Genomic DNA, 140622 nt, shown 5'->3' on the forward strand with positions numbered 1-140622 from the left:
CCCGGAGAATTGCCTCCCTTTTTCAATTTCATGCAAAACAACCTCTTCCCATCCCCCTCCCCCTTTCAAGCTCTTGTTTTAATCTTTTTCACTTTCATCTCTGCTTGGCAAGCGGCTCGACCTTGCAAGCTGTTAACGATTTTGCCATATTACTTCTAAACAGCCCCGAATAAAATGATTTCTTTTAAATGCCAGCGGTGGGAGAAAACAGCAATTTTTGTGTAGCCATCTGGTTTTTGTTTTTTTCTTACAGCTGCTTTTGTACTCTCAGAGAATATATTTAAAAGTATTTTAAGAGTTACCTGTGTTCAGACATAATCATTCAGCTTCATCACCAAACCAGGTAACTTGTGAAATCGCCAGTGCGATTCTATTTTCGCCTGTATTTATGTTGCAATTTAGATGACTGAGATTAGGCTGGTTTATAAAGCATTTCGGAATGCTAACCATTAACGTTGAAGAACGGGACATTTATGAACTTTAATCCACAGCGGTCTTCATGAATTTCAATCCACGATGTGCAGAATTATGGGGTCTTTGAGACCCCCGATGGTATCTTGTATTTTAAACGTATTCTTCCTTCGCTGTTGCTCTTTGCGGAGAGACTGTGCCCTTTTGAACGACAGCTGCCAAACCTGTGGGTGTGAACCTTTCCAGTATAGTATAAAGTTGTATCTTGTTTGCAAAACCTTTCCCGGAATTATCTTCCTTTCCCCCGGGTATCACACCCACTCTTGCAATTAAGAGGCCTATATTTTAATTTAAATCATCTACCTTTATTGAAAAGCTCGGTTATGGATTAACCGCTGTGAATTAAAAAGAAAGTTCAATGTTTGCAGCATTACGGGAAGGTAAACACATTACTATCATACCTGAAAAACACACACACGCATACACACACACGCATACACACACACACACACACACACACGTTAATTATAATAGTATATGTTTTACATTGCACTTATTGTGCATATATGACCACGCATTAAAACGTATATTAACATTATATTATTAAACCACATTGCAGCCCCCATCAATCAACTTTAAGATCGCTTGACATACGTCGAAATATATGTTGATGAAACTGGTTGGGGTTGGGGGAGATTTACTTTGTTTGGATGCAGTCCATATTAATCTGTTCGGAGGTAGAGTAGCAGTAATCGCAGTAGTAAGTGGTGCTAGTGGTAGTAAAAGACCCCACGAGCTCTTATGTCCAGCGGCTCTTCTTTTTACTTCATTTCTACGATCAGTTTCTCCAGCTGTTTGCATTTCCACGTCTAAAACAAACAAAAAACCTCCCGTGCGTACCTTTGCAGACCTCGCTTTCATTTTCATCTAGGATTCTTAGAAAAGTCCCGCCTTTCTTCTCCTGTCCGTTTACTGTTAACTGGAAGCGAGTTCCATTGGGGTCAGTGGAACTGACTTTCAAGCAGCGCGTTACTGTTTTCCGCGTCGTGCGTCGCAACACCGAACTGCAAGCGAATCGCCTTCGGTCTCCGACTCTCTTCTTCGGAAATAAGCCTGCGGAAATACCTCGGACCTCTCCAGCAACCCGAGGGTGGGGCTGGGGCAGCCCTGCCTTGCAGAGGTGGAGGCAAGGCTGGAAAAATGAACTTTGAACCGGCTGCTAAATCAACAGAGCTGAAGCGGCTCTTCTCTGTGGCTCATAAAACCCCGGAGTGTGCAGAAAACGGCAGATTTAATTAGAAAAGTGGGGAGGGGAGAGAAGGAGAAGAAACCATTTCAGGAATCCCTCTGGGCTCACCCTCCTAGACTCACATGCGTCAGAAGGCCTCCCTCTGAGCAGAGAGGCAGCAGCTACAAAGCTTTCCCGTCCCAGATTTTACCTTAGTCCAGAGCAAGTCCTTTGACTTCAGTGGTTTTACCCTAGAATCAAACGCAAACGAGGCTTTAACTCGGAGCAATTAAGGTTCACGGGGTAAATTCGAAGTCCAAAATCCATTACCTCTCCTCTGTTATTTGACACCAACCAGCGTGGACCGTACATATTTGGAACACCGTGCTTTGTGTTAAGGCTGCCCGTTCAAGGCGTATCCAAACTAGCCCCTGAAAAAAGGTACGGTCGTTTGCCTGCAATCCCCAATCGTTTCTAACGTCCTCCGGACACAATCGCCACAAAGACTGCAGTCGCTGTTGTACTTACTGAGAAAGATTTTGGCCGGCGGCTGTGTGGGGCGTGCAATAAGTAGTACAATACTGCCATCTGGTGGACGACCCGTTGCATAAACCTTGGAGACGTGAAGAAACGTTCCAGTCCAGCCACAGCGTACCAGAACCTCTTTAAGTCCTTAAAACAAACGAAAGTCATGTAATACGCAAAAAATGCCAATAAAACTAAGAGAGAGGAAAGGCAGAGTTGTATGCTAAAATATTCGCACTTGAGTGCCTCTTAGAACAGGCATTCAGTTATTTTAAAAAAAAGATCCTTAATAAAAGCTCCCAATTCCATAACTTATCAGTGGCAGTAGCATTCGATAGAAATAAGTATCACTCAGTCCGGTGGATTTAGTTTCAAGTAATTGTGGAGTCAATTACTCTGGAGAAAGTCTCACTGACATAAATTCAAGAAAATGTGGACACTACACAGATTTTCTTTCTTTCTTTCTTTCTTTCTTTCTTTCTTTCTTTCTTTCTTTCTTTCTTTCTTTCTTTCTTTCTTTCTTTTCTTTCTTTCTTTCTTTCTTTCTTTCTTTCTTTCTTTCTTTCTTTCTTTCTTTCTTGAGATTTTCTTGAAAATCTGTGCTCTTATAGTCCTATAAAATAGTTCTTAAAAGGAGTCATTTTTTCTTCCATGTAGCCATACCAGGAAGCCCATTTTTTAGGAAAAAATGTTATACACCCACATGCATGTATGTGTCTTTAAAGTGTTGAAATATATATTATACATATATATATATGAGAGAGAGAGAGAGAGAGAGAGAGAGAGAGAGAGAGAGAGAGAGAGAGAGAGAGAAAGAAAGAAAGAAAGAAAGAAAGAAAGAAAGAAAGAAAGAAAGAAAGAAAGAAAGAAAGAAAGAAAGAAAGAAAGAAAGAAAGAAAGAAAGAAAGAAAGAAAGAAAGAAAGAAAGAAAGAAAGAAAGAAAGAGAAAATATTTTGGTAGAGCTTGCTTTCACAAAAAATGGTTCTAAGTCTTTAGCACTTTCAGCCTCAACTTTCAAGTAAACTCTCAGATTGTATTACAACTTAATCTCGCTATGGACAGATAGCTAAGACTCCGCTGCACCTTTGTGAGCAAAAACACTATGACTTAGAAGTAAGACCCATTCAGATCAACTATTTTACGCCCATGGAATCAGAGTTACGTGTGAGAGGAGTGAGAGAAAGAGAGAGATAAGTAAGGTGAAATCCTTTGCTATGAGACCCTTGAAGTGTAATCCTATGAAATCATTTGGCTGACTGGAGTTTCTGAATGGGTTTGTACTGTCAGTCAGGCCATGCACGTTTTCCAGTCACACAGGACTCCATCAGTCATGACAAATTTCCCAGTTGTCTCCAGCAGTTTAAACACTAACAGAAAATGCTGCTAAGTCACTTTTAGTAGAGTAGACCAATCTCAAGCCTTCCTGTTTTCCAAAACACAAAATGATGACTGCAATCCATGGGCCCAGCTACATCTCTTTTGCCAGGTGCATTTAGCTGTTCTGAAATCTTTTATTCAACAATCATACATTAGGGGGGTGCAGTGGGATACTTCCCCAGGAAGCAGCTAGCTAGTTAGACAGATCCTGGCACCTCAGTCCCACTTGCCTGGAAGCAAGAGCCAAGAACTTCAACACCAGAAAAGCTGAGACTTCTCAGACTAGCCTAAAACAGCAGGCCTGGGGACACTTACTGTGTTCCATTCTACACAGTGGGACATATTCCAGAGTAATTTCACATTAGATCGGTTTGCAGGAGCTGCCTTCTGAAGGCAGCTTCAAGATCAGTTAGTCGCTCTCAGTTTAATAAGTAAATCTATTTCTATTGACAAGAACTAGCTTCAGAGGATATAGGAAAATTCTGTCTGGCATTAATCCCTGAGGTCTAATTTGTATGTGTAAGGCACTTGAGATACATTTCATATCCTCTCCTGAATTAGCGTTTTCACGACCAAAGTCATAAAAAGCGAGGCATTTCATATCAATATATACATGTTAATTACCTCTGTTTATCTATGTTACTGCACGTGAGGATTTTTGTGGATGCAAATACACATGCAGCCAAAGTTGAGCGGCTAATTCTCTAATGAAAACAATGACCATTTAATTTCATGCGTGTTTACTCAGAAGTAAGTCCAAGCTCAGAAGTAACTCTTACTCTTACAAGTGAGGTTAACTCCCATATAAAGTGCGCTGGATTGCCGGTTAAAAGTGCTAACCTTTGGCTGGATGGGCTCTAAGATATGTCCCAGTCAAAGATTTTGATAGAAAATTACTGTTGATTAATCTGACTTGCCTTTTTTATGTTTTAAGATTGGTAGAAGAACTATTGGAGATACTTAGAAACTTGTCTAGGTGATATATATTTATTGTGAGTTCAAGCTACAACAACACTTGGCTGTGCTTTGTTTAAGCATCTTGAAAGAATCTGACCTTAAAATCTTTGTTTACACTGTCCCCCTAAGCAGAGTTAAACCTTCCTAAATCCACTGAAGTAAACGGGCTTAGAGGGATATAACTCTGCTTAGGACAGCATTACAAATATCTGCACTATTGAACGGTTTTGGAAGCCAGGACTTCCTTAGGAGCAAAGATTTCAAGTCTAGCATTTTTGTTTAATTTACAGCCCAGTAAACTACACTGATAGATGAAATCCATGGGTGTACGGGTGTAAGTATGAATGGAAGTATATGAGACTCTATCAATGTACATAAACTTTGGTGGCTGGATACATTAACATCAAAACACGCTTTGTTATTGTTGTTATTCTGTTGCTTCTGAAGAAATGCCTGGAAACTCCTAAAAGGGATTGAAAGCTAATGCTGGAATAAATCTGGTTGGCCTTTAAAGTATCAGTTCTTCTGCTCCTTTTAAGGATGTGTGTTATCAGATGTAGGGTACAATCCTAAACAGACTTAGGCCTTTCTAAATCCGCTGAAGTCAATGGGTGTGACTCCATTTAGGATTACATAGTCTCACACTCCTCTCTCTGTCTGTGTGTGTGTCTGTGTGTCTCTGTGTGTGTGTGTGTCTGTCTGTCTGTCTGTCTCGATAGATAGATAGATAGATAGATAGATAGATAGATAGATAGATAGATAGATAGATAGATAGATAGATACGCATACATTCTAGAGGTGCCAACTGCCTGAAGACGGAGACTCAATGGAATATTATTTACCGAGTGACGTTATTTACCTCCATGACGTGAAAAGTTTCGGCTGGCCACTTCCAGACATTAAGGAGAAGAGACATTTTTCTCCAGGCCTGTTGACAACCCTAATCCCTCCTATTGACAGAATCTCCCGGCCAATTTCTCGCTAAGCCCCGAATCTCTGTTCTTCACCTAAAGTTTCCCTTCACCCTTCTCCGCAAGGCGAAGCCCCGAGTTAAGGGGAGCGCCTCCGCCACACAGCACAGTTGGAGGCAGCGGCCAGCGATATCCTCCGGCGGTGCCTGTGTGGTCCGGCGGGGCCTGCGGGATAATGAGTTAAAGATTTCTGCCAAGGCCAAGGTATCCTTGGGGGGGGGGCGTCCTTGCTGGGGGGCCGGGGGAGGCATCGCCTTTCAAGTGCACGGAGGAGAGGGTCGCTGCGGAGCGGCGCCGGAGATGGCCGCTTGGAGAGAAAATTCAGGGTGGGGAATTGGAGCGAAGCAAACAGCAAGCCGGAGAATGAGATCTGGCTTTGCACCATATCCGGGTGTTTTGCATATTGCAAGGCAGGATCTCCGGGTCTCCCGTCGGAAAGCTACTCAAAGGCCGGAGATGAGACCGGCGGCCGGTGCCCCTTCGGCTGAGCAGCCCCGGGAAGTCTCTCCCGGGCTCGGATGGCTTGAGAAGCCGGCGGACATTTTTGCCGGAGCTAGACCGAGCCATTGGGGGCCCCGAGTCTCAACAGCGGAGGCGGGAAGAGAAGCAGTAATAAGTGGAATCTGTTTTTCTTATCGATTTTTAAAAGCAATACTCCCCCTTCCTCCGTTTGCGAGGCTGCCTCAAAAGAAGGCCTCGCAGCGGATTCCGTTTTGGTTCTCGCAGCCCGGAGCAGGACCGGGATTTGAGCCGCTTCGGTCGTCTAAAATCTGGTCACTTCAGCCTTTGTTGGGTCTGCGCTGCGCGGAGTTCCCTTGCGTGTAATTTTAAAGGACATCTGAGAGCTTTAGTTCCATTTTTCAGGATCCAGGAAATCAAAATTCAGATTTCAAAATACTGCATTGAACCCATTTTTGATGAGAAAGTTCTCTAGGCCCAGAAGCCGTTGCAACTATTCTTCGAATGTATATTATGAGGTTCTTTATTGGGGGCTGCTGATGTGCTTTCTTGCTATTTCTGTTCTCATAATTTGTTTTATCCCAGTCTACCTACAAACAGTTTGAGGCGGTGTACAAGCCCCCCCCCCATTTCATCCTAAAAACCACCCTGTACGGTGAGTTATGCAGAGAAAGAGAGGGAAAGAGAGAGAGGCGCCCAACGCAGAGAGTTAAATGACAGTGCAGGGATTAGAACCCGAGTTTTCCAAATCCTAGTCCAACATTACTACTATTCTTCTGCTTTTGCTACTCCTGGTTTAAAACAGCTGATGCATGTCGGTGAATGGACCTAGTCTAAGTAAGGCTGCGGTTCTGGGCATGTTTCCTTAGGAGTAAGGCCCAGTGAACACAGTGGAACTTATTTCGGAGAAAACCCCGTCCATACAGTTCATTAAATCAATGTAAACTTACTTTGAGGGTGCGGGGGGAGGATCCTGCCCTCCCCCGGGCTGAAGCCCCAAGTGCCCGTTGCCTTTCCTGCACTGTCCCTCCTGCACTGTCTGGCCCCTTCCGATGCCCTGAAGTCCCCCGTCCCGTCTCCTTCCGGCCCATTTTCTGTCCAGGGAAAAAAGGGTCCGGCGAAAGAGCTCCGTCCTTGGGCTGCGGTCACCGCATCGCATTCCCTACCGCAGGGAACCCAAGTCCGGCCTGCCGAGCCCTTACCCGCTTCCTCCTCTGGCTCCAGCAGAAGTCCTTCCTCAGTCCCCACCCAGGGACGAAACTTCTTCCCGTTGCTCGAGGCACCAACGTGGCCTTCAGCCAGTAAGACCGGCGGGGGCCCACGCGAAGAAACCCCGTTCTTGGGACAACCCTGGGAGACGCGTCCAGCGGTTTCGGAAAGATCCGAGAGGGTTTTGCCTGTGAGGGCGAGTCAGCAAGGCCATGGCTCAAGGAGGGGGAAGGAAAAGATCCGCCAAGAGGAAGCGGATTTGTTTAATAAAAGAGGGGCGAGCCCAGGAGCCTGTCCTCGCCTTACAAAGGACGACTCGGTGAGGCAGAAGGAAAACGACTTGCGTTTCAGATTTAAAGAATTTCTTTTTTCATGGAGAGCTTTACATTGAGTGGAATCTGTAGCTAAAATTTAGAATTTGAGATACTAAAACATATGCTTTGCCCTGGTCTCTAGCATGTGAGACTAAGTTTGTTTCCACGAGATAACCTGCTAACTAGATAGTCTAGCATTTTGAGGCATTTGTTGTTATCATACAGATACTGCACATTTATATAAACAACGACATTTATAGCCGAAAGCGTTATCTTTATCTGTCACATGAGCAAATATATATCAGAACCACCGCAGTCGCTTTTTCCAGGTACACACGTTTTTGTTAGCCCCGAACTCTTTGCGTCCTGCAAAATTTCGCCCTGAAATCCTCAGGGATCCACAGCTCGCCTCGACAATAAACCGCGCAGGAATGTGTCTTGTTCGATGATACCACAATACTTTCTTCACTTGCGCAATGTGCTCCCTCTCTTCAGCGGCCGCAAATGTTGACTGTGGTGTAGTTGCCGGGGAGAGTCTATACATAATCTACTTCTTTTGGCAATATATTTTAACACAATGCAGTTTCTAAAAATATGCAGGTATCTGTATGGAGTGATATAATCTCTAACATATAATCGCTGGTATGGTATGGTATGGTATGGTATGGTATGGTATGGTATGGTATGGTATGGTATGGTATGGTATGGTATGGTACAGCAGTCTTTGTGTCAAAGAGAGAGGTGGGAGCGCGCACATACACTGAGACACATAAAGGGTTTCCCGCGCACATGAAGTAGGACTTCCCTAACTCTTGGAAGAATTCAGACTAATGCGGGAAGCCATGATGGAGGCAGAGCGCAGAACCAACCTTAATGGAGACTGACAGGGAAGGAGCAGGGAGCGGCGCCCTGGTGCAGGTTGCAGGTTTGAGGCGGGAGGGGAGGGGGCTTCTGCAGCTTCCCTGCCAGGGCAGCCCACCCCCTCCCGCCCCGTCGCCCCGAGGGCTGGAGGCAGCCCTCCCCCTCCCCCTCCCTCTCCTCTCCTTCCCCGACGCCTTGCGCCCAGGCTGACATTTCCAAAGTCCTGCCGACTGCCTCTGCCAAGCAGGCTCATTGGCTGGGGCGCCGGCGCCGGCGATGGGGGGCTCCGGAGGCTCGGTGGCCCCCCTCCTTGTCCAATGGGCTCGGCCTGCCGGGCTTCTCCCCGCCGGCAATTAAAGAGGGCCGCCGGGCGAGCCGGCCGGCCGGCGGCATCAGCCCTTTGTTGGCGATGTGCGAGCGCAGCCTGTGCCGGCCGGGCTACGCGGGCCCGCTTTTGAACGTGCCCTCGGCCGGCGACTCCTTCTATTTCCCCAGCTTGCGGGCCGGGGGCAGCCCCCAGCTGGCGGCGGCGCTGCCCGCACTCTCCTACCCGCGGAGCCCCCTGGCCTGGACGCCGCCGGCCGGCCACGCGTTCAGCGGCCCCGCGCAGCCCCCGCCCTACCTGGCGGCGGCCCCCGACTCCCTTCAAGCCGCCCTGCGCCCCGCCGGCGGAGGCAGCAAAGAGGCTCGGGAGGGCGCCCACAAATACTACCCGCCTGACGCCGCTCGGAAGCCGGACGAGAGGGGCAGGCAGAGCCGGGGAGCCCCGGACCAGGAGCCCCCCGGCGGGCTGCCCGCGACCAAAGGGCTCAAGCACCAGCCGAGGGGCCTGCCGGAGCCGCGGGATGTGGACTCTGCCGCCTCGGCCTACAAGGAGGAGCTCAAGCAAGCCGTCAACGGGATGCTGCAGCCAGCGGCCGTCCAGCTGAGCCACAGACCTGCCCTGCAAGACGGTACGGACTCCTGAGAGAGAGAGAGGCGCTTGCCCGCTGCTCTAGCCGAGGAGTCCCGAGCCCTTCCCAGCCCGGCCTCCTCCCAAGCAGACCTCACCCGGAGATCTGCCCCTGGAGCGCAGCGGGCCTCAGCTCCCAGCAAGCCTCGGCGAGAACACTGCCTGCCTCGCCTAGGAAACTGAGCCTGAGGCAACGATGCGCCCGTCCCGGCGCTCCTTTACTCACAAGTAAGCCCCGCCAGCTTCAGCGGCACTCGTTGCCCACGAAGCGCGCGGCTTTCAGGCAGAAGCGCGGCCCCTGCGCCCTCCCGAGCGATTCCCGTTTCGCAGACGCAGCCCCCCCTCTTTCCCTTCTTTCCTGGGGAGGCTCCTGGCCCCCCGGGGAAAGAGAGAGCCGGCCGTGCTTGAAACCCACTCCCCCAACCCTCTCGCCGTGTCTGTTGCAGGTCTGCCCTGGTGCCCCACCCAAGGGAGGGCGAGGAAGAAGCGCAAGCCTTACACCAAGCAACAGATCGCGGAGCTGGAGAGCGAGTTCGTCCTCCACGAGTTTATTAACCGGCAGAAGAGGAAAGAGCTGTCCAACAGGCTCCACCTGAGCGACCAGCAAGTGAAGATCTGGTTTCAGAACCGGCGCATGAAGAAGAAGCGGGTGGGGATGCGCGAGCAAGCCCTCGCCCTCTATTAGGACGCCGGCCAGGGCCGGGCCGGGCCGGGCCGGCCAGGGGCCCTTTGCCGCCTCTTCCTCCCGGTTAATCATGAACTTGCCTCTGGCTTTGCTCCCTCCGGGCTGAAGGGGGGAGGGGGTGGAGAGGAAAGGACGCCAGGAGAAAAGGCAGCCGGGATTTCCCGGGCGGCTTTTTTGCAGGAGGTCCCCTCCAGACGCTCCGATGACCCAGCCCAGCCCTCGGGGCTTGGAAATTGGCAAAAGGCTTCCCTCGCAGCCAAAGGGAAAGAAGCCAAAAAGAAGGGAGGAAGGAAGGGACCGGCGGTTCTCAGTCTTCCCCTCTGTTTTTTATTGTGCACCCCCTTCCCCAGTCTTTAAATGCGGTGGAGCTTTTAAGTAGCCACCTGCCTTGGAAAGAGATTGCCCGTGGCGCTGGTTTGGCCCCCGGACGGCAGGTAAATCGCCACGCCTCTCCCCTTAGGACGGAGTGAGCGAGAGCCGATTCTTTGTCTGTGTGGTGGGATTAAAAATACCCCTGCCTCGGGACCAAATGTTTCCTTTGCAAAAGGAGAGAGCGTTTCACAAATAAAAATATGTATTTTAAAATAGCGATGATTTTCAATTTCCCCTTCCCCTTTTCTCCCCCTCCCCCCCAAATAACGCTCAGGGACAGCAAAGACCCCGACAGCCTTCGCTGCTGTCAAGGCCCGAGCCCTTGCAGTCAAGGATTGGGGTCGAACCCGCCTCAGTTGCTTCCCCAGGCAGCCCCAAGGTCTGGAAGCCAGGCCTGGGCCTGGGCAAGCGACCTCCCGCCGGGTATTTTCCGTTGCTCCAACAAATCTCCCTCCTGGAGGCCTGGGGTGCGACCGGGTGCCTGTGTGTGTGTGCGTGAGAGAGAGCGCTCCAATAGGAAAGGCAGCCAAACGACGGCCGTTTTGCTTCTCTCCTAAGACTCGAGAGAGAATCTCAGAAGGGCAGAAGTTTTGACACTCAGATCCTTGGCTGGTTTGCTCGGGAGTAAACGCCGAGTAAACGCAAAGGTCTTAGATGCATATAGCCTTCGGCCTTGCCAGAAAGGCCCAGGACTGGGTTGGGAGCAAGTAAAGACACTTTCCTTCCTGGAAACCGCTCAGGTTTGTTTTGTTTTTTGTCCCTTGGCCGTTCCAAGGATGCCCCTTCCACCCGGGGCCTTTGGCATCTCTTCCCAAGGGCACGTCCTGTCCTACGGTTTGCCTGCTGGGCTAAAAGGGAAGAAGCCCTGAACACAACGTCCGCTTCCCTTTTGTTGGCTGGGTTTTCTGTGTGCCAGCACAACGCCTAGGCGGCCCCCTTCCTGGACAAACACCTGGAGTCAAGTGGGGAGGGAGGAAGAGCCTTAGACAACGAGGCTCCCCCCCCCCGGCCAAAGGGAGTCCCCACCTCCTACTAGGTCCTTCTCTTCAAGGGAACATTTTCTCTCCCCCCCCCCAAACACACAAAAGGCGAGTCTCTGCTTTCTGCTTCTGCCTGTCGCCTCCTGCCATTTGTTCTCCTGCAACTGGCCTTCAGCCTTCATTGTTGCCCTTGGAGGAGCTGTCGACCCTGTTTCCAGCCGGCCCTCGGATTTCGCTTGACTTTGGCCTTGCCCAAAACCTAAAGGCGAGCCAAAGGCACAAAGGGTTCAAAGAGGCGACTCATTTCCAGCGCCCTCTGGTCTCCTGGTCCGCCTCCCCTACTCCCCTCCCAGTCCCCCCCCACCCAGTAGCCTTAAGCACAAAGGCCCAACAGGCCAGTCGACACGGAGGTAACGGAATATACTTCCATTTTTGGTATATAGAAGCCAGGGGGGGAGGTTATTTAATCCGGGGTTTGCGTTTGTTTTAATTTGGGATACTTTAAATTTAGTGCAGGGCATCTTGTGTGTGTGTGTGTGTGTGTGTGAGTGAGTGAGTGAGTGAGAGAGAGAGAGAGAGAGAGAGAGAGAGAGAGAGAGAGAGAAGTTTTGTGAATCAAATATTGCAAATTAAAAAATAAAACAGCGTCCCCCTTAGAAGGAAATGTGCGTATTTTTCCTGTAATTTGATTCTCTCATCTTTCCTCCGAAGTTCTAATATGACTAAGAGAAGAATTATTTCCTTTGGTTGACCTCTCTAGGTTTTTTTTTTAAGGGGGGGGGGTCTGCCTAGCTGATTAAGTAAAGAAAATAAAACGGAGAAGAAGTGTATATACTTTATCGATTTTATAGCAATTTTATTTTTAAAAAATGTATAATCAAGAAGCCTTTCAAATGCGATTTTGACATTTAGGTCTTTAGAGCGTTTTTTTTTAAGGGAAATGTGAGTTTTTCACTGCAACCCTTTTAAACATTGTTGCCGTTCGTGTACTTATTTCATACCTGAAGAAATACAATTCCACATATTCATTCAAGGCATTACTACGAAGTTTATGTAACAAATTCATAATGAAAAAATGGCATTCCTGTGAAATCGGAGCCGTGCAACAAGCAAGCAGCATTTCCAAAGCGGCCGTGGCTCCTTTCCAGAAGCCGCCCAGGAGGGAATCTTTTCATTTGTTATTACCTACATCTTTAGCTTTATCTAAGGAGAAATACTCACAATACTAAATACTCACAATACTAAAGAAAGGAGGTTGCAGCCACTGCCTTTTCCCCAAAGGAGAAAGGCCGAATCAACCTGAAATCGCCGAGGGTTCCTTCCCAATCCGAGCTTCTAATTTTCTTCTTCCACACAGAGCTTAGCTAATCAAACGTGGGGGGGGGGGTGAATTTTTCAAAATGCAGTAGGAAGAAATAAATGTATTTATTTGCGAAAATTAATCCCGAAGATAAGCCGTTTGGGGTTCTTGTTATGGTTTTTGGGGAGTGGAATCCTGCGGCAATTCAGCCACCAAAAAAGAATTCTTTTTTTCCCCCAGTATTTTATTTCAGATAACAGCAAATAAGAATTCTCACCCCCAAAGCTAAACCAAAAAGAAAACGGCTTTTCCTTCTTTTTCTTGTTGCTTTCAAACATGGGATTCAATTATTTGTTTTGAAAACCGCAGCATCGTTAAACATAGAAAGGACACTGTGTACTGTTCGGTTGTTTTGCCCCCCTCTTCGGGATGGTTGCGGATCCCTATCGGTATAAGTGTGGAAAGCAACAGCCACACGAGACAGAGGAATGACACAGAAAGAGAAATCAAGCCTGGGACCGTCGGAACCCATATCTTGTGTGTTCACGCATATTCTCCTATCTCCCTGCGTTTTGGATTACGCAGCCGAAGTATATATTTCAGGATGAACCGTGTCTCCATGTGCAAACCCCAGCGAATTCCGAGGCATATAAACACACGAGCCATACAAGACGGGTACTTGCTTAGGACACAATCCTGCGCACCTTTACCAGGGAGTAAGCCCCGTTGGACACAGTGGGACTTACTTCTGAGTAGGCTCTCGCAGGCTTGAGCTGTCATAGTTATTGCCGATAAGGGGAGGCATATAGGGCACTGTGGTGGTGGTCGCCTCTTGGGGGTTGCCTTCCCACATATCTACATCATAGGTGGTATGTGATTGTTGCTAGGTCAAAAACAAGGGGGGGGTAACATGGAGAGAGAGAGAGAGAGAGACTTCGATGCGAAGGAAGGAAAAGATCGGTTGCTCTATTAATGTGAAAAAAATGTGTTTTAACTATACATACAAAAGGCTATCACAAAGGCATTCTTACATATCTGTGGGTGCACTTAACAACCTGTCCTGGACAATTTTAAAGTGTTTTGAACGGAGTTGCATCTGGTTTCGATCTTCAAACGTATTCATTTATTTTTAAAAGCGTGTTGGAGTCGGTTTCTGAGTAGCAGCGGTTGGGACCGCAGCCTCGGATAGGATCCATTCCCTTTGTTTGTAACTGTTCCCGCAAAGCTCCGAGAAACTGGCTTATCTCCTCTAAGAGACAGAGAAGGAAATTCGGATCGAACGTTGCTACGAGGACCGTTTTTTTAAAGTAATGGAGGCATAGCTAGCTGTGCTAGCTGTGATGTGAGTGTGTGATTGTGTGTTGATAAGTACGTGATCTCTCTCTCACACGCACACACGCAGAGACGCAGGCACACACACACACAATCAACACGGCCATGACTGTGTGGCTTCACCAGTGACACGTATGTGCCCATAGATCTTCCCCAGGCAGCCCCAAACCCGCATCTTGCTGGCGCTGGGGACCGGCCCTTCTTTCTGATAGGCTAAGCGGAGGCGCTTTTGCGCTGCCTGGGAGTTTGATAAGGCAAAGGAACGTCCCTCGGATGGTTCTAAATGGCTCCGGGCGCTTTTGTGTTTCCTAAAAGAGCATAAATAATTAAAGTTTGGCAGGGAGGAAAAGCTTTCTTGCAGAAGTGTAGCGGCAATAAATGAAATGACTCAGAATCTCTTCTCCAGTCAGTTTTTACGAGAGCTGCCAGACAGCGTCTGTTCACGTTCTCCAGATACTGAAGGCGCCATAACAAAGTTAAGGTCAAGTTAGTGTCTTATCTTGGGTGGCACAAAATACCGCACCTTCTCCAGCCAGGACCGAGGATATATTTTTTTTCTCTTCACCTCCTCCGAATGGTCTGCGACTCGTCCTGATTTTCCACGGAAGGTTTTTTGGAAATGCCACTTGGACTAGAATCTCGGCTGGTTCCTGGAGGCGAGGAGCGAGGAGCTTGCAAGACGGCGAACGGTAAAGGCATGGCTTTCTGCGCATTGTTCTGTGTTATGTGCTTAATGGGTCGGGTAAGGGATCTGTTGGCCTGCCTCGAAATCCAGCGTGCTGCTAGCGCCTTAGTGGGCCATCCCAAGCGAAGTCACACCCTTCTAAATCCATGGAACTCGTTGAGCTTAGAAGGGTGTGACTCAGTGTAGGATTGCAGTGTTGTTCGGAGGAGGAATGTTCCAGAAATCGGATGACCCTCGGTTTGTCCTTGGCCAAGGAAACCCCACCTGGGTGGGTCTTGAATGAGCATTTCCAGAATGCAAGCGGCCTCTTGCCCCATTCGTGGGTTGCTTCATCTCCCCTTAACAAACGGTCGTGTCCTTGAACTTGAAATGGTGGACACCGGTCGACTCCGGTCCCAATATGGAGCTGATGCCCAGGGCTTCTGCAGAAGAGAAGCGTCTAGAGCATTCTGGCGAGAAGCTGTCGGTTGGTTTCCTGTGGGGTGGTTACTTGAGACGGGTGGGAGGCGAGGAGGGGGAAGAATGGTGGTGGGGTCGCCTGTGGTTCCGCAGGATCATTACAGTTGCTTCTGGAGAATTCTTGAAGGCACCATCCAGACGAATGTCTTTGCAAGCGCGGGGCGAGAGGAGGCGCAGGAGCCATTTTAGCTGCGCAGACAACTTTGGGGAGGGAGGGAAGCAGGTCCATTCGTTGCAGCAAAACCTAAACCTGAACATTCACAACAGAGGAGGCGATCTAGATTGTGTCGTTGTTGCAGTTGTTGATAGTTTGCGCTGGTGATATTTGCGACGGTCGGATCTGATGCTTTTATCTGATGTAAGCTCTGCGTGTATGTTGGGTGGCTGGCGCCCTGCAAGGCAAACAAGGCGAATGCGGGGCATTTGAAGGATAGCGTTTGGACGGACGGGCTCTTTGTTTCCTCCCTTTCCAAATCAGGAAAAAGACTCAGATTTAGGCGTTGTCTAGGCGAGAAGGCGAAGATATTTGCCAGTAACAGAGCTCTGTTCTCTGCTTCCTGCCTAGCGCTGTGCAAAATACGCATAATGGGTTTGTCATTGCGGATGCCAATCAAGAGGCATTCCCTGTTCTGAATATCCTGCAGGCGATGACCGTCTATTTACTCTCCTGGAGTCATTCCTGGATTTATTTTGCAGTTGTAAACGATGATGCTATGCTTATAGGAAATATAATATAATATAATATAATATAATATAATATAATATAATATAATATAATATAATATAATATAATATAATATAATATAATATAATATAATATAATATAATATAATATAATCACAACTGATCTGTCGCTTGCTCCCTTCAAGCTGTGCATTATTAAATTATACACAGTATATTTAAGCAGTCAGCATATATACACATGGACCTGCAATCCTGTTTGCTGCTGTGCCCATTGAATTCAATGATTTGGGGAGGGGGGAGGAATGTGTACAAGTCTGTAGTTTAACCTTTTCTAATCTGCAATAGAGCTGGCGTCTAAATTGTGTTGCGTCGGGAGTTGGGCGATTGCAGCGCTTGCCTTTCGCCTTGGTCCTTATCCCCTCCCAAAAGTCATCTACATGGCCTTGATCTTTTAAATACAATGCCAAACAATAGGAGAATGTGATCAGACTGATCTTATTTTATGATCTGTTCCCTAGCCGGAGAGAAACTTACATTTCCAGCGAGTTGTCATGAGAAAGCATGTTTGGCACTTAACGGTTTCTAGCATGTAGAAGGAGCACCCACTGGGTAAACTTGACATTGTACGGTAGCCAGGCAAAGAAAGATTTGGATGGCCTCTCCCCGAGACAGTCAGATGTTAAATGTTTTCCCAGGGAATTGTTCTTGTCTTTCGGGAGTTCTCTGGGTTTTCTCTCTGTGTGTATAATTTAATTTTCCTGTCTTGTTCTTTGTGCCTGAAAGGTGTATATTTGTAGGAGGAGGGGAAACAACTAGGGAAAACACACAGCCGACAGCTTAGGAGAGCCCTGGGGGTTCGGTTTTGTGCTGTGGGGACTGCTCTGAAATATTTCCTTCCCCTTCAAATGACATTGGGGGGCCGCTCGCGGTTGGAGGCACCCAGCAGTGCGCGCTGGCTGGCGCGAGTGGCAGTGATGGAATCTCGCCTTTTGCACAAGGAACCGCTGCTCGGGCGCTTAGCCGGCCCCACCTCAAAATGTCTGATGTTGCCTCGAATTGGGCCGGCCCAGATGAGCTCAGCGAGGTTCTTTCTTTGGTGAAACGCGGAACTGGTGCATAGAGTGCGGCTGCGATCCTCTCTGTCTGAAAATATCCGTTGTTAGTATCTAGGGAAAGGAGGTTATTGAGCAGAAGAGTAGGGGAAGTGATGTGCCTGTATATATAGATTTAATAGTGGAAGCAGACATGTGGAAGCGAGGCGGTAAAGACGCTGCCATGGGAGACGCTGCCATGCCAGGGCGCAGGAGAAGCCCTTCGCCTGGCTTAAGGAAGCCTCCCCAGGTATTCGTGGGGGCGGGTGTGGGTGTGGGCGCTGCCACAAGCCCGCATCTGCTGCTCGGAGGGAGTGATGGTCTGATCAGTGGTTGACTTGGGAGAGGAGGAGGCTTGGCTGGGAAGTCTTCAGCTCCCCAGCACCTTCCCGGCCCTTCAGGTTTCCCAATCGCGTTTCCGGCGTCTGCTGGGTGGTGTTTTTTTTTTTAAAGGGGAGCCATCAAGTCATGCCCTAATTGTCTTGCCTAGCGAGAGGGGACGGCGTGCGCTCCCTGCCCGTCTGCGCGCCTGTTGGACGCCGCTTGCTGGGCTTGGAGATGGGGCTGCGCCTTTGGCAGGAGGGCGTCGCGAGCATCTGCCGGGTTTAGGGTGGCATTCCCAGGTGATTTGCAGCCCTACCTATAGCGCATCACCTCTCCCAGCTGGGGAGGGTGGGCGAGGAGGGGAGGGGAGGAGGAGGTCGGGAGTGGGGTTGGGGGGAGAGAGGCGAGGCGAGGAGGGAAGAGGCGCGCCGCGATGGTCCCCCTCGTCCAAACGTGCGCGCTGGCACCGGGAGGCACTTCGGAGGCGCTGTCGGCGCGGCGCGGGGGCGAGGCGGGCGGGGGCCCGCAGTAGATCGCAGGACGTTCCTCTCGCCCCCCGTCACGTGACCCAATTACCGGCTCGGAATCAATCAAGATGGATCGCACGTCAGCGCGCGGCGGGACTTTTCCCCGCTCCGCCGCCGCGGCTGCTGCCCACAGCCACCGGTCCGGGTAGATGGGGCTGGGCGGGCGCCCCTGCGCTCGGCTCCGCTGCTGCTGCCTGCCGGTCGGCCACCCGCGGCAGCGGCGCCAGCAGGCGACATGAGCGACTTCGACGACTGCGGCAGCCGCGGGGCCTCGGCCGGCATGTATCTGCCGGGCTGCGCCGCCGCCTACTACGTGTCGCCCTCGGACTTCGCCGGCAAGGCGCCCTTCCTGCCCCAGTCGCCCTCCTGCCAGGTGGCCTTCCCCTACGCCTCCAACCTGCCGCCCGTGCGCGACGTGGCCGCCTTCCGCGACTACGCGGGCGGCGGCGCTGGCGGCGCGGGCGGCGGGCCGGCCGGCAAGTGGCCGTACCGGGGCAGCTACGCGCCCTACTACGAGGAGGTCATGCACGGCAGGGACTTCCTCCCGCCGCCCGCCCGCCGCGCCGACGTGCTCTTCAAGAGCGACCCGCTGTGCGGCGCCCCCCACCCCGGGGCCGCCGCCGCCTCCGGCTTCTACAGCGCCGTGGGCAGGAACGGCATCCTCCCGCAGGGCTTCGACCAGTTCTACGAGACGACGGCTGGAGGGGCCCCCTACCCCGAGCAGGCCGGCCCGGAGGGCGGCAAGGGCGACCTCAAGCCCCTCGCCGGCACTTGTGGCAAAGCCTCGCCTCTGCCCGCCCAGGAGAAGAAGGCGGCCAGCCAGCCCGGCCCGGAGTCCCCCCCGGGGGAGGCCGGGGCAGAGAAGAGCAGCGCTTCAGGTACGGGGGCAGCGGGCCAAAGCCGGGGCTGGGCTGGGGTGGGCTGGGGGTGAAGGGAGCAGGGGGAGGAGGGGAGGGAGAGGGAGAAGGAGAGGGGGGCCCACGGGGCCAAGGCCACCGCTTTGTCAAGCCCCGGCTTCTCTTTTACGTGCCATTTTATAAGCATCCAAAGCGCTTTTATATATCCTATAAGGTTTCCTCTTGCCGTTGTAAAGCCCGTTTACGATAGGAAAGCCATTGAGGTGGGCTTAAAAGGTATCCTTGCAGGAGGGTATTAATTGTGACGGAATTGCTGATGGGGCCGCCAGGTGCTTTGGGGGGTCCTTCTAAGCAATTAAGAAACCCCCTTTCCCCGCAAGACGAGGCTCCCTCTGGATCGGTTTGGGGGTGATTTTGGAGGAAACCAGAGCTGTTTCCAGAGCAAAAATGGGAGGTCCCTATCTGGATGGGCTCAACGGTGTCATGGAAGAAACGCAGTTTCAAACAATTTTTTAAAAAACTCTTTCCTGTAAAGAGCAAATCTATTTTAAGGCAATTGGGGATTTTTTTTTTAAAAAAAGGATCACCAGGCACATCAGGGCAAAGTTAACTAAAGTGAGGAAGGAACTCGCTGGGTGTTTTCAAACATCTTGAGAAACAACTTTCTCGCTAGTGGGGTGGCAATAAGCAAGTTATTGAATTTAGATCGTATTTGCGAAGGTGTTTTACTGGAACAGTTTGAGTCAGTTTCTCTTTTCTGTTTCTTCTCCCCCCCCCCCTAACTTTCTAGCAATTCCCCAGCGGTCCCGGAAAAAGAGATGTCCTTACACCAAGTACCAAATACGGGAACTAGAACGGGAGTTTTTCTTCAACGTGTACATAAACAAAGAAAAAAGACTCCAGTTGTCCAGGATGTTGAACCTCACAGATCGGCAAGTTAAAATATGGTTCCAAAATCGAAGGATGAAAGAAAAGAAACTGAACAGAGACCGACTGCAGTATTTCACTGGGAATCCCTTGTTTTGAGAGAACAAACTGGGGCGGGAGGGTGGGGACGAGAAATCGCCCTTTCCGTTCAACCTTCCACACGAGTTGGAAAAACAAGAGGTTTACATGACAGCCACCCTGCGGACATAACAAGTTTCATTTTTCCTGCTCAGCAGCTCTGGTTCTTCCCAAAAGTCCTCGTCTGCTGGAGATGTCTGGGACTTGGCCAAGCAGATTTCTCCTAAAGGGAAAAAGGGTAAATCCAGAAGTCAATTTTCTTGATATTTTTTTTTTAAAAAAACAGTCATGGTTTTCTTTCCCTTTTTCCTGGTCGAGACCAACGCGCCTCAAATATATGTGCAGTTTTTAAAAAGAAGCGCGTTAAACAAGGCGACTCCCCCCGATCGTGTTGGTACCGTTTTTAGGAATACCCGTTCTGCCAGGTTTGTTGGAAAAGGTGGTAATGTATATTCGGTATATATCTATACCCCAGTATAGATATATCTCTGTTTCGATCGCCATAGCAAAGCATGGGACACTGTCTTGTTCGTGTGAATAAACGGTTGCTAGAAAAGTTGGACTTGTTATCTTCCGTTTGCATTCGCAGCGAAGCCACCTTGGGAGAATCCTAGACTTCTCCCCGCTGGGGCCAACTGAAACCGAGTCATAGCGGAGCCCCCCCCCCAGTCTTTTCTAGACGCCGTTAGTTCGGGCCTCTAACTGGAAAGATCCCGAAGTATAGGCACCCTCCGCTGCACAGCCGCCCAGTTTAGGAGACACTCAAGGTGGCTGCCCGCGAAGTTTTGGGACCTTTAGGCATCTCAAATCTTCCAAAAGTACGGGCACCCTCCGTCCAGATCTAAGCAGCATTGACTTACGCTTGTAATTTATCCCATTGCAGTCAACGAGCATTAAAAGAGGGTTCATTTTTGTCTAGATCGTTTCCCGATAAAAGGGTTCATTAAAAACAAGAGTAACAAAGCCGATTAGACTTCCAATGGAGAATCCCATTCTCTTCGGAAGTTTGCACGCAAGGGAAAAGTCAACCAGACTGAAATTGTTGTCCCTTTTTAGCAAGCCCCGGAGCTTCTAATTCAGAAACTTGACCTCTTTAGACAGGAGCGGAAAATGGCTAAAGTTGGGTGTATTTTATAAGACATTTCTTCCCACGCCTTCCCTATAACACCCACACAAATGGAATTCGCCATGTTAAGTGAACGCCAACTAAGTTGCCAACTTTTTTGAGGGGGTGGAGAATTTGGTGGAGGGTCCTTCTCCTCATTTTATGTTGCCTGACCTGGCGAAGCTGTTTACAAAACCTTGAACTGTCTAGACAACACCATAAAAGCTTAGGGTCTAAACAGCTTAATTGGGTTATATTATACACCTTATGGCAGGCAAAAAAAAATACACACAGCGAGAGTATTATTTCCTCAATGTGTAATAAAGGAGAAGAGTGAGAAAGGAGATTTGGCTTTTTAAAAAAAATAGAACGGAGGCTTATTCCGTTTGTGTCCCTTTAAACGCCAATGCGAGTGATAAAATGAAGACGGACTATGCAAAATGAAGCTTAAACCACCAAAATCCAGACAAGCACGGCCCAAAATTAAAATCTGAAAATCTTAAGCCAGAAAAGCATAAGTGTACGCCTTTGAACTTCCAAAATGTCAAGGTCATCACCTTTAACCTTTCTGAATAATTAGGCGCCTTAAAGGTTCCTCTCTGATTTTCAGCCACCACCCACCCTCTTTCCTTATTTTCCCGTTTCTCACTCCCCATTTCCCCTCCCCTCTTTTTCTCTGTCTCACACACGCATACACCACACCACACGCACACACACCACACACGCATGCACACAGACAAACACGCTTCTTACTGCATAGCGATCCACACCAGAGAATCCATAACCATTCATTAAGGAGACCTTGCCTTTGATAAAGACTTTCCTGGAATGATATTTACAGATCATTTCCTCAGCATGAATCGCTAATTTATTGCCAAACCTCCTTTATTTTCCCTCCCCTTTTAATATCATTTCTTTTCTTTTTTAGGAAACATTCTTTTGTTCATGAAAAGCAAAACACACCCATTCTTTCCAAAATTGCCTTTTCGTATTCATTCACTTAGGTGATTTTAATAGTGGCATCAGATGAGTAATAAAATATTTTTTAGAAGAAAGGGGGGGAAACACGGATGCAACCCTTTTCTATTAAAATCAGTAGAAATTTAACCATGGGGTGTGGTTTGAACCAAAAATATAGATCCGTAGAAACTATAGACAATGCAGCTTTTTCTGTAGACAATGGAAAATATCTTTGCTTGAGAGATAAGATCTTGAGGTTACCTAAGAACTCGCGTGAAAAAACAGATATCTGCTGTATTTATCAAATATCTGTAGTATTTGTAATTGATCCCGTTCTCCAGAATTACATTTCTCCTCCAAACATGAAATTACCAGAAATATTCTTACTTTATAAAATAGGATAGAATAATACAAGTCCATATTTAACTACTATAGTTGTTATTTATTTCTTTTTCTTCCATGTTCTTCCCTATTTTTAAAAGAATTAAAATAACGGGTTCAAAATAAAAGGAGAAGAATAAAGCAAAGAGCCCATGTGCTGTACAGCTAAATTCCACAAGAGGGCGCGCTAATATTCCAGAATGCATAATTGTCTTGAAGTTCCAAGTGTATTTTCCCCCTAATAATCCTGCTACCAATAAAATACCTAATATATAAGCAACTATAAGATTTCAGGGCTTGGGAAATGAGAAAATAAAGCATAAACAAGATTTATTAAACAAGTAACTCACAGCCCTTACATGATCAAGACGTATTTTATTTCAAAAGAAGATTTTGGTCTTTTACCATATGGAATATCGGATGTTTAAAAACCCTCATGATTTTAAAGAGGAGTTTATCTCTTACATTTCCTCAGCAGAATGCAATTTTAATTGTTATTTTTTTTTTAAAAAAGTGCTGTAGTAACATCCAACAATACAAATCTCCCTAGCTCATATTTAGAACAGCGACAACGCGCTTTCACAAAATGTAGGAGTTTTTGGTTTGGTGTTAATTACCTAATTGGTAGCTAAATTGAAGTGTTATGACGAGAAGATGCAATTTCTCTAAATAAACTATTATTTATCCGATATAAGAGCACTTAAAAATGATAATCCTCTCCTCACCTTGAGCCTCAATTGATAAACTAGATCTGATTGTCCGTTGAAAGAACGGAAAGATGTACTTTTTAAAGGACATCTGTTTTTTTAAAAAAACAAAATAGAACATCGTGTAAAGAATTTCCACTCTGACATTCTTAGCTGCATAGGTCAGTTTCGGTCCTTTCTAAGAACACGTTTTAAAAGAATGGTTTTAAAGAACATTAGAGGCAGAGTTTCGCCGCTTCCACCCTTCTCAGGAATAACTACTGATAATTAGGCAATGCCCGGTCTAATATACTAGACACATTCAAAGTCATTCCTAGGAAATGAGTGTCGAAGACTTTGTTTCCAGAGCCTGGTGGGGTTTTTTTTTAGAAGTTCATTGTTACTCTAGTTACCTAGAATAGACTTTCCGTCTGCAATAAACAGGAGGGTTCTCAAGAAAAGATTCCAGATATTGAAGGATAAACAACGCAGTGCTTTGCTAGTTCAAATCCAGTATAAACGGTATGGTGTAATCATTGTCTTATTTGCGACGAACTGATGCAGGATAAAAGGCTTCTGTTTCTTTTAAATTCTCAGGCGTCTAAAACAGGACGCAACGATCAAATTACTCTTGTCCCCCCCCCCCCCAGTTCTAAGTTTTTCCGCCTCCTATTCCATTTATATAAAGGCGTTATTCCTACAATGTAAGGTCGTGATTGAATATTCTCCATATAGAACGCTCTAAGGGCATTGTTCTGCCCCTGAGATGGTGGGGTAGGCTTGTCGCGTCAGAATTGGATCAAGATGCTTTCGGAAGCCAAAGAATCTCAGATCAATAATATATTCCGTTTTTTACATGCATTTACGGTTACACAACCGATCTAAAAAAATATCTGGCAAGGGAGGGCTGAATTATCTTCTGCGTGTTTAGAACCATCCTCTGAAATATACAAAGAGCTTAGCGTGTATGTCTGGGTGTCTGGATGCATGCATATACATGCTCTGTGTATACATACATGCAGACAGACTCTGCTCATTCAAGATTTTGGCTTCTGGACCTTTCGCTCACTTGATGGTTCCGGGAGGGAATCACCAGTACAAGGCATTCCACTCTCTTTCGCAAAACGATTGTCAAATTTATTTTGGCTAAGAAATCTGAAAAGAATCCAGACGCCTTTGGCAAGTGGCACCAACCAACAGAGTAGGCTGTGCAATCTTATGCTGTCTCGGTATTAGCCTGAGAAGGAACCTCTGGGTGCATATTTTCCAGTTTCTAATTTGAGACTAGCAGGACTGTCCCAATACATATTGAACGCGAGTTATGCAGAGTTTCTAAAGATTCGAGGGTGTATAAGACCCATCCTATAAGACATGAACTGGGCCAGACATTCGGTGGACGCACTGGTCGCTCAGTAATGGAACTGGGTGCTTCCGAACACAAAGAACTTGGGAGAAACAATAGGCAAAGAAGTGACTCCTCTGCGGAGAATTTTGTTTATGACATACTTTTATGGATACACGCCCCTATATAAAAATATCTGCATGAGGGGAGGGGGGGGGAGGGAAAATGTGGAATTGTTCTATACATATTCTCGAACAAAATTAATAATCACAGAATGGTGTTCTACAGGCTATTGCGCATGCTGATATTATATTACTCCTGTGTTTTTTTTAAAAAATTGTTTAAATCCAAATTATATGGGCATTGTCACTTTTCCGTATGAGATCTGTAGGCGTAGAAGACCGAATAATTCATTTGCCCACCGGTTAAATGAAGGAGAGACACAGGATAATATAGCCATGACATTGGTTTCCTGGACTGAAAAGAATACCTTCCCCATTCCCGAGATCTGCAAGGGGGGTCACGAAACAGAACGGACCTATTAGTAAATACCGCCTAAAGCAAACGTTTAAATGGGTCGAGGAAGGCAAGCTTTAGAAAGGCTTCCAGGACTTCCTTCTATTTTTCAAATATGCCAGCCCTTTGAGCAATATTGACGTGCAAATTTTGATACTTTTACATCCTGCTCTGCTGCGGATTAACAACTGCAAATTATCCCTCTCGTATTTAAGTATCTTCTTTCCTCTCCCGCATCTCCTTAAAATCTGGACAAAAAGAAACAATTCGGAACAGGAAGAGTGTGTGCGTGCGGGGAAGGCGGCAGAAAAATATTATATGTGTGTGTATATGTGTGTATGCACGCACATATACACAAACCGAATTAAAGTGTGGGACCAAGACTGTATAATAAAGACGAAGGATTAAAATTTAACTTTAGAGGAAAGACTTTCTTCTCATGTTTCATTTTCTATTATTTATTAAGGTAGAAAAGGGAGGTGTCAACATATATTTTACTGCAAATAGTAATCGAGTTATAAATGGATCTTTTTGGGGGGTTCACCCCCTTTGGAGAAAAAAATATGGGACAGTAAAGAGGAAAAACCTTTACGTTAATGTAGAGTGTATATCTCATTTATGGCACAATATTGATTTATTTATTAATGTTAATTACTACAATTCCATCTTACAATGATTGAAAACTGTAGTGGCATGAAACAGGCAAGGTCTAAGTAACTCATTTTCCCCAAAGAGATGTTTATTCAACCTCTAGACATGTCCAACAAATTTTAAATTCCCGGTTTTCCATTCCTCCTCCCCCCTTTGCAAATGCCCAACTGAGTTCAAGTTTTGTTTAAAAGTGTTTGACTGCTAATGGTCAGCGGTTCCTTAGCAGTGGTAGAGCTTTCCCAGGACCCAAGACCCATTTAGCAGAGAACCAGGGATTCTACCTTGAGGGTTTCCTGTCTGCCTGCTCGAAGCTGGGAAAGCATCCTACGCAAAAAGGGGGTTACAGAATCAGTGCATTAAACAATGCACAGTCGAGGGGTGCGGAGAAGAAACAGGTCTGGGCTATTGTTTTAACTTTACAGCTAGGCGCTCTTATAACCAAAGATGCGTTTTTTTTAAAAAAAGGGAGAACGTTTCCACTGGGCTCTCTCTAGGACACTTCTTAAAAGTGTAAACAAGGCTTATGAAAGGCCATTTGACGGGAATAAAATCCCTGATTAGATCTCGCCATTAAACTGCGGAATAGGAAAATACTATGGGGTTCCTTTAAACTCGGTGGGCTGTCTGGCGTCTTGTTTGGAGGGCGTGAGGTGGTGGTGGGGGGGGGAGAGGAAATTGCAGGGAAGCACAATGGGGGAAAAGCCAGCCCCCGAAGAAGAGGCACCCTGACCTCCACTTCTGTTTGTTCCCCAGCTCAGACAAAATCTTAGCAATGGCTCTGATAATGATCTTAAATAGGGGGGGGGGGAGAGAAAATTCCTCTCTCTCTCTCTCTCTCTCTCTCTCTCTCTCTCTCTCTCTCTCTCACACACACACACACACAAAAACACACACAGGCATTCTTACACCGCCTTCCTGTGGTGCACCTTAATTACACGCCCGCACCCAGGATAAGGACAAAGAGCTGCCCTTCGCTTGAAAGGGTGCAGGAAAGAATCTGGACTGTGGGGTGGTGGGGGAACGTAGCTCATTTCCGAAGGTAAGATTTGGCCACTTGGGCACCCCTGAAGCTGGAGGCGGAAGCCGTCAAAGGCGCGGGCTCTTAACGTGGCCATGATGTTGTCTTTGAACAGCTGCGATAAGCTTTGCGAGGGGGTCTGTCTCATGGCCACCGGGAGGTTTCGAAACAGGGCGGTGGTGCTCAGCCCAAAAAGGGGGTGCGTAAAATGTGCACCAAGGCTTGGCCAGGCTTGGCGGGGGCTGGTGGCATCGGTGGAGAAACCGAGGAGGGCGAAATGGTCCTTTCGCAGCAAATCTCCCGGCGGGTGGGGGCCACTGGAAAACGTCTTTGCAAGAATTTTGTCTGGAGTTCCCTGACTTTGTTTTCAAGGTGGCCAGGAGGGTTTCCTAAACTGGAGAGCTCTCAAGGCCCCAAATAAATAGATAGAACTCAAAGCATCCTTTCGACGCCCAAGTGGCGCCTCCAATTCCTTCTTTAATAAAAGAGGCACTTTAAAAAAACCTACAGGGATTGGAGAGATACCAGCGGTGTTCATTTTTAAAAAAATTAGTTGTTTCACGAGCGTGTTGTGTTATAGTGGAGGAGAGACAGGCAAAAAGCATCACGCTCAGCAAATATATTTTAAAAGATTTCCACCAAGGTAGTTACTGTCGATTTCAGCACATTGGAGAGGGTTGGATTCAGGTCTTTCGCTTTTTAATAGTTAACGTGGAATCTCGATCAAAAGTAAGGGCGATATCTTGTGCGGGCGTTTAAAGCTGAATAGCATCACATCAGGCGAAGGGACCCTTTCTGACGCTTCCATGTTCATGGGCAGAGATTTTTGTTCAGTGACGGAGTAAGAGAAAGGGTGTCGAAGGGTTTTTTAAAAAGGAATCTGGGCGAACTGTAAAACTAAACTTATGACAAAAGTCTAGCTTTTAATATTTGACGATTTGTATTAAAACAAAAATTGACCTTCTTGGTTAGTAGCGAGGGGGGGAAATCAATAGTATAATTTTCAATAATTCATAACGCGAACACCATTATGCTAAATCTTAACTATTAATCTTATCCTTTACAAAGTCTCGATTGATTTGTTAATAAAATATCTTTCCGTGTGTGGCAATAGAGGGTATAACTCTTGAAAAAGCTTCAGAAGCAAGAAAATTACCAAGTAGCCGAAGAATGCAGATGAGAATTTTATTGATCGCCCTGATTCTTCTTAATCTGTATTAATAAATTCAGCAACCTTTGATACCTTGCACTTGTCAGGAAGCAATGCTTTTACAAAATCCATAAAAGGAAAACATTTTTTCCTCCCTTTGTATTGTCCCCCAAATATGACACCTCGGGAGATCACCTACACTCCAGACCTAGTCAACCTCCCACAACAACTTTGTTCTGGGGGGGAGGGCACTGGGTTTCTTGATGCTGTTTCTGTAGACAAGTGCTTGATTAAGAAAAGCAAAGAGATGGAGGGGGAGATGTATTTTTCCTGGGGGGTCCTCTTTAGAGATAGTTCCTATTGTTGGCAGTTTATAAAACCAAACAGAATCTTGGCCAATCCTGTCGATAGCAGGGGAAGAAGAGGGGGGACAGAAAGAAAGAGAGAGGTTTCTTTTCACATGGAAGGATATTGAGCAAAATGCCCCATATTTTACACCCCGGGGGGCATCCCAGTTACACGCTTCTCCTGTTGGTCTCTGTTCCCTTCCCCTCTGCTTAGCCCACTCAGGATTTTGCTGTCTTTGTTTTTTGTTTTTGTTTCTTGTGCAAAAGGGCACGGGGTGGTCAGGGGCAGCCTGCATTCGGACAATTCCTACTGGAAATAAAAAATAAAAATGAGAAAGAGGGAGGAAGGGGAGGATCAGTTCAATGCACGCTTTTGTTTTAAATCAGCGCAGTTCGCAAGGGTCGTCATTTGCCACAAAAACGGCAAGACAGAAAGGAAAAAAGGGGGGAAGGAATAAAAAAGAGAAAGGAAAAGAAACAGGGCTGGCTCCTGGCGCTGCTGCCGCGCGCCGGTGCTGCCCAGGAGCCAGCGCGCACTTTCCCCGGGACGTTGTAGGTGTCGCTGTTGTCCACCTTTGCGCCGCGGCTCGGAGTGTCCCGGGCGCCACGTGACCGGCGGGGAGGCAGCCGCTCAAGGCCATTTTCAAATCTCATTGGCTCGGCCGTCATGTGGTTGTGCGGAGGCATCCACAATTACACAGGGAATGTTTTCGTAGAGATGTCAGCCTACAAAGGAGACAATCTCTCTTCTCCCAATTCCTCCCCAAAATGTCCTTTCCCAACAGCTCTCCTGCCGCCAATACTTTCCTAGTCGATTCTCTGATTAGTGCCTGCAGGAGCGACAGTTTCTATTCCAACAGCGCCAGCATGTACATGCCTCCCAGCGCTGAGATTGGGACTTACGGGATGCAAACCTGTGGACTGCTACCGTCTCTGGCCAAAAGAGAGGTTAACCATCAAAATATGGGTATGAATGTACATCCGTATATACCTCAAGTCGACAATTGGACAGACCCGAACAGGTCCTGTCGGCTGGAGCAACCTGTTAGCCAGCAAGTCCCCGCATGCTCCTTCGCCACCAACATTAAGGAGGAAACCAATTGCTGCATGTATTCCGATAAGCGCTCCAAGCTGGGCTCTTCTGCCGAGGTCCCTTCCTACCAGAGGCTGGTCTCGGACTCCTGCCCCATTGAGAACCCCGAGGTGCCCGTCCCCGGATATTTCCGCCTCAGCCAGACCTACGCCACGGGCAAAGCCCAAGAGTACAATAACAGCCCCGAGACGAGCTCGACTGTCATGTTACAGTTAAACCCTCGCGGCGCTTCCAAGCCGCAAATCGCCTCGCAACTTCCGATGGAGAAGAAACTGACCGAGAGCCCCGGCAGCGGCGCCGGCCACCACCCGGACAACTCCGCCAAAGTCTCCCAAGTCGAAAGTCCCGAGCCCAAGGCGGCGCTTCCAGACGACAGGAACTGCCTGGCCGAAGCTTCCGCCTCCAGCCCAGAAACCCAGGAGAAGGAAAGCAAAGGTCGGTATGACTGGAAAGGAAAGGCGAGGGGGAAGTTGGGGGCTCCTAAGCACACCGGCCGTGGCCGAAGCGCAGCCATAACTGCTCTGGAGAAAGGGCTCCCTCTCTTCTGCCTTTCCTCTGCAGGTGCTGGGCTCTCTGGGGCTTCTGAGGAAAGGGGGTGGGTGGGGTGGGGGTTCTGCCCCAACGATCGTGGCAGCCCTCGGCCCCCCCACTCCAGGAGGGATCCCGAGCTCGCATCCTGCCCCAGCTGCTTTCCTTTCCTTTGGACCGGCTTCGTTCCCTGCCCAGAGAGCCCCTTCCGAAAGGCTACGCTGGCCACCTCACACCAAATCCCCTGGGTCACCCTGGGGCCAGACGTTTCCACGGGAGCTTCTCACGATCTGATTGCTAAACATAAGAGTCCACACGAGCTGATGTTTTTGGAAAGGAGACAGGGTGGGATGCCGCAGAGCTGTGTAAACTTTGGAGGAGATGGACCCCGAGAAATGGCCCTTTCTTTGATAGCTCCTGTTATCGAAAATGGCCATTGCGTCCTTTAGATAGCCTAGCTTTTGTCTCCAAATGGTCAGTGTGGTTGGGAGGTTGGCGTTTTTTTAAAAATGGAGATGCAGCATGTTGATTTCATTGTCCTTTGGGGGGGGGGGGTCAAAGGACTCCTTTGTGATGGGATAATATAATATGGCAGAATAGCCAAAAAAACACCCGGGGCAATGGCCTCAGTACATTTTAAGTTTGCAACGCTGCTATCCATTTGAGATTGTCACATACACGCGAAGTGGGAGCGAAACAATTAGAGGCAAACCTTAAATAACGCTTAGGACAAAATTTGCCTGTAATTTGGGGTGAAGACACATTCCCAAAAGAGTACGGGGGTGGGGGGAAATCGTTGCTATTTGGTGGTGTTTCTTTTTTCCCCTTTTCCCTTTTTTAAATCTTGGTGTTACCTGGGGCAAAAGGCCATCTGGTTTTTCTGATTTGGTTGTTTGTTTGATTGCATGAGTGGTCCAGTTGAAGGTCTCTGTCAAAATGGATAGGGGGTATTGCTGATTTTTCCACTGAGTCATTTTCTTAGAAAGAGGGCGTCAATAGATTGGGTGGGATTCGCTAAAAATGAGAGCATTGACAGAGAACAGTGTCAATATTAATCCATATATTGGGAGCTAGTTGGAATGTGTATATTAGTCTGTAGAATATGTCACAAGATGTACAGAAATGCTATAGAAATAATCCACAGTATGGCAGGGGCTGGTTCTGATCTCGTTTAATTGGAATCTGGGAAGAATATCGGTTTTGAAAAAACCGCATTATTTCAGCATGCACACCTCCTTCAAGCAATGTTTAATACCCACAAGCCACCATATCTGCCAGACACAATGGAGGTGGGTTCATGGCCAAGGGTACACTATAACAGACTGAGGTTATTTTTCCCTTTCTTTTTTCTTTTTTTTCCTTCCTTCCTTCCTTCCTTCTTTCCTTTCTTCGCCTTGGATTTTGCTAGAGGAAATCAAGTCTGATACTCCAACCAGCAATTGGTTAACAGCAAAGAGTGGGCGAAAGAAGAGATGCCCCTACACTAAACATCAAACACTGGAATTAGAGAAAGAGTTCTTATTCAATATGTATCTCACTCGAGAGCGCCGCCTAGAGATCAGTAAGAGCGTTAACCTCACTGACAGGCAGGTCAAGATCTGGTTTCAGAACCGCAGAATGAAACTCAAGAAGATGAGCAGGGAGAACCGAATCCGAGAACTGACCGCTAATCTGACTTTCTCTTAAACCTGTCACCTGGGGGCTGACCGAGAGTCCAGGCACAGGCTCAGCTACCACCAGTTGTTATCCATGTAGGGAAGACTCGTGGGGGAGGGGGGGGGAACAAACAAACAAACAAAAACTACACCCCTTGATACAATTCCATTTTTTTTATTTCTGATAGAATGTGATTTTTTGTCATTCTTTTTAGTGCTTACAAGTGTCTATGTATGTTCCTACGACGAGTATATATATATATTATATATAATTAAAAAAGAAAGTCTAGCACGTGTAATTTATTATTATTATTATTATTTTTCTCATAGTAATGCAGGGTAAACTCTGATTGAACATGGTCATTTTGGTCTTAACTTATTCGAGCTGTCGAACACCCAGAAAATGTGACTTTTTCCATGTTTTTTTTTAAACTAACCACGTGGTATTTATGTGGGGACGAGGACAAGGGCCATGACATTTTGACTATATAAAATATTTTGGAATTATTATTTTTTTTTAAGAAAAGGGGAGGGGATCCTCGTGGGGGGGAGGGGCAGAAATAAAGAAAGAAAGCACATTTTATGATGTAACTCCCCTCTCCTCCCGTGTGCGTCCGATTTGTCCTTCGTGCAATGGAACCATCCATTCTTCCTCGAGTGTGTACATTCTATTTCCCCCCCTTTCCCTTTGTGGTGCATACGTGGAATCTTAGTCGTATAACAAGCAATATGTCTTCTTCGTTGTGCATGTCCTATTCGCATGTATGATGCAATAAACTCTGTAAAGTCATGACGTTCCTTTGGTCTTTCAAGAAACAAACTCACCAACCCAGCCCCGAGCCCCGAGGCTTTGCAGGCCCGTCTTTATGCCTAGGGTTCTTTCTTACCGGTGAGCGAAGCCCTGAATTTGGAAGGCAAAAGGCTTTCAAGGGAAGGAGATTTGGAGTCCTCCGACTTTCTTTAATAATTGCTCATTGTAAGGTCGTGGAGAAAGAGCCGAGCGTGGCGCAGAAGTGTCGGAGAATTCCAAGAGTTTGTGGGTGTGCGTGCTTGTCTGTACATACACATACCACACACATATATACATATGTGTATATGTGTGCACGAGGACATACATACACATTATATATTTTTAAGGATGAACACGACACCCTCCTCCTGCCCATTCGTAAACGGTAATCAAACGAAATGAAGCTCGCTTCGGAGCCCAAGCACGTGATTCTAAACCTGCTCATACAAATGGTATAGGCTCAAAAATAAGCAGGAAAGCCCGTCCCCCTCGCTGAAGCCTCTCCTGAGGCCCGGATCTGGTGGTTGTGGTGCACGAGCTTCTTTGGACACCAAACGCATTCCTGGAGCAATGCACGATTTTAACGAAAGGGAAGCAGCGCTGCGGTTGCTTCCTAAAGCCTTGTGAAAATCCAAGAAGCCATTTTGCTCCGAGATTCGACCCAGGCCTCCCGGGCTTTTTAACCAGAAAAGATCCGGAGTGGCTCTGGGGCGTAAACAGCGGTCTGGTGCCCCACCGTCGCCTTCCTCCGCCAAATGTCTCTTTCGCCCCTGCAACCCCGCTCTTGATTGTGTGTGCTGGTCTGTTTAGAGCTGGCACGCAGCAAAGAAATGAAGGTCCCCAACTTGTCTTCTCGGCGTGGCTGCGAAATGTGGCCAACTGCTACTCTGGGGGCTGGAAGTGGGTGGGGGAGAAGTGGGGGGAGAAGGGGGAAATCCGGAGCAGAAACGGCGTTTAACGGGAATTTGCAAATGAACGTGACTTCTGCAACTGAAGTCCAAATGCTTGGAAATGCCTTCAACCTTCAAGCCGGGACTGGGAAGCGAAGAGAGTCCCCGCCTCCAGCTTCGGAGAAACCGGCTCCTTGTTCCTCGGCTTCTAAGCCAGGAAATCGCCCAGTAATAGATGAAAATATTTGCTTTCCTAATGACCCCCCAGGCAGTTCATAAAGGAACCGGGAATAACACGTTACCCCCCCCCCCCCTTTTCAGGAAAGGTTGCGGGTTCAGATGCATGCTATGGAGGACGCCACTCGGTAGAGAGTCAAGTGGGAGCACGTTTAATTTCTGTACATGTGTCTTTGTGCTTATACACCTACAAGCAGATCTTTGAAGCTTGTATATATGACATGTCTTATGTATTTTGTCTGTCTATGTGCATCTCATCTTTGCGCATGGGTTGAGATGTGCGGAGAATGGATTCACGCCTTCTTCGTACAGATGACGAAGGAGAGGTCGCTTCCATAGAAAATGGACTTCTTTATCACTGTGTCCACTGTTCATAAATGAGTCCCTTTGTCTTTTTTTTAAAAAAAACCGACGTTGACATGGAAGAAAAGCTGAGCCTAGAGCCGCGGTTTTGAACTATTTGTTTGGAAAGTGAATGTTGCAGAAACCAAGGGAAAGCCCCTCCCCCACCTTAGGGTCCTGTTCAGAATCTTTGTAGTGAAGATGAAGGAAGGTGTCTGTGTATTCAGGTATGCACATGTGCGCCAGTTGCATTTGGGTATGTATAACTGCACACATACAGACCTCTGCAGAGCAGAGGGTGTGAGTTGCTTGGCACAAAGCAAACCGCGTGTGCCGTGCAACAGAAGGTATCTAAACGCAACAAGGCAGAGTCTAGTTTCCAGCAAGACGAAATCTGTAGGAGCTGCAGGTCTCCTTTTCGCAAGGCTGAGTAGAGCAAATCAGGTCTGCGCTCTTTGTGGGCTTTTGTTTTCTTCCAAGCCGAGCTGCTAATGGGATCTCCCCGGGTGCGCTCCAGGCGCATCCAAACACACCTCCCTCCCCCCCCAGCCTGTCTCAAGAGTCGGTGGAGTTGCTTTGGGAGGATAAATAGCCTACCTCGAGATCTAACCTGAGTTAACCGCCTTGAAATACCCACTGATCGTTCGCTGCTCTCCTAGAGGCAACCCGAAAAGCTCTTTCATTGCATGTACAAAATAAAGGAATAAAGGTGGTTAAAACAGACTGAGTGTCCTTGAATGCTTATTTTTGGGTGCATGTGTGCGGGAGAGTGTGTGTAGATGCTTATAAAATCAAAAAGAGTCCAGTAGCACCTTTAAGACTAACCAACTTTATTGTAGCGTGCTTATTTATAAGCATGCTTATAAAGGGACTGGAAGTACTCAGGAATTAAAAGAAGGGGGGAGTTCCATTTATTGAATATCTGTCTAGTTTCCTTCGCCTAGTGCCTTTCAAACAATCCTTCCTTCCTTCCTTCCTTCCACCCCGAAACTCTGAAGTGCCTGGAAGGGATGCTTCCACCCCGCCTGAACCCAAACTTTCCCTTTTCTGGTCCCAGACTTGGCGTTCAGCTTCACGTCAATCCTGTAAGCGAAGAGGAGAGAGACGGACTTCCCCCCGCCCTTTTCCGCGTGTGCCATCCGTCCGTTTTATTAGGGACACACATTAATCTATAATCAAATGCACCTCATAAAAATTTTATTGAAAGGCATAAAATCATTGCGGAGAGGTCTTCCACCTGTTTTAAAACAACACAATGGGCATCTCTCTCTCTCTCTCTCTCTGCCTGGCTCTTTTTCAATCATTCCATTCTGACCTATTTCTGGTTTTTTTTTTAAAGAGGGGAAAGTGAAACGGCATTCCCGGAGCCGCTCCTGAAAGACGGCAGTCCCCGCATTGTGGCGCTTCTCTCTCTCTCTCTCTCTCTCTCTCGCTCTCTCTTTTACTGTAACATTTCCCGGTTTTATGAGGGGTCGTTATGCACTTCCAGATAATTTTTTTTTGGCACTGTTTGTTTTTACAGGCGCGGATCTCTCTGGCTTCTGCCCGCCCGGCGCCTCCCTGTGCGCCGGGGCCCCGCGGCCCATGCGCCCTGCCCTGCCCTGCCCTGCCCGACAGAGCTTCTGCGCTTGGGGCCGATGGCAGAAAAGGAAGGGTAGAAAGCGCTCCAAGGAGGTGAAGAAATAGTCCCCCCAAAGTTGCTGCCGCCGGTGGGCCACGCCCGCTCGCAGTCCCGTGGCGGGTGGAAGGATCGTGGCTCCGGCGGCCTCTGCCCGGGCGCCTCCGGAGCGCGCTGGCGGGGGCTCGGCTGCCTGCCTGGCTGCCTCTGCACTGGGCCGGGCCGGCTCCGCGCCGCGCCGCGCCGCCGAGGCTCCCCCGCTCGCAGCCCCCCTCCCCCCGTTTAGCGGATTGATTTACTCGGAGTATTGGTAAATATGATCACGTGGGCGGCGGGACCAATGGGGGCGGCGGGCCGCCTGCGAAGTACGCGGCTTGCGCTCGGGCCGGGCGCTGCTCTCGGGCGCGCGGAGGCTCCGCTCCGGCCGCCGTCGCCGCCGCCCCCTATGCCCTGCCGCGGAGGGAGCCCGCCCGGCCCCGGCATGTCGTCCAGCGGCGCCCTCAGCAACTACTACGTGGACGCCCTGATAGGGCACGAGGGCGAGGAGGCCTTCGGCGGCGGCCGCTTCTTGGCCGGGGCGCCCCCCGCGCCCCCCGGGCGGCCGGCCTCAGGTGTGGCGGCCGAGGGCTCCGGCTTCGCCTCCTGCAGCTTCGCGCCCAAGTCGGCCGTCTTCTCCGCCTCCTGGCCCGCCGTCCACGCGCAGCCCTCGGCGGCCGTGCCGGGCATCTACCCCCCCTACGTGCCCCAGCCCCACTTGGGCGGGCCCGGCGAGGGCGGCGGCGGCGGCGGCCGCTACGTGCGCTCCTGGATCGAGCCCTTCGCCTCCTTCCCCAGCAGCCCCGGCCACAGCGGCCACCACCCCGCCGGGGCGCCCCCGGGCGCGGGCTCCTCGGCCGGCGGGCGCCACTACGGGATCGTCAAGCCGGAGAGCGGCGGGGCGGCCGCCTCAGCCTCCTCGGGGCCCTGCGCCCCCAGCGCCGCCGCCGCCGCCTCTTCCTCCTCTTCCTCCTCCTCCTCTCCTTCCAAAAGGACTGAGGCCGCCCCGTCCAGGGAGCCTGCGGGGCTCAGTGCCGGGCCGGCGCCCGAGTACACGTGCAACCCCTTCCTGGCAGAAGCCCGCGAGAAGCCGGCAGCAGCCGCCGCGGCCGGCAGCGGCGCCCACCCGGTCCCCAGCGCCGCCGCCTCCGCCGCCAGCCAGCCAGCCTCCGGTTGCAGCCGCAACCCCAGCCCCAGCAGCGAGCCGAAGGAGGAGAAGCACCACCAACTTGACCCAAGTAAGTTCTCCCCAAAAGGCAGCCGGAGCGGGAAAGAAAAGAAATGGCCCCGCTTTGATTTATTGCTCCAACCTGTAAGGCTCCAATGTGCAAAACTGATAGTTTTACTAACCTATAAAAACGTCTAGACGCCTTCCCCAGCGCAAGCCGCTACAAGCACCCATAAAAAAAGAGGCTCCCCCATAACCGCGTCCTACCATCAAGAAGACATCATTTGTACAGTAAACAGACTGGCCCATTCAAGCTTTTATGATAATTCCTCCTCGGCCGTGCAAAGAGCAGGCGCCCTTCCTTAAATTAATTTAACGACCTTTCGCCTCCCTTCCCCCAGCAACGCTTCTCCTTCCCAACTCTAACCTTCCCCCTTCTCTTTTCCCTTTCTCTCCTGTCTCTCCCCCCCTCCCCTTTTCCAGATAACCCGGCCGCAAACTGGATCCACGCTCGCTCCACCAGGAAAAAGCGTTGCCCCTACACAAAATTCCAAACTCTGGAACTGGAAAAGGAATTTCTCTTTAATATGTACCTCACCAGAGATCGCCGTTACGAAGTGGCTAGGATTTTAAACCTGACAGAGAGACAGGTTAAAATATGGTTTCAGAACCGACGAATGAAGATGAAAAAAATGAACAAGGAGAAAGGCAATAAAGGGGACTAGCGCCTTGGTTGTGGGTATGCATGTATGTGTGTATGTGTGTATGTAAGGGTGTGTGTGTGTGGAAATGCACTGGGTTTTCTCTTAACATGCGCTCACGCACAATTATCGATATTAATTATTGTTAATATTATTATTTCCCCAGGAGCATTGACTCAGAATGTTAAATGATCTGGTTATTATTATTATTGTTATTATTATTATTTTTATAGTAGCAGTGAATGTGGTCTGTGTCAGGGATTTTGGAGAGAAAAGCGGGAGGGAGGTTTCTATCTTGCTGGAGAATGTATTTCTAAACCTTATTCCCCCCCCCCCCTTGCCCGCTTTCGAGATATTGTGGGTGCAACGTGTTAGCTTTTGGGAGCCATTATCTAAATATTCATGCTTCTTCCAAGAGACCTAGTTTACAGCCAGTAAGGGATACCTTGCTCCCCAAAAACTATAAAGGAAAAAGGCGAGGACGAAGACTGAATAATAATCAGGAATTTTTTTTCGTGGCAAGTGATCCAGGACTTCCCGAAAGGAAAAACCCATCGATTACCCGACTCTCTCCTTCTGTGTGTTTTGTTTTGCAAGAGACAAAAGGAATTAAAAAAGAAACCCCCTTTCTCCTGGCCGCACTGTATTACCAGTGGGTACCTGAACGGGCCTAAGCACGGATCTTGACGGTCTGTTTCGCCATCCTACCTAAAGACTCGGGTTTTTTTTAGTATTGCTCTTAGGCTATAAGAAAAACTGATCTAATCGAACGAAAGTCCCCCCCCCCTAGAATGAGGGTCTGAGGGGGGAAGGCTGGGGAAAGATTTTGTGTGTATGTTTTGACTCCTCTTGGCAATGCGGCAACAGCCCGCCACCCTCAGAGGAAACCGCCCCCCAAAACACTATTTTTTTTTCATGGTCTGCCCTTCAAATACATCATTGATCAAGAAAACTGGGGCTCTCCGATAGACAGAGGATTTTTCCTGCTCCAGAGAGAAGGGGCTACCCTGGGTTTAATTGTGTCTCTAGTAGACTCTCGGCCATGCAGTAAGCATGGGTGATATTCTTTGCGGTTTGCTTTTCTATGTGAACCTGAAGGAGTCATGGTGTAGTTCGCCAGGATCTGGGGGTGAGGGAGACACGGTTTTCAGCCCACATTCGACACCCTAAAGCAAGGTATGTGAAGACACGCCCTAGAAGTCGCTTTGGCTACCAGAGCTACCTTCTCTTCTCTAAGGGCATCCTGAACTTTGATTTGCAATTGTGCCATGTGCGTAGTTTATGGTCTTTTCCCGATACAAAGCATTGTTGTCTCACCCCCAACCCCCAATCCAAACGATTCAGCCACAATTGCAGCTCCGAGATCTGGAAGGCAGGTCGAGGCGTCTTTAAACGAGGTTGACTCATAATTATTAAATCTGCCTTCTGGCTGCCCTCCGGAACCCCGCGGTCCTTTTAAAAAATTCACTGGCTAGGCAGAAGTCTCTTGGAGCCGGTGTCCTCCGTCAGGGCCTGGATGGGCATTTAATAATATTGCCTTCTTCCATCAAACATTAATGAGAGCTCGCAGCTTCGGCCAAGGGAAAGGAGCGCCCGTTTGAATTGCTGCCGGTGTTCGGGGCGTGTGTACACATTGCTGTAGAGGCAGCCGGCTCTCTCGGAGGCCTAGTCGATTGCAAGCCCATGCTTACTCGTGCACGAAATCAGTGGGAGTTCAGAGTGGCTGGATCGTATCCCCGGTGCACAGAAAAGCATAACTGAGGGAGGGAAAGGCGGGGATTCTGGGTTTAGCTGGAGGAGGGAGAGGCGAGCTGTTTGGATGAGAAGCCGCCGAAATTAAGGCCCTCCAAACAATCTGGCCTCTTAAACGATTTAAAAGAAGATTTCGCTGTGAAGGACACCGCTGCAGAGACCTGACCTGGAGGCCCCCTTGGGTCTGTTGATGCTATCTGTGCCCCGCACCCCACCCCAGGACACACAGTGATGAAGGCCCAGGGAAAAGGTGTCGCCTTCGACCCCCTTCACTACCAGCCCCTCTACCTATCATTCTTTTTTAGAACAGGAAGGAGGAAGGGACCATAAAGCCATTGAGAAGGCTAGACGTCTGGGGGTAATGAGTTTACGATATGCAATGGGGCTGCCCTCCTCTTCTTTGAGACCCATCTTATTTTGATGTTTGTGTTTGTTAGGATAAAACACCGAGGCAGACAAAAACCAGGTCTTAAAACCTGGACTATAAATTTCAATCTGCCACCCGAGGAGGCCAGACAACAGTCAAGGGGAGCGGGAGAGGCCCGTAAAGCGAGAGGATTAAAGCGCATTTTGGTCGCTGTTGGGAAAGGCAGCCTTTTTCCTTTGGAAGTAATGAATTAGGTTATGGCCGTGGGGCTGCGGAAAGGCCGGCGCAGGGCGAGTTCAGTGGAGACATAGACCTTGGGAGAAATGACACTTGAGCGGGGAGGTTTCGGCCCCACTTTGGACTGAATGTATTGTAAACTTGCGGCGGGTTCCCGCAAGTCCAGGTTTATTGATTTCGAAAAGGCACCGTTGAGAGCTAGCTGCATAGGAAAGGCGCCCACAACAAAGGGCTTGCAACTTGTTTCCGTAGTGACGCTTCCATGCCTTGGGGGAATCAGAAATGTGGGTGTCATAGAATTCCCAATCCGATCAGCAAGGTTGATGGAAACTGGCAGTAAGGAATATAATCACATAGGCAAGTTCAAGGCAAAATGGTTATGAACCTGAAAACAAAACTTAATAGAGGAACCAGAGCGACAATCCATAAAAAACAAAACAAACAAAAACACTTTCCTGGGAGTAAGCCCCGTGGAATAAATTTGGATTTACTTCTGATTGAGACCGGTTTAGGCTCGTTGTCTACATGTGCGGAAGTCACACGACCTGCTCTAAAACAGCTATGGACGCCATCCTTTTAATGCCTTCTTTTTTCAGCAGACTTTTTAAAAAAGTCCGATGGAGTGAAACACAGATGAATGAACGAGCTCTATGGTCTCACTAACAAGAATCGATATTGTATATGCATTTCGAAGAATGCCCTGTCACTCAAGATTTAGGACTGTGTGCCCCGGTTTTTATTTGTCAAGAATATTTGTAAATTGTTTGTGATAATTGCACGCTCATTGGGGGTTTTTTTTGCATGACTTATTTAGTCATCTTTAGCCGACGGAAAATAAATATTTTTTTAAGCAAACGATGTTTCTGCAACTCACGGAAGTCAAGAGTCAAAACAAATACACTTCCTTTAAATTCGTTGTAGTAGGAGCTCAACTGTGAAGCGCCGCCGGACTGCGGATCAAGATTTCGTGTCGCCACTAGAGGGCGCTGTTGCTCCATTTTCTGTTGTTCGAGACCTTCGTTTTTCTGTATCTGACCAGGATTGTGTGTTGATTAAATATGTATAGGCTGTTTTTTTAATCCATGAATTTGGTGTTTGTAGCCAAAAATAAACGAGCACGACCTAATGAAGGATCTTTACTGCGATCAAACTAATTCACTTGGGAACTACGCACAGTCAGCACTTCTGGAAGTTCCCACCCATATTAATTCGCTCATGACACTACATTCAGTTACTACAAACCAGAGACGTGTAAAACAAAAATCTGTGTCTCTGGACGAGGTCGGCCGTTTTTCAATATTTAAAACAACAACAGGAAGTTCAATAAGAAAATTCATTTCCAATCTTTAACAACACACACATAAAAGGAATGATAAATTTAAATCCGAAATCGAAAGGAAATAGCAAAGGAAACGGTTTATTGTTGTGGATAATAACTATTACAAAATTTTCCAAGTTGTTTGTGACTGTGTCTGGCATATTTCTTGTGTGTTCTCGCAAAACCTTTTTTAAAGTATGAAATAAACTCTGTTTGGTCCCCGGAATCGACATGAGAAAAGGTAAGTGTTTTTTTTTAAAGGGGTGTGTGTGTCTCCTTTTTAAAAAAAACAACCTATTCATTTTTTAGGATATATATGTAATATAAAAGAGATTATTACTGATATAAATAGCATAAAATAGTAATTTAATAAAAATATGAAAAGATAGAAAATTCTCCTTTAATGCAGAACCCGTAGTTTTCTATATATAATGGATATATACATATAAATGTTTGTGTGTGTGTGTGTGTGGTTCAATAGGGACAAAAGGATTTTTGGCTGCGTTAACCGTTAACCTTGCATTTGATTTTTGTCATCCCAGCCCTGCAATATTTTGCAGTAGAAACACACAATTATAGATCCCAGTAAAAAGATATTTATTTTCTAAGGTTGCTGTTAAACATAGACCTGTTTTCTTTAAGATAGAAATGTGTTATATTTAGCAAACCCAGGAAAATTAATCAAACAAATACCAAGTTCTCAGGCGACTGTGACATTGTATGTTCCAGAAGACATTCCTAAGAGGACTTCAGTTTGGGTTTGGGATTTTGCAGCGAGGTTGTCTCTGATAAAACTGAAGCAGATGCAACAGTTATGGACTTCAAATTGAGGCCTGAATTACTCTAGTTCTTGGAGCAGTTCTTACTCCTGCAGCAGCAGCATCGAAGGAAGGGCCTACCTCCGTACATAAAAAGAATTCACGACTCATCTGGCCTTCCCCCCCCCTTCTTTTTTTACTACACCGAGGAAATATACTTTTAACAGCATAAGCAGCAAGAATTGGCTAATCAACCTAAAATTCCAGAATGGTGGCCATCCCCTCCGCGGAAATAAGGTTTGTACAACTGAATGCTTTAAAAACTGGGCTCCAGAGAGGGGCCTGGGGTGGAGTTAGTGGGAATTCTCCCAAACTCGTATTATCGCCAAGCGCCTGCCCTTTAAAACAAACTTCACCGTCCTCTTTCCCAGTAAAAGTTTGCCTGCATTATTAGAGAGAGATTCATTATTTACTAAGCGGAATTGGCTTTCAAGGGAAAAAGAGGATTAATTTTCCTCCTCGAGCTCACATAAACAAATTGAAGAAAGATGCTTGCTTTTTCTCTTTAAAATTGGGTGCCTGGGGGAAAAAATTAAAATGCAGGAAGGAAGGAAGGAAGGAAAAGGAAAGGATTTTATAATTTGTGCAATCTTATTTCGCCATATTGCCTAAGATGTGCTCTTGACTTACTCATTGTGATTTCATCCATATCATTTTGGTAGCGATAGAATTCTAAATAATCGTATTAAGCCTATCAGACATAAAAAATATTAACCCCCCCCCCACACACACACATTTATAATATTGTAGTTAGGCCGATTAATTAATGTGTCTCCGAACGGGTCCTGATGAGACAGCCTGCTCATGAGAAAGCGTGTATGTCTCTACGTGTCTATCAATGGAGGTTGCAAGTTGAGATTACTGCCCATTGAACCCCAGTCCTTGGTGCATCCCACAGTTCAGCCCCCCCCCGCCCCTTCTCCCGCTTCCCCAGCAAAGGAGCGCGAAGACATTCTCGGCCCAAACCAGGTCTTTAACTAGGGCGAGGGAGGAAGCCCTTTCCAACCGAGCAGCGGCGCGTAAGGTACAGCCCGCCGGGCCCAAGAAGGCAGGCACTGCGCGCTCCTGCAGAGATTCCCTCCCCTGGGCCCTCCCCGGTTCCTCGTTCCAGATTCCGACCTCAAGGCAAACCACAGCCGCATCCACCCACCTCCCGACCCAATCTCAGCATTTTCTTCCCAGCCCCTTAGCTAATGACGTCCACCCAGCGCGAAATGATGGAAAGGCTATTCATGGTCATGATTTCCATTAAGTATCAATTAATCCGGGAGCTGCAGCCAGGCGCGCACTGCGTCAAGGGGAAATGTGCAGCTCATTTGCCAGCGGCCTACTGGCCAGAACCCCCCCCCACACACACACGCACGCACGCACGCACGCACACACCTCCCCGCCTATGGAAAATACACAGCAACAGATTCCTGCGGCAGCCCCTTTTATCTGAGCTCCAGATCTCATGGAAGTCAATGGCGAATCCCCCTGGATTCCTCCCGGGTGGGGACTTGGGCCTCCCGCGGCAACTTCTGCTTTAACTCTCTCCGCTGATCTCGTCCCCTTAGATGGTTTATAACCTTCCCGGCCTCTCCTTTACCTGCCCCAGCGGATCTGAGCGCGAGAACCGCGTCCTCGCCGCTCTCAAGACGGCAGAGAGTGGGGTGCGCGCCCCAAAACTGGAAGAAGTGCCCCTTTCCCAGTGCTAGGCGTGTGCTTTGCAGCACTTTGCACATGGGCAGAAGTCCCTCCCTCCCGAAGGGGGTCTCGGGCCTTGGCTCTGGATCCAATCCAATCTGTTCCTTCACACTGGCCCCCCTCAGCCGCCCTAGGCCGGGCCAGGTGGGTTTCCAACAGGGCCCTGCGCTCTGGCCGGCCGCTGGGGCAGGTTCTGTTATCGGCCCGCATCTGGGCGTCTCTCTTGCTGCTCAGTGGCCTGCGGAGAAATATGCGCTTCCAAGCCAGGGCGCGCACCGCTGGGGGGCTGGCGGGGAGGGGGGGCTGTGGCCTGGGCCGCCAGCGGGGGAGCTGGGTCGGCTGCTCGGCTGGGAGGCTCCCCCCCCCGGGGATTTTAGTTGCCGTTCCCTTTCTGCCTCGGGAGGTGCGCGGAGCCGGAGCCAAGAGGCGCCCCTGCCTGGCCCTGAACTCCCGGCCCATGTGAGTGAGTGTGTGGCTGCCTAATAGGAAATAGTCGAAGCACTCAGGCAGGTCAGTCGGCGAGCGCTGCGTTCCGGCCCTGGGCAGCCCAGCGCGTCGCAGAGGCCGCGGCGCCGGGACCGGTAAGCCGCGGGGAGGCCGGGAGCCGGGCGCGGAGCCGAGAGGGGCAGCGGCCCGGGGGCCTCGGCTGGCCCGCTTCTGCTCCTCCGCTCCTCCTCCTCCTGCCGCTGCCTCGGCTGCCCCCCCGCCTGCCTGCCTGCCTGCCTCCCGCCCTCCGATGAGCTCCTACTTCGCCAACCCGCTCTACGCCAAGTACAAGGCGGCGGCGGCGGGCGGGGGCGAGGCGCCCATCAATCCCGCGTACTACGACTGTCACTTGGCCGCCGCCGCAGCCCTGCTCTACGGGAACAGCTTCCCCCCGCCCGGGCACGGGCCCGGCTCCGGCGGAGGCGGCGGCCCTCCGGACTACTACCACCCGCACCCGCACCCACCCGGCCCGCCGCCCGCGCAGCAGCACCTGGCCGCCGCAGCCGCCGGCAGCCCCGCGCCCTACCCGCCGCCGCTGGCCCCGCAGCCCGCCTGCGCCGGCCCCGCCGAGGCCGCCAAGTTTTACGGCTACGAGCCCTTGCAGAGGCCGCCCGTGTTCACCGCCCACCAGGAGGCCGAGCTGGTCCACTTCCCGGACTGCAAGGCGTCCAGCGCCAATCTCGGCGAGGAAGCCGAGCACCTCCACCAGGGCGCGTCGCCGGCTCCCATGTTCCCCTGGATGAGGCCGCAAGGTGGGCGCAAGCACAGGGCCCCTTCGGGCGGCCGGACTCTCTCTCTCTCTCTCTCTCTCTCTCTCTCTCTTTCTCCCCCCCCCCACCTTTTCTCCTTCTCTTTCAATAATAATAATATTGTTAGGAGTGTCACCCCCCCCCACATCAGTTCCGACTTCACACTGCGCCCACTCCCTTTCAATGTGAGCCAACTCCCAGGCTGCTTCTAAGCGCTTTGAATGGTGGCAGTAAGCAAACCCACCGCGCCTGCTGTCCGATTTAGAATTACTTTATTTGAGGGGCGGCGGGGGCTTTGGGCTTTGGGCACGGCCTAGCAGCGCCCCCCACCCTGCTCATAACAGCGCGACTGGAGTACCCGGATGAGACCACAAGGCTGAACCGAGGCCGCGTTCCCTTCTCGCAGGCTTCCTTCCTTCCTTCCTTTCTTACGGTTCAACCGGGCTTACTCTCAAGTAACTGTGCTCAGAGTGAGGCTTCTCAAAGCAGTTTGCTCAGACAAAGCTCTCCCGCGCAAACTGGCCCGATCCCGCCTCTGTCGGTGTGCAAAATGCCCCCCAGGGAAGTGCGCGCCTGGAGACCCCCGCGGACTCGGCTCCGCGCCCTGCAGCTCCGAGGGCCCCGGGTTAGGGCAGTGCTTGGTGGCGTCTTTTTTAAGGCAAGCCTGTGTGTGTGTTTCCCTCCCCAAACAGCGGCTCCGGGCCGGCGAAGAGGAAGGCAAACGTACAGCCGCTTCCAGACCCTGGAGCTGGAGAAGGAGTTCCTCTTTAACCCTTATCTGACCAGGAAGAGACGCATCGAGGTCTCCCACGCGCTGGGCCTCACCGAGAGGCAGGTCAAGATCTGGTTCCAGAACCGGCGGATGAAATGGAAAAAAGAGAACAACAGGGACAAATTCCCGGCGGCCAGGCAAGAGGGCAAGGAGAGCGGGGAGGCCAAGGAGGAGGCGCGGGAGGAGCTCCCGGGCCGGGAGGACGGCCAGGCCGACCAAGGCTCTCCCCTCTGAACCTGGGCTGAGGACTATGGCACATGGGGAGGGGGCATCTCCTGGCCGCCCTTCCGCTACTCTCAGGCACCTTCGACGCAAGGCTCCCGCCTTGTCTCTCAAGCTACCTTAGGACGTTTCTGGGCTAGATGAGCGTTTCTTTGATTTGATCCTGCACCCGGCACCCTCGCGGGAGGCCAAAAAGACTGTAGCACGTCTTTTTCTTCCCCTGGAATTTGATACTTAAAAAAAAAGTCCTAGTAATTTTGTACGCTGTTTTCTTGAGGGGTGGGGTGGATTTTCTCTTCTGTTCTAAGGAACAAATTGTCAGGTCTGTTTAGGAATCCAATCAGCCATATTTTGCACCTGTATTTATCTTGAAAAAAAATTTCCCTCTCCCACTTATTATTTCTTGTAAAGTAAATTAATGAAGAGATTTATTGATTTGTTTTTGAAGGGAACGACCTTAATGAGACCTTTTGATTATCAGTAACCGAACGAAATAAAACGAAATTTATTTCTGTGCAAACAGTCACTGTTTTTCCCCCTCTGCTTCCTGTGCCTTTTAGAAACGGGTGGGTTCAGTCTATCTGCTTTCCCTATTCAGAGCAGAGAACCGGAGCATAAGGCCAGAGCAGAGAGAGTCGCATGTGCATTTGTCGCAGTTATTTTGAACGCCCCTTTTCATTGTTGAACATGGAGGGGAAATACAGGTCTAGTGGCCTGTATGGAAAATCGGGCACCCCGCCTTGAGAGCACAAATAGCCTCTTGGGTTCCTTCTGTGTCAGGGCTTTAATGCGGCAGGCTTCTTTTGAAAGGTATCCCAACGTATTTCCTCCAAGTAAGCCCATTAGAGTGTGTGACGTGTTGGAGGTCGGAGGGTGTCAGCAGCCTGGATCAGGAGTTCTAAAGCTCTCGTTTCATTGGCCTTTGGCTCAGATCCAGAGAAGGTGCCTCGTGTTTCAGTCTGCTCTCCTGTACACGCTTACAAGGGAGTAAGTGGGCCTTAATTTACATGTTTGCTGTAAATGAATCTGACTGCTCGATTGAAAGCTTTGAGACCAAGCGGATAGACACTCACGAGTAGGCTCAACCGAACCTAGCTAGATTTACTTTCCAGCATGCAAGAAAGCAACGGGGTTTTCTAGTTTGCCTGTCAAAATTGCCTGCCGCCAAGATAGGTCCTCTGTTACCCTGAGCAGGACATCGCAGGACTAGATTCTGGAGACAAATACGGCTGTCTCCATCCTGGTTTTCTCCTACACTTCTAGGGGCCTCTGGTTAGCCACTTTAAAAAAATATTGAAACTGAACAAAAATAACATACAAACAAACAAACCAACAACTTACAGCTGAACTGGTTAGCCACTTTTAAAGTCGGGCTGCTCTCCTAGGTGAAGTCTTTGTCTGCTCCAAGAAGGCAATCCGTCATCCAACCAGTATGCTACGATGAGACATAACTTGAAACGTATGTCTGTATGGTTTGGATTAGAGATGAAATGGAAGGTTGGCTAAGAACCATTCTTTCAAACCATAAAGAATGTCTCAGAAATGATAATGCTACGTTACATAACCTCCAATATAGTAAAAAATACTACCCATTAGTTAACAATTAATGGTAATGGCAATTAATACTAATTATTAAAGCAAGCAGCAGTATACTGTAGTATTACTAATAACTGATGCTACTGCTGTTATTTTTGTCAACATTTTGTTTGGCAGTTGTATTTTTAATTTTATCTCCGGCATCTGGACAGGTGCAATAAGGGCTTCTAAATCTGTTGAATTAAGTCTGCTTGGACAAGTACAAATAACAGTTCAGATGACTAGCCCTCTGTATATAATAATAAAATGACAATAATAATAGCAGTTGTGATGAATCCTGGTAGCAGTTTTAATAGTCTTGGTAGTAACAGTAATGCTGCTACAGTGTTTCCTGAGGGGTCAGGTACTTCACAGACCTTAGGAGCAATCCCTTTAAGGTGGGCCAATGTCACTGTCCCCATAGAACAGACAGAAATAATTTGCCACCTAATAATTATTATTTTTAACTGGGACAGATTTACTGGGACTTCATAGCATAACTACAGTGATAGTCCAATATTTGAACAGCAAATTCTGGAATCGTTGGAGCTAAACAAGGGCCGAAAGCCCAATCTGCGCTGCCCTCTCCACTGCTTCTACGATTATTACATGAAGTTAATGGATGTTGAACGATAGTGATGCACTTCAAGCGGCTTTAATCAAGGGCACTTAATCCTATGCTGGATTGTGGCCACCTTGTCTGATCCACCTGTGGGTCTAAAACTTCCGTGTCTCCTGATTTTCTTGGATTGTGTCCAGTGTCTGTCTCAGACGTTTAAAAAAATACAGACCAGGAAACTTACAAAATAAAATAAACTGTCACGGAGGACTTTTTTTTAAAGCACCAAGAGATAGGGGGAAAATAAGGAAAGACATCCCAGGGGGTACTGATCTCAAAAGCAAGCGCGCTGTTCCTGACTGTAGATTCAGAGGCAGGAGGTGCTTCGTTTTGCATTATTCTCTCTACGGTTTTTTCCTGCAAAAATAAGGGGTGGGGATTTTTTTCCATCACAAAGGACAGAGAGGAGCGGACTCGTCCAACGATTTCCCAGGCAGTCCTGGACACTATTAGGTTGCAGTGCTCTGCCTGTTACAACCCCCATTTTATTCAAGGTGGCTTATTCCTAGGTACGAATTCTTAGGATTGCCGCTTGAAGCTCGGCTTAAGGGCACTGGGCCCAACAGCCAGCCGGACTGAATGGCAAAGGGCTGCATTCGAGCTTGGGCTTGTCCCCCTCTCGATCTGCGTTCCCTACCGGAAGGAACCCCCTGGGATTCTCTGGGCGATTTGAAGAGGCGACTTCTCCAACCTTAAAGCATTCAGAGTATTCGAGCTGCTGGCTCCGGAGAGGAGGCTGCGGCCGGGATTGACCTCCGAAAGGGTGTTGCTTCCAGGCACCAACCGAAAAGAAACCCTCCTTCCCCAAACGGCCCCTGCTCGAGGCTGCATTCTGTGGGGACTCTCCGGCGACTGCCTTTTGCTGGCGTCTGCCCAGACAGGCCTGGGAAAGAGTCCAAGGCAGGAGGCTGGGCGAGCAACCTTTTGGCAGACTCTCCTATACTGGAGAAGGAAGTGGTCTCTCAAAAGCAGGAAGACTGGCCCTCTGCAACCCTCCCCATGAGTAGATTTCATACACAAGGCAGCCAAAATACACCTTTTTTATTAATTTCAGTGGCAGAGAGATCAAACAAAAGGCCTTAGCAGCCTGGAACAGGCCCACCGAGTATTATTCTGGCCATCCTAGTGGAGTTGTTCAATGTCTCACTGTGCCCCATATCTATCCCCCAATCCTCCACAGCCATCCCCACTTAGCAAGCATACCATGCAGGGAAAGATGGGGAAGGAAATGGCTAAAATCAATAGCACAGGCCTAGAAGCAGAATCTAACCCTTATCAAGGCGTGCGTGTGTGTCTGTTTTTTCGTGAGAAAGAACAAAAACGTAGAATCTTTAACCTGAATCTGTTCTCAATGAGAAATTCGGCAGCCTCCCTCTTCGGCGGTGCAGCCATTATGTTAGGGCTGAAAGAGCCACCCTTGGAGGGGAAAATCAAAAGCAGCAGCCTGGTTTCCTCGGCTCTTCCCTCATCCCAGTGCAACCCCCTCCCCTCCTGGCACTGGTGCCGCGGACCGCATGCGATTGGGAGTGCGCCGGTGTGCTGGGGACTCGGGCACGTAGAGGAACTGCGGCAAAAACCGAGAAGCAAACAATTTGGTGCATGGATTTGCATAAATGCGGCAGAACGTTCCACTGGTCAGCTGGCCCTTAGCTATAAGATCGGGAAAGGCTCACACCAGCACGGAAGGTTTAGTTGGGTGGGTTTTAAAACAAAAAAGATTTTTCAAGATACATGCATATTAAAAAGGGTACACATATCCAATCTATTTTGATCATTATAAGGAAATCTTCGCAAGAGCCGGGGGACCTAAAGCCTTGGAAGGGATTCTGCTGGCCAGTCGAGGCTATCAAGCCCAGCCGCAGCCTTTTTAAACCAGAAAATGAAATTATTAGGAATTATCTTATGCTTATACTCCTGAACACAGACTGTTGCGGTGTGTGTGTGTTTGTGTGTGTAAGTGGAACACTTTTTGAAAGACATTTTTTCCGGATACAATTTATACATTCAAACATACAATTTATTTATCCTTTACAATTAACGTGATCAGTCTATTCATCTGCAGACCTTAGACTCTAACTAAATAGCGAAGACGGCTAAAACAACCGAACCCAGCCACACCCTGAAATCCGTCCATTTATTTAAAAGCGTCCATTTTGGAAACGGGTTGAGATTTTGCCCAAGGAGCTGATCTGCTGTCCTTTCTCCAATACCTCGAACTCAGACCCGTTAGACGATTGAAACTGACGCTAATCCCATTACGGAGGTGGAGACCTGTAAGAACGCCAGAAGCTTTGTTTTTAAGTAGAAAGCATTGACTAACTAATCCCATAATACGGACTATAAATATAATGGGGAGAAATCGCCCTGTATAAAGGAGACATTTGATTTACAACGGGAAACTGAAGGGTTTGGGGGCCTCTTAAATCGGTGGGTCTATGCACACACAGAGAGAAAAATTCCAGTCGCCCTTACTAGTGTAACTCTCTCTATTTGTGAGGTTTGTTACATAATAGCAGAAGGCTTGGTCTTAGACTGGACTTACTTCTGAGTAAAGACAACCGAGGGGTTCGATCCAAGGTGCTATAGAGGAAATAAAACACAAGGATATATGATGGCGGTTGTGGTTTACCGAGAAGCTGTTCCTCGAAAGGCAGACATTAAAATTTGGGGAGGGCTCCAGAGAGGTTTCTTCTTCCTTTCTTTTTCAGTGGTAGAGTCACCCTGTGAATTCTTTGGCCAACAGAACAATTCCGGGCACACAGTCCTGGATCTGCAGCCAAGGAGGGTTTTTTTAAAAAACAAAACAACTACGTCCAGTTCTCAGGGCCGAAAGATTTCCAAGAAAGCCCTTCTCTGCCGCATGGAAGACGCTCCATAAACTGGCACCGGGGCGAGGCAGTTCTTTTGGGCCTTCCCAAGGCAGATTCGTGGAACACTGAGAAACACAGAAGAATAGAACAATTAGGAGAAACCCCTTCTGGGCTGGGGGCACCACGATTGATTTTAAGGGGGTGGGGAAGGTGGATTCAAATCGGCAGAGATCTGAGATTCGGCCCCAGCACCGGTTGATTTTCCCAATCGCTTCCCCCCACCCCAAATCTGGGGAAAGTGGGCAAAGGCTAAAATTCCCCCTTCTGGGACCTCGGGGCAATTAAAGGACACCTAGAAATGGTTTCCTCGGATCAGCCTTCCTCTAAAAAAGGGGGATCTAGCGGGTTATACTTGGGGTGGGAGGAAAACCTGCAAAAGGAATCTCATTTCTGGAGCCTGGATCCCGGGAAGGCCCCCTCCCCGTCTTTCCTCGAGTTTTTGGCTGCAGAGCCGAACCAGCCGCAACAGATGCGGTTTATCTGTAAGCCGAGGAAAAGGAAAGTGCGGGGGGGGGGGGCGCGTGAGAAGAGCCAGGAAAGGGGGAGGGAGATTTTAGGGGAAGAAAGGGGGTGCTTGCAGCAAGCCTGGGCGGAGGGGGGGGGGGTGAGATCCGCAAGGAATTGCAGTAAATTCCTTTTTGTTTGAAGGCGATTTACAACTGGGTAATAGACCTTTTATGACCTATTTGGGCACGTCATTGGCTGCGCCTGGTCATGTGCGAGCGCTGGAGGTTTTCGTGGCCTTTATTCCGCCCCCCCCTCCCCGATTCCCCCGGCGAATTTCCCCCGCATTCTGCCTTTCCCAGAGCCGCCAGCCCCTCTTTCGCTAACCTTTGTCTCCGGCGAGGTGTATGACGCCGGCTGGGCTGTTTGGGTGCCGATCCGGTCCAGCCTGAAGCGCTTCAAAACAAACACACGCAGGCAGCCCCCGCCCGTCAGTTCCCAGGCGCAGCGGAGACGCGGGAGGGGGCCAGAGAGCGCCTTCCTTCGCCGGCGAGGCAGCCGCGTCTCTTCCTCCCCTGGTCCAGCCGAGCTCCTTTTCCCTCCCAGCCCGACCGGTTCCTCCGCTTTGGACCGGCCTCGGATTGCTCAGCAGAGCCGGCGGCTCGCAATGGATTACCCGGGTGCCTCTCGGCTCTTCGCCCTTCCGCCAAGGCAACCGACGGGTAAGGCTTTCCTCTCTGTTTATTTCGGACTCGCCCGCATCGCTGCAGGACTTCGTCCCCCCCCCCCCCCACAGCCCCTTTGCTTAGGCGCCGGAGAATGACTCCCGAAGTCATAAAAGAAAGTGAGGGAGACGGGGGGGGGGCGAGGCTGCGAAATGCTTGGCCACCTGTCTGGCTGCTTAGTGGGCGTTTGTGCCTCCACTGCCACTTTGCAAAGGGTCTGGCAAAGTGGCGACCGGTTTCGAACATTACTGAAACTGAGGGACGGGGGTAGGGTTAGAAGCCGCCCAGGGGTCCTACCCCCTAACCAAAACCGAACATGTCCCCAACTAGAGCTCTCACATCCGCTCCCCAAATTTTTATTCGAATGCAAGAATTCCATCCTGATGCCAACAGGTGCCACCCCTCCCCCTTCTCATCGGGGTCATAAGCGGGACTCTGCCCCCGGGGCTTGCTTCTTCAACGTCTGCCCGTCGGTGCCAAGAGCCCCTTCCCTTCGTTATCATGGAGGAATCCGAGAGCTATCAAACCCTCCCCCGCCTTTCCTATCGCGCTCCGGAATGTCTGCACAGCCTTCATGTTCCTTGCAAGGCAGAGGGCCAAAACCTTGGCAGTAATAAAAACAGAAGGGGCTCGTTAAACCGCAAACGTTGGGGCGGAGGGGGTTATTTTATGCAGCTCCTTCGGAAATGGCCGCGCTCTTTAAGACGCCTGGTGTGGTTTGCAAATCGTTTCTGGCGTGTGCGAAGCCTTTGAGCAGGTGATTCCATCTTCGGGATAGGATGCCTTGTTGTATTTACGCCAGCCGTACGGAGGAGACCGGGCGCGTACCTGTGTAGCGCCTCAAGTAGCACCAATATGGCTGCGAACCACCGAGCACTTGTCCTGCTGGAATCACAAGCAGGTCTGGGATAAAATGTGTCGTGGAGCATTGCAGCTTGGAGGGTGGGGTGCGGTGAGAAGAACAGTTGTTGGCGAATATAGTTGTTACCCAGGCTTTTTTTGAAATAAATGCAATTGATGGGCTGCTCCTATTTGCATGAACTGGTCTGTCTGTCGCCGGGGGTGGGGTATGGTGAGCAGAGGGAAAGAGGGGCATGAATAGATTGTGCTTATTTTAACAGCAACAACGTTGGCGTGGGGAAGGGGGAATGAACACACTATCAGTCCAATTGTGGCCGTGTTTAGTTGACAACAAGTCAATCGTTTGAATGGAATTTACTCTTAAAGTAAACGTGTACAATGATTTTATATTTCGCTTGCCTGGAAGGTTTTATAAGGTTCGCTTCTTGTATTTTAAAGGAGGGCGCCTATATGTTTTGCTCTTTGGGAATAAATGTTGTTAGTCGTTGAGGTGCTGGTGGACTTCTGTTTCTTACCGAAAAGGACAGAATAAGAAAAATACATTTTAAAAGGGGAGGGGGGAAGTTGCTAAAGAAAAAATAACTCTGCTTCCAGGGGTGGGTGGGTGGGTGGGTGGATGAAGGTTCTTTTAAGATTCCAAGTAGGTGATAGAAGTCATATTTATACGTGATACCTTTTCCTTTAGCTGTATGCAGATGCGTTTGTGAAATGGTGCTGAAATAACTGATTAGAGGTAGTAAGTGTACACGAGGTTAACATTATTCAAAAGAGACGCTCAAAAACACGAGATATCCATTGTTGCCTTTTTCAAGAGTTGCTGAAAGTCGATTGATCCCGTTTATCGCCTTGTGTCCGGTCCCCTCTAACGCATGCAGGTTTCTGAATTATTAGCAGCCATCATGGCGGCTGTTAAGAAGGGGAAATCCGCAAGATGATATCAGGGCTACAGTTTCATAGCTGCACCACAAACCATTCCCAACCAAAATGTCGATAGGTGCATAACTAAACTCGCCCCACCCCCCTCCTCTGGTATATTGCATCTCCCCTGCCCCCTGGACTGCATTGTTACAGAAATATATGTTGCAAACATACTGCAGATGCCGAGCTGGTGCATTTGCGCTTCACCTTTCACGCCTGTTTCAGAATGTGATTTCTTCCACTGTAACTCACTGCAGTAAAAATACTTGGGCGTTCATTAAACCTTCCTAGGGGCTGAAACAGAACACAATTCGGCTCAAATGGGTTGGCGATAGGATCGAAAGAAACCAGCGTCCAGAATAAAATTCTAAAGATGTTCGTTGGAAGACAGACCCAGGAATATCGACATAACTTTCCCTTAGGTTAGATTGCGACCCTGAGCATAATCGTTCTAGCTTTTTGCAACCAAATATCTTTCAATGCAATGCTAATTTGATGCCAACTGAAGCCCATTGCATTTGGAGGGGATTATTTAGGACTGTTGGCCATCCGCGCTGGTTTTTAAGGGGGAGAAAAAAGAGGGTTCCTAAAATTATCATGGAAGCTAACCCCTTCTCATCCATACACAGGTCAACCAGTTAATAATTTCACCCTCCTCTGAATTTTAAAAGGACAATCAATTTGCAGACAAAAAAGAACAAAAGTTCATTTCGCTGCTGCGGGAGACCCAGAGATCCATTTGCCCTGCACCGACTTTGCGCATCCCAGGGGTGGAAATAACGCTCAGGACCCTGAATTTTCTTTTTAAGTATATCTATTTTCATCCGAGCGCGGGCCTTTAAAAACCCACCCGGTTTATTGCTTAATCCGAGGGTTTTCCTTCCCCCTCCACGAAATATATTTCTCAGGGCCTGCTTTATGAGGTCCTGAAACTGGCGAGGGTGGGAGAATCCGAACAAAGACAGTATTTCACTCCTTGCTTGGCAGGCAGCTGTTAAAGGTATTTACAACTCTACTGCATTGCGGCACTCAAGGCGGCTCCTGCGACACAGTTAAAAACAGGAAGTGGAGGGGAAAAGAGGAGCAGCCATAAAGGGTTTCATTTGGTCAATGGGGCGGAGGGCACAGGGCAGAAAATGCCGATCGGTTCGAGATAAGATCTCGTGGATCCAAGCTCGGTCTGTTCCTGACAGGCACTAAAATGAAATGGCTCGTTGAACTGGATGGGTCTGGGAGGGGCCATTCCGGTTCCAAATCTTCCACATGGGAAGCAAAGCAGGCAATCGCCAAGAAATCAAATCTATGGAGGAGGATCGTTTGAAGGGAATTGAAGCTTGTAGCTGCTCCCATGGGGGGGGGGGCGGGGAGAGGATGGAAGATCTTTCCAAAGGGAGGTGGAGAGAGAGTAACTAGGCAGCAGGAGAAGGGAAATCCGCATTGTTTCGGGGCTCTGGGTGATAAAATCTCGGGCTTTCCTTTCTCTCTGTTGTCCTGCAGTTCTCTCGTTGGTAGTTCACAAGCCCAAGGTGAAGACAGAGGCGGTTAGCCAAGATGAGTGTGTTTGTTAGAAATCTGGGTAGGGTGAGCCATTTGGGGTTAACTGCTTCCACGGTCCACAGTTGGACATAAGCTTAGCTGAAAACAACCCACAAAAGCAGTCAGTCGAACTCTGAGATTCTGCATCTCTAGTCCTTTTAACATCGGGCCATTTCCAAAGTGTTCAAGCCGAGGGCCACCTAAGGTCCCCTGTAAAAAGCTGTATAATTAATTGGGGAGGGGGGTTAAAAGCAGCTCTGGGGTGGGAAGACATTTGGGATTGCAGTTTTGCAATCCTGGGTCGAACTGCGGGTTTAAGAGGACTTCCTGGTGTGCAGGTGGGTTCCGAACTGCTGCGGATGTGAATCGCCCCAGGAGAGTTAGGCTTGGCTTCATGCCCACAGATGCCAGCAGGAAGGACTGTTCAGGGAATAATCATTGGCTGGAACCATTTCCCATTTTGTTGCTAGGCTTCAGCGCTTGGTTTCTGCCTTTTTAACACTAAGGTTTCTCTCCCTGTCTTCTCTCTCTGGAGTTCAGGCCTTCCTTCACTCTACCAAAGGAACTGGCCTCTTGAAAGCCAAAGGGACTTCTGTAAATGCTCGGGATTGATGTCTGTAGCCAGCAGCTGCTTTGGAAAGCCCATTTTTGCACTGGAAAGAAGGCCCCTACATTCTGCCTTCCTTTTCCCTTCCCTTTACTATTTCCCTTGCCGTTCTGTCGGTGGATCAGGGGTTTTCGCTGCTGCGGCTCTATAAAATTCCTGACGGAGAAACTGCAAGCCCCTAACCTTTCTCAGAACTACTACTAGTCCAAAAGAAACCACCCACCCCCTACCCAGCAACGCAGTTCCTATTCAAGGTCCTGTTGACACAAAACTATCCTAAGGAACAAGTGGTCCGCCCATTAATGAGCCCATGGATAATACTGGGTGTCTACTGAAATGGCACATTAATATTAAGTAATAGAGCAGGATTTGAGTCCAGAGGCACCTTAGAGACGAACAAGGTTTTCAGGGTGTAAGCTCTGGAGGGTCAACTCTTCCTTCTTCAGATCAGAAGAGGAAGAAAAAGAAAAAGGGAATTTGACTCTTGAAAGCTTACATCCTGGTTTGTTTGTTTTTTAAGTTAGGTAGCCGTGCTGGTCTGCAGTAGAACAACAGGATTTGAATCCAGGGCCACCTTAGAGACCAACAAGATTTTCAGGAGGATTTAAGTCCAGTGGCACCTTAGGGACCAAGAAGATTTTCAGCGTATAAGCTTTCTACAGTCAAAGCTCTGAAGGGTATCTGATGAAGGAAGCTTTGACTCTTCAAAGTTTATACCCTGAAAATCTTGTTGATCTCTAAGGTGCCACTGGACTCAAATCCTGCTGCTCTACTGCAGACCAGCAAGGCCACCTGCCTGAAATGAATATCACGTAATGTTTGGGATAGGAGAAGGTTTCTGCAGGCTGCAATCCTGGCGCCGGACACAGCAGCCTGAACGTTCAGTCGCATCCGAGGGCGTCTTCTGAACACGTCAGGTGCCCTTAGAGAAGCGCTGGTACCGCAGGCTCTGTTCACGCCCCCGCTTTGGACACTGTGATATCCCCGCAGCTGTTTCCTCTCGCAGCAGCCCCACTTCCTCCTGCTTCCCCCCACCCCTTGGATCTGACTCGAGAACTGTCGCAGGGACACTTTGCTGTCGTGCCACTCGTCCAGGAGAAGGCGCTGTAGGACAAGCCTGGCAGCGCCGGTGGCGCCTCAAGACCTGCCCTCCGCCGGAGAGCAGAAGCAGCGGCTTCGCGGGTTTCTATCCGCTCCAGAGATGATTCATCATCTTCAACAGCCGCAGGGCTAAGCTGCCCAAGGGCACGGCCTACACACACCCTGGAACCTATTAAGCCGGTGCCAGTGAGAAATGGCACCCTAAAACTCCACGGAGGCGGCCCTCTTAGCCCTATCCCAGAAAACCCAGAAGAGGAACGTTGTGGCACCTCTAAGAGGGACAGAGGGATGGAAGCAGGATCTTTCTGTGGGCAGAGGTCCTCCTCGGCAGGGTAATGGAGCCTCAGCCAGCTCGGGGAAGTTTATGCCTCTGTTGGTCTTCAAAGTTCCACCAGACTCCTTTGGGGACTTTGGAAAGCTGGAGTGTATTCCCCCCACACACACACACACACACATCATCGTTTTATAAAGAGTGAAGATCACAGGAGATCAGATAGTGAATGTTGTTGTCCTTTACTGGGCCAGGGCTACCTCCTGTCTATAACACGATTTTATAATGGGAGGTGGTGGCGGCTGCTGGATGGTAATATCGTCCATGCTGGGGATCCTGGGAACTGTCGTTGCAGGAGAGAGATTTCTCAACAGAACTACAACTCCCAGATGCCTTTAGGACGAGAGAAATGCCTGGCCAGATAAAGAGGTTTCAAAACGTTCCAAGAGTCTCTCTACACAAGACATCTTACACTGGACGCTCAAGTGGAAGATCTTACACTTATTCTCCCATTGTAGATACACATGCGCTGCTAGGAGACAGAATACCTTGAATATAAGACCATACAGAAAGTAAGTCACCATGTAAGATATTTTGTGCAGAGACTCTTTACCGTTTCTGGCCCAACACCACAGACTATTAATTCAGGAAGTCAAATAACACATGATGAGCTTGGAAATTTATCTGGATTGAGATCCTGGTGTTTATCTGCCAGGCCAGGCTCAGAGACTCGTTTTAGGATCCAAGCCGATCCACGTTTACTTCTAGGTAAAGCCCGCACTGAAGTCAACGGAATTCCCATATAACTGCATAGGATTGCCTCATCGGAAGGCGGCGCCCTCTTCATGCCGACAGGCAGACGTCTTATTCCCGGAGTTATGGGACAGTCCCTTACACAAGAGGAAACGACACTGAAAGGACCCCTCATTAGTCTGTCCCCTCCGGGCCTCCCCCCGACCCGTCTCGTTTAGAGTCCAACCAGCCGCCCTCCTCCACCCTCAAGGGCAGGCCCTGTTTATGGGGCTATCGAGACGGCCTTTTGTGCGGGCAAGACACCAAGCGGGTCGCCCGGAGTGATTCCCGGGCCTGGTCCCCTGTCTGGGCTTTTGATGTGGCTCTGCTCCGGCTTCCTTTGTCGCCCTTTGATCTCCGCCGGCCCCTGGAGTGGCAACCCGGCCAGCCTCAAACGCACTTCTGTCTCCTCTTGGCTCTTAAGCGCCCCCCCTCCCCAAAGGTCTATTGCGCGTCTCGTCTAGCCAAAAGGAGGTGATAAAAAGGAATTGCGGCGCGGGCTTCCTTTCATCCGACCCTTTCCAAGGGTCACCTTCCTCAGTCATGCCACAAGTACTCGCCCAAGCTTGACCTTCTCGGCCATCGGTCCCTTTCTCTGCGGCTCTCCGGTCTAAGCTCAACTCGGTGCTCTCTGGGGGTTGTTTTGCCAGTTTCTGGCCATAGGGTGCTGCAGTTCGGTTATTTTAGACCTTCTTAGGGTGATTGTCTTTAGATCCCAAGGCAGACTTCCATTGGAAAGCTGCAGCGTGCGTTTGGCGCAGCCCCTTCTGAATTTAGGAGGTGGCCCCGCCTCCCGATAAAAAATCCAGCCCCGAACCGGCTTGTCTGGAAATGTTTTCCCGCAGTCAGGGTACCTGCATTTATAACACGCCTATTCTACACTAACTGTCCATCTCCGAAAAAAAACACATCCTTCATAGCAACAATGGATACATTGAACCTCCATGTGCAGGGGCAGGGTAGTCCTGAGTGGCACTAGGGAGGGCCTTCAAAGCCAGTCCGTTCCCATTGGAATGTAGGATACGGTTTACCTCGTAAAGCAACGATTTTGTACTAAGCAACATTAATCCCCAGTGCCACCCGCCACCCCACCCCAAGCCTAGCTCATTCCATGAGAAACAGGAGGCGAGTGAAAGGATCTCCCCCGCTATTAGTTAACGTCGATCATCATCTTATCTACCACTCTCCTAGACAGATTAGTGTCCATATTATCCCCACCATACACTGGGGCTGAAAGGTGTGGCACACCCATGGCCACCCGCTGATCTCATGGCTGTACAGGGATTCAAACCAGCAGAATGCTGATTTGCAACCCAACCGCTTAACCAATATGCTACAACTGCTCTCAGATCTTATAAACAATATAACATTTCTTGGATCTTATAAAGGCATTCTTGTGATGTACAAAAGATTTCAAAATTGGCTAGGAGTTCCCAGTAGCGTTTAACCCAATAAGCCTCACTTCCTGCTCTGATGCCTTAGGTAGTGAGCAAGTGTTGTGTAGTGCTTAGAGTGTGGGGGCTGGCATCTGGGAGACATAGAGCAGAACCACAAGTGACAAAAGGCACAGATTGGACACTGGTCAGCTTCCCTCAAGTTTTGATGGGAAATGTAGGCAGCTTGGCAGAATGTTGGAGAAGTGACAGTTGAAAAGTCCATTGAACAGCAGTCAGAGAGCGAAGCTGCCAGACCAGGATGCCTACATTTCCCATCAAAACTTGAGGGAAGCTGACAAGTGTCCAACCTGTGCCTTTTGCCACTTGTGGTTCTGCTCTCAGGTTCAAATATCCACTCTGCCAGAGCTTGGGCCATTCACTCCTAGTCTACCTCACAGGGTTGTGGGGAAGATAAAAGGAAAAGAGCTATGCTTTGGGTTCCCATTGGACAGAAAGGTGTGTGGGGTGGGGGTGGTGAACGAAGTAAGCCAATAGGAGAACATGCCTACAGCCTCAGAATCTTGCCCTTGCTATTCAATCCTCCACGTGTTTACTCAGAGGCAAGGTGCATGGGACTGCAGTGATGCGGCAGCAACGTGAGCACGGTTTACTTCGAAATAGGTCCTATTGCATTACCTCTTTTATTAGCAGATAATAGTAGACCTATCGCTTTTTCAGCTGCGAAATTTTATGCACTTCTGATTGATTTTTGCAGCCAGTTAAATGTGGTCTAGCTTTTTACATTTTAGTAGTCTTCTTAAAACGAGTAAGTTCAGAAGCAGAATGAGGTAGACAAAGAGAATTAATTAGACCGGAAGAAGAAATAGGTCCCATTGAGTTCAACTGCATTTAATCCCTAGTAAACCTGTTTAGGAATACAGCCCTACTCTGTCTGGTGCCATGTTAAGCACAGTCACTCTTTTCTAATCTCATTGCCTTTACGCTGTTTGCATTTAGGGAGCAATTCTGGCAGGTCTATGCAGAAGGCAATCCAGTGTTATTCAATAGTGCTTACTCCCCGGGAAACTGTCTATATAGGACTTCAGGGTAAAACAGCCATCTCTCTACACGAGACATCTTACAGGGATGCTCAAGTGCAGAGAGAGGCGATGTTAACCTGGAAGCCTAGGTTAAAAAGATAGAGCCGGGGACATCGCTCCTCAGCGGGTTTGTTAATTTCATCTTTGCCTCCTGGAAGGGGAGGTGAAATTGACAGAGCTTTCGGGGAGGCGATTATGTTTCAATGCTTCGGAGGACAAAATACTTGTGGGATTTTCCTCTCCTCCCTATTTTATGCCAATTTCAGCGGGCTCTGGGGGGAAAGCTACAGCTGAGGGAGGGCATTTTGAGCCTGTACTTGCTTATCAGGCTTTAAGGCTGAGATCCAACTCGTCAGGTATATCCAAAAAGCAAGTCTTATCGAAATCCATCAGCTTTCTTTCCGGGTAAATGTCTTTGGAACCGGGGTGCCAGTTTTAAGAAAAGGATTACATTGGTGCAAAACTTGCCAAAGGATCCGCTTCCTCTCCTCATTCCTTCGAATCCAGCTTGATTAACTTGATTTCACTACATCCAGAAGTAAGCAAGTTACTTCTGGACCGCGTCCTGGCAGCCCCCTCTGCCTTTTGCACTCGCCCCTTCAGGGCCAGACCTTTTGAAAGGGCTTCACAGTTCCAATTCGCCCGCCAGGCAACCATTTTTCAAAACCTGTAATTTTTCACCTGAGAACTTTCCCACCTTTCCTCTCTGATGGTCTCTCCTTGACCACGTTGAGGAAGGCTCCCTCCCACACTCCATCGGCCTCATTTCCTCCTCCTCTCCTGTGGTTTTGGAGCATTAACTCGCATGCCAATTTCCACTGGATGCCTTTATCCTAAATTGGAGGGGTTAGCGCAGCTTCTTTCTGACGCGTTCCTGGTCTTAAGAAATCGCCAAGCCATTTGCGCCCGGCGTTTGATCAGCGCCGGCTTCGGGTTTGTTCTGCTTTGGACAGAAAACTCTTGTTTCCTGATGGATTTCTTCCTGCCTGCCAAAGAAAACTTCTGCGCAGAGTTGCCTGGCTTCTTTGTGCGCGCCTCTCATCTGCAGCTTCTTCCACACCCGTTTCTGCCTAAAGCTTCGTTATTACTTAACCCTTACAGCTCCGCCAGTTCCCTAGCTGTCTCCAAGAAGAAAGAATCTCCTTAAAAAACAAAGCCACCAGCTTGCCACTGCTTCGAACAGGGGCTGCTTCCAAGTTAGAGTAGCCGCGGACACCTCAACTGCTATTTTGTATCTATCAAGAGTTTCAAAGATGGATCTCCAGAACCAGGGCTCAGGGCAGGAAAAGAGGACCGTAGGCAGGTCTCTGAGCATGTGCAGAGTGTTTACCCTTCAGGAAGGAGTAACAGCTAGCCAGAACATAGCTGAGGAGGCGAAGAAAGCTTCCAGAGCAGAGAAAATGAAGCTTGAGAATCTACCAGCCTCATTTTAGCAATGAAGTAACGCTGGTGTGGAAAGAGTATTGTGGTCGGGTCAGAGGCCCAGCCACATGGCCAATGACCACCTTGTGCAATTTGGCTTTTGGAGAAGCCTGCCAGTGTGCTGTTCAGGGTATTTTAAAGGCTTGGCTTTAGTCTAGTAGTCTAGTTCTCACTCAGCTGGTCAACCTGTGCCCAGGCTGTCCCATCCCAGACTGGAAGTGGAAGCTCAAGTGGCTGTATATAAATAAAGAGCAAAACCTCCAGAGAGAAAACCAGTTCGTCGGGAAAGGGTTTCTACCCTGATCCTCGTCCTATCCAGTTAATTTTCTAAGCACAGGTGATATTTTTGGAGGATGGAGCTTCAGTCATGTGACCCCCCCCCCCAGTCTGAAATGGCACAGCCCAGACCTCGATGAAGAGCTAGGTCCTAGTGAGATGGCAGCCAAGCTAAGGTCAGAGCACCCTAGATCATTCACCTCTCCTTCATTTTATCCTCGCAACAACCCTGTGGGGTAGGTTATGTGGATAATATATGACTGGCCCAAGGTCTTAAGCAAGCTTCAGTGGCATAGTAGGGATTCGAACCTGGTTCTTCCAAGTACTGGTCTGACACTCTAACCATTACACTAGACTGGCTATCCAATATTGGAATGAAGATCCTTCCCTTTAGAATATACCTTCTCAGTGCAGAGCAAGAAGTTGTAACTATAGAGTTTCGACTGAGATCTGCCCACAACTAAGCCCTCGGGTCTATCCAGAACGTGCTTGGGATCGGCAACCCAGACAAGGACGAGTATTAGGATTTCTAACAATTTACAGTCAATGTGTGCTATGGAAGCAGGACCGATGCCTAAACCTCAGGTAGTGACCTTGCTGAATCATATTGGATGGATCCCAGCCTAAGAGAAGCGTTTCCCCTGCTAAAATTCCATTGAAATTAATCGCGTGTGTATACATCGTATATAAATCGTAGTTCCTCAGCTCTGTCTTTGGCCTATCTTGAAAGAAATGTTTAGCACAGCAACTTACAACCTTCTGTCAAAAACCATGGGAAACTATTGTATGAGTTTCCCACTTCTAAGGAATCCCACCGCCATTGGACTTTCACCTCCTTTGGATAGTTACCCGGGAAGGAAATCCCAGTGAGTTCGATGGAATGTAAGAAGTTTAGGCTGCAATTCTCTGCACATTTGCTTGGGAGCGGTCGATTTGGACTTTATTTCAGAGGGACTTGCAAGGAGGTTGCATTGGGGGCCTCTTTGGAGTCTTTCTGGAGCTGCCTTGGCCAAGTGTGAATGCTGTCAACTCGAGCTAGATAATAGTAGAACCATTAATGGTAGACCCTTTCTAAGGTCATCAATATATACATATTAGATCTGGTTTATAAACATTTGAATTTCAGCGATGAAAATACCTTGGGGACCCGGGATGCTCTTTCGGGAAGATGAGAGATACAGGTGGGTAGCAGTGCAGAGATACAGATAGGTAGCAGTGGCAAAAGAGCGAGATTAGAGTCCAGCAGCACCTCCGAGACCCTGGAAATCCTGGAAATCAAGTGGGTCACCAAGGTGCTTCTGGAATCTTGGGAGAACGATAATTCCATGTCCCTGTAGTGAGGAGCAATGGAGCGTTCTGGAGTGCGGACGACCTGTTATGCCACAGGGCCTGGGGACATCTCCCTGATCCGAATTCATGCCCCAGACAGATCTGTTGGCGTTTGGCTTTTTGTCTGAGGGGTTGCTTGGGGAAAGTTTGCTTTTGCTTTTCTGTCTTAGGTTTCTTGGTTCGGTTGCAGTCCCTGGTAAATAACCAGGAGGAAGAAAAAGAGCTCTGACCCCAAATCGGGTCTTTTGAAATCGAGCAGATCCCGGACAGCCTAGCCTGCCTTCTGGGGCTTTAGGCCCTCAAGATTTCTGGAAGGGCTACTTTAAAACAAAAAATGGTTGAAGAGAAGTTTTCAGCCTTAGAGTTAGCGGGGCTATCTACTTCGAATCGGAAAGGAGTGGGTTTAGAATCAGATCGTTTAGAAGCACTTGAATGAAGCGAATGGACGTCTTGCTTCAATACATATTGCATGCAAGTAAATCCACGCCCCACTTTGTGGAAGAGCAAGATCCCGATCCAATAGCACCTAAAAGACCAACTAGATTTCCAAGGTAGGAGCTTTTGAGAATCAAAGCTCCCTTGTCATGCCTTGGAAATCTCGTTGATCTTTAAGGTGTTGGTGACCCGGATCTTGCTTTTCGACTGCAGACTAACAAGGCTACCCACCTGAAACTACTTTTCGGGCAAGTTTTCTTGCTTGCTATAGGACTTACTTTCAAGTAATCTGCTGGGGGGGGGAGGGGGCTTAGCCTCAGGTAAAGTCCTAGCTGGATTACGAGTCACGTTGCTCGAGTGAAATATACAAAAGAACCAGGGCTTCCATCAGCGAAATATAAAATCAAGTTTGATTTTGGACGATGTATTTGTGGTGACTCCTGCGGCTGGCGTACTCAGCCCTGACTTCCACTTAAGGTCAGGACAGCAGCCCTGCGGGCTGGCTTCCACTGAAGGAATCCATCCGTCGCTTTTAAAGTTGGGATAATTTTCATAAAACATTTTCCTAGGCTAATGAGATCATCCTCATGACAGAAGTGGGAAGAGAGGGCGGAGTCTACAGCAGTTGCACGCCCTTTTGCCTTCTTTCTAATCCCACCGGGGCGTTACAAAAAAAACTTTCGATGAATCGTGTTGTCCCAAATTTCCTCTGACTGAAACAGAAACATTTACCGGCAAATCCAAGCGCGCCAGAGTTTTCCAGGCAAAAGGCAACGGTGCGATTCCTGGCCAGGGAAAACTTCCCTTCCTGCGTTCGGAATGAAGACCCCTTAAAAGCCACTTTGCCTGCCCTCCCTCCCTCCCTCCCTCCTCGCCCCTTCTTCACACCAGACGGCTTTTATGGTTTTATTATAGAGCTTCTTTTCAGCTCTCAGAGTTTGGGGGTGGGGGGGTTGGATGTGCTCACCCAGCTCGGTCTCTTTTACAAGTTCCCGCGCTTGGAAACGGTTTGGCCAGGCCCCCAAAGAAGAATCGCGATAGGGCATGACACTCTAAAGTCCGTGTTTCGAACAAGCCCTCCCAAAGAAGTCTACGAAACTACCCACTATGACACGAAAGCCAGGTGCCCTTCCACCAGCCTCGCTAAGCATCCAGAGATATACTGCTGCTGCTCGTGGAGGTTTAACTGGGGCTGATCCTTTTTGTTTCCCCCAGAGGGGCCCAAACTGAGAAAAGAAAACAGTATCTACTGGGATTTCCCCAGGACAGGCAGCCTCCAGCCATTTCACCCGTAGCCTTGTTATCCCTTAGATGTGAACGGATTTATTCTCGAGTAAGTGATTTGCTACAAAAGCTGTTCAGTTCCCGACGACGGAACGGGGTTGCTGTGAGGGTCTGTAAACCTGGTGGCCTTTCATCTGGTTTAAAACGTCCTCCCCTCTTCCTCCTCCCCCCCTCCCCGTCCTTCACATGCATATTCATTCAGATAAACTTTGAATCGGTACTCACTCACAGCGAAATTCACACGTTCTTTTCCTCAAAAGCAATTAAGGAGACACCCTAAAGTGCCCATTTGGCTGCTTTTCCGGGCCCAACCACCGTATTCTGGAAAGCTTGGCCTAAAACTCCAAGCCCGCAGCTCCCGGCGCATCACCCTTGTTATTTTGGACTCCTTTAAATTTCATAGAACACTGCCCCCCCCCCTTTCCAGGCCCTCTTTATTTAAGTGAATAAAAGTTTAAAGCTAGAGGTTATTTATTGTTTCGCCAAGATAGGTCCTGAGTGGCTCTTTCCAAACACGTGATCCCAATAAACTTTGTTTTATGGCTTGAGAGTTGACAAGCCAAAATATAATTCCCACCATAAATTAGTTTAAGAGCATACAAGTGCAGACGCTTGACTTCCTTGAAGCAGTGACAAGGGAGGCGTTAGAAAGGAGCTTTCTGCCTGAATTCAAGCGGCAGGATCTTTGCCTTCTCTCCGGTTCTTTCTCTGGGAACCCCCACAGTAAGTCCCTTTCTTTTTCTCTCTGTTCGCCTGCATCTCCCTGTGTTTTACATCAGGAGATGTATGTTGCTATCCAAATCCAGAGAAAGCCTGCGATGTTACATTATCTCGGGTTTCAGCAGATCTGCTTCAGCTCAGATGGTTTCCTTTCAGAGATGTCAGTCAGTCTCTTTTCGAGTCTGATGGATCCAAGCCTGGATGTGTAATGGGGAGAATGTTGTAAGGTGTTTCCTTGGATGAGTGTTCACCATCCTAGAAGGTGATTTCTGTTAGTTTCGAAGGGAACTGGAGAGAGAGAAACTCTTAAGTGGCCATTCGAGTGTCGCTACCTATTAACCTGGTGGTTGTGATTATGTGTTTCTTAGCATGGTGCAGTGCACAGGGTGAAAAGGAAATAGATAAAGGAAACAGATAAAATTAGCCTCAGTTGCTTTTTCTTCAAGGCAGTTTTTAAACAGAATATCGAGTATACGTAGTTGCACGTGGGCAATAAAGAGGCACAGGTTTGTGTCAACAGAGAAGAAGGCAGATGTATTTAAGTCAAGCTAACAAAAAAACGCATACAGCAAAACGTTGATCTTTTAGGGCCTTTAGGCTGTGGGTGTTTCGATCATGGACAAGAAATATGTGACATTACAGTGCTGAGTTGCACCCTTGGAAGTCAAGGAGTCGAGAAAGATGTCCCTCTAATTGGGACGGCGTTGCTTCAGGTTCGGATAAACAGGACCACGTCATATATTAGGTTGTGTTAACCTCAATGTACGCTCCTTGAAGAAAGGAGGAGAGCCAAGCGGGATGTTTTATGTTTACGGCTGTGAGTCTGAAATCGTTGCTCAAAAAGACCTCCTGACGTTGCTTGACCTTTTTTTTTTATTAAAACGTTCAATTATCCAAATGTGTTTTTACTTTTAGAGTGATAAACTCTTTTTAAAAAAATAATGGGAAATGATGGGAAATCAGCAGTGGGAAAGGTGTGCCTTTTTAAAAAAAGAAAAACGTGTATTCATAATCCCTGGTGATGTTTTTCAAGGCACACAGAGAGCTGTAAACCTTCAAAAGTGAAATATAACAATCCCAAACGTTCTTCTCGCAACAGGTTCAGGACCATGGCAGCCCATCTACAGTAAGTGAACTCTTTTCTATTTTGGGGGGCGGGGGGAGGCAAACCTGGCTGGGCTTCCGTGCATGACCTGCCTCGCTTTATCCCTGTAAATGGAGAAGAATGCATTCTTGATGTTTCTGTAAGAATGTTTTAAGGTTTGGTCCCGCATCTGTAGGCCTCTGAGGCTTCTTTCCTTTGCTTCATCCACCTTCCTGTCTGGGCTTGCAAGACCGCAGCGAACGCGGATCGAACAGTTTCTGGGGAGATAATTACAGGAGTGCACAGGTGCAAAGTGAATTTTTTCTGATGCTCATAAAGTTCTTTCCAGCATCCGCAGGATTAGCGTGTAGGCAGGATAAAGCGAGATGAGGTCTCCCTGTGCAAATATCCAATGTTTCCCCTCTAAAACAGAGGCCCAGAGATGAGGGTGCCGAATACAGTGGCATTTGGTGGTCTGGTTCCTCAGCTTCTGAGAGTATATGAATATCCCAATGACGTGTTTTGCCGTATATTTTTGTATACCCTTCCCCTCACCCAGCCACCTAAATACCTGGAAATAAGGCCTTTGGTTTCAATGGAAACATACAAGCCATGAAAATATGCTCAGGATTGTAGTGGAATGATGTTATTTGTGTGGTGATTGTTTGGATTCAAGGAAGGCTTCTTGACAAGATATTTGTATTAATGTCTGTACTAATACCTGAACGAGGGAGAGTCTTGTATTTTTTGTTTTTGAAAGAAAAAAGAACGAGAGAATCCTTTTTAAGAATGAAAGAAAGAAAGGTCGAGTCTAGTTGCAAATGTTTATGGCGGGACGTCTAATGTTTTGGACTGCATTATTTTCCTAAAGGGAGAAGGAAAACCACGGTTTCTTGTATTAAACATGCTTTAAACTGTTTTTATTCAGCAAAACATCAGTTCATATCCTCTCCTCCCCACCCTTCTCCTTGGAAAGCTATCTTGCTAACCTGAAGTTTCAGCTGCTCTCTTTATCTTGCTATATAAACAAAAATCGCAATATTGTTTCTTTTAAATAGCTCTAAACCAATAAGAAGGGCTGGGCTATCCACGTTTTCTTTCCGAAACCCCTCGCGCTTGCTTGAATTTTCTTTTGGACAGCCTTCAAATTTCTCTCTTTAAAAACCGCAAAATTTTCTTTTCTATCCTTCCTGGTTTTATTTGAAAATTTCTCCTTTAAACTGAAGTTTAGCCGGCTGATTATGAACCAGGAAAAAAAAAAGGCCTGATGGATCAAAAGCATTTGTACGGGCAGTTGAGCAGGAGGTGAATATTTAACGTTTTTGTTCATCAATAACTCCTTTGGCTTTGACCTGTCTGAGCAAGTCGTGCAATAAAGGTGAAACGCAGGTCACCGCGTCTAACAAATATGAAAATGTGTGGCTATTGCACAGAATACTCGGGCGATTTCTTTCCTCCTTTTCCATTCTCTACCGGATACTATTGATCCTCCCTGTTCCATGAGGATTGCACACCCCAATTCCCCAATAAAAAGTAAATTTTATTGGGGAACCTTGCGTCTTCTCTAGAGTTGGCTGCTTTAGCCCATTGACCTATTCAGTGTTTCTGAACTCCTTATTCATCAAAAGGAGCAAAGGAGGGGGTGCCTTCCACCCCATCCTCCCCCCATAGAAATGATAATGCCTGCTCAGCCCCCCGCCCCCCCATAGGTATGGGTTCAGCAATCCCTTAGAGACGCGCTTTCTCTCCTGTTTCTCGTCTATTTCTCGAAATTAAAAAAGCCCTTAATTTGAAGTAAAAAAGGAAAAAATTCACTTTAGTCACAGATCCTAACTGCCCTACACAATTTAGACGTGTAAGATCCCCCCACCCAGCTAATTTGTCCCCACGTTTCTTCGAATAGCCCGAGAAGGGGAAAGAGGTGACGGCAAAGCAGGTCAGAGGAACCGGGTCAGCTACAATTCATGAACTTTTGGACTCTTCTGTGCTTCTGTCGACAAAGCAGAAATAATGAAACGCTGGGATATGTTTGTAAATGATTTAGCCTGACCTCGTGCCCTGCCCTTCACCATAAACGCGACTGCAAGAAAACAAGCGATTTTTAAAAGGAGGGGAATCTCCGTTATTCGGAGAAATGCCTTTAAGCCAAGCCGATGACATAAATATAGCATTAGGCTTTATTCGTTTTAAAAGTGAAATTTTTCCTGTAAGGAACATCCTTATCGATCGAGAGATTTTTCAATTATTGTAATTATTATTATTTGGAGTCATGAAGACTTTTTTCACATATTAGCTGAGGTTCCGTTATTGTATGTACTTAAACACCTATCTATGGAAATTTTAAATGCAATTACATTTCTTTCTGTGCCTATTTAAATGCTAAAGCAACCATGCCGTCTGCCAGGGGGTTTGTAACACCCGCTATTTGAAGCCTGTGATTAGAAATCGTTCCAAAGATCACTGCCACCCCCAAAATAATATAGATAAATATATATTGTTTGTGTTCCTGTGAGATCTTTACCTTCTTCAGATCCATAATTTCAGACTTTTAACCTGGACTGATTAGGTTTGCCATCCTTGGAAGAAGGTTAGAGGAATTCCAACGTTACAGCGGCGCTGCTTTTTGTTGCCCTCAGTAGATGAAACCGGCATGTTATTACGTTGTCTATATATACCCTGTAGAACCGAATTTGTGTGGTATTTATATAGTCACAGATTCGATTCTAGGGGAATATATGGGTGATGCAAAAACTTCACCTTTCTGCAGACGGTTAGCCGCTTTAAAGGTAGAAGACTATAACTTGCATGGTGGATTATCTCCAGTTGTTTTGCTAGGACAATTCTTCAGAGTTCCTGTTTCATGTTTAGGGGCACATCCCATCATAAATCTGTTCATTTAAATATAATTAGTATAACAATGGGGTATGTGCGCTAATTGCTCAGATAATGTTTTGTTTTTAATGAAAACACAACAAAAGGTGCCTAGAACGAATGTATGATATTAGAAATTCTTTTTCATTCCAATGCCTCGATACCATTAGAATCAGAAAAGTACATTTTATTTCTTCTGGAGCTGGGAGGAAGCTAAGAACAATACGATATTGGCATTATCTAAAACTGCAGGTTTTTTTTTAAAAAAAAAAGAGTTAAATGCAAATTTTCCTCTAAAATTGAACCCAAAGCTGTCAAATCGTTGTTTTCTGCGAGGCTTTTAAAAAACAACAACCCAAAATTGTGTTCCCTTTGGGGAGTAAATTCGAAGCTAGTTACTCATTGTCTGATTTGATTCTGCCCAACTAGGTTCTGGTAACTTTTGGTTGACCCCAAGCGAACAAAGACAGGGCAGATCTATTGTGCCTCATATTGCCCTCCCGTTTGATGTCGTCGTCTTCTGTTTTCTTACCCTTTCTCTGAGTTTTTGTGAAAGCTCGCTTCGCTCCTCTGTATCTTCCTCTGGCTGAGCACCCCCAATCCCCCCTCCCCAAAACGTAACCCACTAACGTTTTCATAGGCTTGCCAAAAACTTATATGGAAGGGCATCAAAGGTTAGAAAAAAGTCAGCCAAGACAAAAGCCTTTGATTTACCTGGGGGGGGAGGGCACAGGGGTGGGGGGGCAGTGAGGCGGCCCTGGACTGATGAGTCGCGCTTTATGGCATTCATATCGCCCTTGGAAGGGGCGGGGCGGGGCACCAATGGGAGAGCGCGGCGGGTCCACTCGATCTCCCGCGTCTCGGTTAGTGAAATTGGTGGACCTTCTGAGGTCCAGACACAAACCCAGTGATCAAGCCCTCTCCGGCCCGGATTGGCTGCGCCGCTCACGTGGGCGCCTAACTTTATTCACTTGACAGCGAGTAGGAGGGCTCTGTGGCAGGGGAAAAAAAGACAACACGAGAAAAATTAGTATTTTCCACCTCCCGAAATTAATGGCCATGAGTTCCTATATGGTGAACTCCAAGTATGTGGACCCCAAATTCCCTCCTTGCGAGGAGTATTTGCAGAACAGCTACCTGGCCGAGCAGGGCTCCGACTACTACGGGGCTGCGCAGGGCTCCGACTTCCCGCCCCAGGGGCTCTACTCGCGCCCCAGCTACGGCGAGCAGCCCTTTGGCTGCAGCAACGCCCAGGGCTCGGCCGGGCAGCCGCGGGGTCACGGGCAGGAGCAATCCGGCCCGCCGAGCCACTTCCCCGGGCCAGCCGAGCACTGCCCGCCGCCTCCCATGCAGGCCGCCCGCGCCTGCAGCCAGCAGCAGAGCCTCAAAAACCCCAACGGGGCAGCGGCGCTTAAGCAGCCGGCGGTGGTATATCCCTGGATGAAGAAAGTCCACGTTAACTCAGGTAAGCAGCACTTTCTTCCAGCCGCCTCTCCTCCTCCTCCTCCTCCCTCCCCTCCTCCTCTTCCTCGCCCCCACCCCTCCGAAGTTCCGTCCAGGCTCCAGCAGGAGAGATGTGGGGTGCAAAGCGAGGTAGTCAATTACCCTCGCCATAAATTTTGATGGCTGATGAAACAGGCCCTTGGCCATGTGGCTGGGGGCAGCATGGCGACTCCATTTCAGCAGGAGGCTGGGGGACTTGGAGCAGCGCCCTGCGCATGGATGGAGTGAGTGGGAGACGGAAAGGAAAGACAGGGAAAGAGAGGAAGAGCCACTATTTCACTAGCCGAGTTAATAGTGTCTATAACCTCCACATGGCCTTGGTTAATCACTACGCCTGGCTTTGCGAGTGGAAGATCTGCCGGGAAAGAGAAAGAGTAGCGGGTAGGTTAGCTGGCCGGTTGTCCTTCAGCGCTGTCTCTTCTTTCTCTCCCCCTCAGTGAATCCCAACTACACCGGCGGGGAACCCAAGCGCTCCAGAACAGCTTACACGAGGCAGCAAGTCCTGGAGCTGGAGAAGGAGTTCCACTTCAACCGGTACCTGACCAGGCGCCGCCGGATCGAAATAGCTCACACTCTGTGTCTCTCGGAGCGCCAGATCAAAATCTGGTTTCAGAACCGACGGATGAAGTGGAAAAAGGACCATAAACTGCCCAACACGAAGGGCCGGTCGTCAGGGGTTTCCGCCGCTTCCAGCCAGCGCTTACAGACGGTCTCTAAGGAGCATCAAACGGACTTGATCACTTTATAGGCGGCTGGGAAATGGTCCGTTTCACTGGTGGGATCCGGAGCGAAACTCTCCTGAACCGACAGCCGGAGACCCAGGCGAGCCCTCTCTCACACACCCGCACAAAGCCTAGGAGCTGGCCAAGCGGAAATCTGCTGCAGGCTCCCCAAGTGGCCTCATCCTGCTTCAAGGTACTTGGAGAAAACCCCAACCGTCCTGTATCTTGATGAACAGCATCCAAACAAACTGCATCCGGAGGGTGAGGAAACGATAGAGATATATAGAGAGAAATATTTTTAATAAGACTTTTCCTGTGGACGCCAGCAGTGCCCTCCCCGCCCTGCAAAGCACGCCCTTTGGCCTTCTATCTGCAGGGAAAGGCTTTCGGGTGCTCCACTCTCTGGGTTGGGGGTACTGCTAATCTTGCTTCCCCCCCCCCACTCGGTGGGTTGTGCGTTTGGAGAACTCTAATGGAGAAAGCGTGAACTCTTATCCCCCCCTTGCTTTATCTTTGTTTTTTAAAAAAAGTTTAGCGCCCCCCCCCCCCCAATGACTCGGAAATATTTTAAGAACATGAAACGAAAACGGGTTATTTTATTTTTGTAAAATTGTTATTAGTGTATTTATTTATTGGTTGGCTAGAAAATGGAAACAGGGAGGAAACAGTCGAACCAAAAAGAGTGCAAAAGAATATTCCCCTTCTCCCCTCGGTGTCGCTGAGGCTCATAATAATAGAGAACTTTCTTTCTCCCCGACCTTGTTTTTTGATTCTTGTGTACATATGAAAATACTTTCTGGATCTTTAAGAGGCTGAGCAGGAGCTACGATCCTTATCTGATGAAAGGGACTGAAAATGTTTCCTTTTTTAAAAAACGAAAACGTCATGCTTTGAGCCGAGGTCTTCTAATGAAAAACAACCCCCCTCTTAAAAAACTGTAAAGAGAAACAAAACAATATAAAAAAAATCGAATAGCTTATTCCAAGTGATTTGTGAAGTTTATTGCATAGACACATTGTGACTTCTTTTTCTTGTTCTTTTGTTTCATTTCTATATTTTGAATTACACTATCTTTTTAAAAAAGAGGGGGGAGTGATTGACTGCATGTGTTGGGCGATAAACTGTGTTTCTTTTATTCAAACCAATAAACCCAAATGGAGGAGCCTGGCTATTTTTTCTTAAAGAAATCTCGAAGAAAATGCTCAGGGTGGGGGAAAAACTAGGTCGAGGAGACAGACCTTGACTGAAGGGCTCCGCGCATATTGCAGCCAGCCGTGGCGGGCGTTTTTAGGGGGACCCTTTCCCAACAATGCACAGATCAAATAAACCAAAACCAAAACGGATATTGTGGTAATTGGAAAACGCAGACGGGTTGGTTCGTTTGCTCTGATTCCGGTGCCCAATGCTAAATATGCTTACTGGGAAGCAAACCTCGCTGGGAGGTGTGCGCGCCGAGGGGGGCAGCCTTAAACGAACATTTGGATTGAAACGAACGTTTCGGATTTCTGGAAACGAAACCGTCTGCACTGGTCTTTGAGGTATCTTAGGTTAGGATCCCTTTTAGAGTAGACCAGATTGGGAAGGTTTTACAGGATTAAGAAAGGAAAGGGCGGGGGGGAAGCAAAGCGAATGGGAAGAGAAGCCGTGAGCGGCTTCCAAATAACGAAAGGATGAACTGAGTGGCTCTCGGTCGTGGGAGCTCGAGGTTGATTTGGGAGCCCTCCTTTCTTCCCGCGAAGCCCGATCCTAAGCGCGTTCCTTAGGGGAGTGGAAATCTGCAGGGCCGAAGCTCCGATTCTCTGGACGCCTTTAGGATCGGGGGGTTCTCGGATCTCTTTGTTTTACGGCTCTCGGCCCCTTCTGCCTTTGTTCTCTTTGGCGCGGCCGGCCTTCCATCTCAGCCTTGCCCCCGGGCTCCCCTTGAATATCTGCCCGTCGGGATATTAAAGATGGATATTCCTGCATTATTCTGGTCTTTGTGTCCAGTGACAAAAAGCGCGGGGTCCGTACATAGCGGGGACGTCTTCTTTCCTGACGCCTTCACGTCGAGAGGCTGAAAAGGTATTTTACTGAACTTCGGCTAAATTGTGGAAACAGGTTCATCCAGAGGACAAATTTTCTATTCGATTAGCCGTATTGCAGCCGGGAGGATTGACCTCTAAACCCTTAACCTTTCGGAACCCCGGTCCCTTTTCCTTTTCTCAAGCACAGAAAAGCAGCGAGATGTAGCCCTTGGCGAGCCCTTGGCTCGCAATGTTAGCTCTGCTTTTTGAAATCATTCTTTCAGAAACCAAATGCCAACCTCGGATGGCCACTGTGCTCCCGGGGAGTCCAGGCCCTTGTAAGAACCCCGTTTACTGGACTTCAGGAAAAAGAAGTCCTTTTTTGTCGACCTAAGGCCTGGGGTGCATTATTAGTGCGCAGCAACAACATGTTATCTTGGAGCGGAAGCCAACAATCGCGGCTTCCTTACAACCCGATCCAAAGCAATACTTACTCAGAAGCAAACCCTTTAGGCTGCAATCCTGTGCCAATTTACGCTGGAGCACATCCCATTGAACCAAGTGGGGTTTGTTTCAGAGGAAACAGACATAGGATTGCATTGTTAGTAAGTAAGTGCGCTAGGGATCGCAGTATTAGAATAATATTATGGTAATATTGGGGGGAAGGGGCAGGAGAAGCTGAAGATGGAAGGGGGAAGAGAGAAAGAGAGAGAGAGATCTGGCCTTTGCTCCATCCCAAAGATGCCTGCCAGAAGTTATGCCCCATTGAGTGCAACGAAACTGACGCACCCAACGCATGTTTACTCAAAAACAAGTTCCACTAGTTTCAGTGGGATTTTGCCCCTAGTAAGTACGGACCCGTGTAGACTCAATGGTGGTCTGGATAAGATTTAGGGTGCAATCCTAATCAGAGTTACTCCAGTCTAAGCCCATAGAAATCAGTGGGCTTAGACTGGAGTAAATCTGATTGGGATTCAACTGTAAATGCAGCAATGCTAAATGAGGAAAGAAGTCCCACGGAACATAGTGGAACTGCCTGACCGCGTAAACATGTTTGGGACAACCAATGGGACCAATTTGACCTCACAATGTAACCCACCCATTCTCGACCTAAACGAAGTGAGCTTCAGACGTGTGAAGACAACAGAACTGCCCCAGAGTCCTTTTGTAATGTTAATGGACTCTGGACAAATGTGGGGTTTTTTTCGGAGTCAAAAAAAGTCGTTTTGGAGGGGGGAAAGAAGATCCCTTTGAGCTCGGGTTTTGAAGTCTTAAATCTTGGTTGCAACTGTATTAGTCAATCCCCCGAAGAGGATGATGGAAGCGTCCTGGTATCAAAGAGATTCCTCCCTTTGAGGGGGCTGGGAGATAAACATTTGGCCCAGGATGGATTTTGAAAAGGAAGACAAGGTTCATTTCTTATCATCTCGCTTGGGTTGGGGAGGGAATGCTGATGACGTGGCTGGCTGGGGGTTATATTGAAGGATGCCGAAATGCTCCTGCTCCCAAGCTAAAGGGAGGGAATCCCTTAGGCTGTTTATCTCGTTTTCTTAGGGATGCAAAGTTGTGTAATACCAGGACCTTTGTGAACAAGCTGCATTGTGGCAGTTCTCTGTTGTTACTGTGAGATGTTTTCTAGACTTGGACATTTTTTGTTGTTGTTTGCTGCCTCTGATTAAAACATTATTTATTCAAATGATTTTGGTGTAAGTCCTCCTTATATTGGTTGCAATAAAAAGATGTAACGAGTGGTTCTGTTTGGGATGGAAATAGGATGTGCTTCATATCAAATATTGACCCTTACAGTGGAAACCTTAGCAGAATCACACACCACTCGAGCGCAATTTCTAAGTAGAATCACACTCCTATAATAAGGACTTCACTGTGCTTAGGAGTGCACTGCTAAATTTGAAAGGAATAAACATGATCAAATCCTAAGAGAGAGAGAGAGAGAGAGAGAGTGTGTGTGTGTGTGTGAAATATTACTAAAATTGACCATTCCCCACATGTGCCTACCTCTGCTGTTAATCCAGAGGAGTTAGCCCTGTTAGTCTGTAGTTGCAAAACAGTAGAGTCCAGTAGCACCTTTAAGACTAACCAACTTATTTGTAGCATAAGCTTTCGAGAACCACAGCTCTCATCGTCAGATGCTTATGCTACAAATAAGTTGGTTAGTCTTAAAGGTGCTACTGGACTCTTTACTATTTTACCTCTGCTGTGGCCACTTGATTAACTGATATGATTTTAAGCCAGGCCCCAACAATTCTGCTGAATGTTGCCCTAGTTAAACACTCAGTTGCATGTTTGGAGACATGTTTATGCATAAGAAGACTCAATGAGTTCAGCTGGGCCTAAGCTATGGTTGCCAACCTTCAAGTATGGCCTGGAGATCTCCTGGAATCACAATTGATCTCCAGACCACAGAGATTAATTCCCCTGGAGAAAGTGGCTGCTTTGGAGGGTGTACTCCATGGTATTCTGTCCAGCTGAGGTCCCTCCCCAGATCTCTGGGTATTTCCCAACCCGGAGTAGACAACCATAGCCTCTTCCCAAATAAGCCTAACCCTCCAAGTCTTAAGTGTCTTTTCTTGGCAACCACTGAGTTCCACAAGGCTTATTTCCAGGGCAGTTTGGGTAGGACTCTCTAGTCCATCTTTAAGAGTATTCAGAAATAAATCCCACAAATCTCAGTCAGAGTTACTTCCATGTATAAATGGTTAGTATGACACTCATACTGGGAATGGAGTCTCCCTTCTTTCAGTGGAGTTTACTCGTATATAAAAGTGGATCAGTGGCCTAATATCTGAAGGGAAGAGGCGGCAAGGCAAAATCCTCTAAACCCCACATTATCTAAATGACTTTCACTCTCTTGCACTGCACCTATAATAATACTTCCTGTCTTTATATTCAGACCCTGAACACAGTAAGCCCCACTCACTTCACCACTCACTTCCATGTGTTGGCCAGGATCCAAAGAATCTTGTGACTAACAGTGCCCCCCTTAGCAGAGTAAAACCCACCTAGGTCCACAGGAGCCAATAGGCCTCAAAGGGTGTAGCTCTGGTGAGGAGGGCACTAGATAGAAGTCCATGTGTCCAAGGAGGCCTGAGAATGTCAAAGAGCAGCATTCCAAATGTCTTTGCAAACTGCGTTTGAATGTGAAGAGTTTCAAGGCAGATTGTGGTGTGTGTGTGTGTGTGTGTGTGAGAGAGAGAGAGAGAGAGAGAGAGAGAGAGAGAGAGAATCTTATTAAGAGAAAACCATCAGCAGTGAACAAAAATCCCACTGGGTTCCTGTGTGCTTAAAGAAGCACTTTGAATTCCGGCCAATATGTTTAGGAGCCAAGTAACCATCAACTAAATCTTAAGCCAATTCTCATTCCAAAAGAGAGGTTTTGTTGAAAAACATACCAGGCCCAGGGCAGAGCTGTGCCTGTCGCCTGTATGACATCCATCCTGCCCACTGCAGTCCGCAAGATTGTGCTGAATTATCAGGTTTTGACCGCAGAAGGTGGACCCAGGTGAAAGAGTGTGACTCAAGGAGGGCCTCCAAATGAGGCAGCATTTGAAAGGGGGCTTCAAGTCCACATTCTCACACTTGCTCTCAAGACCTTCCCCAATGCGCAGCCCATGTGGCCGCCAGACTCCCCAGAAGCTCCAAGAAACAATCTGGCCTCCAGGCCTGAAGACATTGGTCTGTGCTTTTGATTCCAGAAAGACTTCCAGCCCTATTATCAGCATTTTCACTTCGAAGTCAATCCCAGCCAACTCAGTGGGATTTACTGCGCCATCCTAAACAGGTCTACAGAGTACTGTAGTCTGCTCATTAAGGTTTACACTCAGGGAAGTGTCCTTAGGATTGCATTCTTAATTCTTGCTGGTTAACATATGAAAGAAGGCACCTTTCTTGAGAGTAAGTCTACTTGAACTTAGTTTGGAATAACCTCCAGCACAATCTGGAATCCTCAACCATGTTTGCCATTTATTGTTGAAGGCTTTCACGGCCGGAGAACGATGGTTGTTGTGGGTTTTCCGGGCTGTATTGCCGTGGTCTTGGCATTGTAGTTCCTGATGTTTCGCCAGCAGCTGTGGCTGGCATCTTCAGAGGTGTAGCACCAAAAGACAGAGATCTCTCAGTGTCACAGAGATCTCTCAGTGTCACAGATCTCTGTCTTTTGGTGCTACACCTCTGAAGATGCCAGCCACAGCTGCTGGCAAAACGTCAGGAACTACAATGCCAAGACCACAGCAATACAGCCCGGAAAACCCACAACAACCATGTTTGCCATTGATTTCAATTAGACATATGTAGGTCCATGTTTTAATGCACTCCTGATGCAATAGGTACCAAACATATTTCATTGATATCAGCGGCAGAATTCAAGGCAGGTTTGGTGGAGCTGGGCTGCCTCTTTTGTCTTGGGAGTAGTTCTATTCTGGTGAGGAAGGAAACCGCTCCAGAGGAAAACATGTCTTGGATTGCAGCCTCTGATTGGAACCAAGATGCTTACAATTCAGTAAAAGAGCAAGATTCGAGTCCAGATGCACCTTGGAGAGCAAGTAGATTTCCAGAGTATGAACTTTCCAGAGTCAAAGCTCCCTTTGAATCTCCAAAGCTCATACCCTGGAAATCTAGTTAGTCTATACCGTGCAGCTGGATCCAGATCTTGCTATTCTACTGCAGACCAACACGGCTACTCACCTGAAGCTATCTACAATTCAGTAAGAAGCGCTTGGACCCGTTGGAACAAACTGATTTACTTGAAGGGCTTGGAATGGGCCCATTGACAAGAAGAAATGTTCACTGGCGTTTGAGTAAACCGCCCTTAGGATCGGGTTATTGCTGTGTATAGGAGATATATTTGTGGCGGACCACATACTTGTGGGGGATCAGACTTGATCCAGGCTCTAAGGAGGGGGTTGAGGGTCGTGTGCCTTCTTGTTGTCAAGCCAATGAGAGATCAACATGCAGACACTCTGAAAATTACAGGGAAAGTTCCTGCGAACTTCCAACAACAAAGACAGCCAGCAGCGACCTCTCTCTCTCTCTCTCTCTCTCTGTGTGTGTGTGTGTGTGTGTGTGTCTGCGTGTGTGTCCATCTCTCTCTCTCACACACAAACATGGCTTGTCTAATCTGAAGACGCTGGGCAGGAATCCAAAGTCAAAGGTGCCTCACTGAACAAGAGCTCCGGTGAATGACATCAAAGCACGATTTCCCTTCATGGGGAATAAAGTGGCACTTCCAAGGCATCAACTTCGCCTTGAAGGTGCCACCGGACTCCTGTTTCCAGACCCCCCCCCCCCGCCCCTGCTGCGGCTACAGCGGGATCTCTCTCGACCAAGAAGGGGCTGGGGGATGGATCTTTGTGTGCTGGCGCATCCACATCTCCAGGGCCAGCCCAGGTTCGGGAAATGCTGTAATGATGAAGCTTCCCGGCTCCTTCCTCTGAATGGCTGCTCCGGTCCCTCCGAAGGCATCAATATCATTTTGCAGATTGCCTCTCGGCTCGTTGTTATGGCGAGGGCGAGGAGGGGGAGGCAGAGAGAGCCAGCCCGCCAGCCCAGAGCAAATCCCCCTTCCCAGTAAACAGGGGACCTTTTTCCAACGGAGCGCCTCGCCCGGCTTTCCAACGGCCATGTTGGCCAAACCTTCCCCCGACCGCTGCTTGCCTTGCTGGTGCTCTTTTTGAGGGGTGGGGTGGGGGAGAGGCTGGTGGCGGAGGTGGGAGAGGTTTAAATATAACCATGTAGCCCCAAATCGTCTTGCTAGGGAAGAGTCACCGCAGACAGCCTTTCAAAGTGCAAGGAAGATGATAAGAATAGATTTTTCTCCAAGTCCTGACCACGTGATGGGCGAAATAATTAATTCAGCGCGTCCCTTAAGAAACACGGAGTCGTCATTAATCTGCCAAGGAAAGGACTCTATCAGACTTGAAAACTGAAGAGATCCCAAGAATATAATATACAAAGGGGCGCAGGCTCTTTCTATGCACACCTAGCTCTTTTGGCTACAGCCGAAGGAACAAAAAAAAATTATTTTTTTTTTACAAATAATAAAAGAAAGAAAGAAAGCGAAGCTTGGTATGTACACATTTTCTTTCTTTTCTTTTATATTTCGAGATACTTAATGAACTTAGCTGTCAAATGCTTGACAAATAGGTCCCCCTTCTCTGGCTGATTTGCAACCCTGCGCTGGTCAGGAGCTGTTCTAGGCATATGGGGTGTGTGTGTTGGGGGGGGCACCCCAATGTTTACCCTTGATGATGAGAGATTGTGATACGGGCGAGAGGAAAGGGAGGGCGAGAGAAGGGGAAGGTTTGCCTAAGGAAGCTGCTTGTGTGGGGAACTGGGCGAAGATTTACTGGTTGTTTATATCTTACTGGGAACAATGCAGGCTGTCAGGGCATCTGCTGCCCATTCTGAAATGCTGAGAAAAGGCCCTGAACTCCTTTTCAAGCAAAGGTCGTAAATTTTTCCTTGCGTCATAATAGAAGGCTATAAAACCGAGTTGAAATTTTACCCAAGGCAGACTTTAACCAATAGCTAATGAATTCTAAGGGTACTTTCCCCCCACCCCCCGTCCAGACCCCGCTAGACTGTCGTTGGGAGCCTGACACAAAGAGGCGGCGGTTCGGATGATTTTGTTTTAGATGTTGGCTGAAAATAAAATGGGGGTGGGGTGGGGGAAGCTGAAGATGTGAAAGGACAGGAAGGAAATCTCCGCCACTTAGAACCGGCATATAATTCATTTTTGCCGAGCACGGCTTAGGCTGCCTTCAGAGAAAGAGGAATTTTGAACTGTAATGCGTGTGTGCGGGTATATGTGCACACACCTCTGTATGTAGTCGGTGTGTGTCTCGCAAACCTAGGAACTTCCCTTGCAAGCCATTTGGATTTCCTTTCTTAGTCATTTGGATGTATTTTCTGCAGCCTTTCGTCTTTATTAAACCTCACTTGGAGACGTTGAAAAAAAAGAAATGCAGATTGTCTTTTTTATTACTTCCCTTGTGTGTGTCGGACACAGACAGAGTTTCCTGCGTTCTGCATTATACCTTCAAACAATAAGGCATTAATTCAATTATTCAAAGATGACAAATGTTTACTGTTTGGGATAGTGACGGGGAGAAACAGATTTCCTCCGTCGCTGTTCCGACATACGAGTGCATGGAGTTCCCATTCCCCCTTTTTTGCTCCAGAAAGAACCTCAAATGCTCCAGCAGAGAAAGCGACAGACTGGGAAAAGCTCGCCAGAACCTGAAAGGGAAAGGGCCCTTTAACGATAACGCTGATCCCGGCATATCGCCCCCGTATATTTTATCAGTTTGACAATTGCCGGGTTTGCTGTTATAAATCATCGTAAGTAATTCCTGGAAGGGTGCGAAGCTGATCCGTGTGTGTATGTGATGGAGGGGTGGGGTGCGAGGGGGAGAAAGGAGACCCGGCAGAGACCGTAAATCTTTCCGTTTTGTTGCTCTACGGACATATGCTGAGACGGGGAAAGCCTTAGATCCTTCACCGGAGACACATCTCGGCCAAACTGGATCTCTCTCTCTCTCTCTCTCTCTCTGTGCCACTTGGCTCCTAGCATTTCCAGCCGGAATTTTGCTCTCTTGTTTGTTTGTGGAGCGCAAAATTTATAGCTGGCCCTCTCGGAAATGTGTGATCTCCTTCTTCAAGCAGTTCTTTCTGGAGGAAGGCTTGGTTCGGGGTTTTGTTTTTCCGCCCTCCTTCAGGATCCTTCCCCTTTAATCTTCCCTTGATTGATGAGGCCCTTCGCAGGTTCTATTTTAACGGCCGAGGGAAAGATACCTCTGGCCCACCTAGGCGCAATTTGATAGGGGACTCGCTTCCCGTTGCCGACTGTGGTGGGGAGAAGGAAGGCTTATCGGGCAAAGGGAGAGCAGCCACACAGCTCTCTTTTGAAATCGATAGGCTGCGATCCTCAGGGCACTTACTTGGAAGTAAACCCCACTGCACTGAGCGAGACTTGCTTTCGCATCAGGATGCATAAGGTTAGGCCGGAGAAGGGCTTCACTTTTAACGGCATCTCCCCGGCTCAGAAGGGCCTTAAACGCCACCAAAGGGAAACGGTTCTCAGATCGGAGGCGAAACTGAACTTCCAGAGCTGGACTCCGGTTTTGTTTTGATTTTTGAACCTGGTTTGCAAAGTCCGGAGAAAGCAGAGTAATTTAGATAAATGCTACCACACACTTATGGGGAGTATTGTAAAGCAATACATTACTGCCAGCCCTCCATGCTTTGGGTGGTAATGAAACCTTGGGTGAGTCTAGATTAGGATGGGGTTTCTCCCCCACCCCCAGCCAAGTTACTTTAGAGACAAAGGAGCTACAGTGCTCATTAGTGATCATCGTAATAATGTACCGAATCTCTTGCTTGGAATATTATTTGTGTGGAACCTCAGGAGATTATGTATCCAAGAAGGTTTGTATCACAAAGCCTTAACGGAGGGCATTCCCAGGCTGCATTTTGAGGTGTTAAGGAGGTTGCTCTTTCATTCCAGAATCCAACTTTACCTAATTCATTTCTCCCCTGTTTTAAAAATAAAAGCAAACACGAAGAAAAGATCAGGATTATTCCACAAGGTAAAGCTTGGGCAAAACTGCGGTAGTCCGGTATTGTCAATGTTTTTTTTTTTTTTTTTGCAAAAATCGATCATTCCCAAGCAAGAACTCATAAACCGCAACGCAACCCACATTTCTTCTTTATGTCATCCCGAAGCTTTAAACTAATAATTATTTTCAGGAGCGATGGGGGAGAAGCCCCTCCCCCGCCAGTGACATGACCCCCTCCCCATTTGTTCTACTTACAGATTATTATAGTCCTATACAGCACATTTGCTGTGGTGCTTTAATTTGTCACCAATTTCCTACCAAGTCTGCGACTTTTTGGGGTGTGTGTGTGTCTCTGTCCCCCCCCCCTAAAGTAATCGAGCTTGCCGGATGTGCCAGGATTGGTAAAGAAGCCTTGCAGCTCCCCTGCGATGCCGCTTGGCACTGGACTGCCAATGGACACCATTCCTGGGCTGCGTGCGCCCGACCGCTTTTCTCCCAACGAAGCTCGGTGCGTGTCTGTGGACCCTTGGGGTAGCCCAGCCCAACTCCACGGCCACCTAGGTGGAAGGTATTGGGGGAGGATTTCCAGAGGATCGCCCGAATGAAAAAAAGGGCCAGCCTAATTCAGCACCGTCGCCTCTCTCAGGATCACGTGGACAAATATGCTTGTATTTTAGGGCTGCCTCTGTATTTCTTATTACAGGAGGCTGTCTCGGTCGCTCTTTATTATTATTATTATTATTATTATTATTATTATTATTATTATTATTATTTCATTATAATCATGATGCCTGTGGGGCCTGCTGGCTCCCTATTTCCCAAAAAAGCCAAACCCTAGCCAGCCAATTGGCGCCTTTGATTCCGTGGGGTTGATCGCGGAAGGCTCACCCCCCCTCCATTAAGCCCAACGAACTCAGAACTCCATTCGCTTCTTTTATTGGAGCTCGAGCTTTAGTTTCTATTCTATCGGGAATACTGGTCTATGGAAATGCCTGTGCGAAGCCGCAAGATCAGGTTTAGGAGAGGGCCGTCTGCAGAACAAAGGCGGAAGGAGAGAGCCTCCAACCTGCACGCCCAGAGTTTCTGAGCGCGGGGGACGCAGGCGCGCAGGTAAGCCCTTGCATGGACGCTGTGAAAGGGGGACGAATTTTATTTTCCATGCCTTGCCCTCCCCTTTCCCTGCTGTGTGTTGGTAATCCGCTGGTCAGGAAACGTCTATAGATGTCTGCATCATTACAGACCTCTTGAAGGAGGGTTTCAGGTGGGTAGCCGTGTTGGTCTGGAGGAGAAGAGCAAGATTCGGGTCCAGGAGCACCCGAAAGACCGACTAGATTCCCAGGGTGTGAGCTTTCCAGAGCCAAAGCTCCCTTCCTCGGAGCGGGGATAATTCTTGCTGAGGATTCAGGTGTTCGATTGCCCAGACAATCTGTGAGATAGATAGATAGATAGATAGATAGATAGATAGATAGATAGATAGATAGATAGATAGATAGATAGATAGATAGATAGATAGATAGATAGATAGATAGATAGATAGATAGATAGATAGATAGATAGATAGATAGATAGATAGATAGATAGATAGATAGATAGATAGATAAGGCATCATAGCATTCGAAGGAAGACAAACCTTTGGGTTCAGGGAAGAGGGCGGAAAGTAACTCTCCCGGGGCGATCCAGGTCCCTTTGAATTCATATGGGCAACTCTCTGGTGCAATGTGATGGCGTGGACTTCAACCTTTGCTTCGGGGAGTGGGGCAGGCAGCTCAATGGGGTCCCTATATATTGTTTCTGGGGGGCTCTTTCCAGAAGCAGTCCCCCGCCCCGCCATATCTTTTCTTTTCTTCTCTGAATTACTTCTCGCAGCCGTTCAAATAGAATCGCTGACCACACTGGGTTTGCTATAGTTCTATTGTATCTGCCCGGATTCATCAAGAGCCACTTGTACTAAGCTATGTACACACAACTGTCCAACGGAATTAAGCCTACTCGTGGCCACCGATTTTAATATACAGCCAGATCGTTTGCAAGTTTGTTCGAAAGAATAATTCGATGGGGTTAGCTGTCTGCTAAGCGTGTTTAGGATTGCCTCCTGGCAGTGCAGTCCTATGCGGTGTTGCTCCACTTTAAGCCCATTGATTCCAGTGGGCTTTGACTGGAGTAACTCCGCATAGGCTTGCAAAGTGTGTGTCCTAACTGTGCCTTGAATTGTGGCCAACGACTATCAAGTAGGGATCACATTTCTAAAAATATCTAGTATGTAGTAGTAGTATTTTGCTAGGTTTTCTTTGGCAGGGACTCTTTGAAAGAGAGCCAAAGAAATTTCCACCCTGCTTAAACTAAGAAGGATAAAAGCGCCTCCGATTTTAAATATGTTTATTCAGGAGAAATTGATTGCTATGGAATTGTTGTGGTTCGGATGTTGCTGCTGATATTACCCTGAAATGCAAAACATGTTTACTTGGAAGTAAATCTCAATGCAATTCATTACTTAGCAAGTGTGAGGCCTGGTCATATGCATATTTACTCGGAAGTAAGCCTCCTGGCTCTCTGTTAAGTACCTATAGGAGCGTTCCCTTGAGAGTTTACAGTCTAAACTTTACACATCTGGGTGCTGGGAGGAAGAATTTCCCCCCTGGAGGGGTTTCTCCTCCCCCGAAGTTAATCCACTTTTAGTACCCGGAGCAACGGGAGAGCAGAAGCGGCGTTTTCTTCAACGACTCGTGCTCGGCTCGATCGGAGCAGCCGCTGACCATCCCCCCCCCTTCTCGAGCTCTTATGCCTCCAAGCTGGGCCTGACAAGTCCGTCAGCTGAATCCAATTACAGACGAACAGCTTTTCATTTCGTTACACTACAGGGAAGACTCTTGGCTTGGAACTTCACCTAAAATTTCAATCACTTCTGTCTTGGAGGGGCCCCGTCTTGGACAGTCCTAAATAGTTGGCCCCCAAAGCCTTCTCAAAACCCCTCCACACCCCACTTAGCCTTGTGCAGAAGGAGACAATCTCACCTTAAAGCCACCACAAAGCAGGTGAGGCCGAACAAGACCCTGAAGAACAGAAGAAACTTTGGTGGCTCTCGTGTCAAAATATGAACCTTGATCCAAATTTCTTTCTTTCTTTCTTTCTTTCTTTCTTTCTTTCTTTCTTTCTTTCTTTCTTTCTTTCTTTCTTTCTTTCTTTCTTTCTTTCTTTCTTTCTTTCTTTCTTTCTTTCTTTCTTTCTTTCTTTCTTTCTTTCTTTCTTTCTTTCTTCACCAGGATCTCCCAGAGGTCCTGCACTTCTTTCGTAGAAGGGTTCAGAATTCGATAGTTAATTAGACTTTAAAAAAAGAAGAAGCAAACTTACCAACGTTTCTCAACGGCGGCTAACAAAGACGGGCTTTTGCAAATCCCCAGCCTTCCTTCCGATGAGGCGCTTCTCTGATGTCCCCAATCCACCCCAAGCTCAAGCTTTCATCTTAACGCTAATTTTTAATGCGTATTGAAAAGGCCCCTGAAAGTTGACACAGGCCCCCGTGAATGTATTATATAACACGCGTTGCCGGGTCAGGCCTTGGCGGTCCAGGGACTCCGTTCGAGCATCGCCTGAGACCAGCCAGCTCCGCTCCCCCAAACTCCGGTTTGCTGGCCTAAATTAAAGGGGGCTTGGAAGCGGAAGGAAGGCTGCCTGGCAGCTGGGCTTGGATAGGGACGGAGCAGAAAGTTGCGAGCTGGGCTGCCCTGCCAGCCCTCGGAGGGGCTTCCGTTGGTTGTTCATTAAGGGGTGAGTTATGGCTGTACGAGCCAAAGGTCATTTCGGAGGCTTATGCTTGTTAGATATTCCCTTTCTAATGACATGGGCTGCATTGTGAGGGGACCCCCCCCTTTTTGCGCTGTGCGGGTTTTCAAAGTTCTCTGGGAACAGATCCAGAGGCAAAATAGTGATCAGGTCTCCAAACAAATATAGTGGGCTAATTTTCCAGACGGGGGCTTTGGGTATTAAGAACAGAATTGGAGTCCAGTAGCACCTTAAAGACCAACCCAATTGTCCAGCACCAGACTGTTTTCAAGAAATGCAAGGTTTGTCTGGTTTTTCCCCCCAAAAGAGGTCTGGCTTCCTTTTTCTGAATGGAGCTCTCCTGGTATGGGATCTGCACCAGGACCGGGAAGGGCTGCGAGGGCCGGACGATTCTTGGTGTCACATCGCCTTGCTAACCGCCGCTATACATAATGCATGAGTCTAGGGGTATGGCGCGAGTTTCTTCCCGGTCGCTTCCCCTCCTTCTTAGCGAACGCTGCGCCTTGGTTTTAATGCCCCCCTTGCCTTAAATGCCGGTGGCTTTCCAGGTATACGTCGGGAAGGGCCCATCAACCCTTTATTGCGTGTGCTGAGAAGTTACTTTTCACAACAATGTCTTGTCTTTCCTCCCCCTCAGCTGTGCAAAGCAACGCGCTCCCCCCACCCCCCACTGAGCTGTTCTTCTTAGAGATCTCGCTGGCTTGGAATGGGGTCTTCCCAAAAAGCAAGATTTCCATACCAGCTTTTGCAGTGGTTTGTTTACCCGAACACATGGATGTGTTTAGTTGTGCATGGGCCCATTTGTGTTGATTCGCAGGCCTGATGAACTTTCTTCATGTTCAAAGACCTGAAAGTTATCATGGTGTTTTGTTGGACTTTTTCTCAAAATAAAGAATCCCCCCCCCTTCCGAAGAATAAACAGACTCTTATTTGAACACTTTATATTAAATGAAGAGTGCCATGTAAATTTACCTGTGTCCATTATATTCCGTTTATTTGTTGCTGTGTTTAACCTATATAGATTTTAATGGAGGCCCTTGTACAGGAAGAGGGGATTTTTCAAAAAGCGAAAAAAACAACAGCACAACTTCCACTGAGTTTCCCCTTTGTTCCAGGTACATCTCGGCGATTTATCCAAAGGAATCGGAAGATCCTACCAAAAGGCTTACAGACAAAATTAAAGAAAAAACATAAGCGGGGTGAGTTTTTTTTTTTAAATCTTTCCTCTGCATTTGTTACACCTGAAGTTTGCCAACAGGAGATTTATCTTGGGGGCTGGGAGGGGGATCATCCTCCAGGAGCCCTAATAAACATGATGCAATGCAGCTCACGATCGATATTCAAAAATGGTTAATATTCACCTCCCTGAACAAATACTTCCAGTACTCAGATAAAAGGTTGTTACAATGAAGGTTATTTGCGCCTAAGCAGAATTGATATCCTATCAGGTCACTTCAGTTGATCGTTATTAAAGGGAGGGGGGGGGAGAAAGGACATCAAATAAGCCTTTAGGTAAAATGCCTTTAATGAAGCCATATCGAAGCCGACCCCGACCCAACAAAATGGGAATGTTCTTTCAGCGGCCACCTGCGATCAAGCCCTGAATAAGCTTTATGGGCGCGATCCCGCCACTGTTAGACACTCCCAAGCCCCGTGAAAGCCGGAGCTGAAAGAGCCCTCCTTCCGACCGGCTTTAAAGCACTCAATTTGAGCCAGATCCCGACATCTACTAGGTAATTGTTTCCCAGAATCTAGTTGAGGCTTATTGGAGGCAAAAGCGAGGAAGGCGAGAGAAAGGGGCGCGTTTGTACACTGGAAGCGCAACCCCGCAGGCCCTTGCGCATCAGCCCGCCACCCGCACGCTGGCAGGGCCCTCCAGACAATAAAGCTGCCTGAAGGAAGACGGCGTTGATACAGTCTGGCAGTTCTGGTCCATTTGCATCCATCCCTCGGACAAAAAAGACTTATTCCTCGAGGCTCTTTCCCGGCGGGTGCTGCGCTCCATTCCCCAAGCTCCTGTTCCAGCCAAAGTCCGCGGAAAGGGCTCCTGCCTTAGGAAATGCTGGGAGGCGGCCCCAGGACCTCTTTATATACAGATGCCCCCTTGCCAGCGGCAGGGACTGGGAGTCCCGCGGACTGGGGCCTTCTCTGGCCGGCCTCCCGCCCACGCCTGCCGGTTCTCCCCTCCGCAGTGCCTGGGCTTGGGAAGCAGTTCTTTCTTTCTCTCCCTTCTCTCTCCCCCTTCCTCAGTTCCTTACTGGCGCGTTTACTGCCCTAGCTCCAGGAGTCATAAATTTTGCTACACACCACCGTGACAGGAGCATTGATATGCACCGTGAGAACCCGGGCTGCTTAATAACCGCTCCGCCGGCCTCTCTTACTGCCTTTTATTTATTCGGGGATCATATTAGATATTGATTCCCCCGGCAGAATTAAGTGTAGTGGGCGCATTAGTCGAGAACTGGCTCCATGCGAATACTGGGGGTCGGGGCTGGGATCGAAACCGGACGGCCAGCGCCGGGGACTTGTCAGGAAGCGAGCCGGTTGCTCCCGGGGTGACGCCTGGTGGTTTGTGTGCGCCAGGGTGGTGGTAAGGCCGAGATAAGGAAAGGGGGGAGCTTGGCTGAAACTCATATTGCGCCCCTCCTCTCCAGGCTGATTTCCAGAGATTAGACTCGGCGTGGTCTTGAGAGTAGCCAGGGAACAAAGAGCCTCATTGCACCAGAGAATGGCACCATGCTTTTAGCTGCTCTAGAAGCTTAGACAGAAAATTCGAAATAGGGACATGGGGTGGTTATAGTTTTCTTAGCCTGACTCTTCCCACTGCGCTTGTAAACAGTTTGGGGAAAGAGGTGCTTCTTTTGTGTGTGTGCCAAGCCACTGAGTGGGTGAGGATTTGTTTTGGTGTTGCCTACAAAAATCCAAACCCACCACTTCCAGCGCGTGACATTTTGGCAGAGGTAAAACATGTTAGGGGACTCCCACGCACCCTTTTTAAAGAAAGGAAGGAAGGCAAACGTTGGAAAGGCCTGGCTTCAGTGTGTGTGTGTGGGGGGGGGGGTTGGTGGGTGGGAGGGAGGGAGATCTAAAAGATGAGCCACCGAACACTAGAACATTGTCCGTGTGATTTATGGCCCCATGGCTTCTTTTTAGGTTCAAGCAGAGTTCACAAGCAGTTGGCATTTCAGGAAAGAAATAAAGCTTCTCAGTTTTTGCAACAAATATTCTCTATGAAGAGGCTTGTGTGTTGTTTGGGGAAACCCTGATTCTGGAGAAGGAAGCAGGGCCTAGCGGTGCGCTGCACTGGCTTGAAATAAATAACCCTAAAAGCACCCTTAAGTGCAGGGTATCCTTGAGGCTATAGGTGGCTGAACTTTGTGAATATAGATTGTCACTGGTGAATAAATGAGCACCAGCCCTGTTGAAGTGTATGAGGGAACATCACAACTTTTGCCAAAGAGGAACACTTCCCTTTCCCCTGTCCAGTTATTTAATCATTATTCTATTCAAGCATGTCTTGTTGAAACCCTTAAAGAATCTTGCTTGAAGACACAAGGAGCAATCTGACGCAGGTCTAGTTGGAAGTAAGTCCCATTTTATTAAATAGAGTTACTCCTAGGAAAGTGTGCATAGGGCTACAGTCCTAGAATGTGATGGAGAATAGACCCTCCCCCCTTAAGATGCAGGAGGAAAAGTGCAAAGCTGAGAGCAGTCTTAAGCAGCTGAGACATTTTGCAGGCTAAATTGAAGGTAGTAAATTATGATAAAGATGGGGAGGAAATATGGTAAATTAAGAATATTTTCATGATACATATTCTGTATGGAGAATTTATCCATGAACTCCGTGAGTGTTTACTGGGGAGGCAGGAAATGTGAAATGAAGGATAAGGTATAATTTTAGCCTTTAACCATGCTAAACTGTTTGAGAGGGGAGGGATTGGTGACAGCGATCTGTGGCTGTTTGGTAGTATCACTTTCACACAATGCTTAAATGACAGGAGTCCCTGAACCTAAGCTGATTTATTTGGAAGGACACATTTAGACACCAGTCAGCTCCTCACAGATTGTCGGCTAGGACATTTACACAAGGACTTATTTAAGGATCCAAATAGTAGTATTGTAAGTTGTAATAATAGTTTAAGATAAATGGGGTGAGAAGACAGAAGAGTGCCTTTAGGTTCACTTGGGTAAATAAGATCGCATCCCTAGTATAAACCACTGGAAACACTTTCTGGAGACAGACAACTCTTTCAGTATTAGGAATAGGCAAGCCGCTGGCTGTGATCCAAAAACATAATTCAGTGAAACTTATTTCTTTGGAAATACCTGTACGATCCAGTGGTTTGCCACTTGCCTGGAAAAAGGTAAATGTAGGTCATTTGGGCTTCTAAAGACATTGTACAGCAGTGAAGTGTTAGAAACCTGATTCTTCGTGATTGCCATTAGTACTTATGGCTCAGTTTTATTTATTTTATTTACATTATTTGTAGTCCCCTTTTCTCACTGAGACACAGGGTGGATTACACAGTGTCTGTCAATCAATCAATAAGATGGCACATCCAATAAGTAATGTAATAGACATAAAACTATTGGTGTGATCCTAAAAAGTTACACCCTTCTAAGTCTGTTCAGGATTGCATGGTGTTTTAGAAACTCTTATCATAAAACAGGGACTTCCATAGATTTAGCCTGTAAACAAACCTATTGTGCATTTGATGCAAATGTATCAATCCACAAACTGAGATATCAAGTTTCATGTGATTTTTTAAAAAAAGTGCTTTTTAAGCTCAGTTCTAATATACCAAAATTTATAAGAAATAGGGGCAGAGGGGTGTAGTGGTTAAAATGTCAGACTAGGCTTTGGGAGATCCAGGCTGGAATCCCCACTCCGCCCTGGAAGCTAGATCTGGGGCCGATCACTCTCATCCTAACCTGCCTCTCTGGGTTGTTATCGTGAGAATAAAATGGAGGAGGGGAGAATGATGTTGTAAGTTGCATTGTATAAATATATGAATAAATAAATACCCTTGGCCCAGTTGGCACCAATCAGTAGATGTAGGTCCACTGCACCATCAAAGGACACGTCACTTTCAACATAAACAGAATGCAGTTTTCTGTTCACCAAAGAGCAGAAAGCACAGTGTACTTACTGCTGGTAATTTGGGGGAATTTCCTCATTTTTGTATTAAAATCTGAACGTGAAAACTTTTCTGTATTGTTGTATACAACCCTGAGAGTTTTGCAAGGAAAACCGAACTCTGTATTTTATGCTGTTTCCGAGTTTTAAAAAAAAAACCCTACAGGAAGCCATGGTTGAAATATTTTGGAGATGTCTGTTAGGCTGCTAAGACTAAGGTAGCTGACCTATGTGTTTCTTCTTTATATTGCAAATGAAAGTTATTGAATGCCCTTAGTTACACTTTAACTTCTGAGAAATCTTCCCAGGAAAAACAAAACAAAACACCAAGAGACAGGATATACAATAGAAATGGAATTTTCTCTGGTTTTTCAGGTTCCAGTTCTGGTTCAATCCATCATGTCACCGTGGGCTCACAAATACTCACGCGCATGCGTGTCCTGCAGGGGGAAATGGGAGAGGGAAGAGGGAAGTGAGAGTAAACAAAACAAAAGTTAGTTAATATTTATACGAAAATGGCACAGAGATCAAACAACAAGAGTGTAGAAATGCTTCCGTGAAACAATATAATGATTTATCATATGGGTAACAGAGATAAGCTCAGTTCTCATTTTCATGTCCCATTTTTATCCAGGGAAAACATTTATGGAATAAAATGTAGACTACCATTTGAATTTTTTTCAACCTTCCTGCCTTTTTACTCAACTAGTCCGGGGTAGTTTTGCATGCCTGAACTGAATAACATGACAGTTCTCCGTTGTTCCTGCTCTTTTAACAATCCTCCTTCAAATAAAATTGTGATATTGACAGTTTTTTATTTAATACAGTTTTTAAAGGTTGTCCTTCAGGGAAAGAATGACACAATTTTCCCTGATCTTGACAATGGGCAGACAAGGTAGAGATGATAATGCTCAGAAACAGCACACAGGAAAATTTACTTACAATTTCAGTATTTCCTCCCCCCTCTCCTGTATGGATCCAAGTTGTTTGTCTCCTTGGACTGTATAGTTTCTTGTGCTGCCATTGTAAATGCATCTGCTGGAGGTCAGCCCCAGTGATTTCAGCTAAACTTCCAGTTTGAGATCATGGAGTATGCAATATTCAAACCGTGGAGTATCCTTTCTTTGCATTTTGTTCCACAACTCATGTATTTGGTAGAGAAACCTACTGATTTCTACAATACTTGAGTACGGGTTAATTGTATGTAAGAAAGGATACCAATAAACAGGCTGACAAGTCCTAAGTAGAATTCCATCCTAAGTTCATCAAAGTCAATGGATTTAGAAGGGAGTATGTCTGCTTTGATAGCTCTGTAACTGACCTGGTATTTCATAAAATACTCATATCAGTCCATTGCAGCAAAATTAAACAAGGGTCTAGTGGCACTTTGAAGGTTTACAATTTATTCCAGAATAAGCTTTCACGAGTTCGAGCTCATTTCATCAGATCCAGCTGATGGAAGTGAGCACCAACTTAAGTTTCTGCAACTGATGAAGAGAGCACCAACTTAAGTTTATGCTGAAATAAATTTTATCTGTCTTTAAGGCTCCACACTGAACTCCTGCTTGAAATTGATCCAGCATGTATTTCTGAGGGAAGAGAACAGTAATGAGGGAGAAAGATTGTTGGTGTGCTTCCAATCCAATGATGCAATAAATATGACTCTTGGGGGAGTTGGGCAACAGTGAGATTGTATGTGAGAGAATCTGAATTGCCAGAATTATTCACCCATATGTGAGCAAATGAGTTTTTTTCATGGGGCAAATGATGGTAGCCCGGTATTTGGGATAAGGGGATAAACAGGAGTGCATGCCCTATGAATCCATTCATTTGCTGTTCTGTGTATGTGTGAGATATTTGGAAGCAAAATGTGAAGTCTAATGTGAAGTCTAATGAGTCCAGGGTTATGTGCATGTTTAGAAGAGGAAGGTAGAGCGAACCTTGCTATGTGGCAACCAAGTGTTTTGTTGTACCAAAAAATAGCTATGAGAGATCATCTACCTCCAAGTGTGCATGGTCTGTGACTTTGGTTGTGCTGAGTAATTTCAATGTTACAACTCTGTTAGGAACAACAGAGGTCTTATGTGCATTAGAAACAGTGGGAAGGGTCAGAAAACCCAGGGACAGCCTTGAAATGAGAGGAACAATAAACAGGAGTCTTGCAGCATCTTAAAAGACTCACATTTTTACTCTAGTTAAAATTTGTGTACTGTAGATCTCATGATGTCACTGAGAATGTAACTGACATGCACATGAAGGTGAAAATATGTGATTGTTGTCCGGACTGCTCATCCAGGTGTCCTTTGAGGATGACTTCCTTGACATGATGAGGAATCCAGCATCTAATGATGGTTGTTTGTCCTCAAGTTTGCCTTCTTGGGTATGTGAGGGAAAGAGCTAGCAAGTGTCCCAGTACGGTCACATAGCATGTACTGTATCTTGTTGTCCAGGGGTTTGTATGAGGGTGAGGGGCGGTCCATGCATGGGAATGCCTCAGTGCGGTCCATGCATGGGAATGCCTCAGTGCCTGAGGAGTTCTGAGTGCCCAGGTATGCCCCTTGACTGCACATAGGATCTGCTCTAAACAAAGCAGTGAAGTGGTTAGGCTATGAACTGGCAATCTGCTGGTTTGAATCCCACTACTGCCATGAGCTGAGCAGATGGCCTTGGGTAAGCCACTCCTCTCAACCCCAGCTCTATTGGGGATAATAATAACACTGACTTGGTTCACCTTTGATCTGAGCTGGCACTAATCTATCAAGACAAGCAGTATGTAGGCACTGTGTTATTATTATTGCTGTTACTATTGGTGGTAGAATAGAAAGATGTGAGTTTTAATGCCCACCACTCAGAAACTCAGGAACCTGTCATGTTTGAATGCTTATGCTTTGTTTCAGATTTCTGCTTCTTTCCAGCTTTCTGATACCCACACTCTATTGTGTTGTTAACTTGAAGTCCCATCCTGTAGATCCTATACAGAATACGGTGTGTTCTGCCTTGACTCTCCATGAGAAAGGCGGATTACAAATAACATCAACAATTTTTTTAAAGCACTTGTGTGGGTGCGAGAGTTCCAGTTTTGCTCTTCCCAAGCCGAGCCAGTTTTCCATTTACACAGCCTTGCCAATATAGGGCAATGGCGTACTCCCCCCTCGAGATGTGAAGTGGTCCAGTCCCTTCTATCACCTCAGGCCTGGGCCCCCTCACGGCCTAGACCAAGCCAGAGGGGGAGGGGGAGGGGGGTCGCATGGCCTCGGCGCTTCTTCCCGCCACTGACGCCTTTTCTTTCTCCCCTTTCCCCTCAGGTGGCTCCGCGGGCGGCGCTCGGCCCAAGCCCGAGAGGTGAGGCAGGAGCGGCCGCCTGAGGGGCGGCGGCGGTCCATGCTGTTTGAGGCCTCGGCCCGCGCAGAGCCCCGGAAGATGCAGAAGGCCGCCTACTACGACAACGCGGCGCTCTTCGGCGGCTACGGCGCCTACGGCAAAGCCGACGCCTACGGCTACACCTCGGGCCCGCCGCAGCCCTACGCCCCGCCGGCGCTCGACAACGACTACCCGGCCTCGGCCTGCTCCCTCCAGGGCGCCGCCCCCATCCGCCCGCCGCCCGCCCACAAGAGCCCCGCCGCCGACCTCAGCGGCAGCTGCATGCGCGGCCCGGGCGGCAGCCAGGCAGGCCCTCCGCAGCCCCCGGGCCTGGGAGAGCCGCAGCCGCAGCAGCCGCAGCAGCAGCAAGCGCCGCCCCCGCCTCAGCCGCCCCAGGCGCCGCCCTCGCCGTCTCCGCCCGGCGCTAACCCGGCCCACGCGGGGCCGGCCAAGAAGGGCAAAGGCGGGCCCAACGCCGCCTCCGGCGCCTCGGCCGCCACCATCAGCAAGCAGATCTTCCCCTGGATGAAGGAGTCCCGCCAGAACTCCAAGCAGAAAAGCAGCTGCGCCCCTGCAGGTACCCGGCTGGCTGGGGGCTGAGCCTTCCTCCCCAAGATCATTGCCTGAAATAGAACATAAAATAAAACACAAGTTGGCTTTGGACCACACTGGGGTTTCGAGATCTTAACTGCGAAGGGTTCCTCTGCTGTAGCAACATAAAACCAAGTCTGGTGGCATCTTAAAGCTCATCTTGATACAGATGTTGAGTCTTTGAGATGCTAGCAGACTTCTGTTGTAGGTTGCTATAACAGATGGACACGGCTACCCTGTTGCAGTTAAGACCTTGAAACACCAGTGTGGCCCAAAGCCAATGTGCGGTCCAAGGCCAATGTCTTAAGGTAGGTGCTGGAGTCATCTCGTCCTGGTGGAATGGTCAAGGCTGAACCAAGCAAAGACATTTGACTGGGCTCTCCCGGTCTGAAAGGTGGAGGAAGTGAGTTGGAGATATCTTGTTGACCTGGAAAAGAGGGATAGATTACAGGATTTACCACTTCTAAGTTTACCACTTCTAAATGTATCTAAAGAAGGGAGCTTTGACTCTGGAAAGCTCATTCTCCAGAAATCTAGTTGGTCTTTAAAGTACTACTGGACCCAAATATTGTTCTACTGCAAAACAACACAACTATGCACCTGAAACAAGACTTACAACAGAAACACTTTCCCTTCCCCTTAAAGAATAAAGATTCCTGTGGTTTAACAATTGATGTTCTGCTTGAGAATAAAATATCATCCAGTAACACCTTGAAGACCAACAAGAGTCCTAGAATAAAAGCTTTCTTTGGGAGTTTTTACTTTCAAAAGTCTATATGCTGGAAATCTTGTTGGTCTTTAAGGTGCTACTGGATCCCAGTCTTGCTTTTTTATTGTAGACCAACAGCACTACCTGCCTGAAACTGCTTGAGGAAGGTTTCTGTGTCCAACTGAAAGGAATCATGTTCCCTTGGCTGCTTCTGATGCTTGGAAATCAAAAGGTCTGCTAGATATTTGCTAAACAAAATAATATTAACACCCTACCCTGCCAAGCAAACACCTAGAAACAATTGCTTCTGCTACCCAACTTGACTGGATTTATTTTAAAAAGTGAAAACTTCCTAGAGACCTTGGGATGAGACAGGCCAGAAAGTGCAAGGATCGCCACATAATTCTTTCGACCCCCAAACAAGGCCTTCTTCCAAGCCTATACATGCCCACAGAAAACACATGACTTGCTGGAAGACCAGCCGAAGGCCCTGTGGCCCTATTCCTTAGGAGGCTCGCTGTATGCAAAGCAGTCGTGTTAAGCTGCTTTGCTTGTAAGTGAATCTCAGATAAATCCACGGGGCTTCCTTTTTAGTAAATGTGTGTGTTGGGGGTGGAAAATGGAAAGGAAAGAGAGAAGGGGGGAGCTGGAGACGCTCTTTTGTCATCAGTCAGGCAAGGTGTTAGTTTTTTCAAAGAAGGTTGACAGATGTCCCATATTATGAGGTGTCCCTTCTTTTAAGATGCCCTTTCTTCTAGAACATCACAGTCTCATGCAGCCCTTAGGTATGTCGCTGATTTCCACAATTCACACCTCCATGGAACATAATGCCTTCTACCAGACTCCAACTGCATCAAAGTGTCTCTTTAAAAAAATCTTTTTGATCTGAGGAAACTTAGGATTCAGCATCACTACAATGCTGAGACAGGGACAGATCCAGAAGGGTAGGCCTTTTGTTTATTTATTTAGTGTATTATATAGCAAAACAAAGCAGAAGTCCAGTGGCACCTTAGATTAAGGACACTGATTTTAATAGAAGTTTTCATGAGTCAGAGATCTCTTCTAGCTGTCTCCTCAAAAACTTCTGCATTTGGGTCCTCTCTAAAAAAACATCTTGGTGGGTTGGTATCCAGAAACTAAGATTGAAGGTGGGGAAGTGGATACTACCCACCCTCCCCATTCCCGCCTGATGTGCAGAACTGGAGTGGGTGGGTGGGTTTGCAAATCCAACATCTCTGTTGCCTTCTCTGTCTTTGAAATGGCTGTGGGGAGAGACAGAGAGGGAAAGAGCTACAATATCGGTCATTTCTGCAGCTCTTCCTATGGAAACCCCCATTCTCTCCCCTCGGTTTAGTTAGAGTACTACCTCAGCGATAACAAAGGCCAACGTGCTTGGCTTATTCTTGTTAGGAGAGAAAAGCAGCAGCAACTCCCATTGTCTTCCAAGTCCGGCGGCTGAGCTTCGTCCTTCTTTGGGGCCAGCCGAAAGAACCTTTCCTGAGCTTTGTCAGGGATCGATCGATTTGTCCAATTAAATCCGATGATTTACAGCTCTCCCGTCTCCGAATGTAACTTTCCGATCCCTCTGAGAACCCCCCAGTAGCTGAGTCTCTCAAACCCCAGTTCCTCCCATCAGGGTGGGAGATCGAATTCCGCTCACATTTTACACATTGGGAATTGGGGGGGGGCGCTACCCAGGATCCTCGTGGGGGCACTGGCTCAGAAAAATCCAATGCCAGTGGGAGATGGAAGAGTTTGGGTCCTTTCGCTTTGGCCTGTTCCTCCTAAGCCTCTCCAGCCTGCCCATGTGGCACCGAACTCCAATAATTCGCTGAAATCGTGCGTTGGGAGAAATATTTTTTTATTCAGTTTCAGTACACTTGAATCCCAGACTTGGATGTTGAAGGTTTTTTTTGGGGGGGGGGTAATGGGGTGGGACTGTAGAATTGCCTAAGGATGAGGGAAAATAGAAAGCATTGCAGGGGTGGTGGTGTTATTATACCCCCATCTCAATTCAAATACTATTATATTCTAGCGATTTTTCAAAAGGGCGCATAAAGACCTCGCCTGTCCCAGAATGTCAAGGCACCCCCCTTGCTTGTCGAGCTTTGCAAATCAACCTCCCGACCAACCTACTCTTTCTCTCCCCCCACCCTACCCCATTTCCGTCTGGACAGGAGAGAACTGTGAGGATAAAAGCCCCCCAGGCCCTGCTTCCAAACGGGTGCGCACCGCCTACACCAGCGCGCAGCTGGTGGAGTTGGAGAAGGAGTTCCACTTCAACCGCTATCTCTGCCGTCCGCGCCGGGTCGAGATGGCCAACCTGCTGAACCTGACCGAGCGGCAGATCAAGATCTGGTTCCAAAACAGGAGGATGAAGTACAAAAAGGACCAGAAAGCCAAAGGGATTATGCACTCCCCCGTAGGACAGTCCCCCGACCGAAGCCCGCCTCTGAGTGGCCCCAACCACGTAGGATACTCCAGCCAGCTCCCGACCGTCAATAGCCTGAGCTACGACGCCCCGTCGCCAACCTCCTTTGCCAAATCGCAGCAAAACATGTATGGTCTGGCCGCTTACACGGCGCCTCTCAGCAGCTGCCTGCCCCAGCAGAAAAGATACCCGGGCGCCGAGTACGACCACCACGCCATGCAGAGCAACGGCGGCTTCGCCAACCCCAATCTGCAAGGCAGCCCCGTTTATGTCGGAGGGAACTTTGTTGATTCCATGCCAGCCTCCGGCCCGATGTTCAACATCAGCCACCTTTCCCACCCGTCGTCTGCCAGCGTGGACTACAGCTGCGCTGCTCAGATCCCCGGGAACCATCACCACGGACCTTGCGACCCCCACCCCACATACACAGATCTCACTTCTCATCATACATCTCAGGGAAGGATTCAGGAAGCCCCCAAACTGACGCATCTGTAGTAGACTGGAATGGATTCAGAGAGCGAGAGAGAGAAAGACAGAGAGAGAGAGCGAGCAAGTTATGAAATGTAACTCGTTTCAATTACCTCACTCCCCTCCCCCCCTTGAAGTTACCATATTACTTTGAACAGCCTGAGTATTCGTGGATTTATTTTTGGGTCTCCTCAGTAAACAGCTACACCATCTTGTCTCTTCTTTGGCAACGCCTGTGTTGACTAACACGATTTTTTGTGTGGAGGGTTCTTTTGCCTTTTTAGCCGTTTAAAAGCATGGCAGTGCAATATCCTTTTTTCTTTACTTAAAAAAATAATAATAAATACACATCCTGACCATATATCCACAAGGAAGTCATAATCAATAATGATGTACTGGAAGGTAAGTTATAGAAATCTATTAGTTTTGGGCAGAAAGTGTGTTTTGATGAGGAGCTTACAACTATTGGGACCAAACTAGAGACATTTCCAAGAAGTTAATTTATAAAAAATTCTTCAGCAATGTAAAAGATTGCTTTGGACTTGAATAAGATGTATTTATTATTTTGAGAGGAGCGGGTTTTTGTTTTGTTTTGTATCATTGATTATTTAATCCTGGTCTTCTTCAATGTAATTTATGTGGATATTTGTAGTTTCTTCACACCCCCTTCCCCACCCCTAATTTCGGAAGATTGATTCAGGTCTTTGATGACTATACATTTTTCACCTATTTAGTATATTTGGTCTGAAATAGAAAGAGTAGTTTTGAACAAGTTGTAACAGTGGCTGGTGTTCGTAGTTTGTGTAAGGATTAAGTAAAACAGCAAATTGTAAGTCAAACCATAAATTAACACAAAACTGAAGCGTTACACAGGGAGCCCTTTTAAAAATTCCCATAAAACAGCAATTTATTTCAGATTGTTTGGAACTATTTTGATCGCCTGTTTAGAATTAAAAATCACCCTGTTCAGGTTGAGAGTGTATCTCATTTGCGTTAGTAATCTGCCATCTCTAGGCTGTTTGAATTCGGGTCTATTTCAACAGAAAAAAAGTGAGAAATTGTCAACCTCTTGTCAGTAGCAAAACTATTTTATCTGGGGGTTCTTACCCCAACCGTTCACGTTTAGAATACTAGGAACAAAGTTACAGTGTGGATGAAATTAGAAATTCCATAGCAACAAAGATTACAACTGTCCTTTTCACGGAATAATAATTGTTATGATACACGTTTTCCTTTATGCTAACCATAAATTCATTTCGGACGCAGGTCACTGGAAACTCAAACTTACTTTTGCTGATTAAGGAGAGAGAGGGAAAAAAGAAAACTTTGAATGAAATATTGACAATCAAGTATCTACAAAGGACAGAGTGCTGTAGGATGTAGAAAAAGAAATCCATCTGAAATACTCAGAATGGCTTTCGAGCTAGGAAATTAGATCTATCAATATTTAATATAGTCTTCTGTAGCAGACATTTGGTACAATCCTGGTGTAAACAAATGTTTCCTGTCCCTAACCTTAAAGGGGATAAGAAATACAAACATCTCCCACCCACCCCTCCTCTTTATTTATACCCTAAATTTGATCTGTTACAGGATTTATAAAGCTTTTCTCAACATAAAAGTGGCATTAGGTACATGTTAGAAAGGATCCATGCCTATTAATTCAGCAGAAAGTGTTCCTTATCTCTCTTTTAAAAAGAAGCCTTCCCTTATGAATCAGATCTTCTGAATTCCCAGCAGAGCTCTAAGGAAACCTCACTTTTCAGTTTGACTAATAATACAGCTCCATCTCTCTTAAGTCCAGATGGCAACTCCCGCAATTCTTTTTGTATGAGAAGCTTTGACTCCTACACTTGCGTCTGGCTGGACAATGATGATGACATATCTAAGATTCCCATTCAGTACCTTTTAAAATGCCATGTTAACAAATGAGAGAAGAAGGAGAAATGTAATTTTTGGGTTGAATTTCACTCCCCCCCATGTGTTGTAGATCTGTAAACAAAACAGAATAAACAGCTTCGAACGAAGACATATTTTAACCACTTCTGGATATAAAAATGGCCTTTTTCTTCCTATGACAATTTTGTTTCTTCTGGCACTTTGTTTAATAACTCGGCTCCAAGACTAACAATCAACACAACTGGCAGAGCTACACAACAAGTAGAAAAGATTTCTAAGAAAGTCTTCCAGGAAATACACCGGAGAGCCAATGGATAAATAAAGAGTGCGGGGAGATTTTTACGTCCCCCAAGTGAGGGCAGATTTGACTTTCCACTCCTATAAATCAAAACAATGCAGGACGAATCCAGCCCAGTAGGCCCTTTATGGCAGGAGATGTCACTCAGTGGGTATCTGCTGAGTCTGCGGGTCTGGGAGGCCTGAGTGGGATCCACAGCGGAATGTTTTATGGTCTGGGCTTAAAACGGGGTCTGAGCTGGCTTGCATTAGGAGTCCCTGTTAAAGTCAAGGGAAGGGAACATCATCATTTATAAGCATTTTTGTAGGGGCGGGGAGAATGAAAGGGAAGGACGGAGGGCTCCTTTTGCAAACTATAAAGCTAGTAATAGTAATATTAGTAATAGTCAGAGGAGATGATGATGATGCCGGTAAATTGCAAGGCAACTCAAAACGTTCAGAACATTTTATTGGACAATGCTGGCCACGGGTAAACTGCTTGCGGCTCACTGAAGTCAACTCGGTTGGCGCAATCTAGCGGTCCTCGGGTTGCAACTCCAGACTTTGTCCTAGGAATCTCGTCTCCCATTCGTCTTTTTCATGCAGGTGAACTGCGTGGGAGAGGATATGGCGGGAGATGGTCTGGGGGCTCCTCCATTTAACCGTAACCCCATGATTGGAAGCCCTGCCTCCCTTCGCTCTTTTCCTGCCCCCTCCCCTTCTGCTGGAGACCAGCCAAGGGACATTCCGAGGCTAACAAATTACTTGGCAGGGAAGCTCCATTGAGCTCATTAGAGCTTACTTCCAAGTAAACCGGCGTGGGGTCTGCATCCAGTGCGGGACAGGGAGGGAGCGTGCAGTCTCCTGCAGCCAGTGGCAAAACTCCCCAGGATTTCGACTGCGCGGCTGTAAACGTGGCCATTTCTTGCTGGAGGCTCCTTCGCCTTTGCCCGTCGCCTTTCACAAGTTACCAACTCCGTCCCAGTTACTCCGAACCCAAAGCTCCGCTCCCTTCGCCTGTATCGGGGTTGTTATCTGTGTAACGTCCAATGTATGGTAAACTGGTCCCGCTCCCCCGCCCCCGCGCCTTTTCCAAGCGGGCAGCCGCCGGCCACGTCCAGCCCAGGGCAGCAAGAGCTCTTCCAGAGGCGTCCAAAGGAAGGCCGCTCTCGCCTCCTGCAGTGGAAAGAAGCCAGAGTCTAGATTGGCCAGGGGGCCTTGTGCCCCCCCTTCTATGGTTTTATGGTTTGGTACTCGGGTATTTGTATGTAGACTTCCGATCTAGACGAGAAGATCTCAAACTAAACTTTATTCGGGATTTCTGCGACTCTTAGATGGGAAGGGGGAAAGCTATGGGGGAAACAAAAGAGTGTGTGCGCCCGTGGGGGGGAGGGGGAGGAAGAGAGACAATCCCCCGGGTTTCTCAAATCCTTCTCCCTTATTCCCTATAGGGATGCAATCCCCCCTCCAAATTGCCCTAAAGATCTTTTCTTAGAAGTGCCCAATTGGCCTCAACAGGACGAAAAAGTCCTCCGATGTAGCCAAAGCTTCCCTTCAGAGCTGTAGCCGAGCCAAATGGCCCCTGCTCTGGTGCTGTTTGGCCTGGCCTGGCCTGACGTTCTTTCTAAACCTGGAAGCTCTTGTCTCCAACCCAAGCAACCTACCGGTGCCAGGACAGAGGGATGCTGAGGCTATGATCCAGGCTACCCAATAGTACAAATGTAACTTTCGCCCACGTACAGAAAAGGAAGCGTAGATGTGGCCATATTTTACTGCAGAAAAGAGCTCTCTCTCTCAGTGTGTGTGTGTGTGTGTGTGTGTGTGTGTGTGTGTGTGTGTGTGTGTGAGAGAGAGAGAGAGAGAGAGAGAGAGAGAGAGAGAGAGAGAGAGAGAGAGAGAGAGAGAGAGAGAGTAGTAGATGGAGACTGATAGCTGTACCCAGTTGAACCCAAGTAATGAAACTAGATTCCCGGATAATTCGAACCAAGTCCGAGTCCGAGTGGCACAGCGAGGAGGCTTGGATTTTGTCCTCTTCCTACAGACTATCAGGGCTACCCGCCTGAAACTGGATAATTAGAATTTCTCAGGAACCGCTTGTTCCGAGGAGGGGGGGGGGGGCTTAGCTTCTAGCAAACATCCAAGCATTTTTGTAAAAAACTGAAATCCCAGCCCTGGACCCCGTTTAAAGGCCAACAAGATCACGACTCCCACACTTAGGTAAAGAAACGAGAGGCGGCCTCCTCCTCCTCCTCCTCCTCCTCCTGGGCTTGGAGCGAGGCCTGTAGCTAAGCAACCTCCGCCGGAGAAGGCACCGCTGGAGGAGGTCAGGGGGGGATACGCTGCGCGGGAGCGACTCGGCTGCCGCGGCCGCCTGGATGCCTCCCCCACCCGCCGGGCCTCGCCCCCTCCCTTCCCCTTCCCTCCCTTTCTCTCGCTTCTTCCCAGCGCTGCCTTCAAACAAAGGGGCCAGGGAGCCATTTTCGCAGAAGCAGGAGAAACAAAGCCGGAGGAGGCATCTCGTCGGGGTCCCTCGAGGCCCCTTCGCAGCGGGCCAGGGGCCAACGGGTGGTAGTCATGTGGGGTCTTGGGTGGAAGTGTAAGTTGAAGACTCGGGACGACGGGGGGCGTTTAACCCAACGGGGGGGGGGAAGGCAAAATATCTGCCCTTCAGGAGGCCAGACTGAAATGACCCCCCTCCTTTCCTCCAAAAGCTGCGAGAGACCCATGGAGAGCGCTTGGATCGGTGACCTCCCTCTTGGAGCCCCACCTAGCTCCGGGAAGTGGGTCCCACTGAGTTCGGTGGGGCTTCGCCCCTAATAAAGGCGCGCGGGAGTCATCCCTTATTTCGCTGCAACTGTGGGCACCTGAGGTTGGGCGGACCCCCTGGGTTTAGACTGGAGTAACTCTATTTAGGATTGCACTACAAGTTCCCCTCGATGGAGTAAGATTCGGGTCCAGCAGCACCTTAAAGCCCAACTAGATTTCCAGGGTGTGAGCTGGACTCGAATCTTGCTCTTCTGCTGTAGACCAACAGGGCTACCCACCCTGAAACTATCTGGCTGCAGTAGTGTCCTAAGAGGAGCTTACCTTTTAGACCGCCATTCAGCTTTCTCGGTAGGATCCAAACACAGCCCGACCTTCAAGTCACACAGTTAAGCGTTTCTTTAAAAAATCCATTCATTTCTATTTTCTTCACCATTACAAATAGTGGGGGGGTTGGTTGGTTACATTTGGATGGATGGATTGTTAGCGTTATCTTTAGAATCCCATGAACAAAGGCGTAATTAAGTTATACGGAATTCCATTTAATATGGATCCGAAGGTGGGTCTCTGCTCCGAAGAGTTTACAATCTCCCTGTTGCCAGAAGGAAGGGGGAACAGAGAGACGCAGGAGACTACCAGAGGCTGGCCTGACAAGCCTGCTTGGAGACCTTGAGCTGCTCCATCCTAAGCAGAGACAGGCTCTTCTACGTCCACTGAAGTCAGGGCATAACTCTGTTTCGAACCGCACTGCAAAACACCTGCGTGGAGGTGGGGAGAAGGCTCCGCTGGAGTCAACGTCCGGGATCCAGGCCGGCTGCGGGACACATCCTGCTGTCAACTACCAGGAGACACTCTGAACTGACAACATTCGGGAAATTAAAATACTCTAATAGGGATTCATCCATTTATTCCTAAACAAAAGTGCAATAGCCTTCCGGAAATGGCTCATTCATTCCAGTGGACAACAAAATTTATCTTTTATTTTAGACCCAGTATGTCACCCATGCGTTAGTTCCTTCTGTTTGTTCCTTGGTCAGATTGTCTCGATTAAATAAACTTGGCCATGTTTCCATATTTTCCCGCATCCTAGTGGTTTTTTCACCATCTCCACTCTTTGGAAAGGAAAGTCCGCACAAGGTTGAGTGGGAGGAGAAACCTGACCCGATCCCTCAGGTAGATGCATTCCAGTGGGCTCAGCTGTCATAGCCTACTGGAGCCAAATCCAGGAGGAATCCTAAAGTGCTAAAGATGCCAGCGTCGCATAGTGGTTGAAGATCTGGGAGATCCGAATTCAAATCTCCACTGTTCCCTGCAAGCTCCCGGGATGACCTTGGGCCAGTCACACACTCTCAGCCTAACCTACTTCACAGGGTTGTTGTGAAGGGAACAATGAAGGAGTGCAGAAAGAGGTAACCCTCTTTGGGTCCGGTATAAGCGAGATATAAATATATAAATTACGCATTTTTATTGTGGCATCCGCTTTTCTGCCCCAGATGTCCGAAAGAAATAAAATTGAACACACACACACTCCAGAACTACAAGTGGGATGAACTGAATTTCAGATGAGGATCCAAGTGCGGAAGCCTTCATAATCCCATCCACATTCTCTGCAGCTAAAATTAACTTCCTGTAAAGAATGTAAACGTTTTATAGCTTTAACGTCCCCCCACCCCTAAATGTAGTGATTATTAGGATTGGAAATAGCGATCATTTAGGTACAACTGAGAGCATGAGTACTTAATTGCAGATTAAGGAGCGATTCCCCGTAGTGGAAGTGTTGTAAACCATCTCCTACATCTCTCAACAAGGCACGTACTACCGGCGATATCTATTATTGTCGTCATGATTATCATCAAGTTGATTGATGGTGCTCAACACACCAAACAATGTTACAAAGGGACTTTTGACTGGAAAATAAAGCAGACTTTCAGTGGCATTCCAGAGACAACCAAACTCATCCCAACAGAAGCTTCCATGAGTCAGAGCTCACTTCATCAGATGGAGCCGACTCCACGAAGGATGATCTTTATAGTCTTAAAGATGCCCCTGGACTCCTTTTTCTTTGCAGATACAGACTAACCTGGCTACTTCTCGGGGATTATGATGTTGGTAAGTAAACAGTCCCTTCCTACTAACCTCATGTTTGGGACATCTTTCTGAAAGAGCCCCTCATTCCCTATCTTTTGCTTGGTTGAAACGGGTTCTCTTAGTTAAGTGGTTGGGCTGCGAATCAGCCCATTGCTGATTCAAATCCCATTACTGCCCCAAGCCCCGCAGGTAGCCTTGAGTAAGCCTCTCCTCTCAGCCCCAGCTTCTCAGCTGTATTTCGGAGATAATAGTAACACTGACTTTGTTCACCACTCTCAGTGAGGCACTAACTCTAGAAGAGCAGTATATAAGCCCAGATGTTATTATTATTACTACATTTCCTTCACAAAATTAGACGGTGACATTGCAATATTAACCTTCAGCAGACAATTGATTGAATACCCACATAAGAAACACGCTTCGGTAAAAGGAAGTTTCAAATAACACACGATTAGAGTTGAGGTCCCAGCTATGTTCTGTTATTGCAATGGCAGGAGAGGAGTGACACGGGTTAGGACCCCCCCCCCCTTCCCTTGAAAGATGTTCCTGATGTTAGAGCTCCGGCTGCTACAGCTCAAGTCTATACATGTTTGCCGGGAAGCAAGTTTCCTTTGGCCTCTGGAACCTACCCGCAATAAAGTAGCCGAGCACTGACGTTTTAGGCTGTGGCGTGACTTTGCAGTTCTTGTGAATGGGCTTAGCGAAGCAGCTGCAGCACTTCGGGCACTTGGAAGTTCTGTGGATTTCAAAAGCGCAGGGAATCCAGCGGACTGCGTTCCTGTCCGGTCCAACTCTTTGGGGGGCTTTTTCAGTAAAGACCCATAAGAATAAAGGGCTGGAGAGGAAGCCTCAGCAACCGGGGAGCAAAACTAAATTCCGAACCATTTAGCACAATAACAACAAAGGCTCTTGGAAGACTCTTTGGCCAGAGGCCCTCGAATGGCTTTTATTCGACGCTGCCAGAGAGGTTCGTCGCGCCTGGAGGGTCGGCGTGTAAATAATTGTGAACCTTCCCGTGAAGTTATTTACGTGGGAGGGGGGAGGAGAAAGAGTCCAAAGGGGCGCGCGCGTGTCTGAATTCTGGAAGTGAATTATTGCCAATAGTAGAGAGGGCGGGGGGAGAAGGGGGCTAGAGAGAAACTCCCTCGCCTCCCTTGCAAGCGATCCCACTTTCACTAGACCGCACCATTTGGGGCGGTCATATTTAAATTCGCCCCCCCCATAGTCGAAGAGACCCAGGAAAACTTTAGCATTCTGCGCTGGGACTGACTTTTTCTTTGCAAGGTCCCACAAGATCACGCATTCCGACCTGCTTCATGTTGTTTACTCGGAAGTAAACCCCATTGTGTTTAATGGCGTGCATCACCGCAGAAAGGGACCTGGGGTTGCTGCCTTCATCCTGGATTAGTTGAGATCCTCTCTTTGGTGTGTGTGTGTGGGGGGGGGGCTCCCTTCAATGCTGCTTGGAGGCCTAAATGGAGCTTTTGCTCCAGGCCTTGATGAGCACAGGGGTCAGGTGGTTCCCAGAGTTCCCAGAACGTGATCCTTTGCTTTCTTGCCCTACTCAAAGGAGTCCCTTTGTTCAAGGGATCCCACCCCTCCTGCTTCCTGTCAGCAGATGCTTCGGGTTCAGCTCAGCCGCACAAAATCGAGGGTCTCCAGAGGGCACAGAAAAGATGAGAATTGCTATGAAAAACCAGAGGCCATCTTACAGCCAGATTCCTTATCTGGAGTCCCCAGGAGCTTCCAGATTAATCGGAAGTAAGAAGAAAAGCCAGGCTGTAACCCTGTGCCCAATTAAGGGGCGAGCCTAAGCAGGTCTGCTCAGTAGTAAGACCCGGGTTATTCCTGGTGCTTACTCTCAGGAAAGTGTCTTTGGGATTTGAGGCTCCAGAGCTGGTATTCACCTTGTGTGGCTTTCAGCACAAGGCCCCCCTAAGCACTGCCCCCCCCACAAGATCACACTGTTGTTCTGCTGCACAGAAATCAAGAAAGATTGTTGTTCCTTAAGAAGGAATCGGCTTGTTGCGGCCCAGTAAGCTGAGGGGCCACAAGAAACCCACCCACCCTGATCTTGAAAGGCCGCCTGCAAAGGAGACCTGTTTGGCCCTGGCCTTCCTTCCTGCTTGGCACAGTCCTCCTTTCAGTCGTGGTTGCTCTTGCTCCTCTCTTCTAGGGTCAAAGTCGAGTCGGGAGAGCTGCTGTAGCACAGTGGTTAAGTGGTTTCGCTGCCAATCAGCGCTCTACTGGTTCGAATCCCTCTACTGCCACATGAGCTCAGTAGGTGGCCTTGGGTAGTAAATCCCTCCTCTCAGCTGTGTTGTGGGGATAATAATAACAAGAACTTGTTCACTCCTCTGGGTGAGGCACGAATCTGTCTAGAAGAGCGGTATATAAGCGCAATTATTATTACCTTTTCACACAGAGCACTAAACACTCTCTTGAGGTTCTTTGATGTTGGGTGCGCTGACAGTATAGGTGGGGATATTACCATGGCCCAAGAAAGGCCCACGAACTCTGGCCAGTAGGGCCTGCAAAACAAGGTTGCAATGAGCCCTGTTAGTCTGTTGTGGCATCACAAATGTCGAGATGCTCCATAAAGACTACCAAAATTTATCTCAATATGAGCTTTCCTGAGTCACAGCTGCCTTCCTCGGCTGATGTGCATATCTGACATTGGCGAGCAGGGGCTCACAAAAGCTCATACGGGAACATGTGTTGTTAGTCTTCAAGGGGCCTCTGGAGCTTGTTTTGCAATCCTAGGCGCACTTTACTTAGCCTCACTGGCCACTTCTGGGTCAGCCAGCAAAGGATCCGGTTGCAATTAACACGTTTAAAAAACAAATCAGTGTCGGGTTAGCTTCTTGCAAACTCAAATCCTAGTAGGTCTTTAAGGGGCTTTGTGTGTGTGTGTGTGTGTGTGCGCGCGCGCGCGCGCGCGCGCGAGGTGCCCTCAAGTCATAGCTGACTTATGGCGACCCCTGGCGGGGTTTTCATGGCAAGGGGCTATCAGAGGTGGTTCGCCATTGCCTGCCTCTGCAACCCTGATCTTTGTTGGAGGTCTCCCATCCAATTACTAACCAAGGCCGACCTGAGAGCTGACACGATCAGGCTCACCCGGGCCATCCAGGTCAGGGCCTTTAAAGTGCTCCTGGACTCGATTCTTACCGATGGAAATGAGCTCTGCCCGAGGAAAACTTGTGAGGATATAAACACTGTCAGGCTTTCAGGTGCCACTGGGCCGCTGTCCGAAGCGACTGAAATAGACTAAGGCGTTATGGAGCCTGAGATGGGATGTTTCATTCATCTCCAGAAACGACACAAAAACCTTGTTCCCAAGGAAGGCTGGCGGCCTTTGCTTTCTGCCTCCTAACTGGCCTGTGTTGATTCCCATTTTTTCCCCCTAAAGGCAAACATTTCAGGACGCCCGAAGCGTCTGGCTCAGCTTGCCAACGTCTGACGCCGCTTGGAAGGCAACGCGGGTGTCCAGCGAGCCGATCCGGCGCCGGGAACCAGGGCTCCGCAGCCGGCCCTCCTCCGCCGCGTGGCGGGCGCCGCGCCTCTTTGTGGCCCCGCGTGGCGGGCGCCGCGCACTCCCCTGCCGGTTGAAAAGCCGCCAAGCTCTGGCCGGGCCCGAGTTGCTTGCGGCCGGCCTGCTTCCAAGAGGACTAAACGGGAGTTAATCACCGCCCAGGCAACAAAGCTCCGGGCGGTTGCCGAGGGAAGCGGTTTGCAGCGGGGAGGCGGACGGCGCGCTCCTGGCTGGGAGCGGGGCCGCCGGAGGGCGAGCGGAGGCCCGGTTCTGTTAAGAGTTCATCAATCACGCCCCGGGCGCACTTTCCGCTCGGCAGCACTTCTCTCCTCCTCCGGCTCCGGTCCCGGACCAGCTGGGAGTCGCCCAGAAAACACAGCCAGGGCCAGGCAGACACTAACGCGCCGTCTAATCGCCACCGACCGAGCGCTTGACTTCGGGGTCGCCGGCAGAGAAGATGCAACTGACTCCTTCTGGTTTCCAAGGAAAGGAGCGGAGTGGAATGGAGCATTATCCGGCTTAACAGGGGGACTAGTCACATTGATTTTCTAACTAAAAAGGGTCTGATTGCCTCCGACAACCCACTTCCAAGAGTTATGCTCCACCTTTGTACACCTCAGACGACGAGCACATCTTTTTCTTACCCCTGCAAAGGCCTTTATTTTCATCACAGTCGGAAGTTTTCTGCAGTTAAGCGGAGGTTAAAAGAGCCTAGGGAAGCAATTAGGTCGGGCTGCTCTTTCTTCGCCCCGAGATACTCCAAAAGGAGAGGTCTGTTCAAACCTCTGTAGCAGCAATGGCCTGGTTTGGGCACTAGGGGTGCTAGACAGCCAGCCCTTACTTCCTGCCTGTTCCATTCCCAAGGGAATTCTTGCTTCCTCGCCAAGCCGTTCAGTTTCAGTTATTCTCTTACAAGGAGCACATGATTGGATATGTCCCAAACCTTTCTAGCTCCATGAAAGTCTAATGAATGGCCAACCGGATCCCTAAAGGGTCTCAGTTATAACAACAACAACAACAACAACAACAATATTCGATTTATATACCACCCTTCAGGATGACTTAACACCACTCAGAGCTGTTTACAAAGTATGTCATTATTATCTCCACAACAAAACACCCTGTGAGGTGGGTGGGGTTGAGAGAGCTCCAGAAAGCCGTGACTAGCCCAAGGTCACCCAGCTGGCTTCAAGTGGAGGAGTGAGGAATCAAACCTGGCTCCCAGATTAGAGTCCTACCGCTCTTAACCACAACACCAAACTGGCTCTCAGTTCTTCCAAAGAGGGTCAGACACCCACAGTTAAAAAAGCATAGGTTTAATTTAATCACACATAGGAAATTTCCTAGTTTAAAGTGTGGGTTGCCCTCTGTGTGTGTGTGTGTGTGTTTGTGTGTGTGTGTCTGGGTCTGTGTGTAATGGTCCTTCGTTCTTAGGGATATTTAACTGAAGTAGCCATGGGGCAAGAAACATAATAAAAGCAGATTTGTCATGTCTCCAATTTTTGTATGTTGTCAAAAAGAATCTCCTGTCTACATCATTTTAAACATCCATGAATTACAAACCAACAGATTGAAGAGTGTCCCCACCATTCATTTTTTCTCAGTAGTGCTATTTAAAAATGGTTATACAAAGTCTCTCATCTTGCTTATTCAACTCACTTCATATCTTGCTATGAACATTCTTGGAGCAATTCTAAGTGTACAATCATTACTTCATTCATCTCCACTACAACAGTGAATGAAAAAAAAGATGATCTTTCATTTGAATAACAGAAGTGCTGTTTTATATTAAATAGTGTATTATTTTGTACTTCCCTATCCCTCCAAAGGTGTTCAATGCAAGTTGTTGATCATATGGAATTATATTTAAATTGAATCGATTAACTGACAGATTAATTGAGCACTGGTTAAAAGTTAGATTAATTAGCTATTTAGGTGGTGGCCCTGCCACACACTTTGCAGGGAATCCAAAAACACAATATAAGAGAAATATTATGGAAATAATAGCATAGCCCCGATTTGGCTGCATTGGAACGTGGGGATTGGATTCTCTGACTTGGCTTGAGCCTCAATGAGAATGGAAGACTATAAATGAAATAAGCAAGTAAGTAAGTAAATGTGAGACTTGCCAAATGTTCTCCAGTATACGGTTGCCAAAACGGACATTAGTAAAAATGATATACAATGACACAAATATTCACAGCTGGTATGTTGCCTTACTGAATATTTCTTTTCCCATCAAAGCTCATACATTTATGATAAATACTTTGAACAATACTCCCCATGTGTTTGAGAGTAACTCGGGTAGCCAACCCTACATTTATGATATATTTTCATGGAAGCACTCTTCTTCTAAGAAGTGACAATGGTAATTATTTAGCTATCTACACCCAGCTTTTCTCCTCAACGGGGACCCAAAGCAGTTTACATCATTCTTCCTCCGTTTTATCTTTACTACAACCACCTTGTGAGGTAGGTTAGGCTGAAAGAGGGTGATTGGCTTAAAATCACCCAGTAAGCTTCCATGGCAGAGTGGGGATACTGAGCAGAGGTATGAAGCTGCAATATTAAACATGCTGCATAATCCCAAACAAGTTTACACAGCAGCACTACTAAGTTCCTTCACAGTAAATGGGTTGGATTCAATCAGTTCTTCCTCTGCTGACCAAGGGAAAGAGGTCTACTTTGAACACACAAACAGGTTCATGGGGCTTACCTGAACAAAAGTAATGTGGGATTTGGGCTGTAGTAAGGAGGAGAACTGGGTGAGCAAACAGGCGGGTGGGGTCCAAATTAATGTCTTCAAGGTTGCAGCCTTAGAGGCAATCATTCCATAAAACCAACTTAATAAAATCTAAATGCAAGCTGCAAGCATAGAGGCTGCTTATGCAGGGACTTACTGCCCCCAACGTGCTGCACTTTTTATTGGAGTTTCCATACAACTTAATTGTGCATCTGCTCCCATTCTGGTTCCTTCCAGTGTTTTTCTTGTTGTTTCCTAAACCCAAGTCTTGCTTGAAAAGTCATCCGTGAAGCAGGTGTGGGAAGGAAACTATGGCATTCTAGACATCCCTGCTCACATCCCGCACCATTTTCCTGGTTCTTCCAATCAATCTACAGAGTGAGAACTGGGCTGCCACTGCAGATCTCTCTTCCCCAGGTGGTTGCAAAGGGGGAACTTGCATACATAGTGCTTTCTCCTTTCTTAACTGCAGAAAGCTATGATGCGATAGTGCTGATACGTCCTCGTACTGATATCTTGTGCTGATATAGCACTATCTAGTGCTGATACATCATAACCAAGCTATTCTTCATCTTTTGAAAAATTGGTGGCATTTAATGATTAGAGAGCTGGAAAAAGAACAGAGACCCACAACGTTTCCACGTGGAAAGAATTCTCCAGTTTCCTTTTCATTGCTGCTATGAACACAGAGCTGTCCATATGGGCAATGGAGCATCTACACATGAATTTTCTTCATACTTTCCTCTGTCAGCCACCATTTCCTCACCTTCACAGCACCAGTGGGCTTTTTATTTTAAGACTGCTAATACTATAGCAGTATAGCACTATAGCATTATAGTGCTATAGCAATTGCCAATCTTTATTTAAAGCCCTCAAAAAGCTCTCTGGTGGTGCAGTGTGGAAAATGGCACCTGTGAGGAGCTGACAGCAGGAAAATCATGCCGATATAGGTGGGACCTTTGAATATGCACGTCTTCCTGTCCAAATGGTGTGATAACAATGCCCTTTAATTGCATTCTCTCCAAAAAGATTGGAGTAAAACAAGTTTGAGAATGAGCTATCAAGGATGTACAAAGGACAGCAAGTACATGAAATCATGCGGATGCTGCAGAAGGAAAACAGTGCTAACAGTCTGGAATCTAAAGCAGAGAACTAACATGAGATGGAAGCAACCCAAGTCTTACTATTGTACAAACCCTTTCTTTTTCTGCCACATCTGTAAAATGGGTAGAACTCCTACCAATACCTACCACGTATTGAGAATCAACCACAATAACACCTATTATGCAGTTTTAAGAGTAACACAGTTCTTATCCTAAAGAAAGTTACACCTTTCACAGCCCATTGACTTCAACAGATAGAAGAGTATAACTCTGCTTAGGTTGGCACTGCAAGTGCTACATTTTAAGATTAGTATTAATGAAAAATCTACATGCATACTAACTCCCTTAAATGAGAAGGATGCCTCAGTCCTTTTTCTAATTATTCTTAGCACTCCCTTTTGGGTTTTTTAAAGGAAATGTGAACACCACAAGAGCAAGATAGCATTAAGATTAAGCCATTTCCCTCACTTTTGTTTTCCTGAAGAAATTTTCAATCCATCATCTACGGCCAAGCTCTGTGCTACAGCTGCATCTGTTCCAGTCCCTCAGACAGAGATTGTCACCTGCAGGATCTACTGCAGGCATTTCTGGAATTTCAGTACCCCCCCCCCCCCGATGTAATAAGGAAACAGACTGAGAAAGCCAGAATGATACCAAGGGACAACATGCTACAAGATCAGCTCAAACATAGCAACGACAGAACACCCCTGGTGATCACATACAGCAGCTCTCAGCTCAAACCAGTTCAACACATCATTAATGATTTGCAAGCTATGTTGGACAAAGATTCCCCTCTCTCAAAGGCACTGGGAGGCAAATCTTTTCTTGCCCACAGACAACCCCCTAATCTTAAGCAACTTTTCACTCACTTCCTATCATGGACATGGACTCTGAGACCAAGGCCTGCAACAAACCAAGATGCCAACTTTGTCCCCATATAATAATAATAATAATAATATAATAACATTCGATTTATATACCGCCCTTCAGGATAACTTAATGCCCACTCAGAGCGGTTTACAAAGTATGTCATTATCTTTTGGTGCTACACCTCTGAAGATGCCAGCCACAGCTGCTGGCGAAACGTCAGGAACTACAATGCCAAGACCACGGCAATACAGCCCGGAAAACCCCCAACAACCATCGTTCTCCGGCCGTGAAAGCCTTCGACAATACATATGTCATTATTATCCCCACAACCAACACCCTGTGAGGTGGGTGGGGCTGAGAGAGCTCCAGAGAACTGTGACTAGCCCAAGGTCACCCAACTGGCTTCAAGTGGAGGAGTGGGGAATCAAACCTGGCTCTCCAGATTAGAGTCCTGTGCTCTTAACCACAACACCAAACTGGCTCTCATATTCACCCTAACAGCACAATCAATGGGCCGAACACCAGCCATACCATCTCAGGTTCATTCACTTGCTCGTCTTCCAACATTATATATGCAATCAAGCACCAGCAATGCCCTTCCACTCTCTATACTGGACAAATGGATCAATTCCTATGTAAAACAATAAATGGTCATAAATCGGACATTAGAAATCACAACTTTCAAAAACCAGTGGGAGAACATTTTAATCTTCCAGGACATTCCATGTCTGGCCTAAAAGTGGCTGCCCATAAACAGAGTAATGTCAAAGGAAAATTACCATGCAAAATTGCTGAAATTAAATTCATTCACAATTTCAGAACAATCCCCCCCAGAGGAAGGGCAGGCTAAATAGAGACCTAGAATTCTTCACTTATTACAGATGCACATTTTCAGCATTTCCTCTCCAGTTCTAATTAAGATACAATTTCACATTTTATCTCCACATCCTAAATGTAACATTTTTATTTGTTGTTTAAATCTGCCTTGGACCTTTATTAGAGCTCCTCCTTATGTTACCAAACTTTTATCTGAGGAGGGTCACTCCTTTTATTTCAACACACACAGAGCTTCAGGTGTTCTCTACTTTGCCTGGGCTTTTGAGAACACTTTCTTTTTAGTGTTTGAATCCCACTGCTAACCCTACCTGTGGCATTTTGCCCCCTTTTTGCGACATATCTTTTGCTGCCTCCCTGATGGGCAGCTCAATCCTATGCCCCGAGGCAGCGTTGTTACTCATGCGCTGATGTAAATGGGGCGCTGTTCCACAGCTCCCTATGGACTTTTGCAGGAGAGTCCCGCCAGCACCCGAGTGCGACAAGGCGAGATGCGGCTGCTGCCAGGAGCACCTGCCTGCCGTTCCCCTGACAACCCCACTCACACCAGCCAATGGCCATACCCCTCCCCTGACATCCAGGCAAGGGGCAGCTGCGATCCCTGCTGCCACCAATAGGCCCCCCTTCAGAGAGAAGGCATCCCTGCCAGGGAGGGGGGCAGAGGTGACAGTGAAGGTCCAGATCGAACACCCACCCTCTCGCCCATCCAGCTCCCATTTCCAATGAGGGCCAGGCCAGTGGCTGCAGCTTGGTGCACCTGCAAATTCACACCGCTGCCTCCACCACCACAAGAAACAGGTTCCCCCTCCCTGAAATGTAGGGCCAGATAGTAGGGAACTGATCTCTGTTGCCTGGAGATCAGTTGTAATTCTGGGAGATCTCCAGCTACAACCTGGAGACTGGCAACCCTAAGTAGTCCCCTGGTACCAGAGAAGCAGGTAGGGGGGAGGCGAGGTCTTCAATGAGTGACAGAAATGCCCATTGGGAACCACATGGGAGGCCGGGAGGCTGTTTGGAAGCGAGGGGGATGAAAAGCGCCCACAAACTTGCTGCAGCACCACTTGAACACATCACTGCATCTCTACAATGCAAGAACGTGGGTTGGACCTCGACAGCCATGCCCCAGTATTGGGGAGATGCCCTTCCCCAGTGTGGACTGACAGGCCCTCCCCGCGCCAGATTGCCCAAGTCCATCCCTGCTTCTGCAAACACATCCCCCACCCACTGGCAGCAACTTCCCAGGTTCAGCTACCATCTTCCTGGCTTATCAGATGCCAGCAGCTCAGACTATCAGAGAATGAAAGTCCTCAGTGCCCCCTCCAGCAGACATTCACGGGCCACAGTTCAATTCCCATCCCACTGCCTGAAGTTACATTGAGTTGAGGAAGGGGGCAGGGTGGCTGGATGGGGTGCCACTTGATACATTTGCGGGGAGGTGTGCGTGGACATATGTGACAGGGAGTTGAGAGAGGGGCTAAAGGCAATGTCAGTCAGGCATGCAAACATAGAAGTTTGTTGTTTTTCAACTCATTTTATTAAACTGGAAAAAGTGCCATTGTCTCTCAGCTGGAAAGGGCGCCAAGGCATTTTGAGCAGCCCTCGTTCTGCGCTCCCAGGGGCGGGGCTGAGACATGGATTGCCTTGAGATATTGCTTCCTGGGCTGGATCTGAATGACACTCTCAGAGGAAGCAGACATGCTTGGTCATCTCCCGGATGAGTCATGAAGTGACTGCAAGAGAAAGACACATATGTTGGCTTTGCCTTGGTCCATGGCCAAGGCCAAGCCCACACTCCACCATCTGAGCAGATGCACATAGTAGAGAGCAGCAGCAGCAGCAGCAGCAGCCCCACAGGTGATGCAAGACCCTCTAGCGAGGAAGCACTCTGCCTTGGGGTGATTTTACCTTTAAGGGAGGAAGCTAACAGGTAGTTACAAACACCTGGTCAAGAGTAGCTTTCTGGTCAACTGCCTCTGGGGCAGGCAGGGGCTGCCGCCACCATCCTCTCCCCCACCAAGCCTCACCTGAAAAGGCTAGTGGTCAGGCGAGTTCAGGTGATGGGGCAGCCAGCACAAATCTGGCTGAGCACTTTACTAGAAATTGAATTTATTTATAAGTACATATGTGTGATGTTCCAGAGTAAAATACCTTTTTCATCTGGAATATAAGATCGCCTTTTTACTCCACAGCCCCTCCCACACACTGACCATTTTGTCATACTACAATCTAAAATTAGGATTTCCTATGACACCAGTTAAATTGAAGAGATCTAAGGTGAAAGCCTTACAGAGCAATCCTAAGCAGCAGGGTGGAAACTGCATTGGGAGAGAACTAAGCCTTGCATAAACCCCTCTCCGCCAATGCCCGCCCGAGGCGCAGTACCGCAGATGGGTCACTGGCAGCAGGCATGTTAGTGGCTGGGTGGAGGTGCAAGACTGGCACAAGTCCCCATGCCGGTGTGGGAGGGGCCAGGGCAGGGTGTGAGTTAGTCTGCTTCCAAAGCCACACCGGCCCTGGGAATGCCCCCTCCAGTGGCGTAAAGTTACGTCAGGAAAAAAGGAGGTGCAGCCCATAGGCCCCCATTGAATGGGAAAACACGAGCCCCTCCCTCGCTGCTCAGCCCTGCCCCCACAGGCACTGATAAAAGAAAGAAAGGTTTTAGACAGGAGCATGGGGACCCAGAAGAACTTTTGTTAGGTGATGGCCTAAAAATTATATCTAAGATATATAAACTTTTGTTGAAATGTTACACGGAGGATGAAACAGTTAAAGTTCAAATGGTAAAATGGGCAATGAATTTTAATAGAGAAATTACAATGGACACTTGGGAATATCTTTGGAGAAACACAATGAAAATATCGACAGCTACTAGTCTAAAAGAGAACAGCTATAAGATGATGTACAGATGGTATTTAACACCAAAAAAACTAGCAAATGCCAACAATCAAATGTCAAACAAATGCTGGAAATGGAAAAAACATGAAGGTTCAATATATCATATGTGGTGGACTTGTGAAAAAGCTAAGCTATTTTGGTCTAAGATTTTTGCTGAAATGTCATTAATTTTGAAAAGTAATATAGCAAAAAGCCCAGAACTGTTATTATTGGGGTTAAATATGGAAAATGTTAATGTTAAGGATAGAGTCCTGGTTTATTACATGACGGTGGCTGCAAGACTACTGTATGCTCAACACTGGAGACAAGAGGAGCTACCAGAAATTCAAGATTGGATTCAGAAATTGTTGCACATGGCGGAAATGGACAAATTAACAAGGAAATTGAAAGAACGAAATCCAAGGGAATTTGTGGAAGATTGGGGTAAACTTAAAAAATATTTAGAAAAGAAATGGGACGTGAAAGCTCAGTTGTGGTCTCTTGATAACTACTGAGAGATTTAGAAATATAAGATAAAACTTTGCCTTAAACAGGGGAAAAGCAATTTAGACTAGAGTTAGTTATTAGGGGGAAAGGGGTCAGAGTGCTGTTGGGAGTCAACAAGGGAAAAGGGGAGAGGGGGTGGGATAACATATACTAAGAAAAGGGGTATATTGTTGTAAAATGTTTTTGAAATGTATGTGAACCCATCCAATAAAATTTTATTTTTTAAAAAAGAGTTCTTTATGGATGTATCAGGAAGAAATTCATTGGGTGTATAGCAAGTATTTGGAAAAACTGACCAAGTAGAATTTCTGTCTGCTTTCCCTCTCTGTTGAGCCAAGAAACTAAAGCACATTGCAAAACCATGGAGCCTAAATTTGTAACTGAGCATCACGTATCCGAAAGAGTTTTTTTTTTTTGCTTACATGATGTGGGCTTTAAGCTGTGGCTTAAAGTGAAATCTTAAGTAGAGTTACTCCAGCCTAAGCTCATTGATTTCAATGGGCTTAGATTGGAATTACACTGTTTAGGATTTCACTGTTAATTTATCATCTCAATGCATTTTAGACCCTAGGTGAGTTGTTTACAGCACAAGACTAAACAGAGTTATTGGCTTCAATGGACTTAGAAGGGCCTAACTTTGTTTAGGATAGAAAAGAGCAAGAGTCCAGTAGTGCCTACAAGACACTACCACGAAATTAGTAGTAGAATATGAGCTTTCATGAGCCACAGCTCACTTCTTTGTTTAGGATTGCATTGTTAACTCTTCTTATTCTCACATTTCAGAGGGTTAGGCCCATATTAATTTGTCGCTGCAACAGGAGTCCTGTGGCACATTAAAAATCAATAATATTTTATTCTATCGTAATATGTCATGGACTAGAACTGCATGTATCTGATGAATGCAGAGGAGTTAGCCATGTTAGTCTGTAGTAGCAAAATCAAAAAGAGTCCAGTAGCATCTTTAACACCTTTAGTCCGGTTAAAGTAGCACCCCTGACCAGTTTCTTCTTGCCCTCCATGCATCTGACGAAGAGAACTGTGATTCTCGAAAGCTTATGCTGCAATAAAGTTGGTTAGTCTTAACTGGACTCTGTCTGATGAAGTAGACTTTAGTACACAAAAGTTTATACTGTGGGGGGAAACCCTCTTTAGTAACAAAATTTCCTGTATTTCCCTCAATTTCAGTAATTAGTAATTAATACTGCATAGGATTGCAGTATTAATTACATGCTCTTACACATTATTAGTAATGAACATTCCTCAGCGCTTTGGGTAAAAATTGAAGGGACACAAATTCTAAGACTTCATCATGGTCTTAACAGAAACCTGATGGGACTACTCTGGAATAAGAGTTGTTTCCTAGCAAAATGAACCCAAACTATTTATTTGATCTGCTTTATTTATAGTCTATCTTTCTCACTGAGATTCAAGGTGGATTACATAGCATAAGTAGTAAGTCATGCAACTAGTAGGATGAGACGTCCAATTAACAATGTTAATAGGGCTAGGATTACAGAAATTTGAAACAAAGTTTCAAAGTATTAGACATGGTATGTTAGACAATGGAGAAAATGGCATTATCCATTTGTTCAAAATACAATATTTATTGTTGTTTTAATTGTTTTTGATTGCTTTAATTTTTAAAATTGTTTTTAATTGTTTGCACCTTTTGTAAACTGTTTTGGGCCTGGTTCAGGAGTGCGGAGGTATAAAACCTAAATAAATAAATAAATAAAACAATGCAGTGAGGGCATTGATACAGGAAATAGATAATACAGATTAGATAACCCCTAAACCACTATACACAGAAGTATAATCCACAGGACCTGTCCCCTTATCAAGTACCTTTCTGAACTGTTCTATTACGGTACAGCCCACTTACTTGTGCAAAAAAAAGCTTTACTGAATGATTCAGTTTTGTGGAATGCCACAAGAGTGGGAGCTTTCCCGACTGCATCAGGCAGGTCATTCCATAAGGTGGGGGCCATGACAGAGAACGTGCGTGGACGGGCACTTATTGCCTTTATCCTTATGCAGGGTGGCCCCTGCCGAAGGCGCTGTTCAGATGAGTAAAGCTGTTGTGGCGAAGCATAGGAAGAGAGGCTGTCCTGTGGATATGAGGGACCGAAGCCACGAAAGGCTTTGTAAGTGATAGCCAGGACCTTCAATTGGACCAAGTAACTGATAGGCAGCTAACGGAGTGAGTCCAGAATGGGTGTAATATGCACACGGCATCTAGCTTCTGCTAATAACCGAGTTGTGGCAATCTGAGCTAACTGGAATCTCTGCGCTGACTTCAAGGGAAGATCCATGCATAGTGTAGTCTCAATGTTATGGTACGGATCCGGGTGACCAGATCAGCCAAGTCAAGGTAGGCGTTCATCTTCTAGGCTAAAGGAAGTTGGACAGAAGTGTGTGTTGGGCAGCCATGTTAACTTGCTTCTCCAGTAGTAATGCTGGATCCAGTATAACCCCTAGGCTCTTAACCAATTCAGCAAGGATCAGCAGAACCCCATCAAAGGTGGGAATCCCAATGCCCTTCAAGACTTCATCCTTCCCAATATTACCCGTTTTGCAGGATTTGGTTTCAGTTTGTTCAGTCGTAGCCATTTCACCGCTGTTGTCAGGCAGAGTCTCATGACCTTTTTGGCATCACCAGGATACATGGATAGAGAGATGTAGAACTGGGTGTCATCAGTATGTTGACCTCACCCAGTTCTGAAACAATGAACAATTTCTCCGAGCCCTTATCATGTTGCATGCCCGGAAAGATAACCAACATTATTTTAAAAAGAGGAACCAGTTGCCAGTGTACTGAAAAGAAAATACTTATGCGTTGTCCCTTTGGCCTCATTTCTGGGTTGAGCGTTGCCAACAACCTGGAGGAAAAAAATGTGCTGTCCCTTTAATAGAGGCTTAATGCATATGGCATGGCAGTACATGACATCACCTGGTAAATGACACCTCATTAAGCCTCTATTAAAAGACATGGGGCATTGATTATCCAGGCAGCCCTGTGTGCACTCCAGGTAGGAGCTGCTAGAGATCATTCTAGGGTGTAACAAAATAAATGAAAGGCTACCAAAGTGGCAGAAGTGGCTCAGAATATTACAGAAAACAGCAATGCTGGGAGCAAGACGCTGAAAGCAGAATGGAGGATTTTCTAGATTACACATGGCAGTCTCAGAAAGGGCTGCTGAAGCCACTTCAAGTTTAATGTCAGAGGATTACACACCTATGAAAAAAATAAAATAAACAGCACAGACAAGAGATCCCAACCAAGGGCTGGAGCTGACATCCGGAAGCTGGCTGCGGCTGAAATCCTTAGGATACTTTCCTGGGAGTAAGTAACATTCAAGATCATAGGACTCACTTCTCAGTAGACCTCCTTAGGAACGCCGCCAAAAGAACATATCCCTGGAAAGCAGTGTTTGTTTGGGGGAAGCTAATAGATGTTTTACTGTGGCCTCGAAATTGTAATTCCACAGTCTTTATTTTTGATCCATCTCTGAGCTGTGCCAATTTTGGGTGCCAGTGTAGCAAATGCCAACAGGCTCCATTTCAAAGAACATAAAAAAAGAAAGCTTGGCTAGTTTCCAGCAGAGCTGTGTGAAATGTTGCCAGATTATCAGTGCAATCCTAAACAGAATTACATCCTCCTACGCCCTTTGGCTTCAATGGATGTAGAAGGGTGTAAACTCTGTATAGGACAGGCACTGAAGTTTCAGATGAATGGCACAATTATTTATAACCTTTCTGTTCTTGCCTTCAAGGAGCTCAGGTGGCTCTACATGATTCTCTCCTCCTCTATTTAGCCTCACTGCAATCCTACGAGGTAAGGCGAGACCAATCAACCCACTCAAGTTTACATTTTAGGGCAGGCAAGGATTTGAAGACAGCTCACCCTAGCACTACACTTTAACCACTGTATCTCACTGGGAAGAACTGCAGCTTCACAAAGGAGGCAACTAGATTTCCTCCCTTGTTTTATTATGTTTTAAGCATTTTTTTAAAATCCTCCTATCTAGATAAAGGTAAAGGTAGTCCCCTGTGCGAGCACCAAGTCATTACTGACCCATGGTGGGATGTCGCATCACGACGTTTTCTTGGCAGACTTTTTGTTATGGGGTGGTTTGCCATTGCCTTCCCCAGTCATCTACACTTTACCCCCAGGAAACTGGGTACTCATTTTACCGACCTCAGAAGGATGGAAGGCTGAGTCAATCTTGAGCCGGCTACCTGAACCCGGCTTCTGGCGGGATCGAACTCAGGTCGTTAGTAGAGCTTGGGCTGCAGTACTGCAGCTTACCACTCTGCGCCACACAAATAAGGGCAGAACGGATAGCTGTGAAGTTTCATTTGAGCTATGGCTTTCCAGGATCCACCTGTAGAACTTTTGAGGGGTACCAGGCCCAAAACATGAGAATTATTAATAGTAGAGAATGGCTTGTACAGACTGGATTTCTCCTATGACAAAAATTGGTCCAAAGTGTGTGCTCTTTATTAATAAGCAACTGCAGACAGCAAGTGTGCACCAAGACCTAAAGGAAAGGGCTACTAGATCAAAGGATCTTTTTTCCAAACAGACTTTAAATCTCATATATGTGTCTCCCCTCCAGATATCAAGCTCCTACAGCAATCAACCCACAAAACCATATTTAGATTTTATTGTGAAGCAAGGGTGGGGTGGTGGAACGGGCAGCTTGGAAAATATTCAGCCAGAGGCACCATCTGTTCTCTTGCATGTATACTGTTGCGATGACTTACCAACTTTATTTTGGCTCTACTTCCCTCCCCACCATACCTTGCTCTTTACTGAGCCAGTTAAATCAAGCCAAATCAAGTCATGTTAGTGTAACTTGCTAATGGATCACGGAGAGGTCAACCCTCTCCATGTTTGCTCAGAAGTAAACACCAGCAAATTTAATAGGGCTTATTTCCAACTAAGTGCGCACTGAAATATAGTTGAAAGGATGCAACCCTGTTCATGCTTACTTGGGAGCAAGCCCGGTGGACACCGTGGGATTATTTCTGGATACATGTCCTCAGTATCAGGCATAGGACTGCAATCCTATGCACACTAGAGTTGCCAAGAGTCTGGAGGGGGCGGGGGGAATCTGTCTTGTCCCTTTGACAGAGGCCAACAGCAATGTTATTTACCTCCATGCCATGAAAAGCTTTAGCTGCCTATATCCACAAATCAAACCTCTGTTTAAGGGGCACAACACCAGACCTCTTGGCAACTGTAATAAGGACATGGCTAACCTGGATGTACCTCCCTCCCCAAATTCAGTTGGAAAGGTTTCTGAGTAAATCTTTGGTCTTAAACACACTCAGCAGAAGCAAATTTTACTGGCCTCAAGCATGCCGTTTTTCAGCTGGCTGTTTCTTAAACCAGGACCGTGCCTCTTTCACCAGGCCTTTAAACATTTGCAAACAAAACACAGTAACTTGGTGTGACATCTCACAGTGGGAACATGGCTGAATTTGGCCTTGAAGCACAACCTTCTTATTAGAAATGTTCAGGGCTTTTTTTCAGCTGGAATGTGGTGGAACAGAGTTCCGGCACCTCTAGAAAATGGTCACATGGCCGGTGGCCCCACCCCCTGATCTCCAGACAAAGGGGCGTTTAGATTGCCCTCCGTGCCAGTGGGGGCGGGGCCACTGGCCACGTGACCATTTTCTACGAGGGCGATTTAAACTTTTAAAAACTCCCCCCCCTTGTTCCAGCTGACCCAAAGCGATGTCATTGTGCAGTCCTGAGTTCCACCACTGAGTTCCACCACCTCTTTTCCCAGAAAAAAAGCCCTGGAAATGCTGAAAAGCTTTCCACGAGTATTCACTACACGGTGGGGATTGCTGTAGAATGTGATGATTTTACTTTGAGTCTGACTGAGGCTCAGAGGAAAAAACTGATCCATCAGAAGAAGAGCTCACCTGACCTATTTGGCAGTGTTGTCTATGTTTGCGCCTCTCCTGTTCTTTCCTGTAACAGGGACGGTGCACTTGCATAAAAGAAAAGGATCCTTAGGGGATCCAACTCTCCTGCATTACAGGCCGCAAGCAAGATCTCTGTCTAAACACTTTCTGTCTTGTGGTCTTTGGTTTCTTTTACCTGGATGACAGCTGGACTCTAGCTCTTCGAACAACAAAGCCCCACGGGCAACAGCAATTGCTGAAGTGGCAGAAGGATATCGTAGAACTTGGGCTCATGCTCCTGAGAGCTTTGCTGAACTGGTGGAAATGTTTGGGAGCAGATAGCGTCCACAGTATGAAGGGAAGGCGGCAGGGTATAGCCTGATCTTGTTGGATCTCAGAAGCTAATTGGGGTCACTACTCAGTTGGAAAACCACCAAGGAAGACTCTGTAGGGGAAGGCAATGGCAAACCACCTCTGCTTTTCACTTGCCTTGAAAGCCCCAACAGGGGTTGCTGTAAGTCAGTTGTGACTTGATGGCACTTTACACACATAGCATCTACAGTAATTCTAGATGCTCTTAAATAAGCGTGTCGTAAGGAATGTGTTGTGTTGATTTACACTGTCTTCCTGAACATGTTTACTCAAAATTAAAACCTAAATGATTTCCATGGAACTCCTTTTCTAACAGAGGGGGTATAGAATAGAGTTGCAGATCAGGGAAAGCATTCCTCTCAAAATGGACACACAGAAATAAACAGTGTTTTGTCTATTTCAAAGCAATGCTCTAACTACTAAACCATAGGGCTGTTTTGAAATGGATCTTCTACCACTCATCTCTTATAGGTTAACAGCCATCTGGCTGAAGAGCAATTGGAAGTCTATTTATTCTAGGTATCACGGGAAAAATTATGTGTCCCCAGCCAGTAATCACTCAACATTCTTTAAAGACTTTTATTTAAAATCAGTCTAATCACTCTTGAAATGATCAAATATACAAGAATCACAATGATATAAAATACACTTCTGTATGTCAAATATATCAGAAATAGATAAGCATATGTATTATTATCTCTTATCCTAAACCTAAAAGATAAAATACAATAGTAAAGAATCTCACCAAAGTACTTCCAGATAGATTAGAGAGTCTCACCTAACCCCAGACTGAAATTTTAAGATGACCTGGGTGTGGCTATCTTACATAGGCTCAATTATGTAGAACCCTCACAACCATATTTCTAATTTGCCATTTCTGATGTTATGGAATGAATGCTTATCTGAGCCTAGAAGATGTTCCCCATTCAAATGAATGTGTGAAAACTGTACTTTTAGATCAGCTTGTATCTGGGTATCCATCCAACTTACTTGACATTATCTTTCCCAAGGATGGAACAATGACAACATAGCTGGAAAAAGTAAATGTTGTACATATTTTGCAAATTTGTTCAGTCAACTCAATACCGTTTGATAGACAATGATCTGTGACAGCTAAGAATAGTCTCACCAGATTTTGACACTGAAATAGTTCAATGCCAACTCAGCTTGAAATATGTGAAGAACAAAGAACCTCTGAGCATGTCCGGAGAGCAGATTTGAAGCAAACAGCCCTAGTAACTCTGATTTCTGTATTACATACTTTGACCCTGCCTTTTTTTCAAGGAGCTCAGGGCCAGTATACATGGTTTCCCTCCTCCCCCATGTTGTTCTCATGATCACTCCTTAAGGTAGAATATGAGCATGTGATCGCTCCAAGGTCACCCAGACAGCCTTATGGAAGAATGGGGATTTGAACCTGATATCCCAGGTCCTAGTCCAGCTAGCCAGTCCCCAATGGCTCTGGAATCTCCTTCTCTGAAATCAGTTGCCAGCTCCAAGTGCAAACCATCTGGGGTCCTTGGCCAGGCCCCTCATCCTTCTAGACCTGGAAGCAGAGTCAGCCGTAAGAGCAGATAAGCAATATGCTTTATTGTCCTCCCGCACAAACAAACTAGAAGGCTCATATCCGGAGAAGATTAGAGTCTAGGTGGGGCTAATCAGAAGATGGAGAGAAACAAAAAAATCCCTCATTTCCTCCCCCCTGTTCTTGCTAGAAAATAAAAGCAAAATAATAATTAAAAATGCTCCAGCTTTTTAGGAGTTCAGCAGAGAAAAGTCTGCCTTGGGCAGCTTCTTCCTTCTTTCCTTTTCCTCCCGTGCCAACTGAAAGCAGTCATTAAGCCAGGAGGCTGTTACGATTACCAAGGGAAATAAGGAGAGCCCATTAAAGTCCTGAGATCTCGGATACACTTGCAAGGGCCCGCAGAGCACTTACCGGCTGGCGGAGGACCACTAATAGCTGCTCCTACAGACAGTAGCCTGCGCCGTGGAAGCCACTCCGAGCTGCATTCGGGTGGCCGGATGCTTTTTAGCCCTGCTTAAGGCGCACTCCGAGGAACGCTTTCTTGGGAGCGAGTCCCTTGGACAGATCCGCGTCTGAGCCTGGAAGAGCTCAGGGCCCAAACTGCACAGCCGGCCCCCTCCGTCCAACTTCGAGCGCCCTTACTTGGCAGCGAGTCCCTCTGCGATCTCGGAGGCTTCCTTTCACGATCAGATGCCTGACCCCGCAAAAAGTTTCAGAAAGGCGGGGTTTTGTTCCTGGGGATCCACTAGCTCACCTCTCCAGAAGCAACACCCCCTACCGAAAACGCAGGAGCCCGAGCGCAAGGCCAGCGCGACTGGGGAGGGCGAAAGGGGTGGAAAAGTTGGGAGGAACACTAAAGCGGGGAGTCTGAGAGAGTAGAGCAGGAGGGCGGGTTTGGGTGTATGGTACATGTAGGGCCGGCCACTGAACGGGCCGCGACTCCTTCCCAAATCTGCGCTTTCAGGGACCTCGGAGTTGCTTTGGGGGGATCTTTGATGATGGTAACAAACAACTCCCCCGGAAGCAAAGCGGGAGAACGCAGCGAACAAATCTCTCCCTCTGCTCGATCATGACTTGGATGGACTTAGTAGAGTGCAACTCTAACAATGCAATCCTATGGCAAGGTAAGCCAGTCTAAGCCCATTGAAGTCAATGGACTTAGACTGGAGTAACTCTCCATAGGATTGCACTGTTTGAGATAATATAGAAGGGAGTCGAGAGAGATTGTTCCGGCAGCGCTCCTGGGAATACCAAAGCCTCTTATTATGCAAAGCTAAGCGAGTCTAAACTCAACGGGGGCTCTGGGGCTCTGCGTAGGATCGCCGCCTCTTTCCTGACAACCCTTCTGGGCACAGTTTTAGGTGGGCTAATTGCACCAGAAAGCACTTCTTCACCTCCATTCGTGATGATTACCGAGAAACCCCCCTATAAAGATTCCTTTTCGCCCCCAAATCCAACCCAAACTCTTCAGGAAGCAAGTCACGTGATTTGCCCAGGTGCATAACCCCCCCCCCGGGTAACCGGGCCCCCGGAATTTTGTCCCTCTACCCCTCTCCCCAGTTGTCCTGCCATTCGTGAATCCCATACACCCATCTCCCTGTTCTGGTCCCGTCCAGAAAGCGGCTTGCCCGAGGGCCTCGGCTAGAAGTCCCGCAGACTTGCTGCAAAGGCCCCCATGAGCCCCCAACCGGGGATCAGCCCCCCTCTCACGTACCTCCCTCCTCGCCGAGATCTCCCTCCTTGGGGCTCCTTCCCTCCTGCCGGGGCTGGGAATGACTAGGCTCGGATTCCCTGCGGGCAAAGTTGGAGCCGAGGAGGCCCTGCCCGGTCCGGCGACAGCTTCTCCGGACCCGCGCCAAGGGCTGGCCTGGTGGGCGCCTCCCATTGGCCGGCGGGCAGGCGAGTGCCCCCGCCCCTGGCAGTATAAGAGGCCCGCGCTCCAGCGCGCCGGCTTCGGCATGGTGGGCAGCCGAGGCGCGGCAGGTGGGCAGAACGCAGGGGGTGGCCGCGCCTCCGAGGCGCAGGGCGCGCCATGAACTCCTTCCTGGAGTACCTGGCGCGGGGCGGGGAGGGCTTGAGCCTGGCGGGCAAGCTGGGAGGCGGCGGGGAGCCTCAGCGCCCGCCCTGCCCGCTCTCGGCCGGCGGGGAAGGCGCCTACTTGGGGAGCCCGCCTGAGTTCCAGGCGCCTCCGCAGCGCCAGCTGGAGCCCTGCGCCCTTGCGCGCTTCGCCTCGCCCCAGTACGGGCTGCTGCGCCCGGAGGTGGCCCGCGGAAGCCCGCGGCAGGCTGGCGCCCCAGCGCACTACGCCACGGCAGTCTTTTCCGGGGGCGGCGGCGGCGGAGGGGCGGCTTACCTGCCGGTGGACTACAGCGCGCTGGCCGAGACGCTGCAGCCGTGCGCCAAAGCGCCGCCTCCGCAGCCCGCGGACTGCCGGCCCGCCCGCGCAGCAGTCGGCACCTTCGAGTGGATGAAGGTCAAGAGGAGCGCGCCTCCGCCAAGTAAGTGGGAAGGCAAAGGGGGGGCGCTGCTACAGCGGGGGGGAGACTAGTGCGATCCTAAGCAGAGTTCGGCCCTGCTTGGCCCGGTGGATTTCGGAGGACGGCGCTCTGCTTCGGAGGGCACCATTACTGCGGGGTAACTCGGCATGGCTTACTTGCTCTCAAGCCCAGTGAGGCCCATGCGGCTCCGGTCCGCTGCAATCCATTGCAGCGCTGTTCTTTCCAAAGGACGGAATTTTGGAGCGGAAGAGAAAGTGCGGCGCAGTTGCCGGTCTCGAACCAAACCCGAGCCCGGCGGCACCACAAAGGCCAACGAAGCTGGACTGCTGGACTGGGCGAGGCGCTTCAGCGCTTGGCTCGGTTGCCTTGAAACCCACCAGAGGCGCTTGGCACTCCGGGCACTGTAACGCAAGCGCCCGCAGTCCCGGGGCCGGCCTTGGCTCGCCCAACCTAGGCGCTCTTTAAGGGGCTGCTGGGCCCGGCTCTTGCGCTTCGCTCACCGCAGTGCCCTTTGTTTTGCAGGTAAACGCCCGGCCTACGGCTCCCCAAGCCCGCCCAGCGCCGTCAGGACCAATTTCAGCACCAAGCAACTGACCGAGCTGGAGAAGGAGTTCCATTTCAACAAGTACCTCACCCGGGCCCGGCGCGTGGAGATCGCCAAGGCGCTGGGCCTCAATGACACTCAGGTCAAAATCTGGTTCCAGAACCGCCGCATGAAGCAGAAGAAGAGGGAGCGAGAAGGCACGGCGCTGCTGCCCCCCGTGGGCTCCTTCCACGGGGCCCCCTCTGAGCTAAGCCCCACGCCGCCCGGGGTGCGCTCGGCACCCTCTTCTCCCGCCGGAGGGTCGCCCTGACGCGGCGATCCGCTTATTATCCTCAGAAAGAGCGTGAAGAAAGCCTCAAAGGGCAGCCCCTGGCGGATCCGGCCCTTTCTAAGGCCAGGGGGCCCGGGGCGCTGCGACTTTCCCGGCCCCTGAGAAAGTTTTGCCTCCCACTCCTGCGGGGCGAAGGAAAGGCCCGCTTCTTTACCTCGAACTGAAGCACAGGCGGCGTCTTTATGTTTACATTTTTCTTTCTATATATCTCTCTCTTTCAGGGAAAGCTGCTCTCAGCCAGTATCTGCTGCTAAACTTTCTTTACAATCCGATCCTAAACGACGCCCCGCGCCCAGCTTAAGGGGGCTTCTTTCTATGCAACTATGTTTAGGATAGCTTGTCTTATTCCCTTGCTGCCGGTGGCGTTTTCCTTTGTGCTTTCCTTTGTGCGCGGGGAGGGCGTGGAGGGCAGGAAAAGGGGATTGTACAAAGACCAAAGATAAGAGCGAAGTCTTCTGCTCTGCCTTTAAAAAAATGCAATTTACAAAAAGAATGAAAACTCTGCGTTTCAAATGTAAGGAGGACTTCTCCAGGTGCCTGCGCGGAAACACAATCATTAGCTAACTTGGGGGGCGGGGGGAGGCTCAGAGATCAGGTCCTAAACCGCAAAGGGCTTTCTTCCAAAGTACAGTTTGGACCATGTGGGGAGTGGGGTGCCTTTCAATCCGACCTGTCTGGAGTACACTGGTTTGGGTTGGGGCCTTGTGCCTTTGCCCTGGCCCAATGTTTTGTATTTCTAACTCATGGTTTAATTTTTGTTTGCTTTGATGCAGTGTATTAGAGGTGAAACATTATGTAGAGGAGGTAAGGGAGTCACAGTAGCTTCCCCATGGGACCACTCTTACATTTGAGCTGGGCCACGAAATCGCTTCTTCTCAGGGTTGCCAGAAAGCCATGGCGCTTTCCTAGAGGCTTAACGCGTGGGGGTGGAGGGGCAGCTGGAGCTTTTCGGGGCATGGAGCTAAATAACGTTCTATTAAAGGAGGGGACTCCCCACGCCCGGCACTTGAGTGGTAACGCCACTTGGCGTGTCAGCTGAGTTGTTGTTTAAAAAAAGCAACAACTAATTTGCGGGATGAACTTAAAACACACACAAACTCACAGAGATGCCTCCCTCATTCTAGAATGAATGTCAGTTATTATTAATAATAATAACATTCTATTTATATACCACCCTTCAGGACAACTTAACACCCACTCAGAGTTGTTTACAAAGTGTGTTATTATTAAGGTTATTATTAAGGTGCCTACAGGACTTGTGCTTAATGTTTGCTGCCGCACCCTAACAGGGCCACCCTTCTGGAAAGACGGGGGTTGTTTTAATTTTGCATGGAGGTCTCTAAAAAGATTGTATCCTGACATAGCAAAGGATGGCCCGCAGGAAGAGGCCTGGCTCCTTCAGCGAACTTCCGACCTAACCTTAACGATGGGCGCCTGAAAAGGCCTCCTGGTTACAAATGTTGGGTTGATTTTTTAATTTGTTAATTATTGTGGAGCAGAAGCTTTAGAAGTTGCCAGAGACTAACAGAGCAATCCTAAGGAGAGTTACTCCAGTCCATTTCAATTGGTTTCAATGAGCTTAGATGGGAGTAACTCTTCTTAGGATTGCACTGTAAGTGCTCCACCCGAGTTTCTGGGTGACTGAAGAACAAACAACCACGACCGTTAGATCAGTTATTTTGCCTTCATGTCTGGACAGAAACAAGGAACGTTTATGGGAAGCCAGAATAAAGTAATCTGCCTCAGGTAGTCGGGTGGACTGATCTCCTCGCCATTTTCACGACTCTAATGTGAAATTAAAGCACGGAAATAAATGCTGGGAACCATTGACACCCTGTTGCTTCATAGTGGTTTTTAGTGGTGGTTGTCTGAATATATCCGCGTAGTCCGTCGGAAGCTCCTCGTCTCTGGTCTCCTCGGGGGAGGCTCACGGAGCCCTTGGAGGGGCACTGAAATGCGCCCAGCGGAGATTGCCAGGGGGCTGCTCCCTTCCTTTCGTTTCTCTCGAGATGTCACCGCGCCATTTACGCAAGGGATCCTCGGGCTCTGAAGGTGATTTCATTCTGTTACAGAAATAAATCGCCTTACACCCGGGTGCGGAAGACCTGCGATTCCACACACGTTTACTTAAGACGTAACACTTTCCGAGTAAACGCGCACAGGCGTCCGGCTCCGCGTGGATGGGACTCGTGGCTGAAGCTGCCTAGTGGTGCAGCTCCTGTCGCTAGCTGAGCCCGGAAAAAAGGGGAAGCGCGTGTGACTTCCTCGGAGAATCCGTGGGCACGATCCTCCAGCGCTTCTCCCGAAGTCCCACTTTGAAGGCTAGCCGCAGAGTAAAAGCGCTCGGGGAGGAAGCGCCGCTCGATCTGACCGCAGCTCCTTTTCGCTCCGATTGCGCGCCCCTAAACGTTGTAGCAGGTTGCGTTCTGCGGGGCGCCCTCCGGGGGACTCCAGCGCCCCTTGATTTGGAACCCTGTTCCTTATGGGCAACTGAAGCCCCCCAGCCCGGCGTGCCCGTCTTGAGCGCTCCGAGCCGGCGCGGCCAGGTCCAAACGCGCCATCGGAATAAAGGTAGCAAAAGAATAAAGGAGGAGGGCGAGTTTTAAAGGCCGTTTGGGTGGCGGAGAGACTGCCAGTCAGGCCCTTGCCGGGAGGAAAGAGGGGGTCAAGGGGAGTTCAGACTGGGGAGGGCTCGCTGACTGACTCGGGCCCGCTTTCTTTGCAGGCGGTTGGTCCAAGCTGACGCTGGAAAAGGGCCGCAGCCCCCTCTCTCTGAGCGTCGGTTTGGCACCAAGGCGCACGCAACTCCAAGAGAGTGTCAGGTATCCGTTCCAGAGCCTAGACTCTCGAAAGCTCTGGAAACCATTGGGTGCCATTGGACTCCAGTCCTGCAACTCCAAGAGACTGACTTCCGTGTAAACGAGGAGGAATTCTGTTGCCTCCTCTGTCAGAACGGGCTAAAAATACAAATCTGTCACGCCCTTCACCCTTGTCGAAAAGATTTCTCTCCTCGCTGTCCTTTGCCCATAAGCTGATCAAGTATGATCATTCCTTTCTTTTCGAGATTAATAGGAAATTATCCCGTTTGTTTCCAGCTTTTCTTTCAAATTGGCAGCTGACACAGACGGGTCTGTACCATTCTATCCACTGCAAGGAATCTGTCTAGCGCATTTTAATCCCCTTTCCCCCAAATCCAAGGGGTTTTGCGAGGGATTTGTGCTTCCCTCACTACGGGGCAAATGTGTGCAGAACAGCCACTGGAATGGATGGTTCTTTTATTCTCGATCAGACCTTTTCAAGACCAAAATAAATGAGGGAAGGACGACCAAGATCATGTACTGTATTTAGACCTGGGATCAAAAGAAAAGAATCCCACTCCAACTTGGTTCCTGCAGCTTGCCAAAACGCAATGGAACACGTCTGCCTAGTGGGCCAGAGCTTCAGACTGATGAAGTGAGCTCTGACTTTCCAAAGCTTTTGCTGGGGGGGGGGGAAGTGACTTGTTTAGTCTTTAAGGTGTCACTGGACTCCACTTTTGCTTTGGAGCAGGCCTAGTTCATAGCTTCAGATTTAGGCGTGCTTCTTTTGTAGCTTCAGACCTAGAAGGAAACTTTGTCTCGGATTTTATGAAAGAAACATTGCTAAATGAATTCAATATAAAGGGGGCTGTGCTCTCTGTACTTAGGATTTCAGCAAGTGGCCTGGGAGCCAGACGGGCTGCATTGTCATCTTAGGCAACTATTCCGGTTCCCTTTTCACAGCAATAGGATATCAGTGGTACTCTTGAAAGCTTATGCCACCTTCTCATCTGACGAAGAGAGCTGTGGCTCTTGAAAGCTTATGCTACAATAAAGTTGGTTAGTCTTAAAGGTGCTACTGGACTCTTTACTATTTTGCTTTAATTTGACACTTTTGACAAGATGATGTTTTTGCACCTATTTTGTGAAGGTATGATATACCTTTCCTAGAATGAACACAGTAAAAGAAGTGCAAATATCACTGCAAAGTAAGGACAACCTAAAATGCTTGAATATGCTAAAATATTCCTTGGCCAGAGGTAATCCCATTAGATAAGGTGAGAAGTTGCTTGGTGGGGTGGAATGTGCTGTCAAGTTGCAGCTGACTTATAGTGACCCCATAGGGTTTTCTAGGCAAGAGGAACAGAGGTGGTTTGCCATTGCCTACTTCTGCATAGCAACCCTGGACTTCCTTGGTGGTCTCCCATCCAAGTAGTAACCAGGGGCGACCTTGCTTAGCTTCCGAGATCTGATGAGATTGGGCTAGCCTGGCTGAGAGGTTACTTAGGGCCACAGTACTGAAGAGCCAGTGTACATTTCTCGATATCACACTGAATAGGATCCCACAATACACTAAGCAGATCGTGGCTCTGCTGTATGATCTGACAGAGTACCATGAACCATTTTTGGCTTTGATCCAAAGGTCCTGAGCAGTGGCTCCTCACTTTTGCCTTTTAGCATCATGGATCCCTCATCTTTACTTTCCTCTTCTTTATAACATAGTGATAAAGCAGCAGCTCTGCCCTGGCTCTCTGTAGAAGCACAGGCACAAAGGAGATTCAGGGAAGAGGCAGTATGTATATTCATTGCACACAAACACTTAACTCTATGCAAAGTGGTCTCCTAATTAGCAGCCCACAGTTGACCTGCTGCTAAAGGTAATTTTGTGTTGCCCCGAGAGCACTTTCTTTCACCCTCTGAGTGCAGAGCATGATGGAATAGCTAATTTTCTGGGGTATCCATACAGGTGCTCTGCTCCTAGAGACTCTGAACCACTTAAACTCCACTACAACCCAAACAACACTTACTTGGGGTTGGCCTATTGAATTCCATAAAGCTTACTTCTGAGTATACAGTCTTAGAACTGTGCTAATTGAGCAAACACTCTGCTGGTATTAATATTAATAACATTTGATTTATATACCTCCCTTCAGGACAACTTAATGCCCACTCAGAGCAGTTTAAAAAGGATGTTATTATTATCCCCGTAACAATCACCCTGTGAGGTGGGTGGGGCTGAGAGAGCTCCGAGAGAGCTGTGCCTGACCAAGGTCAACCAGCCGGCTTCAAGTGGAGGAGTGGGGAATCAAACCTGGTCCTTCAGATTAGAGTCCTGCACTCTTAACCACTACACCCAACTGACTCTCTCATTAAGTACTATAAATTGTTAGCTATATAGTACTGATTAATTGTGGTGAGGTTACACTTTTTTTTAAAAAAAGGACTTCATTCAATTTTGTTATTAACATTTTTAATGGATTCATTTTTCATTTAGTATGGTTTCCACTGGCTAGCCTAAGAATCAATTTCCCCCTGCCTGCTGGCCTTCCCTGGTACCTTAGGTCACCTTCCTGATATGTTTGAATTGCTGTACCTCAGTGCACCTTGAGAAATGTAGCCCATTTCAGGAAAGCTGCACCTACCTTTCCAAGGGTGCTCTGAATGTCAGCATGTTGCATTAGCACACACATGCAATGGACTGGGTAATGTGTAGGGAGGACAGAAATTCTCAACCCACACTGGATGTCTGCCCACCTGGGTTGGGCAAGGCTGGTAGCAGTTTGGCACCAGCCAGCATAGTCATTTGGGGGGAGGAGAAGAGTTTCCAAGTAACTTACATCATTTCTTCTTTCCTCTCCCTCCATGAGCTCTAAACTGGACAGCTAGGTACCAGAATAACAAAGAGATCTGGATATTAACTAAGATGAATGGGTGTCATTACTTTTTGATTTTTTTTATTTCAACAGCATTAATTGACCTTAATTAGTTAATATCCAAATTTATATAACTAACCGGAACATTAGAAGGCTGTTTCAAATGAGGGTCCATCTTGTTCAGCATCTTGTTGTCAACAGTTGTGAACAAGATGCCACTGGGAAGCCCATAGGCTGGCCATGAATGGTTGGAAGTCATATATTGATTGGTAGTCATGAAGTGTTTGAGACAGGACTGCCAGCTGTGGCATGCTTATAGGCCAATGTGTAAGATCATTATGGCTATTGGCACATTGGACTAATGGCTTAGCTCTCAATTGCATCTGTCTCTCCACTTTTCTTCATGCTATCCCTTGATTCTAAATAAAAGTGTATTATTTAAATATCCTTTGCCTCCTTCAGTTTCTGGAAATTCACTTTAAATCATTACATATGGCATCAAGTTTGACCCATGCATATATAGGTCTAAGGCTCCAAAAGAAAAACAGACTGCTTTAGGAGCACTTAAGAAAGGTTGTACCTCTGTATGGGGTGCAGTTTGTGTAACATACTCCCATGTTATATATCTGCCCACTGAAGCCAAACTATAACCCAGGTTTATCCAATAAATGGAGGCAGAAGCTTGAATCTGGGGGGGGGGGGGAGGGAAGCTTATAGCATGCAATTATTCTTCCCCCTCCCCTAATATTTTTTGGCATAAACAGATCCAAAGGTTGACCTTGTAGCTGAGAACAGCTCTGTATCCATCAAAGTGACACCATCCAAATATTGAGATTTATTTGGAAAACAAAGACCAAGTTATGCAGCAGCATTCTTACTGCTGAGATAAGATAGTCCAGGTACTTCCTGTGCCGAGCACTTACTATTAAATATAATTCCTTCCCGTGTGATATGGGTGGTTTAATGAGACCTTATTTCCTGATGAGCAATCTGAAAAGTGTAAGTGTTAGCTATTGCTCCTTTGCATTACTCTGTCAGCAAGGGGCCCAGAGGACTGAGATAATGCAACGCATGTGCCAATTCCTGAATAATTAAATAAAAATGTCTGTAATATATATGGGCATACACATGAGACAAATAAATGATAGATAAGGTCTAGCATCCATTCATACAACATTAAACCGAGCAGTTGGGTGCCACATATGTTCAGCGAATGCAAAACAATTTGAAACAGGTTGTAGGCTCTGCTGCAAGGGAATAAGGCAGGGCTCGGAATTCTCCCCAGGATCGGAACATACCAAAAAGCTTTCCATGATTGTTTTATTGAGTCTCATTACTCTCTGGATTATCAGTAGTAATACTGGCCTAAACTGATTAGTTGTTTCACCTTATTTTTCCTTGCAACTAAACGCTGTATTATCTTATGAGTTTGTTGTATTTTATCTAATTGGTCTTTGGTTATAGACAGCCATAGACAAAGCAGATGGGACAAAATTTGCAGGTATAGTGCCGTGTAGTGGTTAGAGTATTAAATCCCCTATTCTGCCATAGAAGCTTGCTGATGACCTTAGGTCAATCATGCACTCTCAGCCTAACCTACCACACAGAGTTGTTGTTGTGAGGATAAAACGGAAGAGAGAGAACAATGGTGTAAGTCTCTTGTGTTCCCTGTCGGAGAGAAAACTGGGGTATAAATATCTAAATGAACAATTTAAATTTGATAAAACAATCTGACAGGTGGATTATACCCCAGTCCTAAATGTCTTGATTCTGGAGTACGTCTCAGTAAATTCAATGGGGCTTACTCTGTCATAAGTCTGTATAGGACTGTAACTTTATGAAGGAAAGCCAATCCAGATACCTTCCATTATCATCAGTGGAATTTACCTCCAAATGTCTCTTTAAAATATAGAAGCAACTGTATATAGATCTGAGTTTAGCATCAAATTAAATTTGTTCACATGTAGAGTATATATACAGTGCAATCCTATGGCAAGTTACTCCAGTCTAAGCCCATGAATGTCAATGAGCTTAGACTGGAGTAACTCACCATAGGATTGCACTTAGTAGCTGAAATTCTTTCATATAATGAAGAAGGCCCTTATACTTCTCCACAAGTTACTATGTGATATTACAATCAAGGTAGGCTTGGGTACAAACTTGAGTGTGGGTTATACCCTAAGAAAGCAGCGTTTGCAGCAAAAGGCTTCTATGAAAAAGTAGAGGAGAGGGAAGAAACAGGCAAAGTATAAATGGGTAGATTGATGGATAGACAGAAGACCCCAGAAGGTTGCTGGAGATATAGGAATGAATAGAATGGCTAGAAGCCTGGTACTTCCTTTGATACAGGCCTGAGCTTCTCCAGGGAGTCTTGGTCCACTGTTAGAGAGCCTGTACTAATACTGTGCCAAAGTACTTTATAATGTATCATTGATTACCGCAATCACGTTGCCTAAAGATGCTTAAGTAACAGAACAACTAAAGAATCTATGTTGGGAGAAGCCATTGTAAGATGATTGACAGGTTTCCTTTTTCATGTGGCCCCCTACTTGAGGCCATCTCCTCATCAGGTGGCAAATCCATAATAGTTTCAGAGAAGGAAAGCCAATTGACTCCCAAATACAACTTGACTTGATCTTCTCCAGGGGAAGTTTCCTTATGAATTAATTTCCTGTGTATGGCCAAGCCAAGTGGATTTCTACTTTTTAAAACTTTTTAATCATTAATTAGCACCCCTTCGCTTTAGGCACTTTCATATGTAGAAGAAAAAATTGCCCCTTTTTAGAATATGCTGCCATACCATATTGCTTACTAAATAATGGGGAAAGGAAGAGTGTATTTGGAAAATCCTCTCCTCGTGCCAAGATTCATGCCTCTTCTGCTGTCAATATGAAATGAACATACAGTAGATATTTATCATACTTGCCTTCACCTTCCTGCTCCCTTTCTTTTTTTTTTCTACCCAGTTTCTGGCTATGGGTTGCATAAAATTGTTTTGCCTTCAGAACTCTGCTAACAGCGCCATGAGACTGTGTAACCCGATATCAATGAGGTGAGTGTGGCATTTGACTGAGGAGACAGGTTCTTAAATGGATATTGCCTCTGCCAACATTAAATCAAGTACTGCTACCCTCCAGAACCTTTAACAGGAAGCAAACGGTTAGTGATCATTAAAACAGAACTTGGACTGTTATTTAATACGATTCCTTCAGAGGGTGTGCATTAAGAATTGCTATTGGAGTAAGAGGAGTGGCTTATCACTCCTAGGAGAATGTACAGATTACACAGGGCTTTTTTTCAGCAGGAACGTGGTGGAACGGAGTTCCGGAACCTCTTGAAAATGGTCACATGGCTGGTGGCCCCGCCCCCTGATCTCCTGACAGAGGGGAGTTGAGATTGCTGGAGCGGCGCAGAGGGCAATCTAAACTCCCCTCTGTCTGGAGATCAGGGGGTGGGGCCACCAGCCATGTGACTATTTTCTCCGAGGGCAACCCACTGAGTTCCACCACCTCTTTTCCCAGAAAAAAAGCCCTGAGATTACATATTATTTAAAACCTTCTTTGTTCTATTCCTACAACTTGATGTAATAATACTAATACTAATAACACTAACAACACTAACATTTCATATTTATGTAAGTGCTTTATGAGTGGTCAGTGCAAACATTATGTCTGTAAAAGCGAAGTATTGTAAGTGGAGCTTATCAGGGTTATAACAGAAATAGAAGACAGTACATTTTGTAAGCCACATATTTTTACAAATGTTCTAATTCTACTTCCACTGACATGAAAATAAAGCCCCATTGGTTTCACTGGAACATCCAGCTTAAAGATGTTTATGATTGGCGTGTAAAACTGAGATTCAAATCCAGGTAGGTAGCCATGTTGGTTTGTAGTAGAAGAGCAGGATTTAGGTCCAGTAGCACCTTAAAGACCAACTAGATTTCCAGGGTATGAGCTTTTGAGAGTCAACACTCCCTTCATCAGATACGAGGAATGGAAAAGGAGTATTTTCTACTTGTATCTGACAAATAACAACAACAACAACAACATTTGATTTATGTACCACCCTTCAGGACAATTTAACACCCACTCAGAGTGGTTTACAAATTATGTTATTACTATCCTCACAACAATCACCCTATGAGGTGGGTGGGGCTGAGAGAGCTCTGGAAGAGCTGTGACTGACACAAGGTCACCCAGCTGGTTTCAAGTGGAGGAGTGGGGAATCAAACCCAGTTCTCTAGATTACAGTCCCACTGCTCTTAACCACTACACCAAACTAGCTTTGATTCTTGAAGACTCATACTCTTAAAATCTAATTGGTCTTTAAGGTGCTACCGGACCTGAATCTTGTTCTTCTACTACAAGCCAACACGGCTACCCACCTGAAACTGTAAGACCATAATCCTAGCAACAAGATAATCTATAGCCCATACCATTGGCTAGTGCTCTGGGGTTATCACTGAATCAGTTCTATACTAAGGTTTCCTGTACCAAATGCTATTTATTGCATTGTTTTCCTATCCTCCATTTCATCTTCACAAAAACCTTGGGAAGGTCCAAGGTCACTTAGCAAGCTGCCATGGCAGTGCAGGGATTTGAACCCGAGTCTCTAGATCCTAGTCTTACTCTCTAACCACTATTACGTACTGGCTATTACAGCTTATATTGCATAAAACTATTATTTGACTATATATATTACAGCATATATTGCATAAAGGTATTATTTGACTATATATATTCACATGTCCTGTTACTCATCTTGTCTTAAGTAGAAGAAAGCATCTTTCTGAAAAGGGCAGGGGGCAGGATTGAACGTAACTGAACTCAATAGAGTAAAAATGACTAGAACATGTACATCACAAAATCATTCCCCTTACGCCTGGCAGTTTCTACAAGTTATCAACAACTTAACTGTGTGTGATAGCCAATAAAACAGGGCATACCAGTTAAGCAAACAAATGTCTGTTAATGACTCGGTGGGTGGTCAGAGTCAATCTATGTTCAGATGGACTGGACTTCTTAAAAATGGGATGATTTTTGCACCTATTAATTTCCTGACTTGTAGAAACATTGATATGATGCGTTACATCATTCTTAGTTTACAAAAGGCCCACTTGAGATCTACAATATGCTACACTTTGGTACATGATTTTTGTCTCCTTTACTATAAATGTTTCTTAGCATTTTTCAGCACAATCCTACACAGAGTTAGTCCAGTCTAGGCTCATTGAAATTAATGGGCTCAGACTGGAGTAGCTTTCCTTAGGATTGCTCCAATAAGACTCCAGATAGCAATGTTGCTTGCATACCAGTGGCAGTTGGGCATTAACCACCCCCAATGCTATACTGCCAATAAAATGTCTACAGCTGCAATCCTAAAATGCACTTTCTTGGGAATATGCCCCATTGTGTAAAATGGGACTTTCTTCTGAGTATGCTGGTTTTGGATTGTTCTCTGTATGTGTAATTGGGGATAATGGGAATGGATGGAGGCTAGTGCATGTACAGATATGCAGGTTTGGGAAACTGATATCGCATGCTAGTTAAATTGTTTGCTAAAAGGCACAGACGCTAAAACATTTGGAAAT

At 47.6% G+C, this 140622-nt stretch overlaps 8 protein-coding genes across 9 annotated transcripts; all 8 read left to right on the forward strand.

Annotated features, from left to right (window-relative positions):
• The first annotated feature begins 8689 nt into the window (after positions 1 to 8689).
• HOXD12 (homeobox D12) lies at positions 8690 to 9956 on the forward strand. Its single transcript, XM_054972429.1, has 2 exons — positions 8690 to 9266; positions 9712 to 9956. The coding sequence occupies exons 1-2, from the start codon at positions 8723 to 8725 to the stop codon at positions 9948 to 9950; spliced, it is 783 nt and encodes a 260-aa protein (XP_054828404.1). The 5' UTR covers positions 8690 to 8722; the 3' UTR covers positions 9951 to 9956.
• Positions 9957 to 17939: 7983 nt separating this feature from the next.
• Positions 17940 to 19587, forward strand: HOXD11 (homeobox D11). Its single transcript, XM_054972426.1, has 2 exons — positions 17940 to 18582; positions 19352 to 19587. Exons 1-2 carry the CDS (start codon positions 17940 to 17942, stop codon positions 19585 to 19587), a joined length of 879 nt encoding a protein of 292 aa, XP_054828401.1.
• Positions 19588 to 28475: 8888 nt separating this feature from the next.
• Positions 28476 to 31647, forward strand: HOXD10 (homeobox D10). Its single transcript, XM_054972424.1, has 2 exons — positions 28476 to 29250; positions 30752 to 31647. Exons 1-2 carry the CDS (start codon positions 28491 to 28493, stop codon positions 31027 to 31029), a joined length of 1038 nt encoding a protein of 345 aa, XP_054828399.1. The 5' UTR covers positions 28476 to 28490; the 3' UTR covers positions 31030 to 31647.
• A 3667-nt stretch (positions 31648 to 35314) lies between these two features.
• HOXD9 (homeobox D9) lies at positions 35315 to 40637 on the forward strand. Its single transcript, XM_054972425.1, has 2 exons — positions 35315 to 36149; positions 36563 to 40637. The coding sequence occupies exons 1-2, from the start codon at positions 35321 to 35323 to the stop codon at positions 36802 to 36804; spliced, it is 1071 nt and encodes a 356-aa protein (XP_054828400.1). The 5' UTR covers positions 35315 to 35320; the 3' UTR covers positions 36805 to 40637.
• Positions 40638 to 43373: 2736 nt separating this feature from the next.
• HOXD8 (homeobox D8) lies at positions 43374 to 45713 on the forward strand. Its single transcript, XM_054972427.1, has 2 exons — positions 43374 to 44196; positions 44886 to 45713. The coding sequence occupies exons 1-2, from the start codon at positions 43695 to 43697 to the stop codon at positions 45197 to 45199; spliced, it is 816 nt and encodes a 271-aa protein (XP_054828402.1). The 5' UTR covers positions 43374 to 43694; the 3' UTR covers positions 45200 to 45713.
• A 5637-nt stretch (positions 45714 to 51350) lies between these two features.
• HOXD3 (homeobox D3) lies at positions 51351 to 100722 on the forward strand. Of its 2 annotated transcripts, XM_054972422.1 has the most exons (5): positions 51351 to 51417; positions 66548 to 66574; positions 87100 to 87183; positions 94427 to 95058; positions 97959 to 100722. In XM_054972422.1, the coding sequence occupies exons 4-5, from the start codon at positions 94503 to 94505 to the stop codon at positions 98705 to 98707; spliced, it is 1305 nt and encodes a 434-aa protein (XP_054828397.1). In that variant the 5' UTR covers positions 51351 to 51417; positions 66548 to 66574; positions 87100 to 87183; positions 94427 to 94502; the 3' UTR covers positions 98708 to 100722. The 2 variants fall into 2 exon arrangements, with proteins under 2 accessions (XP_054828397.1, XP_054828398.1); XM_054972423.1 differs by lacking the exon at positions 66548 to 66574 and having other exon boundaries at positions 51368 to 51417.
• Positions 70186 to 72162, forward strand: HOXD4 (homeobox D4). Its single transcript, XM_054972428.1, has 2 exons — positions 70186 to 70868; positions 71344 to 72162. The coding sequence occupies exons 1-2, from the start codon at positions 70457 to 70459 to the stop codon at positions 71652 to 71654; spliced, it is 723 nt and encodes a 240-aa protein (XP_054828403.1). The 5' UTR covers positions 70186 to 70456; the 3' UTR covers positions 71655 to 72162.
• A 27295-nt stretch (positions 100723 to 128017) lies between the features above and the next one.
• Positions 128018 to 129337, forward strand: HOXD1 (homeobox D1). The gene is made up of 2 exons (XM_054970121.1): positions 128018 to 128483; positions 129006 to 129337. The coding sequence occupies exons 1-2, from the start codon at positions 128018 to 128020 to the stop codon at positions 129335 to 129337; spliced, it is 798 nt and encodes a 265-aa protein (XP_054826096.1).
• Positions 129338 to 140622: the final 11285 nt, after the last annotated feature.

The sequence above is a fragment of the Eublepharis macularius genome, chromosome 2 (assembly GCF_028583425.1).
Source record: "Eublepharis macularius isolate TG4126 chromosome 2, MPM_Emac_v1.0, whole genome shotgun sequence".
Classification (NCBI taxonomy): Eukaryota; Metazoa; Chordata; class Lepidosauria; order Squamata; family Eublepharidae; genus Eublepharis; species Eublepharis macularius.

Excerpts from the sequence above, each read along its gene's own strand:
- HOXD8 (XM_054972427.1), top strand. The coding sequence starts at position 43,695 with ATGAGCTCCTACTTCGCCAACCCGCTCTACGCCAAGTACAAGGCGGCG. Across the intron at positions 44,197-44,885 it reads CCCCTGGATGAGGCCGCAAG|CGGCTCCGGGCCGGCGAAGA; the intron begins GTGGGCGCAAGC and ends CTCCCCAAACAG.
- HOXD10 (XM_054972424.1), top strand. The coding sequence starts at position 28,491 with ATGTCCTTTCCCAACAGCTCTCCTGCCGCCAATACTTTCCTAGTCGAT. Across the intron at positions 29,251-30,751 it reads CCAGGAGAAGGAAAGCAAAG|AGGAAATCAAGTCTGATACT; the intron begins GTCGGTATGACT and ends GGATTTTGCTAG.
- HOXD3 (XM_054972422.1), top strand. The coding sequence starts at position 94,503 with ATGCTGTTTGAGGCCTCGGCCCGCGCAGAGCCCCGGAAGATGCAGAAG. Across the intron at positions 95,059-97,958 it reads AAGCAGCTGCGCCCCTGCAG|GAGAGAACTGTGAGGATAAA; the intron begins GTACCCGGCTGG and ends CCGTCTGGACAG.
- HOXD11 (XM_054972426.1), top strand. The coding sequence starts at position 17,940 with ATGAGCGACTTCGACGACTGCGGCAGCCGCGGGGCCTCGGCCGGCATG. Across the intron at positions 18,583-19,351 it reads AGAGAAGAGCAGCGCTTCAG|CAATTCCCCAGCGGTCCCGG; the intron begins GTACGGGGGCAG and ends CTAACTTTCTAG.
- HOXD4 (XM_054972428.1), top strand. The coding sequence starts at position 70,457 with ATGGCCATGAGTTCCTATATGGTGAACTCCAAGTATGTGGACCCCAAA. Across the intron at positions 70,869-71,343 it reads GAAAGTCCACGTTAACTCAG|TGAATCCCAACTACACCGGC; the intron begins GTAAGCAGCACT and ends TCTCCCCCTCAG.
- HOXD9 (XM_054972425.1), top strand. The coding sequence starts at position 35,321 with ATGCCCTGCCGCGGAGGGAGCCCGCCCGGCCCCGGCATGTCGTCCAGC. Across the intron at positions 36,150-36,562 it reads GCACCACCAACTTGACCCAA|ATAACCCGGCCGCAAACTGG; the intron begins GTAAGTTCTCCC and ends CCCCTTTTCCAG.
- HOXD1 (XM_054970121.1), top strand. The coding sequence starts at position 128,018 with ATGAACTCCTTCCTGGAGTACCTGGCGCGGGGCGGGGAGGGCTTGAGC. Across the intron at positions 128,484-129,005 it reads GAGGAGCGCGCCTCCGCCAA|GTAAACGCCCGGCCTACGGC; the intron begins GTAAGTGGGAAG and ends TTTGTTTTGCAG.
- HOXD12 (XM_054972429.1), top strand. The coding sequence starts at position 8,723 with ATGTGCGAGCGCAGCCTGTGCCGGCCGGGCTACGCGGGCCCGCTTTTG. Across the intron at positions 9,267-9,711 it reads CAGACCTGCCCTGCAAGACG|GTCTGCCCTGGTGCCCCACC; the intron begins GTACGGACTCCT and ends TGTCTGTTGCAG.